This window comes from Macaca mulatta, chromosome 8 (genome assembly GCF_049350105.2).
Source record: "Macaca mulatta isolate MMU2019108-1 chromosome 8, T2T-MMU8v2.0, whole genome shotgun sequence".
In the NCBI taxonomy this organism is placed as follows: Eukaryota; Metazoa; Chordata; class Mammalia; order Primates; family Cercopithecidae; genus Macaca; species Macaca mulatta.
In genome coordinates, this window is record NC_133413.1 from 23,535,817 (window position 1) to 23,679,065 (window position 143,249).

Sequence of the window (143,249 nt, forward strand, 5' to 3'; positions counted from 1 at the left end):
CACACTGTTCTGTGCCTTGCTTTTCTTCATTTGATGGTATGTCTTATACACAAGTACAAAGCTTTCTGTCTCCTTCCTTTCTATAGCTGCATAATACTCCATTGTGTGGGAAAACAAAATATCTTAAAGAGACCCCTCTTACCGAGCGTTTACATTCTTCTCAATATTTTCCCATCACAAACATTCTGTAACAAGTAGCCATAAACAAATCCTTTGCACTTATGCAGATGTATTTATAGGACAATTTCCCAGAAATGGAACTGCTAGTCAGAAGATATGTGCATTTAAACCGTGGAGAGATGTTGCCAAACTGCCCTCCCTAGAGGTTATATACATTTATCTTCCCATGAGCGATAGTAGACTATCTGTTTCCTTACAACTCCACTATGACTGTGTTACCAACTTTCTGGACTTTTGCCAATCCGATAGGTGAAAAACTTGTTTATTGGTGTAATTTTAATTTACATTTATCTTATTTTGAATGAGGTTCAGCATGCTTATACACATTTAGGAGCTATTTGTATTTCTTTACCCTAAATGTACTTTGCTGGCCATTTATCTCCTTTATCTTCGCAATCCCCCGGTGAGAAATGTGAGGTAAGTATTAATAATATCTGCATTTTAAAATGATAGAGCTAAGACTTGAAGCATTTAAGATACTGGCTCAAAGCCTAGGCTGGTGTGGCAGGGCCAAAATACCATCTTGCATTTTTTTCTGATTGTTTTATGTTTAGGATATTCCCAATTGAGTGGTACATTTCTTACCTGCCTTCAAATCTTCCCCATGAACCTAGAATGGCACTAAGATGTGGCAGAAGAGTCAGCCAGGGCACCATGGGTCCCGAGCCCTGGTTTCTTGCTGTGGCTCCGTGAGTTACTGGCTGTGTGCCTCTGGTCAAGTCCCTTGACTCTCGGGTGGACTTTCCATATCTGTAAAGCCAAGATTTAAACTAAATCACCAAAGTCCCTTCCAGGAAATGATTATAGTGGGAAGCACTCCATGAATCTTTTATTATTATTTCTTTTTGAGCAGAGGAAATAAAACCATTTTCAGACCTCCCAAGATGAGAATGTTCAAATCATACCCGTTTATGTGAATGCAGTCTAATCAGAGGCGGTGAGTGAGGCAGCAGGGGAAGGGATTAGGGGGTCTTCAAGCAGTAATGCAAAGTGGGGAGGCTGTCACAGTGGTATGCTGGAGTCTGTCTGTACTGAGAGCCGATTGCAAGATCTTTTAGGAGTTTTGTAAGCCAATTGACATCCCATTGATAGCTTGAAACAGGCCATGGGGGGAATATTTACACCATGGAAATCAGCAAATGCTACATGTGATAGCATCGCCATCTCCCACACCCAGAGCCAGTTGTTCACCAGTGTTTAGCTGCCACCACATCGCTGCCTGAGGATCTACAAAAAGTCATAAGCGGCCAGGCTCAGTGGCTCACACCTGTAATCCCAGCACTTTAGGAGGCCGAGGCGGGAGGATCACCTGAGGTCAGGAGTTCGAGACCAGCCTGATCAACATGGAGAAAACCCATCTCTACTAAAAATACAAAATTAGCCGGGCATGGTGGCGCATGCCTGTAATCCCAGCTACTCGGGAGGCTGAGACAGAAGAATTGCTTGAACCTGGGAGGCAGAGGTTACAGTGAGCCGAGATCATCCCATTGTAATCCAGACTGGGTAACAAGAGTGAAACTCAATCTCAAAAACAAAAACAAAAAGTCATAAGCAACAGAGGCACTGGAGAATTGACAGGACTGTCAGGGAGCATGAAGGGTTCCGGGAGTGAGAAGAGCTCACACAGGCCAGAACCCCGCTCAGACAGGGGCCACTGGGCCACATCCTACCTTTGCCAGGAAATCAGTTGACCCCAGCAGTCCACATCACCTCCAAGGGTAAGAGCACTGACCCTAGAGCAATCCCTGCTGCCCACATACAAGCTCTGTGACCTTCAATAAGTTGCTGAAGTGCCATGTCTCAAGCTCCCCATCTGGAAAATGGGGACGTAATAGCCACTATCCCTACCTCAAGGGGTTTTTGTGAAAATTAACAGTTAACACATAGGATGCATTTAGAACAGTAAATGTCTGACACGATCAAATGCTCAGTAAGCGATTGCTACTGTTAACTCTTACTAGAACCACAGGGTAAGACTCTGGACTGAGCGTCCTGGGGACTAGGTTTCTGGTCCTCCCTCTGCAGCTGTGGGATCTGGAAAAATTCTCTTTCCTGCTCTAGGCCTGTTTTGCTATCAGTCAAGGAAGGGATTGGGGCAGATCATCACTGGGATCCTTCCAGCCCTTCCCTTCCCTTGTCTAGCACCCCAGTCCCTTGACCCTGTGGGTTCTCATGAGGGATACTCCTTTGTCGCCACCCCTGGGAAGCCTTCCTGGGTGCCCTGGCAGAGTGAGGCCTCCTTCCTCTGGGCCCCCACACCCCAGCACTGTGTCTCTGAGCCCCTCAGCACCGAACACACCACAGCTTGAACACCTGCCCACCTCCCCACTAGATTCCTCGAGGCAGGGATATGCCTTTATTTTCTTCTGTATCCCCTTCCCTGGACGCTTGCCCTTCCCCAAAGAAGACCCTCAATAGTGGAATCAGGAAGGGAAAGAGGCCAGGCACCTTCTGAAACATGCCCTTACCCACCTAGCCTGTACCCTTCTAATGCCCTCTGCAACCTCCACAACACCATCCCAAGCCTCGACTTTCTGCTACAGAGTGACCCAAGCCCCACCTCAAGGCTGTACTGCTCCGCTCCCTCCCCATCTTGATGTGAAACAAAAGAGCAATTGCCTAGAACAGGGCTGAGTAATAAACCATGCATGGGAGCCAGCACCTCATTCCCCCATAATCTGGGCTGGTCCAGAGCTTGCCATCTCCACGCACTCCCTCCTTCTGACAGCCCAGGGAACATCTCCAGCTGGTGGTCTGCCAGGGGGCTGGTTCCCCACAGTCCGCTCCACTGGGCTCCGAGAGTTCTCTGGCTGTTGGGGCGTTGGGTGCAGGAAGGGGATGGGCAAACTCAGAGGGCAGGCCCCAGGGCACTTGCAGCCTCTGAGGGCCAGCAAGGACCCCCTTCAGTTCTGTGTCCTGGACACCTCGCCTACTGCACCCTAGTCCTGGTGCTTGCAGAGAAGAAGAGGCTTGTCCTTCCCTGGTAGCCAAGCCCACAACCAGAAGGTCTGCTCCTTCCCCCAGCCATAACCCTATCCCTCCCCGCTGCTGTATTTTTCTCCATAGCATTTACTGCCATCTGACATATCATAAATTTTATTTGTTTTTTGTTTAGTGCCCTCCTCCCTCAAAAGAAGGTGAATTCCACAAGGGCAAAGGTTTTTGGTTTTTTTCACTCTCTATCCCCAGGACCAAGAACACTGTTTAGCGTTTCATTAGTGCTTGATCAATATCAGTTGAATGAATGAAAAACTACATCTGTTGCCCTCAACCCAAAAACACACACATACGCGTGCGCACATGCACACACACACACATGCGCGCGCGCGCGCACACACACACACACATTGATTCTTCTATCCAGATCAAATTTCTGGCTGTCACCTATTTTCTGCTCAAATGATAAAAATTGAGTTGTTGGCTGATAATGAACTTAAGGCATGACCACTTTATATAGGCATTTGCATTTTACAAGGGAAGCTTTTAGAAATGGTAAAATCTTTCACGAGCCAACAGAGTAAAGCTATAATGGGTGAATTATATGGGGAGGCATTTGGGGAGCCCTCTCCCATCCTGCTCAGAGTGCCTCAAAGGAGATCAGCACGTCGGAGTCAGGCCCCCACATCACACAGCCACCAGCGGCACCCCTCAGCCCAGTTCAGCTCTCCCTGATTCCTGGGGAAGACATATCAGCTGTCCCGACCACTGAAATCTCCATCACGCTCCCCTTCCCCAGCCTAGCCCCTCCGCATAAGGACTTATTTTATCTTCGTCCCAAGAGTCAAGTGGAGCTGCTGGGCCTGGACTTGGAGCACTGGGAAGCATGGCTTTCTAGAGCAGGGGTTCCCGACTAGTGCCAGGGGTGGCCCAGTCCTCAGCTCCCAGAGGCCTGCTGGCATTTCATGGAGGTGTTACTAGGCCTGGAACCTCAGGTACCCGCCTGGAAGAGCCAGCATACTGACATTCTGGGCATCAGACCCCATAGCAAAGGAGAGAATGATTAAGGATGGAGCAGGGGACTCTACAGAGTGAAGGCCGTCAGGGATTGATGGATGAAGTCATCCTTACCAAGCATCTAGTTCATGCAAAGCATGTGGTTGGGCCCCAGGCAAAGAATCCATCCACCTCGGCCTCCCAAAGTGCTAGGATTACAGGCATGAACCACCACGCCCGGCCACAGGGGAGAGGACATTCTGAACAGATGTGCAGGTCACAATCTCCTACCCGCATAGCCCTCATCAGCTCTGGTCTGGCCAGGGTGCAGGCTGCTTTGAGGGAGCCAATCAAGAGGCTAGCCTGGGAAACCCCTGAAAGTAGAAGGTGCTCTTCAGATTGCCCCTCTACGTAGGAAGGTCACATGTGCAAAGTGGTGGTGGGACTTTTCCATGGGGGGACCCCAGCCTGCTCAGTCAATCCTGCCCCACTGTCGCCCAGGCTGGAGTGCAGTGGTGCGACTTCGGCTCACTGCAACCTCCACCTCCAGCGTTCAAGTGATTCTCCTGCCTTAGCCTCCCTAGTAACTGAGACTACAGGCGAGCGCCACCACACCCAGCTGATTTTTTGTATTTTTCGTAGAGACAGGGTTTCACTATGTTAGCCAGGATAGTTTCGATCTCCTGACCTTGTGATCCGCCCACCTCGACCTCCCAAAGTGCTGGGATTACAGATGTGAGCCACCACATCCGGTCTTTTTTTTTTGGGGGGGGGGGATGGAGTCTCACTCTGTCACCCAGGCTGGACTGCAGTGGTGCGACTTTGGCTCACTGCAAACTCCGCCTCCTGGGTTCACGCCATTCTCCTGCCTCAGCCTCCCAAGTAGCTGGAACTACAGGCGCCCGCCATGACGCCCAGCTGATTTTTTGTATTTTTAGTGGAGACGGAGTTTCACCGTGTTAGCCAGGATGTTCTCGATCTCCTGACTTCATGATCCGCCTGCCTCGGCCTCCCAAAGTGCTGGGATTACAGGCGTGAGCAACCGTGCCCGGCCTAGTCTTTTTTTGTTTTGTTTTGTAGACAGAGTCTCACTGTGTCACCCAGACTGGAGTACAGTGGCACAATCTTGGCTCACTGCAACCTCCACCTCCTGGGTTCAAGTGATTCTTATGCCTCAGTCTCCTGAGTAGCTGGATTACAGACACGCACCACCACGCCCGGCTAATTTTTTGTATTTTTAGTAGAGATGAGGTTTCACCATGTTAGCCAGGTTGGTCTCGAACTCCTGGCCTCAAGTGATCCACCCACCTCGGCCTCCCAAAGTGCTGGGATTACAGCCGTGAGCCACTGTGTCCGGCCACAAGGGAGAGGACATTCTGAACAGATGCTGCTCCCGCATCCGGACCTCCTGGAACTGACACTGTGGCAGGTCTGCCCCTCTGAGCCTCACCTCCTGGGGGCAGGAGGAAACCCTGAAGGCCCAAACCAACAGTGACCTCGGGGTGCCCATGGACACCAGCAATGACAAGCCAGGGGACATTCAGATGTGACTGCATCCAGACATTGCAATGGGAGTACACTCTCCCAACCCCACCTGCTCAGTGTTCCTGGGGCACAGCTTCAACTACCAGCACATCCACTCCGATCACACAACCTCTCCCAGGGTCTTAGACAGAGCCTTGCCTGGGGTACAGTCGGCAAGGAGGCTTTCTGGCTGTCCTAGAGTCAGGGTGAGACTCCAGCTGCTTTCTTCTGTCGGGAGCAGGGCAGCATATAACAGGCTCCAGGGAGCCCCTGAGCTCCCCGCCTGACCCCTAAGTGCAGCCTCTCCATCCAGATGGTCTCCATTGATCTGCTGGAGATTTTGCCGACTGGTCAGTTCTTCATCCCATTCTTTTTCCGGCTCCAATCCCCTCCTCCTTGGACCATCCATCATCCATCCACCTGCCTGAATCACATCAGGGGCTGGCAGGGGCAGTCTCTTAAAGGAGCCAGGGCCCAACCCTCAGGTGCCATGTCAGCTGCCCACAGGTACCAAAGCCTCCCTCTGCCCTGGGACCTTTGCACTTGGTTCTGGCTGTTTGTGCAGCTTGTGGCAATCCCTACAGGGAGCTGACCAAGCTCACAGCAGGTGGATCTAAGGGTCTCTAGACCTGGTCCCCTCAGTGGGCCTGTCTTGTGCCCTATCCTCATCATTCTCATTCTGATGCCTCGTGGAAGCTCCAATGACCCCTGAGACACGAGCTGAGGAAAACGTAGACATTTGCTTGCCATGCAGGACTCTGAAGGATGATCAAGACTTACGATTCGATAGAGGTACACGACTTCCACTCTCATCCCAGGAGCTTATTCAAGCCACATGACAACCTCATGTGGTCTACCCTGTTTCTAAACCTATGTGACAGATGGGAGACCCCAGCTCAGAGCAGCGAGGTGACTTGCCTAAGGTAGCACAGCTGTCAGGGAAGAGTCCCTGGAGTTAGTTCTCTTGCCACTGCCCCTTGGAATTCTTCATGTCGCAAAGGAAGGAATCTCCCCTAGGGACCGTAATGAGCAGCATAGCCAGCAGGCAGCCTGGCATGCTGGGAAGGGCTTGGCCAAGTCCCAGCTCAGCCACTTAGGAGCCCGAGCAGCCTGGAGCCAATCATCCAGTTTCTGTGAGCTCAGTTTCCTCATCTGAAGAACACAAAGAACATCCACACCTTTCTGGAAAGGAACAAAGGAAAACGTGGAGTGTTCTGGATCCTAAAAAGTCCTGTGCCCCAGGAGGGGTCAAGACCACTGCACTCCCCAAGGAGGTCTCCATGCCCAGTATTTGGGACAATGTGATACGCTGTGACAAAGCAGCCTCTGCAGCTAACTGTGGTTTCCATAAACAGAAGCTGCTGTCTCACTTCCTCCTGTAAGGGAGACCTCTGTGTCCATGACTCCCTTTGTAAAAGGAACAAAGAGAGGATGGGCGTGGTGGCTCACGCCTGTAATCCAGCACTTTGGGAGGCAGAGGTGGGCGGATCACTTGAGGTCAGCAATTTGAGACCAGCCTGGTCAACGTGGTGAAACCCGTCTCTACTGAAAATACAAAAATTATCTGGGCGTGGTGGCACACACCTGTATTCAAAGCTACTCGGGAGGCTGAGGCAGAAGAATCACTTAAACCCAGGAGGCAGAGGTTGCAGTGAGCCAAGATCATGCCACTGCACTCCAATCTGGGCGACAGAGCAAGACTCTGTCTCAAAAAAAAATAACATAAGTAACAAAGAGGACCAGGCCAATGGCTGAGAGGAAAGACAAGAAAGCTACATGTAGAGGGCAGGGCTCAGGTCAGGCATGATTCGCACTTGGAGACAGATATTTCTGGTAGCTGAAGGAGGTAAGCCCAACTGGGACCCAGCCCAGGTGAGACACAGCCAAGCGGGGACGGGAAGGAGAAGAGGCAGCTGGACTGGGAGATGGCTGTAAGACCAGCTTCCCAGGAAGAATGACGCTGGGTTTTACAGCCACTTGGAGGCACCTGCTAATGAAGGAAACTAGTCCATGAAAAGTACCTCGCAGGTATTTGTGGCTGTACCCAGGAGCTGGCTCTGTGTCCTCTGGCACTGGTGCCATCTCCACTGAGATCACTGCTTCTACACTTCTGTGTTTGCTGGGCACCACCAACTCCCAAACTCCTGAGGCTGACAGTGCTTGGCACCCTGTAGCAAAATGACAAAATTGCCCCATTCCCTGCTCTGTTTAAACCTCAACTAGACAAATGCCCAAATGTGCAGTGCATGCCCAAAGGCCTTAAGAACTCTAAGTGAAAGAGGTGTGTTGAGAGATAAGTCCTAGAGATAGATGCCCAGAGGTGACTCCACTGTGGTCTAATGGTGCCACCTGCACTCCTGCAGTGCACAGCCTGTGCAGCTGTCCATGGTGTCCTGGTAGACACTATACCATCCTCAAAGCACCTCATCTACCTGACAGCTTGCTCTTTTGCCTTGGTCAAGTTTGTCACGCTTGTCTAAGCCTTCATTATAAATGGTGCCTCCTAAATTTGCTCCTTGCTCAAGCTGCATAAGCTTTGCACAGAGAACCTGCAGTGCTATCTCCTTGTTTTAGGGTAAGTTCTGTCCCAGGGAGCTCCTCTTTCCCTGATACTACTGGACCCACCCTACCATTGCTCTGGACATAGCTGAATCCCAGAAGAGAGCCCCACAGGGTTTCAGTTAAGACTTTGAACCTATATTTTCCTCATTGCCTCTTAGCAAAGTCATTCCTGCTGACTTGCTCTCCTGACAATTTCCCCAAAACAAAAGACTATATAGCATTAATGGGAATTTTGAAGATCTCCTGATCCAGGCCAGGATCATTCTGCAGATGGGAGAATAAGGCCCAGAGAGAGAAGAGACTTGCTGGACAGCCCACGGCCAGTTAGTGGCAGAGCTGGGATTAGAGCTCCTAATTTAGTTCCCTGTCTAGTATCCATTGTCACGGACCTACGGAGGTTATGGGTTGATGAACAAGCCACAATGTCCAAGCGCAGCGCCCTCTGCCCTACTGCGTCCTCAGCTGCCTTCCCCATCGAAGAAGTCGAAGACCAGCCTGGCCAACACGGTAAAACCCCATCTCTACTAAAAATACAAAAATTAGCCAGGTGTGGTGGCGGGCACCTGTAATCCCAGCTACTTGGGAGGCTGAGGCAGGAGAATCTGCGATAGAACCTGGGAGGTGGAGGTTGCAGTGAGGTGAGATCGAGCCACTGCACTCCAACCTTGGGTGACAGAACAAGACTCTATCTTAAAAAGTCAAAGGTGGCCGGGCGTGGTGGCTCATGCCTGTAATCGCAGCACTTTGGGAGGCCGAGACGGATGGATCACGAGGTCAGGAGATCAAGACTATCCTGGCTAACACGGTGAAACCCCATCTCTACTAAAAATACAAAAAATTAGCTGGGCGTGGTGGCAGGCGCCTGTAGTCCCAGTTACTCAGGAGGCTGAGGCAGGAGAATGGTGACAACCCGGGAGGCAAAGCTTGCAGTGAGCCGAGATCACACCACTGCACTCCAGCCTGGGCGACAGAGCAAGACTCCATCTCAAAAAAGAAAAGAAAAGAAAAGAAAAAAGTCAAAGGTGACTTTTTTTTTTAGGAGGCAGCTCTATTTTGCCTGATGGGGAACAGGGCCCCGTGCTGGGCCAGCCAAGCCAGAAGTCAGGACGAAGAGAACAGAGATTGGCTGGCTGGAGCGTCCGATAATACCTGAAGATCCGAATGCCCTGCAGATTGCTGGCCCATTCTCTGCTGTAGGTTCCTGCTACGTTTGCCGGGCATGGCTGGTCAATTCGGCCCAAGTGGCCCTAAGGGCCCCAGACCCTGAATGTCTGGCTCTGGGCACCAGTCCTTACTTCCAGCAAGGCTCATCTCCAGCTTGCCAGGCCTGCCCATGAAAGCCTACTGAGTGCTCTGTGTCCGGTCCACCCTGGCTGGCCGTGCTTCTGTGAGCCCTCAACCCCTCCTCCATGCCTACCTCCTACTCCAGAGCCAGCCAGGTTCCCATTCTCTTTCAGCTAACAGTCTGAGAAAACCAAATTTTTTCTCATTGCTTCTCTGCCATAATCCTCAGGTTCAGACAAACCAATTTTTTTTTTTTTTTTTTTTTTTTTGAGACGGAGTTTTGCTCTTGTCGCCCAGGCTGAAGTGTAACGGCAGGATCTCGGCTCACTGCAACCTCCATTTCCCGGGCTCAAGTGATTCTCCAGCCTCAGCCTCCAGAGTAGCTGGTATCACAGGCATGCGCATGCGCCACCATGCCCAGCTAATTTGTATTTTTAGTAGAGATGGGGTTTCACCATCTTGGCCAGGCTGGTCTCGAACTCCTGACCTCAGGTGATCTGGCCACCTTGGCCTCCCAAAGTACTGGGATTACAGGCGTGAGCCATCGCACCCAGCCAGACAAATCAATCTTGCAGGCAGTTTGGCAGGGCTGGAACCTGGTTTAGTAACTACTCCAGCAACCTCTTGAGGCTTCTCCTTGCCCTGTGACCCAGCAGGATCATCTTGTCCCAGCTGCCCTCCCTTGAGCCATTCCTAGATGACTCCTCATCACCATGGAATCTCTGGTTCCTTTCTTAGACCCCTTGTTCCTTCGTATGTCCACTCCTTCCCCTTCAACCAGACCCATCCCAGTTACTTCTTCACCCCATCAGCCCTAACCCTGTATGGCCTCGTGCATACTCATGGGCCAAATGGTTCTTATTTGTAGGTGGAAGCAGGAATTGGAGCCCAGAGTTGGCCGCTGTACCTCCTCTGAAGTTGCCTGCTGGGGAAAGCTACCCCTCAGGGATCCAGGTCAATGGTAATATAAGACGAGTAGTCATCAGAGGAGGATGGAAAGAGAGTAAGTCCGCAGAGCTTTCCTTCCAGCATGGGCAGCGAGGTACCAGCAGGAAAAGAGCAGCTCAGCCTCAGCTGCCTGTAATTAGCCTGGGCCCCTCACTCATTCCCCAGTGAATTTGCTCAGAGCCATGCAGTGATGGCCTTAGGGAGGGGAAGAAACCCTTGCTCAATGATAGTAGCCCTTGCAGGAAGGTAGAACGGAGTCAGAAATCTCCCTCCCTTTTGCTCTCCCTCATTCGCATAAAAGGTCAAAAACTATCTCCCATTGGCTGGGCATGGTGGCTCACGCCTGTAATCCCAGCACATCGGGAGGCCGAGGCGGGTGGATCACCTGAGGTCAGAGGTTCCAGACCAGCCTGGCCAACATGGCAAAACCCCGTCTCTACTAAAAACACAAAAATTATCTGGATGCAGTGGTGCATGCCTGTAATCCCAGCTAACCGGGGGTGCTAAGGCAGGAGAATTGCTTGAACCCGAGGCGGAGATTGCAATGAGCCAAGATCGTACCACTTCACTCCATTCTGGGCAACAGAGTGAGACTGTCTCAAAAAATAAACAAAGGAGGCCGGGCGCGGTGGCTCACGCCTGTAATCCCAGCACTTTGGGAAGCCGAGGCAGGTGGATCATGAGGTCAGGAGATCGAGACCAGCCTGGCTAACATGGTGAAACCCCGTCTCTACTGAAAATACAAAAAATTAGCCGGGCATGGTGGCGGGCGCCTGTAGTCCCAGCTACTCGGGAGGCTGAGGCAGGAGAATGGCGTGAACCCGGGAGGCGGAGCTTGCAGTGAGCCGAGATCGCACCACTGCACTCCAGCCTGGGCGACAGAGCGAGACTCCATCTCAAAAAAAAAAAAAAAAAAAAACAAAACAAAACAAACAAAAAACAAAGGAAAAAAAAATTTCCCTGTGGATGCAGGAAGCCTTGACTTTGGTGATTGAGTCCTTTCCCTGAAGCACAACCATAAACAAATTCTCATAAAATGTAAAACACCTGAGAGGGATTTAAAAATTAACTTGTCCTCAGTTTCCATAAGTATGAAAATAAGGCCTTAGGCTGGAGTGCTGTTAGGACCTTTCCGGATCAGACACTGTGCTCCTCGAAATCTCCGTGATGAAGAGTTTCTCAGCCCCTGGGACTTCCAGACAGCCCCATCCAGTGCAGGACGAGGGCCGAGGTGAGGACATAGGCACACGGAGAGAGGTGGGAAAAGTGTCCATGCCCTGTCTGTGCCTCCATCTGCAAGCCTGGCTGCCAGGTTCTGAGAGTGCATCAGAGATGCAACACCAAGCAGCCCCCAACTGCAGGTCCTGCTCGAGACCATTCTCACCCTCTGGGGGCCCTGGAGACCTCATTCACTCCAGTGATGCCTCACTCCACAGCATCTGTGTTTTAAAAGAAGCCTGCTAGGAGAGGGAAGGTGCTCTACCCAAAATGCAAATGGTGGGATTCTTGGCATCAGTAGGGGCTGTATTTACAGAGAGAGAGTCCTCTAGAGCATCACAACTCATTACATACTGGAGATCACCTGTGTTCCTCAAAGGCAAAGTGGGCTTCATTTATTTTTCCAATCAAGAAGCAGTTATTTGTACCTACCTCGTGCCAGGCATTGTGTTAAGGGTCAGGGATAGAACAATGGACCAGGTAAAGTACGAACCCTGGCCTTGGAACATTTGCAGTCTAGTGGCAGAGATGGTAAACTCCTTCCAAATGTTCTCTTGGCTCCTTTCTGCCCACCTCCTCCTCAGCTTCCTCCTCTCAGAAGGGTTACTGTTCCCAGAGCTCCTCTGGCTGGCTGCAGGGCAGTGGCCGCGGGGGTCTGTATTGATCGCATCAGTTGGTGAGCCCTGTCAAATGAACCAGGTGCTCCTGCCCAGCAAGGAGCCTGCCTCTGCACCCCGATGAGCCGCCCGCTGTGCGGTGAGTGGATGTGGCAGCTCAGATGAAAGGAGGAAAGCCCCCGCCGTGGCTGCCTGTTCTCCAGCCTTGCCTGAAGCCAAAGGTCTTCTAGTCTGTGAAGTATCTTCCCTTCCTGGCTCTCCCATTTCTGGGCATAATAGGCCACTTGAGCATTGCTCTGCCCTGGCGTGCAAATTCGTCCCCGCTAAAGCCCCCCTGTCCAGCAGCTGAAAGGCCATTCATGCTGCTCTCTTCACCTCTCCTGAAACACTCTTCCGCTTTTGTGCTTTCCTGTCAAAAGACTAGCTCCTTCCCAACCAAGTCCTTCTACCCGCAAAGCCTCAGTTCACCCTCCGAAGACAAGGAGATCTCTGCTCCTCTATGCCTCCATTGCCTTGTTGGTAAGATAGGGATGTCTTGCCTTGCCCACCTGGCAGAGCTGTTGAAGGTGAAATGAGATCATGGATAATCCCGGAGCTCTGTGTGTGGCAGGCACTGTTCTCCGAGCTGGGCATTTATTCACTCATTTCGTCCTCACCACAAGCCTCTGAGACACATATTATCATCATCTTCATTTTTCATATGTGGAAACAGATGCAGCTGCCCAGAGACACAGCTAGCAAGTTGCAGAAGCAGATTTTGGACCCAGATAGTCAGGCTATGGTCTGTGTGCTTAACAGTCCACACTCAACTGCCCCCAAAGCAGTTTGGAAACAGAAAGTGCTGTATGAACTCAAGAACATTCTTATCATCCTAAAATGCCGGTGCCCCCTCCTGCACACCTCTCACTCCACCCCACCCACCCCTCCCCAATCAAACACCTGGACGCACAAGGCCAACCCCGCCCTGGATGCAGGTCCCCGAATTACTTAGCCGAGCACTGGGACCCCATCTCCCTCACAAGTCTGTCAGAACCCAGTGCTCCCCAGTCTGTTCCCCTACTCCATCCCGGACCAGCCGTCTCTGGCCCAGAGATCCAGGAGCTAGAGTCAAGAAGAGGGTTCTGACCAGGTTGGTGCCTCACACCTGTAATCCCAGCACTTTGGGAGACTGAAGCTGGGGAATGGCTTGAGCTCAGGAGTTTGAGACCAGCCTGGGCAACACAGAAAAACTCCATCTCTACAAAACAAAACAAAACAAAACAAAATACAAAAAATTAGCTGGGTGTGGTGCATAGCTGAGTATGGTAGGCAGGTCTGTCCTGTAGCCCCAGCTACTTGGGAGACTGAGGTAGGAGAATCACCTGAGCCCAGGAGGTCAAGGTTGCAGTGAGCTGAGATCACGCCACTGCACTCCAGCCTGGATGACAAAGTGAGACGCTCTCTCAAAAAAATAAAAAGCAGACAGGGCGCGGCGGCACACGCCTATAATCCCACCACTTTGGGAGGCCAAGGTGGGTGGATTACCTGAGTTCAGGAGTTCGAGACCAGCCTGACCAACATGGTGAAATCGCGTCTCTACTAAAAATACAAAATTAGCCAAGTGTGGCGGTGTATGCCTGTAATCCCAGCTACTCGGGAGGCTGAGGCAGGAGAATCACTTGAACCCAGGAGGAGGAGGGTGCGGTGAGCCAAGATCATGCCATTACACTCCAGCCTGGCCAACAAGAGCAAAACTCCATCTCAAAAGAAAAAAAAAGAAAAAAGAAAAAAGAAAAAGCAGAGGGTTCCAAAGGTTGCAGGGAGGCACAGGAGGAGAGAAGCAGGTCTGGCCAGAGCCTGGAGATTGATGGGTTCTGCTTCATGCTGTCCAGCATTGGACCCGCCCGGGAGCTGAAGATGGGAGCAGAGCAATGATGAACAGCCTCCTGCCATGGGGAAGCCAGCTTGAGGCCTAATCAGATCAGATACCCCCTCCTGGCTCCTCTGGCTCCTCTCCCTCCTCCTTACAGCTCACCAACCTCCCGCACTTACTCCCCAGCCCTGCCCTGCCTGAGGTCTCCAGCCACCCCAACTGGTTTTATAAATGGCCCTTGCAGGCGGTGGGCACCTTGGCTAATTGAGTCAGCACCCATGAGGCAGAAGGCAGGAGGCTGGTTAGCATCACGGCTGAAAGGCAGTGACAGCAACAACTTGAGTGGAGTCGTCAGGGAGGAGCCTGCAGGAGCAGAGAGTGCCAAGGAGCTGGATCTTTGTAGATTCTGAAGCTCCAGGGGGAGAACTCACGGGGTGGGAAGTAGGGGGACGACCTGGCCACCCCCACTGTCACAGGCTTACACCATGGACCACAGGCCAACACACACACACACACACACACACACACACACACCACTTCTATGCTTTGGAAAAAGAAAATCCAAGGTGAGGCAAGAAAAGCAGAGAAGAAAAGGAACGGGAAGAATGATGTTGTGTGCTGTGTGTGCACATCTCTATGCTAGATGCCAGTCATGCAGCCAACCTTACCTGCCCCGATGTCACCTCTGCATAATAACTAGCAAATGAAACCAGTTTATAAGAATCCTGGTGACAGCAAACCTCATGGTGTCAACAGCTGTCTGACTTCGAACCTTGGAGCCTTCAAGAGGCCCTTCTGGGTGGATCAATCACTTGCTGTGACATTGCCCTGTCCCCTTTGAGGGCAGCTGTTTCCTTACATATGAATTTGCCCCTGGGCATCCTGGTGGCATAGAAACCCTCCAAGGAGGCCCGGCGCAGTGGCTCACACCTGTAATCCCAGCACTTTGGGAGGCCAAGGCAGGTGGATCACCTGAGGTCAGGGGTTTGAGCCCAGCCCGGCCAATGTGGTGAAACTCCATCTCCACTAAAAACATAAAAAATTAGCCAGGTGGGGTGGCAGGTGCCTGTAATCCCAGCTACCCGGGAGGCAGAGGCAGGAGAATTGCCTGAACCCGGGATGTGGAGGTTGCAGTGAGCCGAGATCTTGCTGTTGCACTCCAGCCTGGGCTACAAGAGCGAAATTCCATCTCAAAAAAAAAAAAGAAAGAAAGAAAGAAAAGAACCCTCCAAGCAGGCCCTCACTGCCGTGTGTCTGTTTGAGGAGGGTGATCCCTCAAGCAAGCTCCTTCATTCCTGTGTTCAGCCTGCCCACTCCACACTGTAGGCCCCGCGAGGGTGGGATAGGTTTGTGCTGTTCCCCAGCTCCTAGGCGGGGCTGGTCCATGAGAGACGCTCCACAGCATTTGCTTTTTTTGTTGTTTTTGTTTTTGAGACAGGGTCTCACTCTGTCCCCCAGGCTGCTGTGCAGTGGCTCAATCACAGCTCACTATAGCCTCAACCTCCAGGGCTCAAGCAATCCTCCCACCTCAGCCTCCCGAGTAGCTGGGGCTACAAACAAGCACCACCAAACTCAGCTAATTTTTAATTTTTCTTAGAGTTTCCCTATGCTGTCCAGACTGGTTTCAAACTCCTGGGCTTAAGCGATCCTCCCACCTTGGCCTCCCAAAGTGCTGAAATTATAGGCATGAGCCACTGTGCCTGGCCCATGGCATTTGTTGAATGGAGGAAGGTATACGTTGCAGGTGACCGTGGTGCCACTGAGGTTGGTTGTAGTGGCACTGACACCATTCTCGGGAGGGTGGCGCACCCCTTGGATCAAATCTTCTGAAAGCGACCCTGATGGCATGATCAGCATTTTCTCAACAACTGTCTTAAGGACTTTCATTACCCCTCCCAACTTCCCCAAACACTACTTCCCCTGCCCCTCCAACCCTCACCCCACCTTTCCCAAGAGCCCCAATCAACCACTTCCCCTTGCATGGCACAGAGAGCACCAGAATGGAAGAACCCAAGTCCCTAGATATGGAAAGTGACAAGAGGGGACAAAAGGACGATGTCCAGCTTAGGACCCCGAACTTCTTGAAGGCAGGGTCTACACATCTGGGAGTAGGATTCTGAGGCTCTGAAGGGACAAGCTCTGACATGCAGATTCCTCAAATTATCCCCAATCCCTTTGGGTAGTAAATGCCTTCCTTCAGAGCCAAGCCCCCAAGCCTGGTGGTGGTGAAGCCCCCAGTGGCCTTTTCCACAGGTTAACACCGCCCCCTGCCGGGCTAAGCCGGGACAGCCACTTCAAATGCCACCTTAGGAAATCGGAAACTTGGCTACCTGGCCAAAGAGAACACCCAACTCCCACAGCTGGCCTGAAGAGGGGAAGAGTAAAATCTTTGGAAGTGGGGACTTCTAGCCTTCAGTGATCCTGAGGCTGGGAAGGGAGGGTGACAGGGGGCACCTTCCGCACAGACAGGAAGGCCCCTCACTGGCTCTCTCCAGGCAGCTGATCCATTGCTCAAGTTCCTTCAACAAGGGAAAAGGCCACAGTGAGAGGAGAAACAGAGATCACAGCACACCTGGGAGGTCGACGTATATGCCTATGTCTACGCCCCTCTTCCTCCTAAGCGCTAGCTCTTCTGTCCAGTTTCAGGACTCATCTTGCCAGATCAATACCAGCCATCTCCATCTCAATGCATCAGAAACTAAGTTCATCTTGTTCTCAAATCCTGAGTCTCAGGTTGGGCACGGTGGCTCACATCTGTAATCCCAGCACTTTGGGAGGCGAGGTGGGCAGATCACTTGAGGTCAGGAATTTGAGACCAGCCTGGCCAACATGGTGAAATCATGTCTCTACTAAAAAAAAAATACAAAAATTAACCTGGCGTGGTGGCTCACACCTGTCATCCCAGAACCTTGGGAGGCTGAGGCAGGCAGATTACCTGAGGTCAGGAGTTTGAGATCAGCCTGGCCAATATGATGGAATCCCATCTCTACTAAAAATACAAAAAATTAGCCGGGTGTGGTGGTGCACACCTGCAGTCCCAGCTACTTGGGAGGCTGATGGGGGAGAATCGCTGAACCCAGGATGCTGAGATTTAAGTGAGCCCAGATCGCACCACTACAGTCCAGCCTGGGTGACAGAGCGAGATTCTATCTCAGGAGGAAAAAAACAAACAAACAAACCTGAGTATCTCTAGAAACCCTGTTTCTCTGTGTTCCACATCCACTAGGAGTCCAAGATCCACAGGTGCTAGCTCTATACCATCTTTTGAATCCAGTCCTTTCTGAATTTCTCCCTTTCCCACTTTTCTTGAGCCAGGATCTTGCTCTGTTGCAGAGGCAAAATGATTCTCCAGCCTCAGCCTCCCAAGTAGCTGGGACTACAAGTGTGCACCATGACACCTGGCTAAGTTTGTTTGTTGGTTTGTTTGTTTTTATAGAGACAAGTCTCATCACCATGTTGCCCAGGTTGGTTTTGAATTCCTGGGCTCAAGTGATCCTCCCACTTTGGCCTCCCAAGTCGCTGGGATCACAGGTGTGAGCCACGGTGCCCAGATGAATTTCCCTTTTTCTTTTTCTTTTCTTTTCTTTTTTTTTTTTTTTTTTTTTTAGACAGAGTCCTGCTCTGCTGCCCAGACTAGAGTGCAGTGGCGCGATCTCAGCTCACTGCAAGCAATTCTCCTGCCTCAGCCTCCTGAGTAGCTGGGATTACGTGTGCCCGCCACCATGCCCAGCTAATTTTTATATTTTTAGTAGAGATGGGGTTTCACCATCTTGGTCAGGCTGGTCTTGAACTCCTGACCTCGTGATCCACCCTCCTTGGCCTCCCAAAGTGCTGGGATTACAGGTGTAAGCCACCTTGCCTGACAGATTTCCCCTTTTCAATTCAGCCCCAACCTACCCCCTCCCACCCCAAGTCCATCCTCCATAGGGCTATTGGGTTATTGCCCTAAAGCTCAGCTTTTATGGGATTCCTTGTTCAAAAGCCTTTAGTCATTCCACCTTTCCCTCTAATTAGGTACAAATTCCCCTTAATACAGTCAGAATTTGCCTTCCCAACAAGATTGTCTCACCTTCCCTGCACTCTGAGCATAGAACTCCGTCCTGAATGCGACACATCCATACTTCCCCATGGTTTCACCCACACTCCCATTCCTAACCAAGACGCTCCTTCATACTCCCTTAATCTCCAAAGAACTCCTTCCCACCCATAAACGCCCATCTTACATAGTACCTTTGATATGAAGCCTTTTTGCGCTCCCAAATAGTTACCTCTCTGGCACTCATGGCCCTGTCTGGCCCCTCGTGGCACTCACACCCACTCTGTGACAGACACCTGTGCCTTGTCTCATCGCATCCCCTTCTGGGCAGTGTGCCTCTCACAGGCCAGGCAGTCTACAGCCTCCCACAAACAGTGTTCATGCTCTTGGTGGACTGGGTTGATAGCTGAAGTCCATGGACACACCCTGCCAGGAAAGCAGGTTTTGATAAGAGGAGCAAGCACAAGGACACAGGCTGAGCTGTGAGGAAATGGTGTGCGGGGACCTGGGAACCCAGGCCCAATGAGAATCACAGAGCTGGAAGGCTCCTCCTTGTCCACATGGTGCAACCTCCTCCTTTTACGAAGATGTGCACAAATCTCAGGGAAGGGAAAAGGCCCAGGACCACACAGCTGATGACTCCCACTCCTGGTGTGTAAGAGGCTCCATCAATCCAATTATTTCCTTCCTTGCAGTTCAGCTTTCCCCCGCTCCCCAGTGCTTCCCCCACCATTTTTCTGACATTGACCTTATCCCAGCAAAAGGGAGACATGCTTGAACACTATTCCCAGGGTGCCCTGACTTCTATGGGCCTCTGTGAGTAGATGCTTGAGGCCCAGCCTAGGCCCCAGGGGGACCTTGCAGCTGGGGGAGGATGTGATCAAGGGTTGTCAGCTGGAGCCTTCTCTCACACAGCATTCATGCCACATAAAACGTTCCAAAAATGCTTTAATGCCACCGAGAAATCTGAAAGGTACAGGACGCTGCCACCATCCACCTGGGTGCCTGGGCCCGGGCTGTCCCTGAAGTGGCCATGAGCAGGCAGGAGGCTTGCATAGCCAAGCAGCCCAGGCAATTGCTGACATCCTTTGCCCTCTGCCCTAAATGCCCCAGGTTCCCCCTCAGCTGGGGAAAGAAAGAGGAGGAAGTGGAAAAAGAGTAGGAGGAGGGTGGTTCTCTCCAGGGCACCCTTCCTGCTTTGGGATGGTGACTCACCCAGCAGGCCCTGGGAGAGGCAATTTATCAGCCCCAACGAAGGCAGGCCAGGCCTCGGGCTCCAGAAGGGGCAGAGGAGGTTCTTCTGATGCAGTGGTCAGGAGGAGTCACCAGCAGAAGCCAGGGGGCGGTGGCCCATCCCTCTGCTGCCTCTGTTACTTCGGGCCTTTCTTAAGTACAACATTGTCATACTCAGTTCCTGGCTGCCAGCCAGAGGCAGAGAAATCCTGCCCAGCTGGGTGGATATGCTGGAGGCCAGCAGGGTCCCTGTCAGCTGTTGCCTGCCTCCTCCATGCCTCACCCCGGGGCTCCTGCAGGCTGTCATACAGGGACAGGGCAGCCACTCCTTCGGGCTCATCGTATATGTGGTCGTGTCGAGGAGGAGGGGGCTCCTCAATGCTGTCGTACAGAGGGTCGGCCGGGAGCTGAAGAGGGACTGCCAAGATGCCCCTGAAGTTCTTCCCCAAGGAACGGGCCACCGCATCGAAGGGCACGGCATACTCCCCCTCCGGGCCCCGAGGCCGTGGAGCAGGCACCGGTGTGGTGGGTGAAGGCGGTGGCAGTGAGTCATGGGGCCGGGAGTAGGGGCTCTCAGGCCGGGGCAGTGAGGCGGGGATTGTGGCTGGCTGGGGTTGCAGTGCAGGGGGTGCAGCATTCTTCTGGGCAGAGATGGCCTCTTCCAGGGCCAAGAAGATCTCATTGCCTTGCCGGGTTTCGAACTCAAAGTTGCCCTCTCCAGAAATGCAGCGCCGGCCTGCCTCAAAGGAAAAGGTTACCTGGGCCAGGGAGAAAGGAGGTTATCGGCAAGGATGCCTTTTTTTTTTTTTTTTTTTTTTTTTTTTTTGAGACAGAGTCTCACTCTGTCTCCAGGCTGGAGTGCAGTGGCACGATCTCAGCTCACTGCAACCTCCGCCTCCCGGGTTCAAGTGATTCTCCTGCCTCAGCCTCCTGAATAGCTGGGACTATAGGCACGTGCCACCACGCCCAGCTAATTTTTTTATTTTTTGTAGAGACAGGGTTTCACCATGTTGGCCAGGATGGTCTCAATCTCTTGACCTCATGATCACCTCCTGCCTCCTCCTCCCGCCATCCTCTCTGCCTTGGATGTCCACCTCTGCCTCTCCCTGATCACCCCTCTTTGTTTGTAGCTTATCCTTTCTCTCAGCCTGCCCTGGTGCACCTTCCCACTCACCTTGTCCCGCCCAAAGCGTCGCAGAAACCTGTAGGGCCAGTTGTACAGCTGGGTCCCTGGCTCGGGCCCACCCCACAGCTCCAGGGCACTCTCCCCAGCCCGGAGGGTATAGGACCCCCGCAGGTGGCACCTCTCGCTGGCTTCTGTAGGTCTCATGGTCACAGCAAATTCCTTGTGGGGGGCAACTGGGGAGAAGAAGAGAGAGAAGGCGAAGGCAGTTAATGGGAAACAACTGGCCTGCCTCACCACTGCCCAGTTCTAAATGAGTGTACCAGAAGTTTTCTAGAAAGAGTATTATCCACGCACTCATGGCCCCCTACCTGGGCCTTGGAGGCTGAGCTGCTCTGTACCAGGTCATACTCTCCAAAAGGTCAGGTACATCCACCACCTACCCTAGTAGGCATCAGGCCCCTACCCACATCCACCCCAACCTCATGCCCACATCCTTCCTGCCCCTGTCGCCAGAGCCAGTCTTGTCTTCCCCACCCCATCTCTCACCCCAAACCAGCCACCACCCCAGTCCCTATGGTCACAGCTGCAGGTGAAGCCTTGGCCCTGCCCTCCCACTGCTGGGGCCCTGGGGGTGGAGCTTAGATGGAAGACAGATGAAAGCTTCTCCTTCCTCCACCAGCTCCCCAAAAGCAGCACCCAGGGCCGGGTGTGGTGGCTCACGCCTGTAATCCCAACACTTTGGGAGGCTGAGGCAGGTGGATCACCTGATGTCAGGAGTGCGAGACCAGCCTGGCCAACATGGTGAAACCCTGTCTCTACTAAAAATACAAAAAATCAGCCAGGCGTGGTGGCGGGCACCTGTAATCCCAGCTGCTCAGGAGGCTGAGGCAGGAGAATTGCTTGAACCTGAGAGGCGGAGGTTGCAGTGAGCCAAGATTGTGCCATTGCACTCCAACCTCGGCGACAAAAGCAAAACTCCGTCTCGAAAAAAGAAAAAAGCAGCACCCTCACCTGGGCCCCCTGCCTTCCCCTCTCCCACCAGCAGGCCCTAGGTAAGATGAGGTGAACCCAGGGAGAGACTCAGGGCAGGGCAGGCTCCCCTAGGTTGGGCTGCACCCGGAAGCGAAAAGGAGAGGCTGATAAGGGGGCTGGCCCAGGCTGGGAGTAACCACAAGGCAGGAAGACTCGGGGCCAGCAGCTAGCCAGCCCACACCTCCTCTCCACCTCACCCTGGGGAGAGCCCCTGGGGGAGAGCAGGGCAGCCCCCGCCCCCTCACCTGTGGCCGCGCTGCTGTACAATTCATTTTCCTCCATGCAGGGCCGGCTCTGTTTTCCCTCTGGCCCCGAGAGCTCCTTCCTCTGCCCCTAGGGAGGAGGCCCCAGGTCTCACCACCTTCCCCGACCAGGCCCCGCTCTGGCCCAGGCCTTCTTTCAGGCCACCTCAGCCTGCTGGCTTTGTCTGCACACTGGGTTCGGGTCCCCGCCATCGAGGAAGCACCCCATTACCCTGACCTCATCCTCTAACACTTGCCCACAGGAAGCATCTAACACCCTCGGTCTGCACGCCCCCTTGCCCTTTCGGCACCCCGGGCAACTCACGGGGAAGGCCAGGAGGCAGATGGCCTGCACCCAGTCGCCGCGCTCTGCAGCAGGGGCCGCCAGCAGGTACAGGCGCTCCTTGGTCTCCAGTAAGAAGGCACTGGTGTCCCGGGGGCTGCTGGCCTCTCCGCCGGCCTCGGCCACCCGCAGGCAGTCACTGAGGCGGATGACCTTCCGGGCAGCCTCACCCCGACGTGGCTTCTCCGGGCCCTCCTGCAGCTCCAGCCGGGCCAAGGCGCAGTCCGATTCTCCATACAGTGAGGCCCCGAAGCGGCGCCATTTCTGTGCCAGGGGCGTGGGAGGCGGGGGCGGGAGGGAGCCACCCAGAGATGGGAGATGGTGAGCCAAGGGGAGAAGAGGAACCGTGGAAGGGGGACTGGGGCAGCCACTTGGAGACGGGGAGAGAGAGGTGAAGATCACAGGAGACCCAGGGAGGCAGAGAAGAGGACAGTGACTGCAGGAATTAGAAAATCGGAGATCAGCCGCCGGCCCCGAGAAAGAGGGCCACGACCAGGAGCAGAGACTGCCCAGGCAGAAAGCAACACAGGGATGCGCCCAAAGCAGGCTGCAAGAAGGCCAAACAGGCCCACCGCAGCGGACTCCAGTCCCGGAGAGGAAAGCCGGGCAGTGGCCGAGGCCCAGAGGAGGGAGTGAGGAGGGCGGCATGTGACCCGGGCTGACAACTTATTTTCCTTCCGTACAAAATCCTGATGGCAGCCCTGTTCTCCAGGAACTTCTCTCCACCCTCCTGAACCTTGCTGCCTCACTGCTTGATAGGTTGGGCCATGAGAGAGAGACAGGTATTCCCGCCAGTATTGGTTGGGGGACGAGGACTTCCTGGTTCAAGGAGGCCAGGGAAGGAGAAAGAGGATGGACAGCCGGCTGGGGTCCAGGCCCCTAGAGGCCCCAGCCCAAGCTGAATACCAGCCACATGCATCCCACTGGGGTGGGGAAGGAACCTCTACTGTCATCCTAAACTATCCCTCCAGCTGCCCATTCCATTCCCTTCCAAGGTGTCCGGTGAAAATAAGTCAACACAGAGCAAGAGAGCAAAAGAGGCAAGAGATGAAGCCAGCACAGCGCCCTACCCCCACCCAGGGCAAACAGCCTTCAGTAAAGAGCACAGTTTGGGACCTGGTTGGGGCCTGGTTCAGGAGACAGAGTCTGGTAGGAAAAGAGCCCTCCCAAAGTTGAGCTCTGGGTCTAACTTGGTGGGTGCACAGTCAGACCTATAAGGGTTTTGAGTATGAAACTCCCTCTCCACCCCAGGAATTCTAACAGCCCCCCCAGGCCTCCTGTCCAACCCCAGCCCAGCCTCACTCCTACCTTTCCAAACGTCTGTTGCTGCTGAAGATACAGGAAGCCTTGTTTCACTGCCCCGTCTCCCATCCTCTGACCATCTCCGGGCCCCAGGCTTCAGCAATCTCCTTCTCTCCTGCCCTTGCCTCTCTCTTCTCAGCCGTGTGTTCCCCTTCTCTGAAGTTCATTTCCTCTCTGCCTAGGGTTTTCTACACTATTCTAGTCTGCTCGATGACGACAGGCCGATAGGCCCTGTGGTTTCTTCTGAGTGTGTGTTCTTTTTTTTTTTTCTGAGTGAGTTTTATACTCAAGCTTCCTGCATTTTCAGTGAGTTAGAGACAATTGCCAAAAAGCCAAATGCCAGCTCTTTAGTGAGCAACAGTTCAGGTACAGAAGTTGGCACAGGAAGGCACCAGCAAAGAGTGGCTGACCGGCTGGAAAAGAGACCCAGAAACCAAACTAGACAGTGAAATCAGTAGCAGAAGGGCCCCACCTTAAGCTGTACACAAGTTGGAAGGGACAAACCACTAAGTTACCTGAGGCTTGGAAAGTCTGAGGAATTTATTTGAGGCCACCAAACCAGAACCCAGCCCTCTCAACTCTTAACAGCTAGAACCATACACATGGCATTGCACGGAGAGAAATATAAGACAGCTCATGTGGGCCTAACCAGATACCACTTTCACATATGCACACACACACACACACACACACACACAGAGAGAGAGAGAGAAAGAGAGAGGCAACCGTTGAACTACATGGGACCACTCCCTGCCTGCCAACAACACACACTCACACCAACCCTGTAAAGATTCTAGAAACATGATCATCCCCTCTGGATGGAGATCAGGAGAAGGGACTGACTCCCCAGGTACATTTCAACTGTTGGATTTTTGCCTTCTTTCAGGCGTTCCTGAGCATTAGAAAGATACTTAGGTTTCATCTGCAAATTATCTTAAGTTTCAATAGCAATCACTTTCATATACATTTTGAAAATGCTTCATAGTTACCGAAAGTGCTTTGCAGCTCACAAAGCTTCTAGGTACCCACTTTTCATCAGCCACACTGTCCCTTGACAAAGGCAGGGCTGGTGTGAACACATTTATTTGCAACTTGCCTGAGGTCACAGAGGTAGTTGTGGACAGAGGAAGAAGTAGAGACCAGGGCTCCTGACCTGTAATTCGACATTTTGCAGGGCCCCTAAATGGAATCCAGATCCATGCAAAAAGATCCATTGCTGTGGAGAAATCCAAGCTACTCAGAGAAGTTTAACTTAAAGCCAGATGGTTTAGAGAAGCAATCTGTATGGAGGCACAGTGCAGAAGTGTTGGAAAAAACTTGAGACTCAGACCAACACTCTTAGGGTTAATCCCATAACAGGTGCTTATATAAACAGGCCCGCTTCCTCTACAACAGGGGTTCAGTTACCCTGGCAAGGAGCAAGCAGCACTGTACACAGCTCAGGCCTTCTGCTGTACATGCCATGGACTGGACCAAATCAGCTTGAAAAAATGAATGTCACGAGCTCTGTGAGGACAGGGCTGAGTCACTTCAAGCTGACTGTCCTCAGCCCTGATGCCTGGGTTTGAAGAGGTTGATCCAAAGCTCCAGGGAGAACCAAGGATACTGCTTTGGGAAAAGCACACCTTGGGAAGTGGTTAGGGGTATGGAAATGGGATGTGGCCTAATCTTCCTCTTTAGTCCTTAGGGAGAGTCAACTCTGCCTGGGAGCTGCATGGTCTTCGGCTCAGTGAGTGAGAAGAGGAGAGCTTTAGGGCCATCCTGGGGGCTGCCAGAGCAGTGCCTTCCAAACTGTAACATGTAGATCTTGTTCAGAGTAGATTCCAATAAAGCAGGTCTGGAATGAGCCCTGAGATCCTGCTGGTGGCAGCTGGGCCAAACCACACTGAGTAGCAAGGTGACAGAGGATGTCTCCTGCTACCCTGCTTGCCTTCCCTGAAGGTAAAACAGACACGTTCCACTCAGAACCACAGGGGGGCACCCAAGTTTACCAGATTACTTGAAAGCTGTTTAAAACCGGAGGCCTGAACCCCAGGCAACCCAGACACTCCCAAGTCATCCGTTGCTTATGGAAGTTGGAGGAGTTCTCCAGTAGCCGTTGTCTGCAGAAGATAGGGCGGCGGAGTAATACCCTTGCAATCCTTCTAGGCTCCTTCAACTGTCCCTAGCAGGATTTGTGGCGACCCTGATGTAGAAACACTCACCCTAGTACCTTCTTCCTAGCCATGGGGAAACCCTGTAAGGAGGAGCCCAGAGACATTGCTCCAAGACACAGCATAAGCACGGAGAATGAGAGGCCCTTAAGGTCCGTAGTCACCAATGATGTGTAGAAAAAGCACCGTAAAGGAGTTTAGCGTGCCTCTTGGCTTTCAGGAAGAGGCACTCCAAACCCCACCTGTGGCTCATTCTAAACCACTGGGATCCTGCCCTTTACAATGGTTTCTCTCAGCAGGAGTCAGGAACCACAGCTCCAAGAACTTTGTTACTATTCTGCTGCAGTGATTAGCAACCCAATCCTAACATAAGAGGGCTTGGGACCTTGTCTTTGGGGCAACAAAGGAAGAAGAGGAGACTTTGTCTGACTCCTTGGGCAGGCTCGGGGATTAGGTAACCCTCAAATGATGTGGAGGTAGGGAAGCTAGCTAAGGGGTAGCTCTGGCCACACAATAAGTTAAGTACATATAGGATGGGCAGAGAACTGACATGGGCCTGAGAGAGGTGAAGGACCAAGTGAAGAAATCAGTAAGCGTGTATTCTGAAGGATCCCATCCCTGGCCCCTCCACCCCCAGTGGTCCCTGACTGTGGGGGGTGGGAGGGGGACAATGCCAATCTCTTGAGCTTCATTTGTAGCCCCCACCCTTTCTCCATTAAGTTTATCACTTTTCTCAGTATTAAGAGAGAACCCAGTTCTAGAAACCTGCTGAGAGGAAGGGCCTATAACATAACATAACATAACATAACACATGTCACCTAACAGTGACATAATATTTAGAATGCTTTGTCTTCATATGAAACCCACATGCACCCTAGAATGAGACATAAAGAAGTTAATACTTCAACAATTTTTAAAATTTATTTTTATTTATTTTTTGAGATGGAGTCTCACTCTGTTGTCCAGGTTGGACTGCAGTGGCACGATCTCGGCTCACTGCAACCTCCACCTCCTGGGTTCCAGCCATTCTCCTGCCTCAGCCTCCTGAGTAGCTGGGATTACAGGCGCACACCACCATGCCTGGCTAATTTTTTTTTAATTTTTAGTGGAGACGGGGTTTCACCACGTTGGCCAGGCTGCTCTCAAACTCCTGACCTCAAGTGATCCACCTGCCTCAGCCTCCCAAAGTGCTGGGATTAAAGGCATGAGCCACCATGCCCAGCCTCAACAATTATTTATTGAGCATCTACTCTGTGCAGAGGTACTAGGGATACAACATAGACAGAATCCTTGTTTATACTATGTCTGCCTCTAGTTGGAGAGACTGACAATGAGTGAGTAATAATACGTAGTTTTGGACAGTGATCAATGCTATGATAGTGATAGGCACGGGGGCAACTTTCAAGAGGGTACTGAGAAAAGCCTCTCTGAGGAGGTGACAAGTGAGCTGAAAAGTCCATGAGGAGAGTGAGCCAGCCACTGCAAGATCTGAAGGGAAACCAATCCAGGCAGCAGGAGACCCTGGCTTTGCAGAACTGCAAGGCCAGAATGACCACAGAGCATTGAGCCAGAGGGGGCATGGTAGAGATAAGGTCAGCTCATATGACCTCTTGAGCCACAGCAAAGATTCGGATTCTAAATGCAACATGAGGCCACTTAAGGATTTTAAGTAGGAGTGTAAATTACCTGAATTATGATTTTAAAGGAATGTTCTGGGCAGGCACAGTGGCTCACGCCTGTAATCCCAGCACTTTGGGAGGCAGAGACGAGCAGATAACCTGAGGTCAGCAGTTCCAGACCAGCCTGGCCAACATGGTGAAACTCTGTCTCTACTAAAAATCCAAAAATTAGCCAGGTATGGTGGTGGGCACATGTAATCTCAGCTACTCGGGAGGCTGAGGCAGGAGTACCGCCTGAACCAGGGAGACGGAAGTCGCAGTAAGCCGAGATCGTGCCATTGCACTCCAGCCTGGGTGACAGAGCAAGACTCTGTCTTAAAAATAAATAAATAAATAAACAAATAAATAAATAAAATAAAGGAATGTTCTGCAGCCAGCTACATGGAAAATGGGTTATCAAGGGGCAAGACAGGAAGTAGGGAAACTAATTAGGAATCTATTACCAGAGCACAGGAGAAATGTAATGGTGGCTTGGACCAAGGTGTTAACAGTGGAGATGGGATGGAGAAGTGGTCACACTGGGTATATATTAGATACAGATTCAACAGGACTTGCAGGTGACTTGCATGTTGGGGACTGATAAGACTTGAAGAATCAACTCCTGAGTGTTTATTAGGAGCAACTGGATGAATCGTGGTACCATTTACTGAGAAAGGGAAGACACAGGGAGAAACACAAGGAGATTGGGGTACGGGGGTGGGAGATGGGAGGGCGGACAGAAATTTGGGCTTGGCTCACTGTGAAACTGTTGCCTCTATTAAGTCCAGTAGCTAATCCAAAAGAATTTCCATTGCAATTGTGACTCTGAGAGTATATCATTGCCCGATGCCAGGTTCAGAAAGCCACTGACCCCACCACCCTGCCTCTTTATACTCTTGGAGCTAATGATTGGACACTGGGAGGTTTTGGGGAAAAACAAAAACCCAACATCTCAAAAGCTCTATGCTTGCTAGAAGTAACAGTCAAAAGCTATGCCACTTAAATCTTCTGCCTCTTAAATCTCTGAGTCAGCCTAATTGGCAGAGCCTAACTTGCATACAGAACCCTAGCTGCAAGGAAGTTTGGGTAATGTAGTTTCCAGGTGCCCCACCTCTGCAAACCAGGAAGCCGAGATCTCAACTAGGAGGACGTAAGTTGAAATGAATGCTGAGCACAGGTCCACTATATCCACCAAGGGTGTGTAATTCACTACCACCATCGTTTGCATATGATGGTAGCCCTCTGTAAATACAAACTTCAAACAATCAGTGTTCTCAGAATCCAGCTATGATCTAATCTGGGGGCCTTGAATGGAAGCCACAGTGGAATCCAATGGAAAACAGGAACCGGCATTATCTAACAGATAATTCCTAGTGAGGAAGACTGGAATTGGCCTCAGCATGCAGGGGCTGACCTTATCTGACCCAGAGAGATGGCTTTCCCACTCATACCTCCACAAGACCGAGCCTAGTGGTCCTAACCACCAGCCCCGCTGCCTCTTCCAGCATCTAATCCCTCTCGGGAGGCAGTCTAGAGTACTGGTGACAATAACAATGTCTTTGGGAAGATAGAACTTTGCCTTCGTATGTTTTGATCATCACCACTATTCGGTGGTTATTTCCGTGAATGTTTATCAAGGACGAAAGGACAGAAATGAAAAACACGAGATCAACCACCGGGGTTGCTGGTGAAATCCAGACCAGAGAGCAATGGCCCTGGTCCAGAAAGCTAGACAGACACAAGCACAGAATCGGCCCCCGTTGGGAAGAGGGCACTGGAAAATAAGGAATCTCGCAGGTAGCCTAGGTGGGGTGTGGGCGCGGGCGCCCCGGAAGACTCCTCCCGGGTGTGGGGGTCACCTTAGCTGCACGGTGGGGTGGGGGTGGGAGACGTCCAGGGGCGAGACAAGGGGGAAGACGGTTGGGAAGAGAGGAAGCCACTGCGTGCAGGAGTCCCGGGGCGGCGACAGATCCCGGCCCCCATTCAGGAGCCCTCACCACGCAGACGAGCAGAAGGCAGCGCCAACTCCCACTCCAGCGCCCGCCAGCCGGAGCGAGCGCGGCCCCTTTAAAAACCATGTAAACAAAGCTTTGTTCCCCCAGCCGCCCCTCCTTCGCGCTCCCCGGGCCTGCTCCTTCCTCCCACCCGGCGTCTCCGTGCCGCTGACGTTGCCCGCGCCTTTACGCCGTCCCAGCGGTGCTGCGCATTCTCCAACCACGGCCCGAGCCGCCGGGGCCTGCGCAGCTGAGCGGCGCTACGCCACGAGCGTAGCGCGACGAGCCCCCAGCGCGCAGGCGCAGCGGCGACGGCGTCGGCGGCGGCGGCGGCAGCGGCCCCGGCCGAGGTGCGCGCTGGGGGGGAGGGGGGGCCGGAGAGGAGCATGAATGGAGCAAAATGGCGGATCATGTGCAGGTGAGAGGAGCCGCGGGGGGGAGGGGGCGGCCACGGAGAGCGGCGAGTGGAGTGGGGGGCGCACGCGGCCCACAGGGCGCCAGCCGGCTCGGGGTTCGCCAGGCCCACGCCGCCGCCACTCGGGGCTCTGGAGCCGCCGCCCGTCCCGGAGCCCCGGGGCCTTTCCCGCCTCCCGGGCCGGGGGCCTCCTTCGTCCCCTCCCACCCGGTCCCACGCCTCGCTCGCGGGGCTGCAGGAGCAGGAACGGGCGTCCCGGCGCGCGCAGCCCACAACGCTCGTCAGTCACTGTCTTCGTGCCCAGGGGAGGCCTCCGTCAAGTCCTCGGGGGGCCCCCCCCGCCCCACGGTGAAGCGAGGGGGGACCCCCTTGCTGACTCTCTCCTGAGGGGGACGCCCCCATTACGCCCGCCATCCCTCAACAGATAACAAAAAGGAAACCTCGCGCTGATAAACCTCGCTCGCCGGAGTCTTTCCCGCCGCCTTCCTCTCACGCCCTGGAATATGGGAGACCCCCCAGCAACCCCGGCCTCCTTCCCCCTCCCACGGATGCGCCCTTCGCTCCGACACTCCAAATCGCACAACCCGGAGGGCCGAGCTCCCCGGTCCTCCAAAATGGGTGCTCAGGCCTCGGCCCGCCTCTCCTCGCGTCCTCCTAGCCACAGTGAAGGAGTTGAGCGCCCACACCTACCATGAAACACTGGGTGGAGGGGGGTGTGTCTGAAAGGAGAGATGAAGGGTTGGGTGCAGACGTTGCTCGGAAGGGTCTTGATCCGGCTCAAGAGCTGCCCCGAGGGTGCTGTGGGACCAGGCCACTCTCCTCAAAGACAGGCACAGGCCCTAGAAAGGGACAGCCAACATCAAACCCAGTAGCAGCTGGAGGACTGCAGGGTTTAATTTCTTGCAAACTAGATAAAGTTTTTCCTGTCCGTGCCTGAGATCTGATATTTTTATGACAGTTATTGATGCACGTCCATTGTGGGGAACCTTCCAATTTTCTAGGTAACCAACTGCACAGGTTTTGTGTTGTGGGAAGGAAAGATTAGAGGGCAAGAAGTGTCGCCTTTATACTCTATGGCATCATTCCTCAAGTGAAAAGAATGATGTCATTCTTAATACGTCTGCAAGAATCTGGAGTGATGTGATTTCTGCCCCTTTCTTTGTAGAGAAGGGACTAAATAAAATACTTAATTTTCGGGCCAGAGATCAGTAAAGTAGATCTTCAGAGTGTGCGGGACAAGTAGTCAGGACAGAATTATAGCAAGAAACCTAACCACAGATGGAAAACCACGGGATTTGTGTTTCAAAGTCAGTACCTTGGCTTAATTCAGAAGTGGCAGTAAAAGTTGATACAAGATGATAATAATAATAATAGTGTAGCACCTTGAGTTTTATAGCAGCCATTTCTAAGAAGCGTGAAAGATTTTATGTGATTTTTTAAAATTCTTGCATCTTAGAAGACTCAGTAGGCAGGAATTACTTCTGTCATTTAAAGGAACGAAAACCAAAGCACAAGAATGATAATGAGATTTGCTTAAGATAAGGCTAAGTGTCCCAAAGTCTTTGGAGGTTGGATCTAGTGCGCTTCCTTACTGGGGGATGGGGGGTGTCTATGAGCATTCTAGAACAGACTTTGAGTAGATAGCATTTCTGAACCGTGCTTTGGAATGCAGAGGGGGTCAGTACTTTTATGAATACACATCGTGCTATTTGCTGTTTCCCGTAAAGAAATCTCTCTTAATGTGATCTCCCACGTTTTTGAACCGAAAAGGTTGTCATTCCTGTGAAAGTCAGGATGCATCAAAGCAATCTTCACGGCATTTGTCGCTCCAAGGAAGGTCTGTTTTATTTTTAGTAAGATGTTGTTCTCCCACTCACCACTCAGAAATCTACGGAAGTAAGAATTTATTAACTTTTCAAAACAAAGGGGAGCATCTTGGTCAATGTTTTATTTGTAGCCTTTATTTACTTTTAAGAGCTGCAATCTGTTGGTCTAAATTAGTGCTTAGTGGTCTTCATATCACCGGGGTAAGTTTGTGAGTGAATTTTTTTCTCTTTGGAGAGAATGGGACATACTGCTTTTCTTTGTTAGACCAGTAAGTGTTAATAGTATTGGGCACTCACAGACTTTAAGGTGGTACTTTATTGTGGCAGAAAACCTTCCTATGAAAAAGATACACCCTTCCCTAGGTAGAATGAGTAATTGAAGGATTCATTAAAGACCTGTCTGCAATGAATTGTGGGGAGGGTGGCAGGGATATTTTTCTCATAACACTGATCAAACGTGAAGTTTATATAGGTGTCTGTTACAGATTCATGACTGATTATTTGAGAGTTGCATTTGTAGAACTAAATAGTCGAGTCATTATATATCTAGTGCTTTTCTGAACCACCAGGGTGAGCAGTTTTTTCATAATTCAGGCTGAGTGTCATATGATTCTCGGGTTCTCTCAGGCTTATGTCTTGGATATCTCTCTTCTAAGGATATGTGTTTTATGGACGATTTTAAGTGCTATAAAACTTTAGTAATGGGGAAATTACAATATTTGGTTTGCTTTTTAGCTCTTGATGTTATAGGCAAGTGTCTGTAGAAGAGTGCCCTTAAGCAGCTCCTCGATGTGATGGGTTTCTTACTCTTGGTCTCAGATAACCTTATCTAACTTTCACCCTGAAGAGAGGGTGGTTACAAAGCTTTGCCTGGGAGAAAAAAAAAATCAAACTTGTGTTTTGTGTTTAATTATCTTTAGTTGCCATTCCTTTCATGCTTTTTTTTTTTAACATATCTAAAGCTGGCAAGTTATTGCAAAGAGATGAAGACAATGCTCAGTGAACAGCGGTGATGAAAAAGATTAAGAAGAATCAGATGTTTTAATAGTGCTAGCTGGTGTTCGGGAGCTCGAGAGGAAAAGGAAAGAATATGATTTATATGTCGAATATGCTATTTAATATGAATTAGCTATACTATAAATAATGGAAATGAAGACTGATTTTAGGATTTTGTTGGAATTACTACTTTGTTTTATTGGGTCTTATCCCAAATCCTGAAGTATTATTTAGTGGGCTCTGCATTATGACTATACTAGCAGAATGTACTATTTGCAAAGTAGTCATAGTTTGTTTTAAATTCCAGGCACAGTAATTAAATATTGACTGCCAGTGTAACTCTAGGGAGTTGTGAAGAATCATTACAACTTGTCAGGTTAAATTTTAGCAGGGTGCAAAAATTCGGCCTGATTATAGCAAAAGTGATGGTTGTTTTTTCAGATTTTAACAATACGCAAGGAAATGATAAGTGCTATGGGTAGTCCGTTTTGAGAAGGGAGTTCCGTATAACTTTTGAGAGTTTTAAATGTGAAAAACAATAACTTTTCTAACTTTTTTCCAGTTCAACTAATACCAGAATTCTTAGTGTGTGCAAGGCCCTTTCTGTGCTGGGCACTGCAGAGGATTCAGAATGAGAAAGACCCTGGAGCCAGGCTGCTGAAATGTTCAATTCTGTTGCTCTTTTGGCAGGCTTCAGGAGCACACACGTAGATACAAGAAAGAATACATTGATTTCAAATCCCAGCACTTTGGGAGGCCGAGGCAGGCGATCAAGAGGTCAGAGATCGAGACCATCCTGGCTAACACAGTGAAACCCCGTCTACTAAAAATACAAAAAAATTAGCCGGGCGTGGTTGCGGGCGCCTGTAATCCCAGCTACTTGGGAGGCTGAGGCAGGAGAATGGCGTGAACCCGGGAGGCGGAGCTTGCAGTGAGCGGAGGTCGCGCCACTGCACTCCAGCCTGGGTGAGAGAGCGAGACTCCATCTCAAAAAAAAAAAAAAAAAAAAAAAACAGAAAGAATACATTGATTTCAAAACATACTACATCTGTGTTGGGTGATAAGCAATAACTATGTCCCATTACCCACTCCCACCCTGATATACCTCTTTCATGGGTTTATACAAATAATACGTGTGTGTTTTATTTCATTATTTTACTTCCATTCACACTGGAAATGTCTGTATTTAAAACATGTATATATTTACTTGATTACTCTGATTTTAGTATATTTCCTCTGAAAGCCTTGGGAAAAATTAAGGGATGTATATGTACATGTGGGATCATTCAAACACTTAACATACATGTAAAAAAAATACAGTACAGTGATGGAAGAATCTCTAATTTAGATGAAGGTATAGAAAGAAGTATCAGGAAGATCCCTGTTATATATCTTACAGAGAAATTAGCTTCCATTTGACCCAGAAATTGATGTTCATAACCACCAGCTGTATTTTCTTTTTTCTTCGTTGAGTTTTGAAAGCAATATTGTACCACAGCCTTTCAAGGTGGGAAAGTTGCCAGTTTAAACCAATAAGCTAATGTCTCTCTGTAGGTACAACTACTGAGGCTACTTTCCCCGCTTCACTATGTTCAAGGAAGATAGTGTTTTGAAACTACATCTTTTTTTTTTAAACACCTAACATTATCTCACATTTTCTCAGAGTTAGGAATCTGGGAGTGGCTTAACTAGATGGTTTTGGTTAGGGGTCTCATTTGCAGTCAAACTCTTATCTGGGGCTCCAGGCTGCATTCAACCTCAGGGTTTGACTTGAGGATAGATAATTTTCTTCCAGGTTTACTCACAGTGGGCCTGGTCAGGCCTCAGTTCCTCACTGGCTGTTGTCTGGAGACTGCAGTTCGTTACCAATGGACCTCTCCTAGTGCATCATTTTTAAGGACTTCATTAAATTCTGCAATGATATATGCTGTGTATAAGTGACCCATCTTGTTATTTGTTTCAAAAACTTTTTATTGAAATATATACCTGCAGACAGGTACAGAAATCATAAGTGTTCAGCTTGATGAATTTTCACAAAGTGAAAACTCCTTTGTAACCAGCACCCAAATCAAGTCAATATTATCGGTGCCCCAGAAGTCCCCTGATACCCTCTCAACAGCTACCTGTAGCCCCCGACACCCTGCCACTAACTACTATCCTGTCATTTGAGTTTTAAATCTGCTTTTAGAACTTAAGCTGAGTAACTTGAGAGTTTTAGCTTCAAAGCCAGGGGGAGAAGCAGTACAGAGCAGTGATTATACAGCTTTGGGGGGATTTATTTCAGAATGTGATGGAAGCTATGTTAGTGCTCTCTGGTAGGGGTGGGGAGAGTGTGCCTACACAAAATTTTACCTACAATTTTAGGCCATTCATGAACCTTGTTAGAGTTTAAAGATAGATGCCTTTTTAGATGAAAATGCTTACAATATTTTATTAAGAAACTGATTTACAAGTATTTCTCTTTTGACTTATTTGAAACCTAGTTCAGGACCACGATAGATGTTCCTGGAGAGTTACATGCAAGCTGAATTTTTAAATACTGAATTAAATTCTTGAGGATGATTAATGGTGACCACTTAAGCATCTACTAATATCCCATTTTTGTTACCGTGCAGACACATAGAAGGAAATATAAGATGTGATATTCTACTTTCAGGGCCTTACATTGAATTGAGCATCATAACAAGCCTGGTCATTGAGTTGTGAATTTGTAATGAGACTGGTTTTGTCGACATGTCCCTGATTGAGGGGGCAGTTACTACCCCGTTATATTTTTCCCCCATTCCAATACATCTGAGGAATACATTCATTCCTAACATTTATAGTGACTCATTACTAGGAAATTCTCAATGGAATGGGATTGGTACCCGGGAGGCATATCAAAATCTTGGGAGAGGAAGGACAGTTGTAAAAACCTAGATCCTAAGTATTTCTGATATTTGTTTTGATGGCTGTTCACCCCTTCACACATGTGTGCATACACACAGGGACACACACACTCCTACTGCCATAAAATGGGAAGGATGTATTTAAGAGAAGGCAGAATTGGAAACTTCATGCCAGCATTAATTGATCTCATTTAATGCTCACCGCAGCACTGTAACATCGGTATAGAGCTAATAGTAATAGAATTTTCCTTGAAATAAGCTGATTGAAAGACCTCGTATCTCTGGAAGACCGGAGAACTCGCTGTTGGAAGATTTAGATGATGTTCGTGGTGGTGGTTATTGTAAGACTTACTGGAGTGTGACTTGGTTGGGCATAGGGAAAGGGGAGTACCAATATTAACTGAGTGTCTGTTATATGCCAGGCACCATTCTAAGCCTTTTATAGTGTTATGCCATTTAATTGGGAAACTCATTTGGTCTCTGAGCCTGGATTAAGTGATCTGTGAAGTCCCTTGTAGTTCAAGCATTCCAGATGGGATTTCCAGTTGTCATCCTTGTATTCTCTCCCCAGTATACCACTGTGTTCTCAATTCTTCTTTTTTTTTTTTTTTTTTTTTGAGACGGAGTCTCGCTCTGTCGCCCAGGCTGGATCTCGGCTCACTGCAAGCTCCGCCTCCCGGGTTCACACCATTCTCCTGCCTCAGCCTCCCGTGTAGCTGGGACTACAGGTGCCCACCACCTCACCCGGCTAGTTTTTTGTATTTTTTCGTAGAGACGGGGTTTCACCGTGTTAGCCAGGATGGTCTTGATCTCCTGACCTCGTGATCCACCAGTCTCGACCTCCCAAAGTGCTGGGATTACAGGCTTGAGCCACCGCACCCGGCCAGTTCTTATGTACATGTTTGTAAAATTTCTTAAAATATTTATGCTCAAACTAACATTTCCATTTCATCTAACTTAAATATCTCTTTCTCTTCTTTATGCCCAATTTCTTAAACTCCCAGAGTTTTTTTCTGTAAGATCTAGTCATCTGTAGCACTTCTCACAAATTGAGCTCTCTTATGCCCCAAACAGTAACAAAAGAGGTCGCTTAGTTGGACAATAAGCAGTGAAAGATATTTCTTATGGGACAAGAAATTAACATTATTACTCAAATGTTGATGCCCGTAGGCTGAGAAATGATTCTCACTTAAAACCCCTGGGTTTTAAACCTCTCTTAGAAAAACATTAGTTAGATGAAAAAAAAAATCAAAATAATTTTCTCTGGAAAATAAGGTTCCTCTGAAAACAAGCAGATTATTAAAATATCCCTTATACTACTTCAGGAAATTGTAATGTTATAGCTGTGGTGGCCTCTTAGCTTTTAAGTATATGAACTTGTGTTGGACACATGCTGATCTCGTTGGTATTTGCATAAGAATAATATTTAAAGTGTGCAGTCTCAGAAAGAATTGAGAGTTTTGCTAGACATTTGCCCTAAAGTTTTAGTCAATTTATGGTTTAAAGGGGTGTATTTAAGGCTAGAAAAGGGAAATGAAGCGTTTTCTTAGGATTTTTTCCAATTCTACTTAGAATTGTTTGCAAAGTTTTGAAAGCATATGTCATGAGTTTGGCAAAAATTATTTTAAAGCTTGTTTGTTTTTTTTTTTTAACCTCATTCACCTCCACTAACTCCTGAACTTCAGTGCTTTATTTCTGTCTTCCAAAAAGACATCTAAAATCAGTCATGAAATTTAACTTAACTCTAAGAACCTGTAACATAAAGTTTGCTCTGAAAAACATCTGGGAAACCCGATGTATATTTCTCATATCTATACATCTGTACTCAGTTGAAAAAAAATCTAAATTTTACCCAGTATATAGCCACAAATTATTTAGAATATAATGTTTTGTGTCAGTAGGTGATATTTTTATCTTCAGCTTGTCATTGACCCATCTAAGGATCCCTGCAAGGTCTTGTCAAAAACTAGTCTGGGGCATACCCAAGAATTTTAAAGATTAAATAAAACTTACTGGAAAATGTGACCTTGTTTTCCTTAGTCTTATTGAACTGGTAATGTTCCAGAACTGACCAACTTTCTTCAGGCTTTCATAAAACCAGTATTAAATTGTTTTTAGGCAAATTGAACCTGAGCAACAGGGAGTATGTAAGGATAAGCCAGGCAGGGGCACACATGCTTATAGTCCCAGCTACTGGGGAGGCTGAGCTGGGAGGATCACTTGGGTACAGAAGTTCAAGTCCAGCCTGGGTAACATAGCAAGACCCCAAGTCTTAAAAAATAAAATAAAATAAAATTCAAATAAAATAAGGACATTATCCCACAGGTGTTACAAATGAAAATTTGTTGTAATGTAAAAGATTATTTGCTAGTTCTTGGAACTCTGCAGTTAGACACACTCCAAATAGGGAGAGCAGAATGTTGTGAGCAAGACGTTTTAATTTCATATAATTCCTAAAACCTGTCCATTCAGAGCTGTTTGGTTTAGGTTACTATTAATGTACCTTAGAGGTTCCCAGAGGCACATTTCCTGTCAATATTGATAACATTGATAGAGTGAGACTTAAAAACCAGCTTCTTTTTTTTTTTCAGATGGAGTTTTGCTCTTGTTGCCCAGGCTGGAGTGCAGTGACGTGATCTTGGCTCACCGCAACCTCTGCCTCCTGGGTTCAAGCAGTTCTCCTGCCTCAACCTCCCGAGTATCTGGGATTACAGGCATGCACCACCACGCCCGGCTAATTTTGTATTTTTAGTAGAGATGGGGTTTCTACATGTTGGTCCAGCTGGTCTTGAGCTCCTGACCTCAGGTGATCCTCCCGCCTTGGCCTCCCAAAGTGCTGGGATGACAGGTGTGAGCCACCACGCCCAGCTGACCCAACTTTGTGTCTATTCCTCCCATACCTGTCACCTCTAATGTAAACAGCACTCACGAAAGTAGATATGTGGTTCATAAAAAGATGACTTTTGGGTAAATCTGATGCCAGTGGAATAAAATCTTTCCTTTTTACTCACATTTTATGTGTACAGTAAACGACATCCATTTAAAATGTACAAATTGACAGATACATATACCTGTGACTCTGGGATCAAAATATGGAACATTTCCATTTTGCAGTCTGTCCCTCCCTCAGCCCTCAGCCCCACACAACCCTGTTCTGCTTTCTGTCACTATAAATTAGTTTGCATTTGCTGGAATTTTATATAATGGACTTACTGTGTACTCTTGTTTTCTGACTTCTTTCACTCAGCAAGGTGACTCTGAGATTCATTCTCATTGTTGCATAATAGGAGTGCTTGGTTACTTTTCATTGTTGACAAGTATTCCATTGTATGAATATATCACACTGGATGTATCTATTCACTCTTTGGGAGACATTCAGGTTGTTCCCAGTTTTTAGTCATTGTGAATAAAGGTGCTGTGAATATTCATATACCAGTCTCTGTATGGATGTACATTTTTATTTTTCTTGAGTACCTGGGAGGAGAATGGCTGAGTCCTATAGTGTACGTTTACTTTTTTTTTTTTTTTTTTTTGAGATGGAGTCTCACTCAGTTGCCCAGGCTGGAGTGCAGTAGCGCAATCTCGGCTCACTGCAAGCTCCGCCTCCTGGGTTCACACCATTCTCCTGCCTCAGCCTCCCGAGTAGCTGGGACTATAGGCACCCACCACCACGCCCGGCTAATTTTTTGTATTTTTTTAGTAGAGATGGGGTTTCACCTTGTTAGCCAGGATGGTCTCGATCTCCTGACCTCGTGATCCGCCTGCCTCGGCCTCCCAAAGTGCTGGGATTACAGGCATGAGCCACTGCGCCCTGCCATGTATGTTTACATTTTTAAAGAAACAGGCAATTTTCCAAAATGACTGTACCTCAAGTTATTTCATAACTTCACCAATATTTAGTATGTCACTCTTTTGCCATTCTAGTAGGATCTCGTGTTTTTAGTTTGTACTTCTTTGATGACTGACATGTTGAGCATCTCTTCACGTGCTTACTGACATTTGTATATCTCAGACTTGCAAACCAGGCTGGTGTTTTGGCCTGACAGCCTATTTTTGTATGGCCTGCACCCTGAGAATAGCTTTTACGTTTTAAATGGTTGAAAAAAATCTAAAAGAATAATACTCCATGTTGCATGATAATTATATGAAATTCTGATTTCACTGTTCATAAATAAGTTTTATTGAAACATGCATTCGTCTCTGTATCCTCTCTGGCTGTTTTTGTACCACAGTGGCAGAGTTAAATAGTCTTGACAGACATTTTGGCCTAAAACATTTACTCTCTGGCCCTTTAGAGAAAACATTTGCAGACTCCTGGTAGATCTTCTTTGGTGATGGATCCCTTCAAATCTTTTGCCTGACTTTTGGGTGGAGGAGGTACCAGCCCGGTATGTTTCTAATCCAAGCCCAGTTTGACAGGAACTGCATCAAGTTCTTCAGTCGTGCCAACCACTTTTCAAGTGCTCAGTAGCCACATAAGGCTAGTGGTTACCATATTGCATAGTGCAGATATAAAATATTTCCACTATCATGGAAATTTCTATTGGACAGTGCTACTCTAGAATAAACTTGCCACTGAACCAAAGGGATTAGCAGCAAAGTGGAACATAGGTTATAGGATTGCTTTCCTAGATATCAGTAAAAATAAGCTAGATCCTCGTCCTCTCAGATGTGTGTGAATGCAAATGGATATATTTTGTTATCCATGTATGTCCTGTTCTCTTGGCCAAGTGATGAGAGAAAGCAGTTAACTCATAAAAGAAATTCAGAATTTTACTGATAGGAAATAATTTTAAGAAGAAAAAAACAAGTGTTAATATATTATCTCCCAAAGCATTTTGCAAAGAACAAACCTTCTAAAATTCCTATGTATTTGTAACTATTTTGCAGATGACATGGAGGATATGGAGGGAAATATTAAACCATGAAATCACTTTTTCCTGGGGCTAAGTCCTGATATACTAGCAATCCTAGTTCTCTTCAGCTTCTAATTTTAAAATATTATTTACCATAAAGTTTTTCATAATAGCATGAGCTTTGAAAATAATGCAGAAATATTCTAAGTTGAAATGGCTAAGATAGCCTATTTTAAGATTGAATTTAAAGGGTTTTTTTTTTTTTTTTTCCCCCTGAAAACTGTTTTGTGTGACTGTGCTGAGGGGCAGGCATAACTGACTCTAAAGAGTGAAGTGAAAGTCAGTAAATCTATGATTACATAGTCATTCTCTTTGGCAAAAATATTATGTAATTATGCATTATTTTGTTCTTAACATAGAGATGTTTGTAAGTTTTTGGTGATTCATCACTCATGTCAATAACTTCCTAATCCATCCTAGAAATAAATGTTTTGCTGAAGTGGGAATATAAATGCACCAGCTAACATTGAGAAAGTGGAGGAAATGTGTAATGAGTAAATGTTTTAGAGGCATCCAGAAAGATACGTTTTAAAACAACTTCTACCATTTCTGGTTTCAAACATGGTTTCTGTCACATTCTCTAATTGACCAGATATATTTTATGTGTACCCTAAATGTTCACCTATTTAATAGAATAGTATTGTTTAGAATACTATTATCCTCCTGGTTATTTGGTGAGATACACACATCAGTAAACATTCCCTCATTTGGCTAGTATTGTTTGGTCATGTATTGTGTGCCAGATTGTTAGGCAATGGGAATATAAATGTGAATAAAATACAGTGTCCTTGTTCAAGGACCTGAATACATAGAAATGTACACCAATAAGGGTTATAGAGTGAGATCAGTGATAGGACACTTTTATGCATAGAACATAAGACACAAGTGTCAGTCCTCCCTTGGAGATCCAGGAAAGCCTTCTTAAAGTGGTGAATCATTAAGCCAGATCTGAAAAGGCCTGGTGTTCTCCGGATTGATAAGAGCACAACAAGCAAAGTACCATAGATAAAGCTATATATATGTTCGCGTAACATTCCAGGAGAGCAAATATGGCTTCTATAGAGGAAATCAATGTAATGGTAGGAAGAGACCAGAACATGAAGTGCCTGTTGTAGCATAATAAGGAGTTTGTACTGTAGGTGTATAGTTGAAGGTTTTTAAGTAGAGTGACAGAATAATTACTGCAACAGTGGTATAGGAAATTGTTTATCTGTTATCAAGTTGAATTAGAAGTCACATTTTTTTGATAGTGAAATTCCATTTCAGTAGTCTTTAGATGTTGTAAATATCTCAGATGTCAGCTGCTTTGTTGCCCAAGCTGGAGTGCAGTGGTGTGATATCCACTCACTTCTGGGTTCAAGCATTTCTTCCACCTTAGCCTCCCAAGTAGCTGGGACCACAGGCACACACCGCCACACCCAGCTAATTTTTGTATTTTTTGGTAGAGACAGGGTTTCGTCATGTTGGCCAGGCTGGTCTCAAACTCCTGACCTCAAGTGATCTGCCTACCTCTGCTTCCCAAAGTGCTGGGATTACAGCCATGAGCCACTGTGCCCAACCCATGCCTATCTTATTTCTCTCTCTCTCTCTCGTTTTTTTAGACAGAGTCTCGCTCTGTTGCCCAGGCTGGAGGGCAATGGTGCAATCTCAGCGCACTGCAACCTCCGCCTCCCGGGTTCAAGCGATTCTCCTGCCTCTGCCTCCCAAGTAGCTGGGACTGCAAGCACCTACCACCACACCCAATTAATTTTTGTATTTTTAGTAGAGGTGGGGTTTTACCATGTTGGTCAGGCTGGTCTCGAACTCTTGACCTCGGCCTCCCAAAGTGCTGGGATTATGGGCATGAGCCACCGCACCTGGCCCATGCCTACCTTATTTCTTATTAACTTACAGCAACTGCAAGACTTGGGTGAAACACTGATACTTTATTCTATTTTGTTTGCTGGAACAGCCTCAGATTCTGTTACCACTGACAAGAGTAAAATGTTTTTTACAACCAGCAATGAAATAGGCATGCATTTAATGCGAAAAAGAAGAGGTCGTAGTCTCAGGAGTTTGAATAAATCATGAAATGCTGACTACTCTGGCCGCCAATACCCCTTAAAGGTTTATACCAATTCTATCTTACCTACCCTTGGTCTGTTTTGTTTCTCCATCCCATGTTTTAACTGTTAGAAAATCAGGTTCATTTTCTTTATCCTTTATCAACTGTTGTTTCAAGGTTATCTAGAAAAAGACTTCTTTTTTAAAATCTTCTATTCTGTTAGATTATTTTATTTATTTTGAGACAAAGTCTTGCTCTTGTTGCCCAGGCTAGAGTGCAGTGGCACGATCTTGGCTCATTGCAACCTCTGCCTCCTGGGTTCAAGCGATTCTTCTGCCTCAGCCTCCTGAGTAGCTGAGATTACAAGCACCTACCACCAAGCCCAGCTAATTCTTATATTTTTAACAGAGACGGAGTTTTACCATGCTGGCCAGGCTGGTCTTGAACTCCTGACCTCAGGTGATCCGCCCGCCTCCCAAAGTGCTGAGATTACAGGCGTGAGCCACCACGCCCAGCCAGAAGCTTCTTTTAAATATGCTGTTTGCCTGGTATTCCTTGTTTGCTGACTTGATTAATAAAAAGCATTTTCCATAGATCATACAGCAGTGTAAACTTGAAAAGCAAATTGATATTTTACAAAACTGTTAAGGGAAAAATGATTTAGAATTCCAGAGAACAAGAAAACTAGCAATGTGTGGGGCATGTATGTCAAAACTTCCTAAGAAACATTTACTTAATATTCTTTTTTGCTTTTTTTTTTGTCAGAGGGTAAATATGAAACCCCGAATTCTTTGCTCCTGTGAATCAAAGTTCAGGGTTCCAAGATTAAGTATTGTGATTGCTTTTATCTTTCTTCCCTTTAATGTTCTGTTTTGAATTTCTTATGCTTCTTTCTTGCCGAGTCTTCTAAAGGAGTACACACAGTATTTAGGGTTTTCTCGTGGGAAAAGAGATAAGGAGGGCTGAAAAGCTTTCTTTTGAATTTTTATGCCAGTTAAAACTCTGTCTTCTTCCTTTATGCCTTTATTTCTTATCTCTTCTTTTATTATTTCTAACTTTTAATTTTTTTTATTTTATTTTTTTTTTTTTTGAGACGGAGTCTCGCTCTGTCGCCCAGGCTGGAGTGCAGTGGCGTGATCTCGGCTCACTGCAAGCTCCGCCTCCCAGGTTCACGCCATTCTCCTGCCTCAGCCTCCCGAGTAGCTGGGACTACAGGCGCCCGCCACCTCGCCCGGCTAATTTTTTGTATTTTTTAGTAGAGACGGGGTTTCACCTTGTTAGCCAGGATGGTCTCGATCTCCTGACCTCGTGATCCACCCGTCTCCGCCTCCCAAAGTGCTGGGATTACAGGCTTGAGCCACCACGCCTGGCCTAAATGTTTATATAATAATTGGACCGCAGTTCAGTAGGCCAGAGGGGATGCTAAATGTTAATGTAGTCTAGCAGCTAGGCTATTTGTTGTTTATACCTGTGATACAAAGTTCATCCCTGTCTAAACTGTAGGCTATTCGTTGTTTTTACCTGTGATATAGAGGCGTATACATGAATAAATAACATACAAAATGGGAGCATTCAAGGAAAGTTGGCTGTAATGTATATTTAATATTCACATTGACCTCTGTTAGAGAATCAAAGGTGTGTTTCTACAGGCAAGAAAATATTCATTGGCATGTGGTATACTGTAGTATTTTACTGCCAGGATTATAGGCATACATCACATTCTAAGGTTTTAGAACGTGATGGAAATTTCCTTCTCCTTTTGCTGGAATTTTTTTTTTTTTTTTAAGATGGAGTCTCGCTCTGTTGCCCAGGCTGGAGTACAGTAGCACGATCTCAGCTCACTGCAACCTCTGCCTCCTGGGTTCAAGCGATTCTCCTGTCTCAGCCATCTGAGTAGCTGGGACTACAGGTGCACACCACCACACCCGGCTAATTTTTTCTATTTTTAGTAGAGACAGGGTTTCACCATGTTAGTCAGGATGGTCTTGATCTCCTGACCTCGTGACCCGCCCACACGGCCTCCCAAAGTGCTGGGATTACAGGCGTGAGCCACCACACCCGGCCCCTCCTTTTGCTGGATTTTACAGTGTTATTGTTGTTACCGTTATTTAATAGATAATATACAGTTTGAAAATTTCTCTAATTTTTGGCTTCAAGGCTATATCTATCATTACTTTCCTGAGCACATGTACACAAGTCTATTTAACATTGAAATATTACCCTGACTCTTGTTTTTAAACAGAGACAGCATTATTCTATTAACAGTGTAACATTTTTTATATTATATTTTATTTATGTGGTGGGTCTATTAAGAAAGCATTGTTAAGCCAGTTAACATTTCTCTACCGGGTCCACCCCTTTTGTTTGCCCATAGCTGAATATTTGTAGTGTTTCATTTGTGAATGCAGAAATTTTACTGTGTATCCATGGTGTTCAGAATAATAACTGTTATCAGGTTAATGAAGTGATGTTAGAATCACATAGTTTTTAAGCTAGAAAAAAATCTTAGAGTATGATTATGCAGTAAAAAGAATTCATACGCCATTTTTGTAGAGGGTAGCTAACTGTATATTGCTTGTTAGAGATAATGTATGAATTTTTAACTTTTCCAGCCATCAAAATCTTAATTTTGTTTCATTGTTAGCATAATGAAAGAAAATATACAAGTAAACATGCTTAAGGTTTAAACGAGAAAATTTTTTTTCAGTTGTATATTGTTACGGGGCAAATACTGTGCTACATACTAGAGATAAAATGGAAAACAAAATAGACATGTCCTTGCTTTCATAGTGTTTATAGATACTCAGTAAATTATACCAATAAATATATATTTATAAATTGCAATGAGTGCTGTGAAGAAAAAAGTTGTAATGAAATATTTTTATTTTGGGGTGACAGTATTCACTGAAAGAAGGGGACAGTGTGCCAGACAAAAAGAAATAACATGTTGAAAGTTCCTGAGGTGAGAAAGACCCGGAGGAACTGTAAGGAGACATCCCGACTAAACCTCGAGGAGCTAAGGAGGCAATGGGTCTCAAGAGATTAGCAAGAACTAGAATATGATAGATTGCTATGCAGGCATTCAAGTCAGATTTCCAGAGATTTGAGTGATTTATTAAAATGCGAATTCCATAAATTAGGACAAAGCAAAGAGTGAAACCTTGTGTAAGCATCTTGACTATGATTTTCAGTTGCAGGGAGTCGCACAAGGTGGATTATAATAGCAAAAAACTGAAAGTACGCCACAAAGCAGGTTGTGACATCTGTGTGATTAATGAAGGAAAAACTTCATATGTTTTCAGCTGGGCTGTTTGTTGGAATTAGATCATGAGAAATGATAAACTGAACTAAGGACATTTGCATTGTATGCAGGCATTACCAAGACCAAAATCCACACTTCCCGTTTGCATCAGGACAGTCACAAAGGAGCTTTCATGCTTACTGCTCTGGGTTTTAGTTGTCTTCGGTTTGGGCTCTAATTGATTTTGCCTACTCTTTAGTTAATACAGCCAGGCATCTAAAAGGATTTTTGTATTTAAATAGCAGCTGTAGATATTTGTGGCAGGAAGTTTCGATGCTAACTAGTTTGCCATATTGCTGGAACCAAAAGTCTCAACCTAGTTTACACAGTTTTCAAATGCATTATTTCTTTTGATTTTTATGTCAAGGTGCAGGCTTCTTTCAGGTGAACAAACTAATTGGAAATTAAAGTAATTTGGACATTTTGCCTAAAGTCCTACAAACAGTGAGAGTCAGGATTAAAACTCTAGTTTTAAGCTTCACGTTCAGGTATCTTTCCAGTACTCCCTCCTTTCCATTAAATACAGATAATCTTAACTCATATATTTGGCGTGTCCATTAGTTTTCACTGATTAGCTTGACCTTTTGCTTCTTTCTCATAGATAGAACTTTAAGAGGAATTTGTTTCATTAGACCGAATTTGGAGGGAGCATTGGATTTCGAAGCAAGATCTAAATTTTTTTTTTTTTTTTTTTAGATGGAGTCTTGCTTTGTCACCCAGGCTAGAGTGCAGTGGCACGATCTCAGCTCACTGCAGCCTCTGCCTCCCAGGTTCAAGCGATTCTCCTGCCTCAGCCTCCCGAGTAGCTGGGAATACAGGCACATGCTACCGCGCCTAGCTAATTTTTGTATTTTTAGTAGAGACGGGGTTTCACCATCTTGGCCAGGCTGGTCTGGAACTCCTGACCTTGTGATCCACCCGCCTCGGCTTCCCAAAGTGCTGGGATTACAGGCTTGAGCCACCATGCCCGGCCAATGCAAGATCTAAATTTTAATCCATTTAATAGTGGCATGACCTTGGACAAATAACTTGAACCTTCAGAGCTTTAGTTTTCTTATATATAAAATGGTGTTGGGCTTCCTACTAATTAAAACCATGGCCCTTCTCATGCCCATGCAGAGTCCTCATGAGGGGTGGTATGGGGCCAGATCTCTCTCTCTCTCTCTCTCTCTGTCTCTCTTGTCTGCAAATCCCACAGACTCAATCAGCTTTCCTCATTTTTTGATAGTTGCCACTATTCTGTCCCTTGGGGTTTTGTTTTCTCAAAACCTTTTTGTGGACTATTTCTCTCCAACAGTAACAACAGTATTTATTGAACTCTTGTCACCTATCAGACAATGTCTGCTAACCCTACCTCTGTTAAAATTGCCTGGGACCACATTTGAACCTACTGAATCAGGGTTTCGTTGTGGCGTGTTAATTTTTTTTAAGATCAACACCCTCAAGTCATTCCGATTAGCAGCCATTTGTGGATCACTGATAATTATTCCTTCTACCATGGCCTCTGTCTCTGTGTCCAGAATATGCAGTCAATCAACAGAACAATTTTTGCCCTTTTATTTCATAGATGTAATTTGAATATTGTAGTCTGCCGTCTTGCCCAGTATGCAGGTCACTAGATTTCTGCTCTGTAAAGAATGTTTGATGCTTGTTTTCACCAATGTTACTATGTGTATTAAATGATACATATTCTAAAGATAGTCTCAAAAGATTAATCTCCCAATTTTGATGACTGTTCAAATTTTGTGAAGCCACAAAAGCAGCATTTCCTAAGTATTTTGTGTCTCGTTGGTCTATCACCTATTGCCCACAACAAGGATTATTTAATCTTAAAGTTGGAAACTATGTATTTTATCTTTCTCTTAGAAATTTTTGGCGTATATTAGCATACTAAAGACTCTTACGAGTTCTTCTGTTTAAAAACGAGTTAACTTCTGTTTAAAATTGGTTAACTGGGCAGTTCCCAAATTGGAATTTTTTTTATCGTGTAATCCTATTAGTGGTCAGTGTGAAACACCGACTGCTCTATAGGTAGAATTTTCTGGGGGTTTTTCTCTTTTTTTTTCATTTGAAAAAGAGGAATAATATTTACTTCATATGGGGTAGTTTTGCAGGTGAAATGAGAGTTTAGGGGAGAGCATTGTTGAGTGGTTAACAAGGCGACGGACTACTGACCTAAGTGCCTTGCTGTTACATACTGGCCTTAGCAAAATAAAAACTCACCCTGCCATCAACCTTTAGATCGCTCTTAACAGACTCAGACTTTGACTAATCTGTTAGTTCCAAAATTATACCTTATTTTTAATGCATAGCACAATAAGAGGTTAAAAATTTCAAAACTGCCTATCTTGTGGAATTTTTGGCATGGCTAGGAAACATTTAGATTAACGTGTAATTTATATAATCATTGGTAGATTATGAACGACCACCATAGGGCATACACAAATTCATATTAGTCGAATAAATGAATGAATCTTATTTGGATGTGTTAAATGTATTTCCAAAACACACTTGACTTCGGTCATTAAACTGTTTGCTTTTTAAAACATCTTGATCTGTTACGTTTCAGGCTGAAGCACTTTTAATATCTTACGGTAATAGTTACCAAGAAGATTAAACCTCTTAGTACTCATATAATAGGGAAGACTTTTAATTGATGTTTTGCTGGCAGACTCCACAGGAGCTGAGTTTAGTGTACTTTTCAAACTGTGCTTGTCTAATTTCCTAGGATTCTGAAGTAGCTCATGGCTGTTTCCCTCTGTTCCCGTCACTGCTCCTGTCACTGCAGTGTCCCCATCTACAACAGCTACCATTTGTCAGCACAGGGAAGAGATTTCTCTTTGGAGTTAGTTCATTAATTATTAAAAGGTTCACTAAAATCATCAGAAGTTATTTATTGGTAACCCTGTTTAATTGTAGAGGATCAAGCAGAAATTGAAGTACCCTGGACCAAAAAGGAAGTCAGTATCCGATTCTTGGTATCTTTGTTCCTCTTTTATAAAAGCAGTATATATTTGTTAAGCAGATATGTTCAAATTAATCATTAGTTTTTGCAAGTAGAAATGTTACGTGAGTAAATGAGAATCTTAAAAGGTTTTGGAGTAATTTATAAAGTAGATACAAATTTTGCATTAAACTCCCACTTTCATTAAACTTTTATTACTAAAGTTTCAGAGAAATAAGATATAGATAATATTTATGAGCCTTTCATATCAGTTTTTTTTCAAACTTTCTTAATATATAGCCCCCCTTTAAATGGCTATTGGTGTCTCACAAGCCCTCTGGTATTGATTTAAATTATTTTGGTTTTAATGTAACAGATATTAACAAACATAAAAATAGATGTAAATTCCTCAGGGTTGTCTTCTTGTGCAACTATAAACTGATTTACAGATTTAAAACAAACCACAAAACCAATTACGTTCAAATTAGCAACATATATTTAATATATTAGATGATAATGTCTATAATGCTGACTGGTATACCATACTTTCTTTTCTTTTCTATTTTTGTTAACATTTACATAACATAAAACTTAAAATTTGAAAGTTAGAGAATTCATTGACTTCCAGTACATTCACAATATTGTACAACCATTAGCACTATCTGTCTAATTCACAACATTTTCATCACCCCACAGAGAAACCCTATACCCATTAAGCAGTCACTGTAAGTTCTTTTTTAGTTCAGTATATTAAGACTGCTGGTATGCCATGTGATGACTCAATTTTCTCACCATTTTTCTGCATTCAAGGCACTGAGAAACTCATTCATAATGTAATTTGGCTTTCACTTGGTAGGATGCATCGTTTACATATTAGGTTCACCTCTGCTCCTTTTATTTAGTCCTCGACGATTAAAATTATAGCTGCTTGACACTAGTCACCCCTAAACAGGAATGTGAAAACCAAACATGATATAGTACTAGATATGAAGGTGATCAGCCAGATGATTCCGAATACCCTTATATTAACTTTTTTAACAGTCATAAGAAAGAAAATACATCATTAAAAAAAAAAAACTCATAGAGAACTCATGGAGCACTGAGACTTATCTCAGGATCCCAGATTGAGAAACGTTATAAATGATTCTTGAGGTTTTATGCATGCTGCTTAATGAGAATGAGGAGCCTGGGCCTTTTAAATCTCGTATTATACTTTTAAATGTTTAGGATAATTGCCCTTCTGCCTGAAAATTATCTTTTTGGGAAAGTCTTATTCATGTCTCATTTGGTAACAGCAGGATTTTATGTACATAATTTTTTTTCACTGGGAACATGAAAAATACTCCCCTTTGGAAATTTCAAGGTGATAATAAAATGAAATAATGTAGTTTTTAGCTCTTGTATCCTTATTTTGTTCTTTACATATTCTTTCCATCTTAAAAATAGATAGGTGTAGGTTTTGCCTATGGAATATGCCCATTGTTTTCAGGCAGTAACTTGGTTTTGGATATTTTTTTTTTTTTTTAAGGTGGAGTTTTGCTCTTCTTGCTCAGGCTGGAGTGCAATGGCGCAATCGCAGCTCACTACAAGTTCGGTCTCCCGGATTCAAGCGATTCTCCTGCCTCAGCCTCCCAAGTAGCTGGGATTACAGGCATGCGCCACCATGCCCAGCTAATTTTGTATTTTTAGTAGAGACGAGAGTTTCTCCGTTTTGGTCAAGCTGGTCTCGAACTCCAGATCTCAGGTGATCCATCTGCCTTGGCCTCCCAAAGTGCTGGGATTATAGGCGTGAGCCACCGTGCCCGGTCTGTTTTGGATTTTTAAAGTTGCTTTAGGGCAATTACTTCCAACAACCAAGTAATGATTTTTTAGTGCCAAAATTAATTGAGTCCGATTCTTGTGGAATACTTGTAATATGAGCTGTCTCTAGATTTTTGTGGATTAATTTTTAAACATATCAGGAAAACAGTATCTCCAAAATGGACAACTTTTTTTAATACTACCTGAAACGATCAGAGGATAAATGACAAAGTGGCAAGAAATGAGACTGAAAAGACCAAATCATAACATGCTTTATGAGCTAAGCTAATGAGATTTAGTTTTATTCTGAAAACCAAGGGGAACTCATTGAAGAATACTTTCAAATGTAATTAGCAAACATTTACTAGTCTTTTAAATTTTACCTGAATTTATTTTCTTTGTATATGTGTTAAGAACATTATATTTTATAATCTCCCTGAATTCTGTCATATTTTTGAGAACTAATGAGTTATTATCCTTTTCAGAACTGAAATACCTTTGCTGATGGAAATGTACCTTTTCAAATGTGAAGTTGATCTTCACACTCCTAAATCTAAATAGCTAAATCTAGTCCTTAGTAGCCAGAATGTGCTATTTGAAAATTTGGCAGAGATTGATCAAATATGTTTAAATCCATGAGTTCTTAATGATATTTTAAAAGTGATAGTAAAAATAACACCACCTTCAGAGGATGGTAGAATACCAATACCAATTCATTATCTTGAAAATTGATATAGGAAAAGAATCAAGTATTTACCCTGCCCTTTTGTGAGCTAAACCAATAGATAACCAAATAGTAGATGAGTAATAAAATGTTTTGTTAAGTGTATTCTGACTAATAACTGAAAAAGAAATGATGGAATTAAAGTATCACCATTTTGTAGTCCCCACTGACTGGAGAGAAGTGGGAAGTATGGGTAGTAAGCAACAGTGGCTCACGGGATTACACGGATCACGGGATTACAAAAAGATACAAAGTCAAAGTCAGGCTTTTTTTTTTTTTTTTTTTTTTTTTTTTTTTTTGGAACTGGAGTCGTTACTCTGTCACCCAGGCTGGAGTGCAGTGGCATGATCTTGGCTCACTGCAACCTCCATCTCGTGTGTTCAAACAATTCTCCTGTCTTAGCCTCCCGAGTAGCTGGAATTATAGGCATGTGCCACCACACCCGCCTAATTTTTGAATTTTTAGTAGAGACAGGGTTTCTCTGTGTTGGCCAGGCTGGTCTCGAACTCCTGACCTCAGGTGATCCACCTGCCTTGGCCTCCCAAAGTGCTGGGACTACAGGCATGAGCCACCGTGCCTGGCCAGTGGTCAGGCATTTTGATCATCCTGTATAAGTCTTGTCCAAAACACTACCTGTATGTAATCTTGCCATTAGAAGAACCTCAGTCTGATCCAGTCTCCGGATCTATCTGTTAGTTTTCAGGAAATACCCCAAACAGAGGTACATGCTAGATTATACCAAGTATCTGTAATCAGCACAACCTAAAACTAGGGAACTCTATAGGTCAAACAGCCTGGGTTCTTCAATAGGTAAATTACAGTCATGCCTTGGTGTCTATGGAGGATTGGTTCCAGACCTTCCCCATATATGTAAATCTTGAGGATACTTAAGTCCCTGATAGAAAATGGATTAGTATTTGCATATAATAAGTATATCCTCCTATATGCTTTTTTTTTTTTTCTTTGAGTCAAGGTCTTGCTCTGTCTTGCAGGCTGGAGTGCAGTGGCACAATCCTGGCTCACTGCTACCTCGACCACGCCACCAGCCCACTCCTTGGACACAAGCAATCCTCCTACCTTGGTCTCCCTAGAAGGTGGAACTACGGGGGGTGCCACCTGACTAGTTAAGAAAATTTTTTTTGTGAGACGGGGTCTGGCCCCATTGCCCAGGCTGGTCTCAAACTCCTGGGCTCAAGCAACCCTCTTGCCTTGGCCTTCCAAAGTGCTGGGATTATAGGCAGGAGCCACTGCACTCAGACTCGTATACTTTAAATCATCTCTAGATTACTTGTACTAGCTAATACAATGTGAATGCTATATAAATAGTTGTTATACTGTATTTTTTGGGGAATAATGACAAGAAAAAGTCTATACATGTTCAGTACAGACAGACAAAATTTTGTTTTCCAAATATTTTCAATCCATGGTTGGTTGAGTCCATAGGTAACAGAATCCACAGATACAGAAGGCCAACTATATAAGGAAATGAAAGGGATGCTGGAGAAACCTGTGGATTAAAAGAGACCTAAAAGGTATTTTCATTTGTTTGTTTGTTTGTTTGTTTTTCACAGACTCTATCTTCTAGGCTTAAGCGATCCTCCCCGCCTCAGCCTTCCAAGTACTAGCTGGGACTACTGGCCTATGACACCAGTAGTGAATTTTCTAAATTTTTGTTGTTGTTGAGTTGCCGTCTCAGGATGTTGCCTAGGCTGTCAGTTTTTTATTCTGATGGACAAAATAAATAAACTATAATGTCTAAAGAAGCACACATAGATGCTAAAACCATAAAAAGAAAATGACAAGGAAGTGATTACTATAAAAGTCAGTAATGGGCCAGGCGCGGTGGCTCAAGCCTGTGATTCCAGCACTTTGGGAGGCCGAGACGGGTGGATCACGAGGTCAGGAGATGGAGACCATCCTGGCTAACACGGTGAAACCCCATCTCTACTAAAAAATACAAAAAACTAGCCGGGCGAGGTGGCGGGTGCCTGTAGTCCCAGCTACTCAGGAGGCTGAGGCAGGAGAATGGCGTAAACCCGGGAGGCGGAGCTTGCAGTGAGCTGAGATCTGGCCACTGCACTCCAGCCTGGGCAACAGAGCGAGACTCCATTTCAAAAAAAAAGAGTCAGTAATGGTTACTTACATCAGGGAGGGGAGGGTGTTATGTTTGGGATAAGGCACATGGAAAGGGCTTCTGGGGGTGGTTGGCAAAGTTCTGATCCTGGACTTGAATGATGTTCTTATAATATGTCCTTATAATAATATCATTGGTCGTACATTGCAATATTGGAGAAGATACAGAGGTAGCAAATAGTATTCCTAAGTATTTCTTGGTAAATAAGATAAAGTAGATCATTTGTAAGTCCTACTGTGTGTAAAGTGGCGCGGGACTCCCCAGGGGGAAGCTTTTCATCATCTGTAGCAGCAGTTCCCAAATTTTTTGGTCTTAGGGTCTTTTTACACTCTTTAATATTTTCAAGGACCTCAAAGAGCTTTTTTGTGGCTTACAGCTAAAATATTTGCTGTAGAAATTAAAACAATTTTTAGAATATGTGATTCATTTAAAATAACCTTCTTAAACCCATTATAGACATTATTGTGAAAAGCTTTTTCAAGCCAAAGCACACAATTTTAGTAAGGTAGCATTTTATAATTTTTTGTAAATTTCTTTAATATGTATCTTATTAGAGTACAGCTGGATTCTCATAGTTACTTCTGCATTCAGACTATTTATGATACATTATTTTGGTTGAAGTGTGTGATAAAAATCCAGCCTCACACAGATACGTAATTTGAAAGGGGAGGAGTATTTTAATAGCCTTTTAGATAATTGTGAGTATTCTTCAACACTTCTTCAACAAGTGATAGTTTTGTAAAGGTTAATTGCAATGTGGAATCCGAAACCATATCTGAACTTTCCTTACTCTTACATGAAAGCCCCTTGGTATGCAGCAGAAATATTTATTTATGCTTCCCATATTGTTGCATGGAATAGTACAAAGATGTGTCCTCAAGTTGAGATTTAGTAAAAATAATACTTTTTCTGCTTCTTTATGAAGGGCAATCTTACTTTAAACTGGCTCGGTTTTTGTTTTGTTTTGTTTTAAATGAGTGTGTGGCAGTGAAGAATATAATGGCTCCCACTCCACTTTGATGCCACTGCCTTAGTTTGTGATAAAGTACCAGCTGTTTTATCCACCATGGCCTTTGTACCTTTGGTGTACTGTTTGTGCAAATGTCAGTATAGCAAAGTATATAAATAATGTCTTGGTATTGCTATGAAAATAACTTAGCTCTTAGAGACCTCCTAAGTTTCAGTAACCCCCAGGAGCCCATGGACCACATTTTGGGAACCTATGAACTGGAGAACTTCATATATCCTCACTGGCTGTTATATCCAGCACTCTCAGGTTAATTTTTTAGAAAGATGAAAGTAACTACTTGGATTTTTAGGGAATTGGCACACAGTACAGCTTTCCCTGGCTTGTCAAGAATTAAGAACTTGATATTTTATGGCAGTTCCCTTCGAGTGTCATGAATTAAATAAAATATTTGGGACTTTAGTGTTAGAATGCTATGGTGATTGACAGCATGTTTTAAAGTATTCTAATTCAAATCATGTGAGAAATGTATAGCCCCTTTTATTCTTTGGATTACTGTAACTGAATACAATTTTCTCACAAGCGTTTCTTGCTGTAATTTATTTGAAGAAATTTAGATTTAAGGATATAAAACCAGATTTTGATACTATTAAAGGGTGAGTCATTTTGTTAAACGCGTAAAATGTTCCTTATTTCCCTCCCTTGAGAGTAAATACAGAATCCTATTTTTTTCCCTCCTATTTTCCCACTAGTGAGGGTAAGGCTAAGATGAGAATTCTCGTTTTCTCACCCAAATATTTCACACATTTGAAAGACATCCTGCTATTAAAAAGCATTTATTTATTGACTGCTTGCTGTATGTTCAACACTGTGGAATATCATGGGAAGATAAGTTATAATCTTACTAAATAGTCAAAGAAAAAGGCAGCATATGATTAAAGTATTTAAAAAGTATATTGCTGAATTCAAAGTTGTGCCGGAGAGAGTAATATGGTCTGAATATTCAGAAAAGCTTCATGAAGGATTTAAGACAAGCTAATAATGTTCGTAGAAAAGGGAAATGTTAGAGACAAAAATGTATCTGGAGTTTAACAAAGCATCTGATAAAATCTCTCTGAATACCCTCATAGACATTAGGTAATTGACTAAAATGTAAAATTTAATGCAGTCTCAAATATTCGTTGAATCATTGAGTAACTAGTTGAATGGCCATATCCAAGAGTGGTAATCAGTGAATCACTGACAGCTAGGAACAAAGTCTAAGGCCCAGGACTCTGACCATGAGCTTGTCCCGTATCAGTAACTTAGATGAGGACATTCATTCAGTATGCATTTATTGAATACCTCCTGTGAGTTATACATTCCACATGCCATCAAAAATAAAAAATAAGGGCCAAACGCGGTGGCCCTGTAATCCCTGCACTTTGGGAGGCCTAGGCGCCTGGATCACCTGAGGTCAGGAGTTCGAGACCAGCCTGGCCAACATGGTGAAACCCCACGTCTACTAAAAATACAAAATTAGCCGGGCGTGGTGGCGCACAACTGTAATCCCAGCTACTCAGGAGGCTGAGACTGGAGAATCGCTTGAACCCAGGAGGCAGAGGCTGCAGTGAGCTGAGATCACACCACTGTACTCTAGCCTGGGCAACAGAGTGAGATGCCATTTCAGAAATAATAAAATAAAATTTTAAAATAAGGAATGTTCTTTCCTTTAATCTCAAAGGAATTACCCTTTACTCACGAAGGAAACTCACATGAAAAACTGCTGGGATAAAAGTCTTAACATGCTGGTCATAGACGGGGGGTAGATTATTTGATAAGAGCTAGAAAGATGTCTAAATTATACTGGAACAGTTCTCCAAATCTGACAAGATAAAATTTCATACAAATGCAAGATCCTGCAGGTAGGTATGAAAAAACTGCATAGGTATAAAACAGGAAAGATATAGTTTAACAACATGTTTGAGAAAAAATAGGTCTAATGAAATTTTTAGCGTGTGGCATGGTACATTATCTGAAAATCCTCCTACTATACAACATCCAAAAATGCTTAGTAAATAAAATATTGAAACAAATCCTTTTAAATACATACTCAGCCTTACTCAAAGTAAGGAAAATCCGTTGGGAGCAAAAATGAGTAAGAATTCCATTTCCTATTGTATGGCAAACCAATTATTCTAAAGTGCCTTATCACTGTACTATAAGTAGATCCTGTTTAAATTTGAATAAGCCTCCTTTTTTAATACATTGGCAAGCTTGCAAGAAATAAGGGAAATCTCAATACCCTCACTCCCATTAATTAACTTAAATGAACCTGTTCGTCAAACTGGAGTGTTGGGAGTAGTGAAGTCAAAATTGCTGTAGGGTCAAATGCCAAAGTGAAACACTTAACCCGCTGCCAGATGAGGAAGCCGAAGCTGAGACTTCAGGACCCTAGAAAGCACCTTGGAGTTGTTAGCCCTCCATAGCCACTCACAGAAACAGGAAAATGGAGGTGCTCGGGATTTCCATAGATTTGTGTCAACATATTATGAGCTTATAAACAAAAACTACCACACATACATGCATCTGCATGGGAAAAGCCACCATAGAAGAGATTCAGCACAAGCTGCAAGTCGCAGGTTTAGATTACCCCATCCTCCCACGCTCACACATCAGATACTGACTTCAGATACTGGAAAATCATCAGATACAGAATTTAAGTTAAATGCTTAACAAAATAATATTTAAAAGGAGAAATAAGCAACCAAAAAGTCGTCAAAAACAACAAGGCATACTTGAAAAAGTATCAAATATAAGTTTAAAATATAACAGTTGAAATTTAGAACTCAGTGAATAGATTAGCATATTAGATAGTGTAGAAGAGAACTAGAAGATCTGAAGATACTGTTCAGATTACAGCACAGGGTGACAAAGAACATGAAAAGTACAAATGGTTAAGAGACATGGAGGGTAAGATACCATGAAATAACTAGAAAGAGACTAGAGGAGAGGCTTTTCTAGAATGGAAAAAAAAAAAAAAAAAGCATGAATCTAAGTTAAAGAAGTTCCACATATACAAAGCAGGATTTTTTTTTTTTTTTTTTTTTTTGAGACGGAGTCACGCTCTGTTATCCAGGCTGGAGTTGCAGTGGTGTGATCTTGGCTCACTACAGCCTCTGCATCCTGGGTTCAAGTGATTCTCAAAACAGGATAAATGTTTAAAACTCATACGTACACACTTTATAGTAAAGCCACAAATATTAAAGACAAAACATCTTCTCAGAAAGAAAACATCACCTGCAGAGAACAGACTGGCAGATAAAGACATCTCAACAGCAACCTGGAAGCCAAAAGAGAAAAGTGAATGTCAGCCTAGCATTGTGTGCCCAACAAAATTATCTTTCAAGAATGAGGGCACTGAAAGTCATTTTTAGATAAACACAAACTGAGTTTACCACCAGCACATCTTTACTTAAGGAACTTCTGTAAGGGATATACTTAAAGAAGGAAAGTCCCATAGAAGTGTTTGGTTATGAAAGAAGTAAAGGTGACCAAAGAAATTGGTAAGCATAGGTAAATCTAAACATTGTATGATATAATAGTATTGTTTAATTTTTAGGGCTGTGGAGACAAAGCCAAAATAAGGTACAGTAACAGCATAACACAGGAGACAACTGATTGGAGTTTATCTTCTAAGGTCACTGTTACTCAAGATGGAAGGAATAAGATACTGCCTAATTTTGGACTTTTTTTAAGAATATGTGATAACTAGTACTGGGGAGAAAAATGGAATTCAAAAACAAGCAAAAACTTTAAAAAAGGAAAAATAGGACAAATATAGCACAAAGGAATAAGGGACAGAGGAGTCTGAGGTATATCAGTAATCACAAATATTAAGTAACCTCAAAATGAAAAGCCAGGTTGCGTGAATTGAAAATAATACTGTAAAGGAAATTAAACCTTACTAATACCATCACCACTACCCCTGCAACGTAGACACATATCATACACAATACTCAACAGGCTTTTAGATCTTGGGTGAAAACAAAAGAAACACAGCTCTTGGAAGATAATAGAAGATGTTTATGACTTTAGGATAGGGAAAGATTTCTCCAACAGGGCAAGCAAAGGACTCATCATAAAGGAAGATAATGATAAATTAGGCTGTGTTAAAATTAAGAATGTATGGTCATCAAAAGATGACCACACAAGAGAAAAAGCAATCTACAAAGTGGGAGGAAAGATTAATAACACATTCTGACAGAGGCCTTTACAGATTACAAGAGTCACTAAATAACAAAAGATTGAGCTCCTCAAGTTGTATGTGCTTTGTGAAATAGCTTCAGAATATATACAGTAAAAACTGATAGAACTATAGGATAAAACTACAAAACAAACAAACAAAAAACTAGCAGGTCTGAAGCCCAGAGGAAGAAGGAGCACAGTGGATTTGAAAACCAGAGAGACCAGAGGATTCTCATTGAAGAGTAATGAGAGAGTAAGTTTAGAATAGATGAATTCAAAGTCAGATTACTTATCAAATTTGTAATACTCTTACTCTCATATATTGACCTAAAAGTGAAACCCAACCCTTAATTAGAAGCAGAGTGCAGATTTCAAAGTGCAGTCATGCCCTGAATAGCGACATTTTGGTCAACAATGGACCACATATATGACAGTGGTCACATAAGATTATAATGTAACTGAAAAATTCCTGTTGCCTAGTGACATAGCTATCATAGCACAACATAGTACTTTAAACATACCTGCTTATGTGTTTAGATACACAAAGACCATTGTGTTACAGTTGCCTAAGGTATTCAGTACAGTGACATGGTACAGGTTTGAAGCCGCGGAGCAGTAGGCTATACCGTATAGCTTAGGTGTATTGCAGGTATGCCATCTAGGTTTGTGTAAGTACACTCTGATGTTCACACAACAGTGAAATTGCCTAAGGCTGCATTTCTCAGAATGTATCCCTGTCGATGAGCAAGGCATGACTATACTTTAAAGGAGTTTTTAAATGTTTTTATATACTAGATTGACTCACATAAAATTGTCATTTTTACCAGTCAAAAATATTTGGATATTTGGCATTTTCATATGATTCAACCTAATATAAGATGAGGAACTGAGCTTTTCTAGTTTTTTTTTTTTTAATTCATCCTTCTCCAGAAAAATAAGTATTGAGAGGCCAGAATTCAACATCCTATCAAAAGCATCTATGCCAGAATCTTCCTGAATTCATTTAACATTTTACACACCAGAAGGCATCACAGGTTTTAGGAATGACACATTCTCAGACTAGATAGATGTGGGATTATTTCAGAGAAACCATTTGGTTCCTCCAAGGATCCTTTAAAAAGTCACCCTAAAGAGCATAGCTACTGATTGTGTAGACTCATCCATAGTTAAGTACTTGAGTCATTACCAGGAAATATGCCCCTCAGTCTGTGGGCTTTTGGCAGCAGTCGCAAGTTATGGGCCCTGAGATGAGAACAGATGAAAGTTTCCACAAGTCAACTTAGTTTTCTAAAGGTTTGCTGATCTCTCTGTTCAAATGATATCCCTGCTTCTAATTTCTGTTTTACTGTTGAATCACATTTTTCAGAAAAATCTCATGAACTGACACATTAGTTCCAAAATTAACGTTATACATAAAATTGTTTAGTCTCACCCTGTGAAGTTTAATTTCTGCATTTATAATTAAGTGACTTTAGTTTCTAGGGTAGCACAAGTCATGGGGATTCCGTTGTTGCTCTGCCAGCCATCAAAATACAAAATACTGACCCAGACATCCTTAGCCCATTGCTTGCCTAGAGGCAGTTGCCCATATAGCTGCCCTTGTCTGAAGCCTACATACTGATAGCATGGCACTGATAATTCTTAGATTCTTACTATGTGTGATACTTCTCTCATTGTTTCCACTCAGATGGAACATCTTTTTTATGCATTAATTGTGTCAGAGTAGTTACAGAAAGGGTTAGCATTTAAGAATTCAGTTAAAAGCAATGTGGTGGGGGAAGAAATTTTAGAAGAGCAATATAGTGAACAATATAGGAGTGTTACCTATAGTGTTAAAGGCCATGTGGTTCATGACTTTCTTTCCCCCATGTAACAACAAAGGCATGGCAGCCACTGCCCTCTGCCGGAAGTCAGGTGAAGCTCAGTCATGCCCAGGCTGGTGGTGGTGGTGGTGATGGGTGGTTGTTTTTGAAATGGAGTCTCACTTTGTCGCCTAGGCTAGAGTGCAGTAGCACGATCTCGGCTCACTGTACCCTCCATCTTCTGAGTTCAAGCGATTCTGCTGCCTCAGCCTCCCGAGTAGCTGGAATTACAGGGGCATGCCACCGAGCTAATTTTGTATTTTTAGTAGAGACGGAGTTTCGCCATGTTGGCCAGACTGGTCTTAAACTCCTGACCTCAGGTGATCTGCCTGCCTTGGCCTCCCAAAGTGCTGGGTTTACAGGCATGAGCCCCACTGTACTCGGCCCTAGGCTGTGTTTTTAAAAAGCACTTGACCTCGGTGTCTTCAGTCTCTTGCTCTCAGGTATTGTTCAGTTCTGAACTTGACTGAACACTATTGGTCATTTTGGGTAGAGATTTGCAGGTAGACATTTAATGTATTGCAGTTTGGGAAATCTTTTACGTTTCTAAAGAAAATGTGGGTAGTTGTAAAGACTTTGCTTTAAACCTAATCACCAAAGCAGAATCAGAAATTTAAGTTCCAAAATAAATTTTTAAGGTCATTTTTAATCTCACTTGTTTCATAGACGTTCAAGGACATTTTCAAAGAAACACTTACCTGAAGGTTTAATTAGCTTTAGTGCCATTCATTGATGGAATATTTCATATTCCTAAACTATAGGATCTAATTTTTGTTCTTCTGAAGAGAACAAAAGTGAGAATTACTCTCTCTATCAAGTGAGTAAGATTTGTTGGTGAGGTTATGTTGACATGTTTAGGTTGCATCATGTGTGTTTTGGGGAACATTAGCGGTGTTTTCACTTAGGTTGCTAGATTGTCAAATTAGTTTCAAGTTATCTTTGTTAGTCTACAAATAATATTACATGGACTTTCCTTAGGTGAATTCAAATTGATGTATCTTGCAACAGATGATTGTTAATTTAAAAGAGTTCTATGAATTAAAAACATATAGTATATACATATATATTCCTATTTGTTTTTCAGAAGCCTTTCCTTGAATTAATTTGTGTAAAATTTATATTTGCCTTTTACTTTTTAGAAAATGAGAATACCAATGGGATTTTGATATTCTACCATAAATTTATATAGAAAATGAGGTATATATAAAGTACCTAGGGCCTGGCGCGGTGGCTCATGCGTATAATCCCAGCACTTTAGGAGGCTGAGGAAGGCGGATCACTTGAGGCCAGGAGTTTGAGACCAGCCTGGCCAACATAACAAAACCTCGACTCTACAAAAAATACGAAAAAAAAAAATTAGCTGGGTGTGGTAGTGCATGCCTGTAATCCTAGCTACCCAGGAAGCAGAGGCTGGGGTGAGCCGAGATCATACCACCGTACTCCAGCCTGGGCAACAGAGCGAGTAAAATAAATAAATAAGTAAATAAAGTAAGTAAGTAAGTACCTAGCACAGGGATCAGCACATAGTTGGTACTCAGCAAACTGACAGTCTTTCCCTTTTGAGGACTTGGTGGGCATTATCCAGAGAGAATCCTTGTTAGGTGACATAGGTAGATGTGCTCACCTCTTTGGTTAAGTACCTCCTTTTCTTTTCTTTTTTTTTTTTTTTAAACCTGCGAGGCCTACCTTAATTACCCTTTTGAATACTGCAACCTGCATTTCTATATACCCACATATACTCTTAATCATCCTTACTCTTGTCTGTTTTTTTCATAGTATTTATCACCTAACATACCCTATAATTTATTATAATATGTTTAATCAACCATTTAGAATTGTGCTTGGCACAAAGGTACTCAGATATTTGTTGTTGTATGGATCCTGTTTCCCATGTAATGGAATAGAAACATTCAAGAATTAGGGGACTTCAGAGTCACATAGTCTAGGACAGAGCTGCGCATAAAACCACCAGTTAAAGGCCTTTTCTGATTTGCATGTTCAGTAGTCTGCTTTTCTGCCCATTTTGTTTGAATATTAGTGCAGCTTGTCAGCATCTGGTCACACTTAGAAGAACCAATAGCCATGTAAGTGTGTTGTCAACTGTTTTGTTATTGTCTCCAGCTATTGCTGAGGTTTCTCAGAACCTCATGTTCTCAACCCAGTATTTTGGAAAATTCTTTCTGAAGAGTATGTATGGTATTGGAATTTACATTAAGTCATATTAATTATGTGTCTTATGACTGTCGATCCTGATGCTGTCTCTACAGTGTGAATCCCTAGAAGTGATGGAGACACATCAGTTAATCAAAATAGGAGGGATTGATGATAACCAGCCCAGTCTCAGCAAATTTCAGTAAAAATCCAGTATCATCCCCACATTGTGGAAAAATGTCTCCTTGGCGTTAATAACATGTTCAGCAGGTGTTACTTCTCTCCTTTCATAGGATGGCCTGCCTTCTTCCTTTGTGAAACTTTGGCCCAAAAAATATGCCACTTTAGGATGTGAGGGATGGTAAAATACCTGTAGTCATTTCCTGCAACAAGTTCTTAAATGAAAACTATTAGGAATATTCAAAAATAAATGTATTGGTATGCTGCACACTGACTTTTTTGTTACACAGTAACATATCTACTGTGTAACAACAAATCTGCTACAATTTACTATCAACCCTGTTCTTCAGGTGAATGAGTAGTGGAATTTTTTTTTTCTTTTTTTTAATGGAAGCAAATGCTTGATTGAGCTGCAGGAACTTGCAGAGAAAATATTTTCAACTGTTGAAGTATGTCAGAATTGTATTCAGAGTTTTGAAAGGAGGGTAGAACACCAGAGACGCTATATAAAATAGAAGACCCATACAGCAAACTAAAGTATACTTTGCTGACCTACCTGTAGAGACATATGTTTGGATGGGTGGCAGGCAATAATTTAGAAAAGTAACAGTAGATTATTTAATATGAGCATTACTTAGAAATGACTTTATAAATCTAACTAATTGAAGGACTTTCTATATAGATCCTCTAGCAGAAAAATATTTTATACCAGATAGGTACAGTGTGGATTCTCGTTTAGATGGCAGAGAGCCACGCTCGGTTACATTGGCTTTGACAGTGAATGTCAGTGTTATAACACCTGTGTTTTCAGCTAGAGAATTGTACCATTCTGTTTCCATGTCAGGTGGTAGGGAGTGGGAGTTGGGTGTGAAAGCTAGGATATAAAATGTCATGTTTTAGTATTAAATATTGATTAGTAAACTAGCCAGTATTAAGATAAAACTCTGGAAGGAAGAATAGGACGTCTTAAACTGGCAAATTAGATGTTTTTACTAGACTTTATTTTTTAGAACAATTTTAGGTTTATAGAAAAATTGAGCAGACAGTACAGAGTTCTCACATACCCTGTTACCCCGAACATCTTGCATTGGTATGGTATATTAACAATTGATGAGCCAATATTGATACATTATTAACAACTGAAGGGCACTCTTAGTGTTGTGCTCTGTGGGTTTTGACAAAGAGACAATGACATGTATCTACAATCATAGTATCAAAAAGAACAGTTTCACTGCCTTAGACATCCCCTGTGCTCTGCCTCTTCATTCTTCCCTCCCTGCCTCTGTCACCATCATTTCTCCCCGCTGCAAACTCCTGGCAACCACTGTTCTTTCTGCTGTCTCTATTGTTTTGCCTTTTCCAGAATGTCATATAGTAGTCGGAATCATCCAATAATGTAGCCTTTCATATTGGCATCTTAAACTTAGCAATATGCATTTAAATTCCTCTGTGTCTTTTTGTAGCCAAGTTTTGGTAATTATGAATAAAACTGTTATAAACATTTGTTTACAGGTTTTGTGTAGACATAAGTTTTCAAGTCATTTGGGTAAATACCAAGGAGCGCAATTGCTGGATCATATGGTAAGAGTATGTTTAGTTTTGTGAGAAACTGCCAAACTGTCTTGTAAAGTGGCTGTACCATTTTGCATTCTCACCAACAGTTCCTGTTGTTCCACATCTTTGCCGGCATCTGGTGTTATAAATGTTTTGGGTTTTAGCCATTCTAATAGGTATGTAGTAGTATCTCACTGTTACTTTAATTTGCAGTTTCTTGATGATACATGATGTTAACCATCTTTTCATATGCTTATTTGCCATCTGTATATCTTTGGCGAGGTGTCTGGTCAGATCTTTTGACTATTTTTTAATTGGGTTTCTTATTGTTGAGTTTTAAGAGTTCTTTGTATATTTTGGATATCAGTCCTATATCAGATTTTTGCGAATGTTTTCTCCCATGTGGTAACTAGTCTTTTCATTTTCTTAAGGAAATTAGATTCTGTTTGTAAATGCAATTTCTGTCAATCCTGGAAATTTTAAGAACTAGTAACATACTATAGATAGAAAAGGGGCACTGGGAAAGATATTCTCTGGGTCATTTTATGTATTTGGCTAACCTAATAATAAACCTGAGTATAATTGCTTGAATCTAAAATCCTTTTTATCTAGTCATTGTAAAACATGATGATAGAGCTTAGTGATTGATGGCCTCAGAGAATTGGTGATTGTGTGTTTTTGATCGCTTCCTTTGCTCTATTATATATAATGCAGTGTTTAAATGGAGGTTTTAATAGGATTCTGTACAAAATACACCCAATAATCCGTTTTGAATGTTGTATCAAATTGATAGTAAAAACATAAACTTAAAATAATAAATGTGGGTTGCGTGCAGTGACTTACACCTGTAATCCCAGCATTTTGGGAGGCCGAAACAGGCGGATCACGAGGTCAGGAGTTTATGACCACCCTGACTAACATGGTGAAACCCCATCTCTACTAAAAATACAAAAATTAGCCAGGTGTGGTGGCACACATCTATAATCCCAGCTACTCGGGAGGCTAAGGCAGGAGAATCGCTTGAACCCGAGAGGTGGAGGTTGCAGTGAGCTGAGATCTTGCCACTGCACTCCAGCCTGGGCAACAGCGAGACTCCGTCTCAAAAAAATAAGATAGATAGATAGATAGATAGATAGATAGATAGATAGATAGATAGATAGATAGATAGATAATAAATGTGTCCCTCTGCGGTATAGCTTACATAAGAACTGAAAAACAAATAGCTCTTGGAAACCAGAACTTAATGAAGTGAGTTTATACAACTCTTTCTCACATTTTGACTCCTTTAATATCTAGCCAGTAGGTTATCATTTTCTGAACTTCAGAAGTCAGTTGTTTGACCTTGCTTGCTATATGGTAAACACTGTTTGTAAGGAAAAAGTTGATAAGACATTAAATTGATCACATCAATTTAAGTTATTTGAGATGTTGGTTAACATTCTTAGGAGTACTGAGCTATTACAGGATTGTTCTCCCAGTATAGACCTGCTTATAAAAATGCAGTTTTTAGGGAAATGGTAATATAGCAGAAAAGTTTTATTTACATACGTGGTTGTTTCACATTGCAAATTTGGGTTCTCAAATAGCTGGATATTGGCATCCTTTCTTCAAGTAATCTGCCTGGCCTGTATAATCTTTCATACTCAGCCATTTTCATAGTGGAGTACGTTGTTTTGGTCTTTTAATATTGTCCATGCAGAATCAAGTTCCATAAAAGGCATTAAAAACCTTCTTTTTATAAAGAAGGAGTGAAGGTGGCAAAAGCCAAGTATATTGGTTTTTTCTCCTCATCAGAATTCAAACTGTCTTTTGTCTTTGGAACATTAGTTAAAAATGGTGGCGCACCTTTGTAGAAAAACTTTCCAAATTTAAAGTACAGTGTTTACTTTGTCAATCGAGGGCTTTTCTGTGCACTAAACTTCAACATGGATTAAGGTGAAATCTTAAATGAGAATTCTCATCCAGGTATTCTGTCCTCAGGTTAAAGCAGGCAGTGGTGGCAGGGATCTTGGTGATGATTCTGTGAACATGACTTGTCCCTAAAGCCACACTGCTTGAATAAGACCTGGTTGCTCTTAATGGCCAACTCACAGTTGTTGTCCTGTGCCCTTCGCTGTCGTTCCAGGGGTTTCCTTGACATCCCTCTTCTCTGTTGGGTTTCATAGGATCAGCATGGCCGTATAACTCATGACCTGTAGTCTTACCTTTTTTTTTTTTTTTTTTTTTTGAGACGGAGTCTCGCTCTCTCCAGGCTGGAGTGCAGTGGCGTGATCTCGGCTCACTGCAACCTCCGCTTCCTGGGTTTATGTGATTTTCCTGCCTCAGCCCCCAGAGTAGCTGGGACTACAGGTGCCCACCACCACGCCTGACTAATTTTGTATTTTTAGTAGAGACGGTATTTCACCATGTTGGCCAGGATGGTCTTGATCTCTTGACCTCGTGATCCATCCGCCTCAGCCTCCCAAAGTGCTGGGATTACAGGCGTGAGCCACTGCGCCTGGCCCCCGTGCTTACCTTTTTATGGAACTACACTTTACTTTGGCGTGAAGTATATTCCTTAGTAGCTCTTCAAAAAGGGGAGCATGGAGGACAGATTTTTGTGGCCTTACACCCTCAAAGATAGCTTTGTTCTAATCACACATGATTCCTTCCTTGACTGAGTATAGCCTCGTATGCTGGAGCTCTTTCTCTAGAGGATTTCATAGGAATTGTTCTGTTGGCTTCTTGTGTCCAGTGTTCCTTTTGTGATGTCCAGAGCCATCTGATTCCTGATCTTGTTTTGTTTTCTAAGTTTCTGTCTCTGCTAAAAGCAGCTTATAGAATCTTCTCTCTGTCATCAGGTTTCTGAGGTTTCCTAGTGGTGTGCCTTGGGTGTGGGTTGACTTTCATGTATTATGCTGGCATTAGGTGGACACTTCATTCTGGCAACTGATGTTTTTCAGTTCTAGGAAGTTATCTCAAATTATTTTGTTCATAATTTCCTTTTCTTCACCGTTCTCTGTTCTCTCTTTCTGTAACTCCTGTTAATTGGATATTAGGCCTGTGGAACTGGGTCTCTGATTTTTTTAAACTTTGCTCTTTCCATCTTGGTCATTTTGCTCTGTTGTCTGTGAGATTTTAACTTTATTTTCCCACCTTTCAATAGAATATTTTGTCTCTGTCATTGTATGTTTATTTTCTAACATCTCTTTTTATGTTCTTTGAATGTCTTCTTTTTTTTTTTTTTTTTTTTAAGCACAGCCTGTTATTCCACACTTGCAATATTGGGCTTAATTATATGTTTTCATCTTTCATTTTTTGGTCAAGTTTCCTTCTCCCTTTATAGTTTTTACTTGTTTCAGATTGCTTTTTGTGTGCTTGTTTAGCTCTCCATCTTCTATGTTGAAGGCTTTCTTCAGATTTCTGATAATACTTGATTATTTGCTCAGGATGAAGATTAAGATAATACAGAGTTGACTGGAAGCCCTGAAAACGTGGCGAGGCGTGTCTGCTGAGGCATCACAGCAGAGTAATCGGGTGTGCCATTTGTGGGGTAACCTGCATATTAGTGTATCTGCAACTTTTTGCTTTGTAGCTAATGAGATTCTCAGGGGAAAATCTTCCAAACTCCTTCCTAAAGAGTATGTCTGCTCACTGAAATTTCTCGGTGGAACCCAGTGAGGGAAGACTCAGCGGCACTCCCACTTCATCAACCTATTTGTTACAGGGTGCCCATAGCTTCAGATGTGATTTTGACTGGCTTGGTGTCTCCCAGTCCGAAGAGAGGGACAGTTACTGAGAGGCATACAGTGAGGAGGACTATCTGGGAATCTTAACTTCTCAAAGATACTTTCACCCTGTTTCTCCTTCTTTGGGCCACCCCACTTCACCTAAACATCTGAGCATGTAGTGTGAATGAGGTTTGTTTTCAGCTTTCCTCACTGCTGGCTAGGGATTTGGCTTTCTTAGGTCATTAAGTCAGTTACCATTGATTTTTCTATATTCCAAAATTATGTTGCTATTGTCCCGTTCCTGTCTTCCCTATCTATCTTTGTGGGATCGTGAGGATTTAGGGGTTTTGTTTTGTTTTTAATACCGTTAGTGTTGTGTTAGTTGGGTTTTGGGAGGGAGTAAAATTAGATATGTGATCAATCTGCCATTTTAATATGAAGCTCCTTTGAAAGCTTTGAGAGTTAGACTTACCCAATGTTAAGACATTCTTAGGAAGCTCTTACTCTGTGCCAGACACCCTTGTACTTTCCATTTCCATACCAGTGCATGCACTGTGCTCACTAAAGTCATAATTCATGCGTAATTAATACAACTGGCGATTTAAGCAAACATTTGAGACAGTTGTACGGACATTAATATGGAAATTACATAGGCTAACAAATACTTCTGTTTGAACAAATACCTTTAAAAAGTGGCAATAAATATAATTAAGTTTCTATGGGGAAGTATGTGCTGAATCTCACCCAGTGATGCCAGAAATAGAACTGATCCTCATTGCTTGTTGTCATGTTCTATAAAGTCACCGAGAACACAGTTAGCAAATACTGACCCATTGCTCCTAGGGGAAGTATAGGATTAGATCCAGGCCAGCTCCTGGTCACCACATTTGCATCAAACAAGCAATATGTAACCATGTTTCATTTGTTATTTTGTTTAAAGATACTTTAACACATGTTGTTGATTTATTAACATTAAACTAATGGCCAAAAGCACAGTAACTCATGACTGAATGAAATTTATTTAACACACACAATTTCACCATAAGTTACATCACAGCCTTCTTGCACTTAGGAGCTAGATGTAGACAGCCCTTAGCACTCTGTGGGCCATTTTAAGCAGTGGAATTAGCAATAAAAAGCACAAAACTGCAAGAAACAAGCAGTGAAAAAAAAGACCCCATAAAGGACCTTACAGTTTTTACATTGTGAAAGCTGAAACAGAAGGCAAAGCAAGGCCGGGCATGGTCGCACATGCCTATAATCCCAGTGCTTTGGGAGGCTGAGGCGGGCAGATGACCTGAGGTCAGGAGTTGGAGACCAGCCTGGCCAACATGGGGAAAACCCCATCTCTACTGAAAATACAAAAACCAGCCGAACATGGTGGCGCACACCTGAAATCCCAGCTCCTTGGGAGACTGAGGCAGCAGAGTCACTTGAACCCTGGAGGTGGAGGTTGCAGTGAGCCGAGTTCACGCCACTGCATTCCAGCCTGGGTGACAGAGCAAGACTCTGTCTCAAAAAAAAAAAAAAAAAAAAAGAGAAGGCAAAGCATGGCAGTGTTCAGCCTGAGCTGGGAATGTGTAAGTCAGGTAACTCAAATTGTTGATCACTCTGTCCATGTGCATGAATGACTGCGGAAGCACCCTGAGCGAATATCGATTTGATGATTACAAATACATTTTAGTGAGTAGGTGAATTCACAAAACAGAATCTCCGAATAACAAGGATCAATTATATATTTTATCCCTGATGCCCCTGGCCCTACAGGGAAAGGGCGTTTATAATCCCCTTAGAAGAAACAGTGCAGATTTTGTGTACATTTATGCAAGCAATAAAAAAGCTACTCTTCTCCAGAGGTTTTGATAGCCAGTATAATCGATAATAGCCAGTAATAATTAGCAGTGCACACACATTACTTCATTGATTTTTACAACCTTGTAAAGTGGGTGTTATTTCTATGTAAAAGAAAGAGAAAACGTTTGAATGATTTGAGTAACTTAATCATGCTCCTACAGTAGATGGAGGGGTAGGGATTTGTCTGGCATGTAAAATCTTACCCATTACTCTGTATTGAATCAGCTCCAAAAGAAACCTTGTTCCTGTTGCTAGGTCACTGAAGTTGTTTGTGGGTAAAGATCCTATGCTACAATCACAAGGATGTGAGTGTTACCCAATTTATTTTTTAAAATATCATTCTCACTTTAAAAAAAAAAATGTCCTAATCATCATTTTCATGATCGTTTTAACTTTGGTATTTGTTTACTTGGAATTCTGATTCACTAATATAATTAAAATATGAAGGATAGTATATTACAGTCAAAGAATTTTAGAACTGGAAGTGTCTTTTAAAAATCATAAAATAAAATGCATTTACTTTACCTATAGAGAAACTGAAGTTCCTGAAAGTTAACTCACCCACAGTCACACATTAAGACCAGTATCTAACGATCCAGTATCAACCAAACTCTTCTTTGCCTAAGTTTTATGTAGTTCCTTGTGTTTTAACCAAATTTGGTGAAGCAGTAGTACCCAAAGGTAAGCCCAAATCTGTTGTTCTATCATGCATGCTGCTTTTTAAATTTGACATCCAGGAATGAACCACTGATAGGAGACAAAATTGCCGGAGATCAAGAGGAGAAAACAGCTGTCTACAGAGGAGCCATGGGGAACTAAAGAGAACCTGCCCAGGAAAGCACTCCCTCTGTGACCCTTTGCAGACCCAGTGCTTTCAGAGCTTCTCATTTTTCATAGGAAGCTGGAAAACCAGATAGTGTGAAATATTGCCAACTGTGTCACTTTAAAACCACAGTGCAAGACAAAAACCAAAAATGACTGTGGGCCTGTTTCAGGGCGCCAGATTGAAACCTCTTCTTTAGCGGATTCACCTTGCCCTGCAGCTTTCATTCCTCTGCACCATTAGTGACAATGAGAAGGAATCCAAGCTAGTTTCTAGTGACAACTTAAGTGAATGCTTTTGGGTTAAACTTATAAGTCAATAAACCTTTAAGTGACTAGGTGCATTCTGGCCATTTACTTCATGAAATAATTTGTTTACATGTGTTTTGGCCACATATTACCCATAACACAAAGATCATCTGTGTTTATTACAAGTTAGAATTGATTAGTATTTTGAAGTAAATGTAGAATTTTGCAGTCTCATGTGGTAGCAGACTTGCCATCCTTATCTCATGCACGCCAGGCTCTGGCATAGTATTATCACTTGCTGAAAATACGTATTTTATCTTGTTTTACCGTAGTAGACATACACAGCATCTGCAACCAAAAGTGTTACTCACTGTCTTAGTCTTACCTTAGTTCTTCCTGAGAAATGAATGGGAGTCATGGTTATAAAAACATTTAGTGTTGTAAAACTAAAGCATTCTGAATCTGAAGTGCAGCTGTAGGTTGTTGATGAAAACTTCTTTTCCATTAGTATTAAAAAGTAATCTATGACAATAAGTAACTAGAAAATTTGGGCAGAACTATGGCATTCATCCATAATATACAAAAATACATGAATTATAAATGTACAAATAATTAAAATATGCAAATTAGAAATACACAAACTCAGTGAATTTTCACAAACTGCACATGCCTGGGTAGCCAGCACACAAATTAAGAAATGAAACATCCATACTGCTATTGATGGGCATTTGGCTTTCTATTTGGGAACTGTTAACGTTTAGTGCTGCCATGAGTGAGCTTAGTATGCATCTCTATTGAGTGTATATCTAGGAGCAGAATAGCTGGGTTGTAGGGTGTTTTTTGTTGTTGTTGTTGTTTTTTGAGACAGAGTCTTACTGTGTCACCCAAGCTGGAGTACAGTGGCATGATCACAGCTCACTGCAGTCTTGACCTTCCAGACTTGTGCAATCCTCCTGCCTCAGCCTCTTGAATACTTGGGATGACAGGGACACACTACCATGCCCAGCTAATTTTTTTGTTATTATTATTTGTAGAGACAGAGTCTCCCTGTATTGCCCAGGCTGGTCCCGAACTCCTGGGATCAAGCAGTCCTCCCATCTCAGCCTCCTGAAGTGCTGGGATTATAGGTGTGAGCCACTGTGCACAGTCTCCATATGTGTACCTTTACACTCCCAGTTTTCCAATGTATTTGAATCAATTCAGACTAAATTAGCAACATACGAGTTCTAGTTGTTCCACATGCTAACTAACACTTGATGTTGGCTTTTTCATTTTAGTCATTTTTTTCATTTCGTTTTGTTTCTCTGAGACAGAGTCTCACTCTGTCGCCCAGGCTGGAGTGCAGTGGTAGGATCAGTGGCAGGATCTTGGCTCACTGCAGCCGCCACCCCGAGTAGCTGGGACTACAGGCACACGCCACCACATTCAGCTAAGTTTTGTACTTTTAGTAGAGACGGGGTTTCATCACGTCGGCCATGCTGGCCTCAAACTCCTGATGTCATGTGATCTGCCTGCCTCAGCCTCCCGAAGTGCTGGGATTACAGGCGTGAGCCACCACGCCCTGCCTCATTTTAGTCATTCTAATGGCTATCTCATCGTGGTTTGAATTTACATTCCCTGATGATTATTGAGGTTGCACACCTTTTCATTTGTTTATTGGCTGCTTGGCTTATTCTCTTGTAAAGTACGTAAACAAGTATTTGGCACTGACTTGGTAAACTTTTTCCATAAAGTGAGTTTAAAAAATAAATAGTGTACATTTATAAACATTCAAAGAGCAAGCTAGTTTGCCCTGTGAACTCCATTGTAGTAAGTAACTTTTGAGAGGTCTACTGATACATCTGTAAACCAAGACGACTTTGGCCACCACGATTGCCTTTCGTATAAATTTATAAACAAGAAGAACCCTTGAATATGCTTTTCAGGCCACTGAGGCTACCAGCATTGGTAAGAAAAAAGAAAATAAAATTAGTAGTAAATGCAAATGCAGTTTTTTGGTTTTTAGCTTTGGGAATAGCTTTTTGTCTGTTTGGTTTTATGAATTGTTATATGAATTCTGATTGGTAACAGAATCAGCTGTTAACTAGTAAAATGTTACTAATGTGAAGAGTTAATTTAGGAAAAGAATTTAGCTTAAATTGCCCTTTTAAAAAATGCTTATCTTTACAGTTGTTAGGATTTTTTTTCTGCTTACAGAGGAATACGTGGTTGTGGTCAAAATTTCCAAGGTTACAGAAATTGAATATTCTCACCTCCCAGAGACAATTAAGTTTGGTTTGTGTTCATCCAGGTTTTCTTCTATAAATTTACTAACATGTATCACAAATGGTAATAAACTCAACATACTGTTTTGCCATTTGTCTTCTAATCTAACAATAATTGTTGTTACTGAATTTTTAAAGTTTCTTTTATTATCTATGATAATTGGATACTCAATTACTGACTAAAAGAATGCCTTGTTAAATAGATAAAAATGTAATTTATATGTCAGTTAACCTTCTGGGTCCTTAAAATGATTCATTTTCTGGCACGGTCCGCTATAAATATTTTAATTTACTCAATACACTGTTTCCCAGTACACAGAAAAATTGCAACTAAGGGGGATGTAAATTAAAAGGGTTTGTGAAAAGGGTGAAAGTGGCTTGGGTTTTTGACCATTCTTTTTATATTTGTGGCATTAGAATTATGATAATTCAGCTACAGAATTGGTAAATCTACTCTAAGTTTGCTAGAACTTCTCTGGATTGAGCCTATATTTTGTAACATGATGGCAGCTTCTGCTCATCTCTGATGGCCGGGTGGCAGTCAGGTTAAGAATGTGCTCTTCAGAACACCTGCAGATCTGACTGGTCACCCAAGGATTATGCTTGTGTCTAGTTCAGTACTCAGTATTATTGGGAGTGTCATTAACTCCTTCCTAAAAGCAAGAATCCTGGTCTCTGATTGGAACTCTCCATGTGGATTTTTTTTAAGCAGTGAGGCTAATTTTAAAATATAGACCGGGCACGGTGGCTCACACCTATAATCCCAGCACTTTGGGAGGCCATGCCGGGCAGATCATGAGGGCAGGAGTTCAAGACCAGCCTGACCAATATGGTGAAACCCCATCTCTACTAAAAATATAAAAAATTAGCCAGGCGTGGTGGCACGCACCTGTAGTCCCAGCTACTCGGGAGGCTGAGGCAGGAGAATTGCTTGAACCTGGGAGGCAGAGGTTGCAGTGAGCCAAGATTGCACCACTGCACTCCAGTCTCTGGGCGACAGAGTGAGACTCCATCACAAAAAAAAAGTATAACCACTGGGCTATTTAAAGAGCACTTCGATACAAATAAAGTAAAATCTGAGGTATTCTGCTTTGTGGAGTAATATAACATCTAATGTACAAACAAAATCTTTATTTTCCCCTAATTTAGAGGCAACTTGCCAGACAAATTACTATATTCTAAGGTCTGTAATCTCAACAAATCTCGCCTTATGTTGAAATAAGAATAACTTAGCTGCATATCCTCTATCCAAGTTGAATAGACTAAAATACTGGTGTTGCCAGATATTAAAGAAGATGCATTATTTTAATACCTTCATCATAATTGTTGTTGGTGAAATCGGTCTGATTCTAGGTTTGGGAATTAATCCTCTTGAGTTTCTTATGCTAAAAAGCAGTATTTTGCTAGCTGAAGATCACCTTTCACTTTTATAAAGCATTTTACCAAATGTGCTTTTCTGTTTCAGCGAGACCAGGCAGAATTTTCTCCGTGGATTATAGGCAGTTTTTCAGGAACAGAAAATAGACATTCTTCTCTGGAGGATTTTCTCTGACCAAAGTGGCATCACAGAATAGATATCCTTAATAAGAATTGACGAATAGGAAAACATTTGACATAGATGTTATCATGCCAAGGAGAGTGCCGTGGTGTGTTTTTGGCCACCCTTAGTGTGAAGTACTGGTTTTAATAGCTAATCAAATAATTGTAGGATAAATTATTTTATGCTAGGCCAAAAAGAAGGTGATTCAAAAGAACCTAACCATTAGTTTTGTTTGGGAAACGCTGGTAACTAAAAAACCATAAATGTTAATGTCTCATTCCTCTCTCCTTCATTGGTAGTGTGGGCAACCCAAAGAAAATGACCCTGTTTTTCAGATGTTTCCACTAATTGTTTGGGAAAACATAATTGTTTCCCATTTGTTCTTCTGGGAACAAAAAAAAATGGAGCTGTCGTTCTTCAAACTGTGTAAATGGTCAAATTGCGTTTTTGTTTTTTAAACAGTCTTGTTTCCTGAGCTGAGAATGCATTACCAGACTTACCCTGCAGTATGTTTTGTCTGCTAAATTAAAGCAAATCAAAACAAAACAACAACAAAAAGCCCACCATAACCTGCATGTAGGTTTTTAGCAGTAAGGAATTACCTGTGACAGATGCTTAGCCATTGTCATGTGAACAACTTTGTTGTAATAAACATAAACAAGAGTTGCATGGGGGAACCATGGGAACTGATTGATCAGACTTTTAAGAAGAGCCATTATACCGTAAGCATCAGGACTGTTTAGGGAGTGTCTGTTCAGGATGTTGGAAAGCTCAGTGTGTGATGGCTGTGGAGGTTCTGAGGCTGCTGCTACTCCCGGATACCTGATGCCAGGTTTTATAGCAGCTTACGTTTTAGTTACAGTGTCTTTCTCTTGATGTCTTTCTTGTTACCTATTTTCCTAAATAATTTTTTTCAATAAGGTCTTGAGCAGTACTGGCAAGCATAAAAATGGCTTTTGCATGTATTTTATGGAATGTATGTAATTAGCCTTATCTTCTACTTGTGTTCATAAGCCATGTGAATAAACTCAGGTCCTACTTGTAGAACTTTATTGCTTGAGATCTGACTTTGCAATTGCAATTTTCTCCATGCTCTTGAATTGAAGAAGATATTAAGTGGGACCCCTGGAAATCAGAAACAGGTTAAACATAAGCCTAATCAAAGTCCCAAGATTATTCGAAAGATGGTTTATTTTGTTTTAAGGGCAAGGTTGTTGTGTTTGTTCTTTTGGGGGCTCTCTGAAGTGAGACTGATGATCTTAGGGTGTCAGTATTCATCGTTCTTAGGGTGTCAGTATTCATCGTTCTTGTTTCCTTTCAGTTAGTGTTGGAAATTTATTAACCAGGTTGAGTAAAATATGAATCCTGCCCTAAGGGCTTTCCTGCTTAGTGGAAAAGCTGTGATTTATAAAGACACAGTGTAATGAAATAAAGTGATAATGAAAAGCCTTGGGCAGACTGGCTGTGTAATGTATTTTAGGCAATTTACACAGGTTGGTTTAATTATTATTATTTTTGTTCTTGTCAGAATTGTCCTTTCTAATAGTAGGATCTCTCAGACTATCCTTGCTGCTGGTGAAAATAGGCTCCAGTTTTTTCTTAAAGTCCAAACCATTCCTTTAAAGGCTAACAGATGTTTACTCTCCACTTCAGTCAGTGAAAGGTGATATTTAAGTATAGTCTTAACTAGTTACTTTCCTCTTTGCCTTTAAATACCACATTAAGTGCAAGTATATATGCATCCCTGTGGGTTTTTGACCAAAGCACACACCCATACCCCTTCCTGCCTCCCTGGAACTGGTTCAAGATTTGGAGAGAAGAGTTTGCTTGTGGGTGTTTCCCTTGTCTTATCTCTAAGTGAGCATATGCTAGGGTTGAATTTATTTTGATCCTTTCATTTTAAATTTGGAACCGAAGTAAGAGTTTAAAGTGCAACAGAAGAGAGTCTGCTGAACTTTAGACATGAGGGATCCAGGGAGGAAGGTGCGTAAATACATCCTGAAGCTTTCTCTAGAGGTTTTCTCATACAGGTGACCATCTTTACACATATACAGTATTGTAAGCTAATAACTACTATTCAAAGGAATATTTAAAGCTATATGAAAATGTATGTGGCACTTATGTCATGTTTATGTGCTTAATTTTAGTAGCCGTGCCTCTAGTATTTCACACTTTTTACATTAATAGCAGAATAAGTAAATTCTGAATTTTTATTTGAAAGCCTTTTAGGAAGGCTTAGGAGGCTGGGTATTTGTAAGGGGAAAAATGTATCATGTATGATTGATCTTCAAGGGAATGATGAAAAAGTATATAGGTATTTTAAGCATTTTATCATTTTGTCTTCTATAGCATCAGATAAAGAGACCTATAAATGGTTATTAGGTGAATGTTACCCAGGTCCTCCTCAGAGTTCAGAAGCAATTCTTTCTTTACTGATTATGATTTATCTTTGTTCGTTAATTTTAAGCACAGTTGCTTGCATTTGTAGTAGGCTGAACTGATTTCTTTCCTGACTGATCTTTTCCAGAGCCTGGCCCAACTAGAGAATCTGTGCAAACAGCTGTATGAAACCACAGACACAACCACTCGACTCCAGGCAGAGAAAGCCTTGGTTGAATTTACCAACAGCCCCGATTGCCTGAGCAAGTGCCAGCTACTCCTCGAAAGAGGAAGTGTGCGTAAGATCTGAAAATCCTAAAGGATAACGGGCACTTAGGAAACTTTATTCTGGTTGTCTGTGTAGGGATGGCTTGGGATAGCTTCTGTTTCCTGATTTTTCTAGGTGTCCCTGACTTATTTTCACTTTTAAAAAGTACCATACCTACCAGGTTGGCAAAACGGCCATACAGCCTCATCAAGAAAATCTCTTTGAACATGCATTTCTGTTCTGTAATTTTTCATCCTAAATTTCCAGAACTTGTTTTCTGCTTTTACATTTAAGTGCCATATCCTATCCTTTCCAGAATAAGATAGGACTGTAGATAAATGACCTTTTTATTATGTATTTTTTTTTTTTTTTGAGACGGAGTTTCAAAAAAACTCTTGTTGCCCAGGCTGGAGTGCAATGGTGCAATCTCGGCTCACTGCAACCTCCACCTCCTGGGTTCAAGCGATTCTCCTGCCTCAGCCTCCCGAGTGGCTGGTATCACAGGCATGCACCACCAAGCCTAGCTAATTTTGTATTTTTTTTTTAGTAGGGACGGGCTTTCTCCATGTTGGTCAGGCTGGTCTCGAACTCCTAAGGTGATCCACCAGCCTCGGCCTCCCAAAGTGCTGGGATTACAGACGTGAGCCTCTGCACCCAGCCAATAAATGACATTTTTAATCCGAAGTCCTAATACAAGATCCTCAGTCTTCTCTGTGTTTTGTGTCCTCTCTGCCACAGCTGCTGTTTATTGCCTTGCAAGTCCAGGAACAGTGACCTTGACAATGAAATTACAGGAGATTGTAGGATTTTAAATGGAATTAGAACCTCCTCCAGCTTAAAAATGTCATTGCAGTGATCAAAATAATGTTCCTAATGAGATATAATTTGATAAAATCACTATCTTTGGCAAGATGGAAGTGTTGGGAAGGGCAGGATCCCCCCAGGGTCCCATGAAAGGGCATCATGAGAGGCAGATCCCAGCTAGACTTCGGCAGCAAGCACTGGCCTTCTGTAAATAAAGTGGCAACGTACAGTGCAGTCCTCATATTTTCCCTAATCCTCAAACAGCTTCCCAGTCATGCTTACCTATATTACGCTCTTTCACAGATGAAAGAGAAGACACCAAGAAAAGGCACATATATTAGCCATCATTCTTGTGTGTGTGAAAAAAGAAATGATAATGCCATGTGGTATTCTGAACAACAGTAATCCCTAAAGAATTAGTTAATCGAAATTTGCTTTCCAAAAGTTTCCATAAGACTGGAATGAAATGTGAAAAAATGAAAGTTAATTGGTTGAAAGGATAGAATTCTAGTTGACTTTATTTTTGACTTTTTATAAGTATCATAATATTGTTTATACAATAAATAGAACAAATTATAATTGGTTGAAATTATCCCTTAGTAGCTGAGGGATATAACTTTTTCCCCAAGTATCTGAATGATACAAAGTCATGGTCAGAGATTGTGTGGTGGTCTGTTCTGAGTTTTATGCACATAGTGTTTTATATATTTCTCTTAAATCACTTGGTGTTTGGATTGATGCGCTTGTATTTGTCCTGTGGGAGATGCCCAGCTAGCTCTGCCAGCTAACTCCTGCTGGAGCGACGGTACAGTCTCTCTCACCACTAATCTTATACCTGGTGGTATTATGTAATACTAACATAAATGGATAGTCTGAAGGACTACCATCTTAAGGACTTTCTGTGTCATAGAAAATTGTCCTTGACCCTTGATTAAAATACTTTAATGGTTCTGAGCCTGTTCCTGTTTTATGGCATTGTATATAATATAGCCACATGGAGGAATTCTTCCATGGCTCCTTTTTAGGCATTTTGATCAAATGGAATGCTTTGAGTCTCCATAAGGTTAATACTTGTTAAAGCCACATTTGAGAATGTGATGAAGCTATTCCATTGCTTAAGGCATAATTTTTATTTCTCACAAATAACCTTAAGTTTACTTTTAAACTATCATATACATTTCCCAGCACAATAGCTGATTGATAGCTGCACTGATGGAAAGATACAATTTGGAGATTAATTATACAGCATAGTATGGTGGTTTCCTCTAATAATTCTTTTCTTTTTTCTCTAATATCATGCCATAGAAATATTTTGAGGTGAAACTGTTTGAAATATCATTATAACAGATACTGAGGGGAGATTTCTTGGTTTAAATAAGGGGAGAGATTTTTTTTTTCTAATCTCTCTCTTTCTGAAAAGATGCCCTCTAGTGTCTGTCCCTCAGAGTGAAGCAGATATCTGTATTAGATTCAGTTTGATCATACTGCTACTTTGTCTTTCCCATTGTTCATTGTTGAAGTCAGCTAAATAAACTTATGCTATGTGGTTCATTTTTCCTCAGAGCAGTAGACCCTCTAAAATCCAGAGGATCAAATCTGCCAAAACTGATTGCCTTTTCTTGAGTCTGAGCACAGATCTCCAAGTTAAAAACCTTGTGGCTGGCTTGCTCAAAACAATTTTAAGTCCTTTTTCCCTCTCTTTTCACAGTCCTCTTACTCCCAGTTACTGGCAGCTACATGCCTTACCAAGCTTGTATCACGCACAAACAACCCCTTACCATTGGAACAGCGAATAGATATTCGTAAGTGGAAAATTTTCTGTTCTGTCTTGAAGAAAATAGTTTGTTTAGTGATGCGCTAGTAATAGTCAAATGTATGTGTTTGTTCAGTGATGTGCTGAGATTGCTAACCATACAAAAATGTCTAGAATCCAGCTTGTTTCCAGAATTTGGGGCTTATGAAAGTGAAGGGCCCAACGCAATTACTTCTGAATAAAGCCTAAGTCCTCCCTTTTGTCATCAGAAGATTTCTTTCATTCATCTTTTCTTTACTGTCGCTAATAACTAAGAAAAACATTGTTAACGATTTTGAATTCTGTGTAGACCACATTCTTTAGCTACCTAGGAGTAGAGTCATAGTGGCTATACTGCAAATTCTTCACGTGACAAAATAAAATTCTGAATTAGAACACCTACTAATCTTAAATTTGGAACAGTAGCATAAAGAATTAAGACAGTTTGGGTTAAATAGTCTAAATTTATAATTTCTTGGCCATTTAGCATGTCTAAAGATATACACCCTTCTCTGGCAGAGCTTTCTATTATGTGGATTGGTTTTGTTTGTTGTTTTTTTTTTAATAGGGAACTATGTGCTCAACTACCTTGCCACTCGGCCAAAGTTGGCTACTTTCGTGACACAAGCACTTATTCAGTTATATGCCAGAATCACAAAACTGGGCTGGTTTGACTGTCAGAAGGATGACTATGTCTTCAGAAATGCAATCACAGATGTCACAAGGTTTTTACAGGTACAGTGTATATATTTGATGTAATGGGAATGACAGAGCCAGCATATACATATATATAAACACACACACACGCTTACGCGCTTATCTACTTTTTAAACATGACACAAAATAGAATTATTTGATATATTCTCTTCTGCATGTTTTTTACCCTTAGTGTGTCTTGGTAGTGTTTGCATGTTGGCAAAAACAAACCTTGTCTCAGTCTTTCAAATCCCTATATATGGTCCCAAGCGAAAATATGATAATTTAATTAATTAGTTAATATTTTATAGATGGGCATTTCCTGGGTTTTTTTTTGTTTGTTTTTTGTTTTTTGAGTGTTAAATTAATACTTCAGTGAGTAGCCCGGTAGATTTATTTTGAATAAGTGTGTTTGTAGGGTCAATTCCTAGCCTAGGAAAGATATTTCCAAGTTATCTTCAAAAAAGTTATACAGCATGCACTTCATAATGATGTTTTGGTCAACAGTAGACCACATACACAACAGCAGTCCCATAAAATTATAATGGAGCCTAGTGATGTTGAACTGTCTTAATGTCGTGGCACAATTTATTTTTTAAGTAAATTTAGTGTAGCCTAAGTGTACATATTTATAAAGTCTGTAGTGGTGTACAGCAGTGTTCTCGGCCTTCACATCCACTCACCACTCACTCACTGACTCACCCAGAACAACTTTCAATCCTGTAAGCTTCATTCATGGTAAGCGCCTAAACAGGTGTAGCTTTTTTGAAAAAAATCTTTTATGCTGTATTTTTACTTTATCTTTGCTATGTTTAGGTACACAAACACTTACCATTGTTATAGTTGCCCACAGTGTAGTCATGTGGTATACAAGTTTGTGCCTAGGAACAATAGCCTGTACCATATAGCCTAGGTGTGTAGTAGACTGTACCACGTAGGTTTTTGTAAGTACACTCTATGATGTTAGCACAACAGTGAAATCCTCTAATAACACATTTCGTAGAATGTGTCGCCATCGTTAAGTGACTCATGACTGTATCTACTTCCACCAACAGTTGATAAGAGGACCTGCTTACCTCAGCCCTGGAAGCTAAACTTTTTACTTTTTCCCATTTAATAGGTTAAAAAAATTGGTATCTTATTGTTTGGGTTATGAGTGAGACAAATTTTCATATGCTTGTATTTATTGCTTATATTTGTTTTTCTGTGAACTTCTATTTATATCTTAAGCACATTTCCTCACATTCTTTACCTTTTGCTTATTGTTGTATACAGTCTCTTTGTAAAATGTGTTGCTTACTTGTCATTTACTTTAGTGATGTATTTTGCAATTTACCTTTTTAAAATGTATGTGCTATAATGTTTATGGGAATTTTTTTAATGTAAAAGTTTTAAACTTTGATGAAGTCAGATTTCTCAGTGTTCCTTTGTGGTGACAGTTAGGTTTTATGTCCAGCAAAAAAACAGTTTTATGATTCCTTGCTGCCTTGTCTAGGCAGTTTTACTAATGACACAGGAGGCCATCATTCAAAAGTATGAGTGCATGCCAAATGCCAAAACCGAGCACCCATGACAGCTCTTTCTACCTTATGCTTTTTTTTAACCAGGATAGTGTTGAATACTGCATCATTGGTGTCACAATTTTATCTCAGCTAACCAATGAAATTAATCAAGTAAGTGCTACAGCCTTCCTCATTGAAGTAAGTGCCATATTTTTTCTTAGTATTGGTGTTTTCTGCTGTGTGTGGGATGATCTTTTTTGGCAGTTGTGTGCTTTTGCGGTAAGTGATTAATGCCCTTTTGAAACAAAATAGTTCCATTGGGTTTTCCTCTGTAAGTGCAACTCACTTTTTGTCCTGTTCCCCTTCTGTCTCCAGGTTATTTTCCCCTTTTCCATTTTAGCTTTTTTTTTTTTTTAAATTGGTACTAATTTTCATTTTAGAGATAAAAGCGATCCCAGCACTTTGGGAGGCCAAGGCAGGCGGATCACCTGAGGTCAGGAGATCCAGACCAGCCTAGCTAACATGTTGAAACCCCGTTTCTACTAAAAATACAAAAAATTAGTCGGGCGTGGTGGCATGTACCTGTAGTCCCAGCCACTCGGGAGGCTGAGGCAGGAGAATCGCTTGAACCCGGGAGGCGAAGGTTGCAGTGAGCCAAGATCGTGCTATTGCACTCCAGCCTGGGCAACAAGAGTGAAACTCCATCTCAAAAAAAAAAAAAAAAGGGTGAAATACTACTGCTTTGCCCATGAAAGAGAATGACTTCAAAAAAGGGACCATAAAGTTCGACCTTTTGTGTGCCCCTTCTGCTCCTGTATACCTTGAAAGTTTTAAATGGTCATTGATGTCACAGAATACTACAGAGGAAACACCAGTGGCTTTCTTTTGCCCTGGCTATATTTTAGTCATTTACTTTTTTATCCAGCTAAAAATTTGTGATTATAGAACAGGCCCGTATCAATATTAGTTATAACATCTCACCCTTAAGTTGGAAGCATATTAATGATATTAGCATTACTTTTGCTATTGCTCATAATTCTGCAGACATTTTTATTAACCCTGAGAAATCTTAACTGTGAGTTGGTCCTATTTCAAATGTGTTAGCTGAGAGCCTGTGTAAATTGGGAGTCCATGTTGTGTTCTCTTGCCACATGCAGTCCCCATTGTGATCAGTAATTACCAAAATAATAACAGCTTACACTTTTGAGTGATCACTGTTACCACCATTCTAAGCACTTTATAGTAACTAATTTTATTCTCGAAACAGTCATATGAGGTAGGTACTGTGTTTATCCCATTTTCTGGATCAGGAAACTGAGGCACATAAAGATGAAATCATTTGCCTAAGGTTTCACAAGCAACGAATGTGATTCAAACCCAAATAGTCTTATCCTAGAGCCTGTGTTCTTAACAACTAATGTGCTGTTTAACCACTCTTACCTTTGCAGCAGAAGAGCAGATGCATTAACTAAGGATAGAGATTGTGGACTTAATGTTTTCCCCTTTGAAGCTTGGCCCCACAGAGTACATACATTTTGATATATGTATAATAAAAAACTTTTCAAGATTTTACTTTTCTAAGAAAATGATGAAATTGTGTGTACCATTTAGTGTGTAGTCATTCTCTGTATTATGATCAGTATAACAGATTATATGATATATAATTTAGCAAGACCTTTATTATGTAAGACACATGATAACACAATGACAGAAGCAAAAATTGGAGAATATTTTGAGCCTCTAAATCATTTGAATTTTCCATTGTTTTGTGATTGTCAGATTCAAAAAAGAAAGTATATTTCTGCCACTATTCTTACTTAGAACCTAGAAATAAAATTAGGAAGACTGGTTTGTCAGTAATCTTGGCTGTGTTACACTTTAATGTGGCAAAAACAAAATGAGTCTCCTCTTGGATGAATTGATCAGTAAACAGAAGAGATTTAAGCTTTCAGTACGTGGTTAGACTGAAAATACTCTTGACAACTTTGAAGTTATTTTATTCCACATGTTGAGTACCTACTGTGTGTTAGGACTAGGAGCATACTAAAGAAGTAAAAGATTTAGTTCTTAGCCACAAAAACATTTATAATTTAGCTGAAAACACAAGAACAGCGAAATAAGAGACCAGTACAACCACTTAAATTAAATTTTCACTTCTGCGGTATAGACAATATGTTGAAATAGGTTAGAAAAGGAGGCAAATATTATGGGCTGTTGTCATTTGGAAATTCTGCAGTAACTTCACATTGAGGTTTTGTTTTTATTTTTGTTTTTGTTTTGAGTTTTGCTTACCAAAATCAAAGCCTCGTTACTCTGTCTGTGGGTGTTTAAGAGACAGGATCTCACTCTGCTGCCCAGGCTGGAGTACAGTGCAGCCATGAATGCCTGGACTGAAGGCCCTCCTGAGTAGCTGGGACTTACAGGCATGAACCACCACACCGACTTTTTTTTTTTTTTAATTTTTAGAGGTGGTGGTGGGGGGGGTCTCACTGTGTCTGCTCCTGGGCTCAAATGATCCTCCTGCCTCAACCTCCCAAAGTTCTAGAATTACAGAGGTGAGTCACCATGCCTGGCCCATTAACCCACAGTACAACATGAAAGTAATTATCAATAATGTCTGCCAACAATTTAAGTTTTACCTCCCTGAATACAAAGGAAAATAAGAATTTGCAGCAGAGATTATCTATCCTTTTGTTTTCCTTCTGTAAGCTAGAGAGAAAGGATACCCTGGCTATTAGCAGTTTACTATCCTACATCCTTTCACTAGATATGGTTTCACAATAATTTAAATGCTAAAAATGTATTTTATGTTTATGTTGCTCTTACTGGAAATCCTTCTAGCTTATTTGAAGTCTACATGAAAAATTCTTTTTTTGCAATTAATTCTTTGCATTGGTTTCTTCTTTTTCTGCACAGGCAGACACCACCCATCCTTTAACCAAGCACAGAAAAATAGCCTCTTCTTTTCGCGATTCATCATTATTTGATATCTTCACACTTTCCTGCAATTTACTAAAACAGGTGAGCATGTAGTTTGGGTCATGTTTCCCAGTTTCTTTTGAAAGAATGAGAATAGATGGGAATTTGTTAAATGTCAGCTTGTAACTGACCCTATGAGAGTTTATGCATCTCTTTAATCATCATCTCTTACATAAGACTCATAGAGGTGTTGAAGGAACTGGTCAGAGTGACCACTGAGGTTGGAGAAATGATTATCACTTCCCTATTTCAGATCAATTCCTCTAGGTAAAGAGAAGTAAGTGAGCACTTATCCCATACTCCTATCTTAAAGGGATCTGGTTTACCTAACTCAAAGTTTGAAGTTCTGTTGTTGTTGTTTTTATAACCACATAAAATATTTCTATATGGTGTGAAAGCATGTTAGTTTTATGGTGTTTGGATTCTTAGTGCTCTGAAAGTAGGTTCAGACTACATTGTTAGCATACAGAAATCAGGCTGGTTCTCCTGTCCCCCGCTGAGTTAAAAGCAGCACATAAACAAGCAACATCTGTAAGGAAAAGTAGATTTTGAATTTTTAACATCCATTTGGATTTAATAACCTGGAGGGGTAGACAGTATCACATAAGGAAATTACCTGTGTTAAAATTGAAAGTTGGTGTTTCAGTTCATTTATTGATAGAGCTGAACTGAGAAAGAAGTGTTAAGCTGGGAGTTCCACACAGTTGCAGCACAGCTCAGATGCTTTGTCCCTATAGAAAGCTAAATAGGGTTGGCCTCTGGCTTTTTGTTCATTTTTGTAGTTTTGTTCTCATTTTCCAACATTTCCCAATTTTAGTTTTAGAAGCCAGTTTGTATTCTTTCTGTTATTCCAGTTAACGATATTCATCTTTTTCCTCAATTACTTAGTTTTACCTTAGAATTCCCAGATAATCCTCAGGTTAAGCAAAGCTGCCTAGCAAAAGCTGTTGCACCCCCTGGAGGGGAAAAGCTTTTAAGAAAACTAAGGATTGAATCCTCCTTACTGATACCATCAGAACAAATAATTAGCCAGCCAGTCACGAAGGCTCAGCTAGTGTAACCTTGGAAGGGACAGGCACGGTAGCTATGGCCAGTCCTCACCTGTAGTCTGCAGGTACATTGCAGATGAGTAAATAAAATTCAGTGATGATTTTAATTCTGGTTTGAGAGATTTTTGGTAATAGTGGTTGTAAAAACAAGGAAAGAAAGTAGGGCAGGGTGCTACTTTCTCAGAGCTCCCTCCAGAGTTTAATCCCTGCCCCGTCTAGAAATAACTAGGATCTCACATGCCAATAAAATAATCACAGGAGCCATATTACTTCAGAATTCTCTGTGACCATTATGTCTACATTGTGTGAGGAATAAGTGTAAGTGTTAAAACGGGGCTTTCTTTAAATACCAACTTCATGTTTTTATAGTAAATATGTTTTAATAGTATATAAGGAGCCAGGTATTTTCATAGTAACAGGTGATAGAAGTACGGTATCTTTGGAGAGAAGGGGACATTTTACTGTGCTCCCACATAGCCCTCCTTTTCTGACTTAACAGCCTTGTCGAGTCTGGTAGCAAGCTGGGAAGAGAGGAGTGATTTTGGGGGCTCATTATGTGGTAATTTTTACAGGCTTCAGGAAAGAATCTAAACTTGAATGATGAAAGTCAGCATGGCTTGCTCATGCAACTGCTCAAGCTCACTCATAACTGCCTCAACTTTGACTTCATCGGCACTTCCACTGATGAGTCTTCAGACGACCTGTGTACAGTGCAGATTCCCACCAGCTGGAGATCAGGTAACAGAACTTCCTCCACCTCAAAGGCTGTCACTCCCCTACAGAGTGTCTGTAGGATGATCTAAAGAACTCCTGGCAACCCCTGTGTATTCTTTTTTTTTTTTTTTTTTTTTGAGACGGAGTCTCGCTCTGTTGCCCAGGCTGGAGTGCAGCGGTGCGATCTTGGCTCACTGCGAGCTCCGCCTCCCCGGGTTTACGCCATTCTCCTGACTCAGCCTCCCGAGTAGCAGGTACTACAGGCACCTGCCACCTCACCCGGCTAGTTTTTCGTATTTTTTAGTAGAGACGGGGTGTCACCATGTTAGCCAGGATGGTCTCGATCTCCTGACCTCGTGATCCGCCTGTCTCGGCCTCCCAAAGTGCTGGGATTACAGGCTTGAGCCACTGCACCCGGCCAACCCCTGTGTATTCTGAGGGAGAATTGAGAAAAAATTTGAACGTCTTTTTTGTTCGTTTGTTTTTTAAAGACAGGGGCTCACTCTGTCACCCAGGCTGGAGTGCAGTGGCACGATCACAGCTCACTGCAGCCTCAACCTCCGGGACTCAAGCAGTCTTCCCGTCTCAGCCTCCCAAGTATCTGGAACTACAGGCACATGCCACCACACCCGGCTAATTTTGTTTGTTTATGTTTTGTAGAAGTGGGGTCTCACTATGTTGCCCAAGGTCGTCTTGAACTCCTGGGCTCAAGTGATTCTCCTACCTTGGCCTCCCAGAGTGCTGGGACTACAGGTGTGAGCCACTGTGCCCGGCCAGTAACATCTATTTTATAATGTAGGGGAGGTTGTTGGAGTGATCTTATAGATCTGCCAGTGTCAAAGAACTTTTAAAATTGCTGATTAATAATAGTTACGTATTTCACCTTGCGTTAATTGCCCAGAGACTTCTGTAATCTAGTTAGGATAATAACTGTCTTTAAAAACAAAATCAAACAGAACAGCTTGTTCTTAGTTTGTCTTTGTATTCCAGAAGGATAAAAGTTTTGAATTCTTTTTATGGACAGAGGTGTTCAGATTAAGTTCTCAGAGAATTGAAAGAATGAATCTGTTTCTTAGAGAAGCTAAAATAGTACTTTCAAAAAAAGAAAAGAGGCTGGGCGTGGTGGTTCACACCTGTAACCTCAGCACTTTGGGAGGCCTAGGCAGGCGGATCACGATCTCAGGAGTTCAAGACCAGCCTGGCCAACATGGTGAAACCCTGTCTCTACTAAAAATACAAAAATTAGCCGGGCATGGTGGCACGTGCCTGTAATCCCAGCTACTCAGGAGGCTGAGGCAGGAGAATCGTTTGAACCAGGACCCAGGAGGCAGAGGTTACAGTGGGCTACAGAGGGAGACTCCGTCTCAAGAAAAAGAGAAAAGAAAAAGGAAAACCGAAAAGCCCCTATTTGCTTATCACTTCCAAACGAAATAAATGCTCTGTAAGATAAGTAGGCATAAGGATGTGCTCCCTGATGTACAGTGCTGGAAGTATGCCAGCGGCAGTGTTCATCCCTAATAAAGTGATGTCTTTTGTCTTTTTCTTCCCCAGCATTCTTAGATTCTTCAACCCTGCAGCTGTTTTTTGACCTGTATCATTCCATCCCTCCTTCATTTTCACCTCTGGTGAGTCAGGACTACTGTTTCTTAAAGCAAACCTATTTCTAGAAGATAGCAATGGTGAATGAGCCTTACCTTCATTTTGTTTTATAAAATTATACAAGTAAAGCATAGAAATACTAGGCTAGTTATCTAGTCTTTTGAGATTAAGCTTGTAGCCTAAAGGTTCTAGCCATAAAGTCTTAATTATTTTTAAATTATTCCTGTCTAAAGGCCAATTCCTGCAGATGGTCAAGCTCTTTTGGGTCTCACCGTGTATCTGACTTTATGCTGTTCCTGAAATGGCCACAGGCTAGCACCTGGGGATTCACCTAATACTGTCTAGTTGAACTATTAAGATTGTCCTGACTTAGAAAACCCCTCAGGTGTACGTTAGATTGTCATAAATGGAAACTATAATGGGAAGGCTAATTTGCATACTTACCCTGAATAACATTTGAAAGCTATTGGGAATGATGTATTTCTCTTTTAAAGCCATAATTAACCTAAAACCTCAAAATTCATTCAGGTTCTAAAATACTGTTGGTCTGGTATTTCAGATTGTTGGTGTAAATTACTGGTTGGTGTTGTACACAAAATATATAAAGAAAACAGAGTGAAGTAATGAGTGGTATGCGTAGTGTTTGTGCAGTAGAGGACTTTTCTGGTCATTGTAGCACTTCTCCAAATTAATATAGACCTTTATGGTCGCTGAAACATGATTTCAGTGTTGTTGGATGTATCGTTAAGGTTACTGCAAGAAAAAGTAGAGGGATAATTAAGAAAGTACTTGTTGCAAAGGTGTGGTTAAAATGAAGGGACACCAACACGGGGTGGTGGTGCATGCCCCTGGGGCTGGCAGTAGTGGGGAGCCTCAAAGGGCAAGTGAAGGAAATCTGGAGAGAGTTGAAGCTGTGGCTTAGAGGAGGGCTGGACAACAAGAACCATGGCCATCACTAGAGAAACTCTGCCACCACATAGCCAGGTGGATGGTCAGAAAAGGGGTACCATCTTCCCTCTGCCCTCTGATCTCCTGCTGGTGCTTTCCATTGGTTGAAGTCAACTAGAAGCCAGAGGCAAGGGAGCTTGGCTGCTGTCCTCAACAGAGGTCAGCCTCCTAGGGAATAGGGCAGGGTAGAGAAGGGTCAAAAGCAGATCTAGAGGGGCAAACACAGAATATAAATATCTAACAGCAGGAACAGGGGGAAATGTCTTCAGGGATAAAGCTGGCTTGTGTTTTTTTGTTTGTTTCTTTGAGGCAGAGTTTTGTTCTTGTTGCCCATGCTGGAGTGGAATGGCACAATCCATGGGTTCAAGTGATTCTCCTGCCTCAGCCTCCTGAGTAGCTGGAATTACAGGCATGAGCCATCATACCCAGCTCATTTTGTATTTTCAGTAGAGACGGGGTTTCTCCATGTTGGTCAGGCTGGTCTCAAACTCCCGACCTCAGGTGATCTGCCTGCTTCAGCCTCCCAAAGTGCTGGGATTACGGGAATGAGCCACCACGCCTGGCCAAAGCTGATTTTTTTTTTTTTTTTTTTTTTAGGGCCCAGATATGTTTATTTCTTTCTTTTTCTTTTCTTTTTTTTTTTTTTTTTTTTTTTTGAGATGGAGTCTCTCACTGTTGCCCGGGCTGGAGTGCAGTGGCACAATCTCGGCTCACTGGAGCCTCCACCTCCTGGCTTCAAGCAATTCTCCTGCCTCAGCCTCCCAAGTACCTGGGGTTATAGGTGCCCGCCACCATTCCCAGCTAATTTTTTGTATTTTTAGTAGAGACAGGGTTTCACTATGTTAAGCTGGTCTCAAACTCCTGGCCTTGTGATCCACCTGCCTCAGCCTCCCAAAGTGCTGGGATTACAGGTGTGAGCCACCGCGCCCAGCCGATATGCTTATTTCTTTATAGCATGTATTGATATAAGCACATAATATCTACATGTCAAGCTCAGATTAGCCAAGAAAACTAAATCTAAAACTTTAAAGTATAAATTGCTTGATATTTTTAAGGGTGAAGTAATATATCTTAGCAAGAACAAAGATGCCATTGGAGTGGTCAAAGGAATTTGTACCTAAAGGAATTTCCAAACTGAATTTAAAGGGCTGCTATGGTCTGGTTGGATCTATGCTCTTTTCTCTTTTTAAAATAATGTTGTTTCAGATATCCTAAAGAAGGATATTGTAGGAGGTGGAACGTTTCTGGTGAAAATAACTGTACAGTCTTTTTAATCATTGTGTTTGGGTTCTGCCCTGCGTTTAGGTATTATCCTGCTTGGTACAGATTGCCTCAGTCAGAAGATCCCTGTTTAACAATGCAGAGAGGGCCAAGTTTCTCTCTCATCTTGTTGATGGTGTTAAACGAATACTGGAAAACCCACAAGTAAGTTTATCTGAGAATTTACATATGTATAGGATTAGTGTGCACCCAGCTGTTATGAGTCAGAAGGAAATCCATCCCAAGGTCCAGTAAATAATTCAGACTGTTGTTCTTCAGGGAAGACTGATGTGAATCTCTATTTGTAGGCCAGTTCTGAGAGCATTTGCCCAAAAGAGGAGCTTACATCCTCCAGCTTCAGAAATGTAGGAGTTACGGGAAAGAATCACTTTGCTATAAGGAAATAAGGAAGAAGCTAGTCATTTTTCCCCCAAGAAATTAAGAATCTAACATCGCCAGGCACAGTGGCTCACACCTGTAATCCCAACACTTTGGGAGGCCAAGGTGGGCATATCACTTGAGGTCAGGAGCTCAAGACCAGCCTTGCCAACATAGTGAAACCCTGTCTCTACTAAAACTACAAAAGAAATTAGCCGGCCATGGCGGCACGTGCCTATAATCCTAGCTACTTGGGAGGCCGAGGCAGGAGAATCGCTTGAACCCGGGAGGCGGAGGTTGCAGTGACCTGAGATCGTGCCATTGCACTCCAGCTTGGGTGACAGTGAGACTCTGTCTCAAAAACAAAAAAATCTAACATTTGCTTTTTGATTTTGTTTACCATTTTTAAAAAATGTTTATTGGTAACCTAAGTATATAGGACTGCTTTTAGGTGGGAAGGAATATACTTCTTTCAAATGTTCATTTCATAACTCGATTGCCCTTTTTGTCTTTTGAAGTCCCAGTGATTCAGTATTTTTTTGAAAGTATCACTTCTCTACACTAGAAGAAAATTAAAAAGCAGTTTATTTTAAAATATACTCAGTTTTGTCCCTCTTTTTAAAATTCATTCATTCATTCAACAAATTATATTGAGTACCTACTCTGTACCAGGGATACACCGGTGAACAAAACAAAGTCTTATTCCACATATGCCAACAGAGGAAGACATATCAGGAAACATACAATTAAATATACTGGTAGAATAGATTTTAAAATATCTGTAATATTTGTTATAACTATATCATATAAACAATATATGAATAAATTACAGTAAGTGATATAAATATATGAAACATTTGTATAACTTTGCTAACTATTGGTTAGTTTTGCTTAAAGATCAGTTTGACAGATGTGGAAATGAAAATTTCATTAGATTCCTTTTGTTGGTAGCAATCAATAAGCAGACAAGCTAGTCACGTCTTAAGTCGTGCCCACTTCTGCCATAATGAGCTTTACTGCCTCAGTGTGATCCTCCTGGGCTTCTGTTTCAAACTCTGTCCATTGAGGCTAATAATGTCATCTCATGGAATTATTATTGTGAACATATGAAATAATAAATGTGACTGTCCCTTTTCAAAGTGACTTTTTAAAAAATTGTTTCTGAACATTATATAGACGTATCATTCTGAATCATGACCTGCAGCCCAGAAGTTAAAAAGTAGATTTTACCCCTTCCCCCATGCCATCTCAAGTATACATCATTCTTGAAGTATGTTGTCACATTTTACATTTTTATTTTTCTCCTCTGCTATTGACAGAGTTTATCAGACCCAAACAATTACCATGAGTTTTGCAGACTACTGGCCCGATTGAAGAGTAACTATCAACTGGGAGAACTGGTAAAGGTGGAAAACTACCCTGAGGTCATCCGATTGATAGCCAACTTCACAGTGACCAGCCTACAGGTTTGTCCTTGATTACGTGTGTCTTCCTTCCTAAATACTGTAATCTCTTCTCTTGCTTGTTGGTTTTAACCATGTAAGAATATATTTTTTTTCTTGGCAAAGGTAACCATAAATACAGTATGGCCTTGCAGAGTAGTTACTATTGTGGCCTGTGATTTATATTTACACAAGTGCAAGTAGTGTGGGGAGAGGAAAATGTGGGAATTACTAGGATAATACTTAGATTCATCCCAGAGAGAATTCCCTCATAGTCACCCCAAAAAAGCCAAGGTTGGAACAGGGAGCTAGACAGAAGAGTAAAAAGAGAGTTGATGCCCTATCTTTCTTAGTCGTGTAATATAGAACAATGGGTCTCACATTTTATGGCTTGTATCACAGTCATCTAGGGGACTGATGAAAAAATATAGATTCTTGAATCTTATCCCCATAATTTCTGGTTCACTAGGTCCTAATGGTAGAGCCTTGGTGTGTCTAACAATTTCTTCAGGTGATTCTCATGCATATTAATGTTTGAGACCCACTTATACATGGCTTTCCTTGTGGTAAGGCTTACACAGCCAGCATAGAGCAGCCCTTCTCATTAGATGCTTGCTCTCTGAAATACTAATAAACACATTTAACTAGTTGTCATACACAGACCAAAGCCCACAAAAGTCTATCCTCTTTTTTAAAAAAAGAAAAAAGTCTTTATCTTCTGTGTTGATAGTATGGGACTAACATGTACAGAAATGAAAAATGTGCCTTCTGCTTTTCTACTTTTCTTTAGCACTGGGAATTTGCTCCAAATAGTGTGCACTATCTTCTGAGCCTGTGGCAGCGTCTGGCAGCCTCTGTGCCGTATGTCAAAGCCACAGAGCCCCACATGCTGGAAACTTACACTCCTGAGGTCACCAAAGCCTACATCACATCCCGGTTGGAATCTGTGCACATCATACTGAGGTAAGGAAACTTAGCCTTATTCATCCCCGCACCAGTGGTCTATTGTCACACTTCCTAGAGATCAGACACCCCATTGGCAAAAAGGTACTCGAAGGTTGTCTCATTGGAGCTGCTGCTGTTCATGATTCTTTTTCCTTGTCAGCAGAGTAGCCTGAGAGCATAAAGCCTGATAGAATGGTCTTGTTGCTTGAACCTTTATATTCTATTCATATTCCCCCTTTTCACTGTCCATAGCAATATCTTTGAATACCGAGTATATCCATATGTTTGTCCTTGTCGCTGTTTTTCTTTCAATGTGAGAAACATTTATAAGATATAGATGATAAGAATTATAATGTGTAACTTATAGGTGCTTAATGTGAACTCCTAAAGAAATAAGTGGATAAAGATTACACAATCTAGTTGTCAATTCTAATGCCAGAGCTAGAACACATAAGAATTCTAAGCCCCTGATCACTGATTGCATTACATTCACACATAGTTTCTGTCTACATTGACTTAACTGAACCAAAAACCCGTAGCTAAAGAAGTGTCAAGCCCTTTCAAAAATGACCTATATTAAATGAAATTATCCCTGTTTAGATAGCTTTCTTCTTTTCACTGGCTGTTTGTCAAGAGAATTTACTTGGAGTCTAAGGGTCTGGGGCCTTTTTAAGTTGGATTCTTAATTTGCTTAGCCCCAAGTGCATTGAATAGTCGTGAGTTATAGTCTTAACTGTTTATGACTTGAATCAGTTCAAAATCTGAGTATTCATGAAGTTCACCAGCAGGCCTTCTCCTGTCATTTCCATAGCTTCCACTCCTGAGGATTCAGCTGGCTTTAGTGAGGCATTGTTGGGGAGTGGTTATATGTTTGTAGGCTCTGGGGCCAGATAGCCAGTTAGTAGCTGTGTACTCTTGGACAAGCTGCTCCATTTCTGTATTTGTAAAATTCAAATAATAATAGGCCTACCTCATAAGATTCTTACAAGGATTAAATTAGTATGACCTGGCGCAGTGTGTAGCACGTGGTAAGCACACAGCTAGTTTTAGTGCTGCTGCTGCTGCTGCTGCTCCTGCTGCTGCTGCTGCTGGCATTATCATACTGCAGTGTAACAACAGAAAAGCTCCTCAGTGGACAAGATGTTAAAATCTAGGAGCTGGCAGATAAAGCAAGACCTAGTACAGGTCCACAATGCCTTGTCTGCAATTCCAAAGTCAAAGATGTGACAAAAGAAATTTCCTCATCAGTTTGGCATTAGAATTCACTTGTTACAAAACTGGACAGGAGTTGGTATGAGACCATTTATAGTTTTTTTTTTAAATCCTACTTCGTATGACCATTTATAATATTCATAAGTTTTGCTATAGGAACGTTGAGTTTGATGTGCCACAAAGCCCATCAACGGTTTTATATGATGTGGTAGAAGCATCATACTGCCTTCCTCCAATCTGAACAGTTCTGAATTCCAAGACACATCTGGCCACAATGGCCTCCCACACAAGACTGTGTACTTATCCTATAGTTTACTATAGTCAGGAACAAGCGAAAGACTAAGAGTCAAGAGGTCAGAGAGGTGAGAAGGGCAGGACTTTGAGGTTTAAGGCAGAAAAACATTAAGAGTTGAGAATTCAGATAGTAAGATTTGACACCAACAAGCAGAATATACCTAAGGGAGACTGATGCTAGGGCGAAGACATTGGCCTTCTGCCTCATTAAACATTCTTCCTTGGGAAAAAGTAATGTTGGGATGTAGGTCTCTACAGTCGGAAATGGTGGCTAAGTGAAGAAGTCAGAGAGCTGCTATAATGGGGAAATCAGTAGTCATATTTTAAGAGCGCTGCCTTCCTTCTTCCCTTGGGAATAGAGATGGCCTGGAAGATCCTCTGGAGGATACGGGGCTGGTCCAGCAGCAGTTGGACCAGCTGTCCACCATTGGGCGTTGTGAGTATGAGAAGACCTGTGCACTCCTCGTGCAGTTGTTTGACCAGTCGGCCCAGTCGTACCAGGAGCTGCTACAGAGCGCCAGCGCAAGCCCAATGGACATTGCAGTGCAGGAGGGTGAGTGTGCAGCATGCTGGGAACTCAAGACCTGTGAGGAGATATTGTCCAGTACCCTTTCACTCATTGCCACCTCTTTCCTACCTCCCTGCAAAAGGATTCTTTCATCATCAGTTACCTCCATATGCACAAAAATCTTTATGAATGAATAAATCCCTCAGGGGACTAGGGAAGAAGAACTGAAATCACATCTGCAGTGGGATTTTGTTTTACGAGATGAAGTCTTGCTATGTTGCCCACGCGGGCCTTGTACTTCTTGGCTCAAGTGATCCTCCTGCCTCAGCCTCCCAAAGTAGCTGGGACTACAGGCATGTGCCACCACACCTGGCTCCTGTCTACTTTTTAATGCCCCACAGCACAGCTGGGACCAGGCCGAGAGGTTTATGACTACTAAATAAAGGCCTAGGGGAAACAGGGAGATAAGTACAGACAGTAACCTGGGCTTCCTCTTTTCACCAGGCCTGGCTGGTGTTTGTAACATAGCACTGTGCCCAGCTTGGGTGTTTTAACTCTAAGGAAATACTACACTAAAAATAATGGCCTTGTCTGATACAGGAACGTTGGTTACCTAACGAATTTCCCCCTTAGCATTGCTCTTAACCAAAGCAGAGAAGTAGCCATTCTCTGTAAGAAAAGTAAGACTTTATGGTTTCACCATAGTGTTCTTAAGATTAAGGAAGTTCAGAGTGAGGAATGTCTTCAAGAAACTATCACTGGAGGTGACACTGGGTCTGTCTCCTGCTGTAGGAAGGCTGACATGGCTGGTTTACATTATTGGAGCAGTGATCGGTGGCCGGGTTTCTTTTGCCAGCACTGATGAGCAAGACGCCATGGATGGTGAGCTTGTCTGTCGGTAAGTGCTCCCTACAGAAGCTCTCCACTCCACCTCGCTGGCACTTCTCCACTCCCCGATAGGGTCCTCTCCACTTACAGAACATAATCTTAACATGCTAACTGCCCATGAGACACAGCTTTCAAGCCTTTTATAAGTGCCGTGATAACTCTGCCTATGATCTTTACTTTAAAAACAAAAACAAAAAAAAAACCCAGTAATTCAGCAAGGAAATAATGGATACAGAATTAGGAAAACTAAAGCAGAGATTCTCTGTTAGGTCTGTTTAAGAACAATATCTCAGAGTTAGTAAAATATGGATTGCTTTTGCCATCCCAAAATAAGTCTAAAAGGAAACTGTAGTTCTTTAAAGTTCACCAGCGATGGAGTTACAGAGTTCCTACAGCCTTTCAAACCTCTTGGCCATGCATTTCAAGTTATTTTGCATCTGTGCAGTTCTCATTTTATCAAAACTTTTTAAAAATTTTTTTGGAGATGGAATATCGCTCTGTCACCCACACCAGAGTGCAGTGGCACTATCTCAGCTCACTGAAGCCTCTGCCTCCGTGTCGTGGGTTCTCCCAGGTTTGAGCGATTCTCCCAGGTTCAAGCGATTCTCCTGCCTCAGCCTCTCAAGTAGCTATGATTACAGGCACATGCCATCGCATCTGGCTAATTTTTGTATTTTTAGTGAGACGGGGTTTCACCATGTTGGCCAGGCTGGTCTCGAACTCCTGACCTCAGGTGATCCACCTGCCTCGGCCTCCCAGACTGCTAGGATTACAGGCATGAGCCACTGCGCCTGGCCTTCTATATATATATATATATATCTTCTGAAAATCCTCATTTGTTTCTTTCCACCCCCATTTTGTTTATCAGATGCCCATTTGCCCAGAGGTCCCGTAATCCTGACAAAAGTCTCCGTAGCATTTTCCCACTGGCGTTTTTTGAAGAGTTGAGCAAAGCTTTAAGTAAGAATGAAATCTAATGCTTTCTGATTCTGCAGCCCAGTTCAGTACTGTGTGTGTCATAATTTTAGTTCAAACAATGTCTTGCAGACTGGTTCTGAGCTTGAGTGTAGCAACACAATGATGGAGTCTCATTCACTCATGGTGTGTCACAAATAGTTAACTATTCCCACACTCAAATGTCAAATGACTCACTTATTATGACATCTGTATTTGCATTCACTCACTTGCATTCCCGTATCCTTTCTTTTGGGGAGAGGGTACAGAGAAAAGGGATGAAGTCACAGGTAGCATTTCTGCTAGTAATCCGTGGAAGTGTTACCTACCTGTGAACATCATCCTTCATGTGTCACCATTCCTTTCATGGCTCTGTGAGAAAAAAAGATGGAAAACTCGTGGTCTAGTCCTGTCTCCCTCATTTATATAGATGAACTTGGTTGCAGGAGATTGCTCTACCCAAGTACAGGCATATATGACCACGTCAAGATAGCTTGGGTTTTCTAGAGTAACAAGGATGTCCTGCTGTTGAGAGAATCATTGCTCCTCTTCCTCCAGGGTGCTCCAGCTGATGAACCTAACAGATTCTCGTTTGGCCCAGGCGGGTAATGAGAAGCTAGAGTTGGCCATGCTGAGCTTTTTTGAACAGTTTCGTAAGATCTACATTGGGGACCAAGTGCAGAAATCCTCTAAGGTAACAGCCTGTTAATTGGCTCCCCTTAGTTCTCACTTCTTCTCACTTGTGCGATTGCTGATAGAGGGAAACAGTTGCTGATAGTTCACATAACCTCCAGATTTCAGGTAACAGGACAGTGCAAATGTTTTCTCTTAGCTTTTAAATTCTGGGAGATTCATCAAAGAATTGGGCCCATTTCTCTAGTGCTTAACAAATGGCCAGTCAAAACATCTGTTGTTCTCCCACAAATGGGCAATTCTTAGTCTCCATGCATGAATTAATATTCAGAACAGCAGAAGATTTGGACTGTCTTTTTGTAATTTCAGGATTGAAAGGGACCAGTAAGATTGCTCAGCATCTGTCCAGTAATACTTAGAAACTAGCTTATCCCTTCAGTAAAGTCCTCTCTGGGAGTCTTGTCCATTTTCTTCCACATCTTACCCACGAGTATGGGCAAAAATAGTACCGGGATGTGATTGTTCTAATTCAAGTGTTCTGGTTACTTTCTCTTCTTAACACCAGCTGTACCGCCGACTCTCAGAAGTTCTGGGCTTGAATGATGAGACCATGGTCCTAAGCGTCTTCATAGGAAAAATGTAAGTGTTTCAGCTTGCCACCAGCAAGAGTCCTTTGCAATCCTGTTGCAACTGTAAAATGTGATCTTGGCATTGTGCTGCCAGTGCCTGGTATTCCAGCATTGATCGTTTGCGTCAGAAAATTGTGCATTTGAGTGTGTGACAAGCTGTGCTTAGAGATATGGCCCGGCCCCAGAGCATTCCAGGCTTGTACAGGCAAGGATTTAATTTTGTTCTTGCAGAATCTCCTCTTTAGCCTCTGGAATCACAGGTGAAACCCTGTCATGTCATTAGCAAAACAGACCTCCACCCCAGTAATTGCTGCTCAGCCCCTCACCCAGTTGCCGTGCTCCAGGGATGCCCAGCGTAGGCATTCACTTTCTGTTGCTGATTTCCTCTAGTTATCCCCTCGAAGGGGAAAGCCCCACTTAAAAATGGGCTTATTCCTCCCAGAAAACATCACACCCTTTAAGAGTGTTGAGTCTCCAAAATCTAGTGCTGCTGTTTGAACTGTGTTCAGAGTTGGAGCTCCTAATTGGCCCTTTTTTATTTTTTTACGTTATACCCCTTCGGTTACATTTTGCCCTTTTTAGGAGCTCAATTTATCAAAGCACACACTAGGAGCCAAATATATTACCCAGGGCTGTGTGCAGAGTGACATTTTGCCTCCAACCAACTGTCCCAACCCTAAACACTCATATCCATGAGCTGGTTAATAATTTAAGATGGAAAAAGCGAAGGGGGTCTAAAGGACTCTGCCAGCCAAGAATCCAGAAGCAAGGGCTACTAGAATTCTGCAGCTGACAGTGGATGGTGCAGGTGCAGAATTGCATACGTCTGCATGTTATCACTGCCGCAGAAATCTCTTACCCTTGCTGCAGAAATCAGCCCTGGAGTGCCCCAGAATTCCAAGGGCCTGGGTATGGGCCAGTGTAGCTTTGGAACCAAGTAGTGAAGATTATCTGAAGGATAATTTTTCTAGTCAACCAAATGTAAGTACAGAGATTTCCTACCCATCTTTTTTTGTGGTCGTGATGTCTGTGAATTGGTGGTGCAGATGTGTGGTGACTTTTGATGAATGACTTTCTCTTCTCCCAGCCCTCAAGGAAACCAGCAAATCAAAGGGGTCTCCTGCTTTTTTTTTCTTTTTGTCCTCCAGCATCACCAACTTGAAGTACTGGGGCCGTTGTGAACCAATCACCTCCAAGACACTACAGCTTCTCAATGACCTCTCCATTGGATATCCTTTTCTAAGCTAGTTTCTGTGCACAACAGAAAGTGGCATGCTACAGTCTTAGAATCATGGCCTCCTGCTCTTTCCACTTCAGTTTAACTTTAGTGTGTACTCACATATCTTCCATTTTCCTAGGAGTCCGAAAACGCCAATGCCCATGCAGAATATAGGAATAATTTCAGACCCCAAAAATGAGCCGACACCCGACCTGATAGTTCAGTACAGATTTATCCCTGTCTATTCCTAAGTTCCAGAAGTGCATAGTAGCCCCATCTCATAGGTACACACTCTGTGTGACCAAGGTTTTAGTATCCTTAGTAGAGACAAACTCCTTCTTAAGTTGTCCCATCAGCTGGTTGGTAGAAACATCCTGATTCCAAACTTTATGATTGAAGTAATGACTATACTTCCTCTTGACTTGAACTAGATCTGCTATAAAGTTTGAATTGCTGTAGGGCAGCTTTTCACAATCAGGGGTCCGCAAGAAGGGTAAACCCTGTAAAATTATTGAAGTGATTTTCTTCTCGCTTCTCCAAATACTGTATATAGCTAGTACCATTCTAAATAGGAAAGAAGTTCATTAATTGTACACAATATATGCCTCTTAGGCAGGGGTTTAGGGCCTAATTCTCCCTTGGAACACCCACTGAGAAAAGCCATTTTAGGATATTCATGATTGTTTGGGGAAACTGCTAGGTTATCTATTTTCTTACACATAGGAGTTTGGTATAGGTGTTTTCTTATTGATTAAATAGTGTTTAGAAGAGAACACATTTTTTCATATTTGGCAGTGGTATACTCAAGTTTTTTTTTTTAAAGATATTTGGGTAAACTGTTCTTTATTCTGGAAAGTTTCCATCTGCCTTAGAGTCTCGGTCTGCTTCACACTTTCCTTGACCTTCTTCCTTTGTCTTTACGTACAGTAGTGTAAGGAAGCTAGTGAAGCTTAGCGCGGTACAGTTCATGCTGAACAATCACACGGTGAGTGATTTTAGCTTTTTTTCCTGCCCCTCCTACCACCCACACATACACTTTCTTGACACACAAAGGAGATATTTAAATTGAGGTCCTGGGTATTGCTACAGCAAAAACTGTGGTCCTGATTCCCACCACACTGCCAGATTACACTTACTGTCATCAGAATGGCTCTTTGAGATCCAGATGATCTGAGTTATGGTGAAGTCACCTACTGCTACTCATACTGCAGATAAATTAGTAATAGTAACAACGGTAGCCTGCCTTCAAAAAAAAAAAAGACCTTCAGATCCTCAAGGAATGACTACATAGCCGTTGGCTTGAAAGGGCTCCATACTTCTCTGATTACTGGCTTGCATTCTGCCTCTAACTCATGTTTTTACCTTTAACTTGTTTTCTTTTTTTCAATAGAGCGAGCACTTTTCATTTTTGGGTATTAACAATCAGTCCAACCTGACAGACATGCGGTGTCGAACTACCTTCTACACAGCACTGGGGCGTCTCCTCATGGTGGATTTAGGTACCGTAAGAAATCGTAGTGGCTCATGAAGTCATCTGGCACTATTCTAAATTTTTATTTGAGGACTGAAAACTAGATGGTGGGGAGGCCTTTTCTGTTATTTCAACGTAACAAAACTATCTGAAATAACAGTCTGATTTCACCAAGAACAGAGCATGCTGTCGAGGTCCTTGTAACTGAAAGAGAGTAACAGTCTGCTCCTGAAGTTTTCATCCGATATGCAGTGGCTTTAAAATTTTCTTCATATTCTTCGGGTGTTAAATAAAGGAATTGAGATTCCTAAATATATCTTGTTGGCCAGATAACTTCACCCCACAGGGAGGTATACACCCACTTGAAACAATCAACATGACTTTTTATTATCCAGTTTTCTAGCACAGATGAGCCAGAAGGGCTTAATCACTTTTGTAGCAGTAGTGGTGATATTAGCAGTTTCAGGTCAGTTAATAACTAAAGCCCAGTGGTATTACTCTAATTTTCAGCTGTTTAAATTTAATCCTACCAAAATGACATAAAACCTTCTAGGTTTATGAAAGATGACTTTTTTAAAAATTGAGTGTGGGCCGGGCGCGGTGGCTCAAGCCTGTAATCCCAGCACTTTGGGAGGCTGAGACGGGCGGATCACGAGGTCAGGAGATCGAGACCATCCTGGCTAACACGGTGAAACCCCGCCTCTACTAAAAAATACAAAAAACTAGCCGGGCGAGGTGGCGGGCGCCTGTAGTCCCAGCTACCCGGGAGGCTGAGGCAGGAGAATGGCGTAAACCCGGCAGGCGGAGCTTGCAGTGAGCTGAGATCCGGCCACTGCACTCCAGCCTGGGCGACAGAGCGAGACTCCGTCTCAAAAAAAAAAAAAAAAAAAAAAAAAAAAATTGAGTGTGAATGAAACCTCTGTACCCATTTGAAGTTTGAGTCTCATCTCGTTCTCACGCACCAGCTTCATTCTTTTCTCCAATGACTTGCTAATTCTCAGCAAGGCAAAATAAATAAATAACATAGTACCTTATATACATACCAATCTCTGGTACTGTGGCTCAGCATCAACAAACCTAGCCTAGACTAGGTGATTTCTGTCATCTTCTAGTTTAAAAATTCTGTTTCTATATATACATGTTATTCTTAAATTGCTACCAATACCTGTTGGGATAATAAAGGGACCCCCTTGAGTTCTCCTGGGTCTGCTCATCTTTCATCCCATCTTCCCATGTGCACAGCTTTGAATTCTTGGTATTGGGGTTATACCCTGCGATGTTTCCTTTACAGGAGAGGATGAAGATCAGTATGAGCAGTTCATGCTGCCACTCACAGCAGCGTTTGAGGCTGTGGCCCAGATGTTTAGCACCAATAGTTTTAACGAGCAGGAGGCAAAGGTGAGTGAGTCTTTTACCCAGTAATTAATCAGCTTCTGGTTTAGGGCAGTCCCTGAGTGAAAATTGTGCTTGACCGTAAACTATCCACTGCCTTAGCTTTTTTTAATATCTTGTACTTCTAGGGTTTTGGAATTGCAGAACCAGATTTGTAAACTTCTATTTTTATATTAAATGTATTTGCTTAAGTAGCTCTTAGGATTTTTTTTATCTGAGTTTTCAAATATATTAGCATAAAGTTGTTTACAGTTTTCTTACTGCCTTTTTAATCTCAGTTTTATCTTTAATTACATCCCCTTCTCATTTTTAATACTGCTCATTAGTGACCAGTTGGGTTTTCTTAAAATTGTGGTAAAAAACAAAGTTTACCATCTTTACCATTTTTACATGTACAGGTCAGTGATGTCAAGTATTTCTACATTGTTGTGAAATAGATCTTCAGAATCCATGATTTTAATATGGAACATTTTCATTATTCAGTTTTTTGTGATTTCTAATATCCACTGAGATTTCTTCTTTGATACTTGAGTCATTTAGAAGGTTTAAGAATTTCCACATATATGAGTTTTTATTTTTAATTTTTTTTTTAGAGACAGAGTCTGACTCTGTTGCCCAGGCTGGAGTACAGTGGCATGATCCTAGCTCACTGCAAGCCTTGAACTCTCGGCTCAAGCAGAGTCCTCCTGCCCCAGCTTCCCATGTGGCTGGGATTATAGGCATGAGACACGATGCCCAGTGAATTTCCACATACATGGAATTCTAAGTTCTTGTTTTCTAACTCTTAGCATTGTCATTTCTTGATTGTTGCTTTCCTCATCTTTTTACTTCATACATACTGTTCTCTTGACCTGTGTCAAAATCAGAAGACACCAGGATGTTAGTATTGGTAGGACTTTTTACAGTATTCCTCAGGGCACCAAGGCTGAATGGTAGAACTACCAGATAGCCAGGGTATTGCCAGAAAAAAATGCCAGGCTTTACCTAACATTCTAAAGCTCTCCTTTTTCATCTTTAGCCTTTTCTTTTTCCATCTACAAATCAGCAGGGTAGACAGAAAGCAATACTTAATCCAGACCTCTCTCCCCTTTATACTTGTGTTTTAGGGTCTGAGATAGGTACCATTCAAAGCCTGGGTTATTCTGGAACATATGAGCAACTGTAGGCTAGAGTATCAACCAGTATCAAGGATTTAGGGATATCAGTGAATATCAGCCCTGTTCCCATTATATGGTATTAGTTTCATGTAAAGCAAGTAAAATTAACCAAAAGAACAACCTTGGTAGTGGACTACAGCTATCACCCACTTCTTTGTCATGTCCCATGTAGTCTTTTAAGATACTGACCCAGTCTTAGACTGGAAAACTGAGCTTGTGGTATCAGCTTAGGAGAGAACTGTTTGCTTACAAGCAGACTGTTAACAGAAGGGATGTTTTTGCCAAATGTGTCAAGATCCCCAAATGTGCAACCTTCTTGAGCATATTGATGACGACCAGATATTGTTGCTGTTCTGTCTCCACGTTTGGAGACAAATCCCAAAGTACGATTTTTAAAGTAGTTTTATTGCTGTTCATGTCCCAAGTAAAAGTTTTATTGAGAGAGTGAGTATTGGATTTGGAGTCTTGGTGTTATGTATGAGTCCTGATCTGGGCCCTCCTACTACCTGGCAGCATGACTGGGGGAAGTTTTTTGGCCTCTTTAAGCATCAGTCTCTTTTTCTGCAAATGGAGAGTACAGATTAAACATAGTCTCATCTAGATGGCCCACCCAAAGGGAGAGGTGCTGTGTAGACTCCCCTTTGTCTTCTTCTTGGCAGGGCCTGCATCTGACTTCCTTTAGGGTATAAACCATTAGGGTATATATGACTCTTCTACCTCTTTTTCTTTGGGACTTCTGTTTTTCTTTTTTGCTTTTTTCTGGCTTTTTGAGTGGGTTTCTTTGCCATGTGTTTCTCTGTCTCTGTCTCTTTGTCTCTCTCTCCCTTCCTTCCTCCCTCCCTCCCCTCTTTCCCTCCCTCCCCTCATTTCCTCCCTCCCTCCCTCCCTGCCTTTCCTCCCTCCCTCCCCGCCTTTCCTCCCTCCCTCCCCGCCTTTCCTCCCTCCCTCCCCGCCTTTCCTCCCTCCCTCCCCGCCTTTCCTCCCTCCCTCCCCGCCTTTCCTCCCTCCCTCTCTCCCTCGCCGCCTTTCCTCCCTGCCTCCCTCCCCTCCTTTCCTCCCTCCCTCCCCTCCTTTCCTCCCTGGGTGGACTCAAAGCTTTTTCACTTTTTACATGTGATGTATTACTTCAATGTCTTAAAACCTTATCAGCCTCTATTTTTGCTATGAACCAGGAACCTATTTTCTTGGCAAAACAAACTTCCAAAGCTAACAAACTTCAAACTTCCAAAACATAATGAAAATATGCCATTCTAGCATAGAAGAGATTGAATCAGAATATTTGAGAAGGAGTGTTTGTTGAACAGTGAGAGGAAGAACTTGACACATGTGTGGAATCCTCATTAGACTGTTGCAGTTTTGTCTTCTATTTTAACATTTTTGCCTTCTACTACAGCGAACTCTAGTTGGCCTAGTAAGAGACCTGAGAGGGATCGCTTTCGCTTTCAATGCCAAGACCAGCTTCATGATGCTCTTTGAATGGATGTATCCTAACTCAAACTAGGAGCACACTACAGCATGCCTTAACTGGAGTGTGATTGGGTGATGGGGTCCAGAGAGGGTGTGGGGGGAAGGGAGGGTAGTGAGGCAAAGAAGATGAAGAGTTACCCAGAAGGCCTATATATGTCCTGGAAGCCACCTTATGACAGACATAAGGTTGTCTGAGGTTAGAACATGAATGAGGTAGTCTCCCAGTTTTTCTTTTGGATCTCAAATATAAATGCCTGCAGAACTATATACCACTGTAGACCTGTTGGTTTTGCTATATTTAGAGAGATGTTTCAGTCTACTAAAAAAAATTAAAAGGCCGGGCGCGGTGGCTCGCGCCTGTAATCCCAGCACTTAGGGAGGCTGAGGTGGGCGGATCACGACGTCAGGAGATCAAGACCATCCTGGCTAAGATGGTGAAATCCCGTCTCTACTAAAAAACACAAAAAATTAGCTGGGCGTGGTGGCGTGTGCCTGTAGTCCTAGCTACTTGGGAGGCTGAGGCAGGAGAATGGCGTGAACCTGGGAGGCAGAGCTTGCAGTGAGCCGAGATCACACCACTGCACTCCAGCCTGGGTGACAGAGCGAGACTCCGTCTCAGAAAACATAAAAATAAAAAAAAAAGGATAAAAAACAACTTTTACAAATTAGGAAGTCTGACTTTACTGACTTCATACCCTTATGCAGATTATTTCAAATCCAGTTCCCTCTTTAATAGTTATGTAAAGGAAATGAGCTGATCCCCTGTAATACCATAGAAGTGATGAAAGGATAAGTAACAATATGAAATACATCATACTCTTCAGAAGAAGGGCACTATGTAAACTAAAATGTATTATTATATGCCTTTTACAGGTTAAAGAACGCAAAATCACTTTAGTATCTTCTGGTTAGAAAGACCCTAAGATTAGCAAGCAAGAGACAGGAACTTAAAGAACTGTAATTTGACAAGTTTGTGCTTGGCTAGTACTGAAAAACACTTTTAAATTCTGTACCTTTCTGGAATCAGAAATCTTTCCTTAGCTTCTCATTTACAGATATCCATCCTATATGCCAATTCTCCAACGGGCAATTGAGCTCTGGTACCATGATCCAGCCTGTACTACACCTGTACTCAAGTTGATGGCTGAGTTAGTTCATAATAGGTAAGCAGGAGGCAGAGCTTGCAAGGGCACATCTGCCCTGTTATCTGAGAGGATTTGCTGTATCTAGTGCTTTGGGCAGATTGTGGGAGATAATAAGATTCGTTGCTGCATTTTAAAATTTGAAAAGTTTTTCTGTTTTTGTTTGTTTGGAAGAATAGTATTCCTAACTACACAAAACCATAGTCAACTGCAGGAAATAAGTCACTTTTTTTTTTCTTTTTTTTTTTTTTTGAGGTGGAGTCTTGCTCTGTCTCCCAGGCTGGAATGCAGTGGCACAATCTTGGCTCACTGCAAGCTCCGCCCCCTGGGTTCACTCCATTCTCCTGCGTCAGCCTCCCGAGTAGCTGGGACTATAGGTGCCCACCACCACACCCGGCCGATTTTTGTATTTTTAGTAGAGACGGAGTTTCACCATGTTAGTCAGGATGGTCTCAATATCCTGACCTCGTGATATGCCTGCCTCGGCCTCCCAAAGTGCTGGGATTACAGGCATGAGCCACCACGCCCGGCCAGTAAGTCACTTTTAAAAAGTCTCCAGTGGGGCACGGTGGCTCATGCCTGTAATCCTAGCTCTTTGGGAGGCCAAGGTGGGCAGATTGCTTGAATGCAGTAGTTCTAGATCAGCCTGGGCAACGTGGTGAAACTCACCTCTACAAAAAATTAGCTGGACATGGTAGCACACAACTGTAGTCCCAGCTACTCAGGAGGCTGAGATAGGAAGATCACTTTAGCCTGGGAGGCAGAAGTTGCAGTGAGCCAAGATTATGCCATTACACTCCAGCCTGGGTGACAGAACAAGACCCTGTCTCAAAATAAGTAAAATAAAAAGAATCTCCGGATGTCCATTCTTAGGAGAAGTAAATTTGGCAACCAAGATTCTGATTTCCTGCCCACAGGTACAATAACATCTGGTAATGGTGTCTTGTCCATCACATTTCATGGTTACAGACATTGAGAAGGATAGGTATTGGAATACCCTTCCTTAAGAAAGGTATTTATTAGAGAGGTTGTGGCAGGATCAATAAAAATTTGCTTTTAAAAAGTGAGAAAGAAGGCCGGGCGCGGTGGCTCATGCCTGTAATCCCAGCACTTTGGGAGGCCGAGGCGGGTGGATCACAAGGTCAGGAGATGGAGACCACGGTGAAACCCCGTCTCTACTAAAAATACAAAAAATTAGCCGGGCGCGGTGGCGGGCGCCTGTAGTCCCAGCTACTCGGGAGGCTGAGGCAGAAGAATGGCGGGAACCCAGGAGACGGAGCTTGCAGTGAGCCGAGATCGCGCCACTGCACTCCAGCCTGGGCAACAGAGCGAGACTCCATCTCAAAAAAAAAAAAAAAAAGTGAGAAAGATTTTCAAAACACCAAATTAAGGATAGTGAAAAAGAAAAGTCTAGCATCTTAGCTTTCCTAGAATTTCAGGAATGGGCATTGGTCTCTCATGGCAGTCCTGAGAGAATTAATAAGGTCTTTATTTTTATTTATTTATTTATTTATTTATTTTGAGACGGAGTTTCACTCTTGTTGCCCAGGCTGAAGTGCAATGGCACTATCTTGGCTCACTGCAACTTACGCCTCTCGGGTTCAAGCAATTCTCCTGCCTCAGCCTCCCAAGTAGCTGGGGTTATAGGCATGCGCCACCACGCCCAGCTAATTTTGTGTTTTTAGTAGAAACGGGGTTTCTCCATGTTGGTCAGGCTGGTCTCGATCTCCCGACCTGAGGTGATCGCCCGCCTTGGCCTCCCAAAGTGCTGGGATTACAGGCGTGAGCCACCATGCCCAGCAGAATTAATAAGTTTTAAAACTGCCTTATGGAGTGGGTAATACTTAAAGAGGCTATAACTTCCCAGGAGACTTATATTCAAGAGTTACTCATTTATAAAATAGATACTTGAGAGCACTTACTCTGCCAAAACCTTTTTTTTTTTTGAGACGGAGTGTGGCTCTGTCGCTCAGACTGGAGTGCAATGGTGCGATCTCGGCTCACTGCAAGCTCCACCTCTCGGGTTCACACCATTCTCCTGCCTCAGCCTCCTGAGTAACTGGGACTACAAGTGCCCACCACCACACCTGGCTAATTTTTTTGTATTTTTAGTAGAGACGGGGTTTCACCATGTTAGCCAGGATGGTCTCGATCTCCTGACCTCGTGATCCGCCCGCCTCAGTCTCCCAAAGTGCTGGGATTACAGGCGTGAGCCACCGTGGCCGGCCTCTTTGCCAAAACTTCTTAGCCACTATGCCAGACAAAATCTCTACCCTCTTTGATTTTACAAATGGTGGGGAAGACAGACAATAAAAACACGTATGAAAGATCTTTCCAGTGATTAAGGGCCATGAAACAAAATAAAACAAGGCAGTAAAATAGAGGGGAATTGAAGGACAGGAGGGTTGGGGAAGACCTCTCAGAGAAGGTAATATTAAGTAGGATCTAAATGACAAGAAAGATTCCAGTAGCCCTGCAAAGATAAGGAGTCTTCTAAACAGAAAACAGCTGCAGGAGTCCTGAGATAGGACAAGCTTGTTGGGACTTGTGGCAGGAGCCTGGTTGGTGGGGGAGTCTGTGGGAGTGGGTCAGACCAGCAAGCGGAGCCAGATGGTCTAGCACCTTTGCACAGCAGTGATGAAGAGTGGCATTGATTCTCGTCGCAGTGGGAAGCCGCTCGAGTGTTTTCAACAAGGGATTAAAATTATCTCATTTAAGTTTTTGAAAGGCTACCATGTGAAGAATGGGACTGAAGGCAGATTAGAAGCAGAGAGAATATAAGGGAAAGGTGGATTTGGGGTTATTTTAGAGTTAGATGTTGATGGATTTAGTGTGGGGGTGTAGGAAAGAGGAAGTAGGAAGGACTCCTGGGCTTTTCAGGTCTTACCAACTTGAATCTAATAAAGCTCATCAAAACATAGAGCAGACAAAAGAGTCAGGAACTTAAAACCAAGATGGTTACAAATTTTGGCCTTCTCTGTCTGACTTCTTTTGGACCATTCCAAGTCCCTATGCATCTTTTCTTCATATAAAATGGTAACAATGCTTTGGCCCCTCCCTCAGTTGCCACTGAAGCCGTAAAGGTGAAGGGCTCTGCATTAGTATCAAGAGGCGATGGGTAGAAAGTTACTTAATCAAGGCCAGGCACAGTGGCTCACGCCTGTAATCCCAGCACTTCGGGAAGCTGAGGTGGGCGGATCACAAGGTCAGGAGATGGAGACCATCCTGGTTAACACGGTGAAACCCCGTCTCTACTAAAAATACAAAAAATTAGCCGGGCATGGTGGCTGGTGCCTATAGTCCCAGCTACTTTGGAGGCTGAGGCAGGAGAATGTTGTGAACCCAAGAGGCGAAGCTTGCAGTGAGCTGAGATCGCACCACTGCACTCTAGCCTGGGTGACAGAGCAAGACTCCGTCTCAAAAAAAAAGAAAATATACTTTAATCAAATAAGAATTTTCAAATAGTAATTTTATCTGCTGCTACATTTTTTTTCTTATAAATGTTTTTAATTTGAGCAGGAGAATCTGAATCTAGCATGTTGGTCTTCAGGGTAGAAGCTACTTCATGGTTAAATGTCTATAACTTGGTTATTCTCATATTAGGATAGGCAATTGCTTATCTTAATGTAAATACAGGATCACCCAAAGTACTCAGATGAGAGCCTCAGTACCCCAGTCTTCCAAGAAAACACCTCTGACTTTTTCTCCTTCTGTGCCCTCTGCTCAGATCCCAGCGACTCCAGTTTGATGTCTCTTCCCCCAATGGCATCTTACTCTTCCGAGAAACCAGCAAGATGATAACAATGTATGGTAAGTGCTTCAGATAATCATGCCTCTAGAAGTTAATTCCAGCTCAGTCACCACACTGTAACCAGCATGTGGGTCTCCAGCCAGCCCTGGCAGGAGCCAGGACAGCATTCCTATTTATGCTAATACGTGTGCATTAGAGTGCCACCTGTCACCAGGGACCTGCTGGAACTTGTATGCCTTTGGAGTAGGAAGGCTGAACTAAACGAGCACTTCTAATGTGGTTGAATAACATATATGACATGTCTACTCAGGCAATCGCATCCTGACACTAGGAGAGGTCCCAAAGGATCAGGTCTATGCTCTGAAGCTCAAGGGCATCTCCATCTGCTTCTCCATGCTGAAGGCTGCTCTCAGTGGGAGTTACGTCAATTTTGGAGTCTTTCGTCTCTATGGAGATGATGCCCTGGACAATGCTCTGCAGACCTTCATCAAGCTGCTCCTCTCTATTCCCCACAGTGATCTCTTGGTAAGCCTTACGCTGCATTGCCAGAATCTTGTTCCTCATCACATTCAGCCTTTTTCACCTGAGACCATGACTAAACACTGCTCTTGAGAAACTATATAAGCTAGCTCCTTTTGCTGTAACTAAGTCTTCTGTTTTCCCAGCTGAAAGGAGCTAAGCTATTTAAGATCGTCCCCCTGCATGCTGGAGTGCATAGTGCCTAAGCTGATTTTCTTCTTCCTCCTCTCCCACAGGATTACCCCAAGCTCAGCCAGTCTTATTATTCACTACTGGAAGTCCTGACCCAGGACCATATGAACTTTATTGCAAGCCTGGAACCTCGTGTCATCATGTATATTCTCTCTTCCATTTCTGAAGGACTTACTGCACTTGGTAAGCACCTGGGTGGAGTGAGTTGGTAGCTTTGTTTTTTACCACTTAACTAAACAGAAAGAATCTTGCCCCAGTGTCCAAAAAGATCACTGCCTTGGGGGTTTGGCCATAACAATAAAGTATATAATGCACAGCACATGCTCATCCAGCAGACACTCAACTGATCGCCTCCTAAGTACAAGGCACTGTGGAAGCACTGAGGATACAGTAATTAACAACATATAGTCCCGTCCTTAAGGGGCTTATCTGGTGGGTAGAACAGACACATGAGCAAACAACTGCCTGTTTACCATACTTAACCACTTAAACATTACAGTAGGGGTGAGTACAGAGTGCTACACAAGCCCTCAAGAATACCTAGACTCCTGGTTATGAGGAGGTCAGGATCAAGGAAGACTGGCTGGAAGACTTGGCCTCAAAGCATAAACCTAAAAGCTGGACAAGTGTTACCCTGGTTAGCCAGGGAAGGTTCCTAGCAGCAGAGACAGCAAGCACTTGCACCTGTAGACGAAGGAACCAGGAAATCCAGACGGCTGGCACACTAGTCCAGAGGAGTCAGGAATGAATTGAAGCTTTAGAGATAAGCAGGAGCAAATCTGGAGATCTTGAGGGGGATCCGCCCATAAGCTGTATTAGGCCGTTTGAATTGTGTCCTGAGGGCCGTGGAGGCTGGGGAAAGGTTTCATGCAGCTAGCTCCATAAGTTTTTTCATCCTAGTCCATATGGCTCCTGTCAACCATTTTGTTTCTAGGCTACCTTCCAACAATCTTTTTTTTTTTTTTTTGAGACAGTCGCTCTGTCGCCCAGGCAGAAATCTCGGCTCACTGCAACCTATGCCTCCCGGGTTCACGCCATTCTCCTGCCTCAGCCTCCTGAGTAGTTGGGACTATAGGCACCCACCACCACACCTGGCTAATTTTTTTGTATTTTTAGTAGAGACGGGGTTTCACCATGTTAGCCAGGATGGTCTCGATCTCCTGACCTCGTGATCCGCCTGGCTCGGCCTCCCATAGTACTGAGATTACAGGCATGAGGTACTGTGCCTGGCCCAACAATCTTATGTGTTCAGGGAATAAAACACATTTTTATATTACGCTGAACAAAACATAAGTAGGAAGATTAAGTCAACTGCCAAATAGTGATGATATATTGCAAATACACATAGACTGACTTTTGGATTATCAACTGTGGTGAATTACCCATGCCTCTGTGCCACTTTGATACACATTGACTTCCATCATTCTATCAGGGTGCGTAGCCATACCTAGTACAGTCCAATCAAGGTATCAGCCCTTGTTTTGGAAGACTTTTTTATATCTTATTGAAAATACAGGGACCTGGCCGGGCATGGTGGCTCACGCCTGTAATCCCAGCACTTTGGGAGGCTGAGGCAGGCAGATCACAAGGTCAGGAGTTCAAGAGCAACCTGGCCAATATGGTGAAACCCTGTCTCTACTAAAAATACAGAAATTAGCTGGGCGTGGTGGCACGTGCCTGTAGTCCCAGCTACTCTGGAGGCTGAGGCAGAAGAATCGCTTGAACCCGGGAGGTAGAGGTTGCAGTGAGCCAAGATCGTGCCACTGCACTCCAGCCTGGGCGACAGAACAAGACTCAGTCTCAAAAAGAAAAAAAAGAAAAAGAAAGTAGAGGGACCTTTGCATAAACCGTCAGTCCCGTAGGAATCAGAGACTTGTTTACTCTTTTAAGGGTTCAGCCCCTTAGTCCTTTGGCCTCACCTCATCAGAGTTCTGTCCACAGGTTGTGCTGTACTGTTGCCTTTGTAAAGATGTATAGATGAGTCTGCAGCTCCCCCCAGAGATGCTTTGGAGATAAACAGATGATGCAGCACACCCTATTCTAACAAACAATAAACATTCAGAGGCTACATCAATCTGGGTTTAATTACATCCCACTGGTAACTCAGAGCATAGGCTCATAAGCCAGGCTTCTTGGATTCTAATCACAGCTCCTGCAGTTACTAGCAGTTGATCATTAGGCCGATGCATAACCTCTCCTAATTCTAGTTTCCTCATGTGTAAAACAAAAAACCTACTTCCTGAATTCTTGAGAGGATAAATTAGAGATAACACCTATAAGGTACTTAGAACATAATCTGGCACAAAAGAAGCACTTGCTGAATCGAACTGTTTGTTATTTTGTGTGAGGCAGAAGACGTATGTACATCCACAACACATGGAGCCAATAATTTCGGTATTTTTTATTACCACATACTCACTTTCAAACATAGAAATTGAGCCCTGCTATACAATGAGGGTGAGAGGTTAACACAAGTCATCTTGAGCAACCGCCTTGGCTGAATTGGCCACAGTACCCTAATGGATCTCACCCAAAGATAGTCCATATTTGCTCAGGCCACCATCAGTAGCTCTGCCCTACCCCTACCTTTCTTTCTTACAGACACCATGGTGTGCACAGGCTGCTGCTCCTGCCTGGACCATATTGTAACATACCTCTTCAAGCAGCTATCACGTAGCACCAAGAAGAGGACCACACCCCTGAACCAGGAGAGCGACCGCTTTCTGCACATCATGCAGCAGCATCCAGAGATGATCCAGCAGGTAAGAAAGTGGAGGCATAGGAGGCAGTGATGGGGTGTCCCACAGAGGAAGGACCTCTGCAAGACAGGGGAGCCCACACATGATTAACGTAACATCTCATCAGGTTCCTGCTGCTGAGATGAAGTCCGTGTCTTAAAGTTGCAGTGGATTTTGAGTTTGCCAGGTAATCACTGGATGTAGAAAAAACTCAGGTTCTGGATTATTATTATTGAGTGTCACAACGACCCCTGTGCCCTGGACCTATCTCATGAGCACTATCCTCTATCCGTGAAAATTACTTCGCTCACCCGCTGCTATAAATAGAGCAAGAGTTAGCAGCATCCAGCTTTCTAAAGGCCTGCGTTCCTGTTTACAAAACAGGAACAAGAATGTAAGACAGAAGGAAATAACTGGCCACAGAGAGATCAAACCATATGCTTGCTTTTATTTTATTTGTATGTGTCTTGAAGTAACTTACAGAAATACATGCTAGATGAAAATAGATAAGGAAATGGGATCAGTAACTATTGAGATTTTAGCCACTATTACCTTTGTCCACACTGTTCTCTAAAGAAGCAGAGAAATAATTCAGAACTCCATCACGTTCACAAAATGTCATAAAGCTGTCAACTCTGAGTACCTGGAAGGGATCATGCAAGGTGGTTTTGCTTACTGTAATTTTGTTACGTGACCCCATCCCATTCCCCACAAGTCGGGGTGACCTGGAAAGATCCATTTTTGTAAGTGAAGTAATCAAACCAATTTTAAGAATAAGAAAGGAAATGAGTATCTTAGAAGAAAAGGTAACCTTGAAATATAAGACTCAGATGAAGCTTCACAAACTATTTGTCTGATTTACCCTATATAGAAAAGGCCTTCAGCCTAATATACTCCTGTATTTGGAATCTGTCGTTTTATCTTGGGTAGCAGTACATTAGGTCACTGCATCAAATTCTCTATTTTCAGATGCTGTCCACGGTGCTGAACATCATCATCTTTGAAGACTGTAGGAACCAGTGGTCTATGTCCCGACCACTACTTGGCTTGATATTGCTTAATGAAAAGGTGAGAGAGCCAGCTCCCTGGTGCCAACCCCAGAAGCAGTGAAAACCACGCACTTGCTATCACCAAGCACTGGGAGAAATGTGTATAGAAACACCCCACGGTGGTGAAACAGGGAAAATAGGTCATTTACTGAGCATGTCCCTTTCAATTCACATTTGTGCTTTCAATATCACATAATCACTTAACTGTTAGAAGTCAGCATGTGTGGTAGCTCACAGACACAGGATAAAGGAGGGTTTCCCCTAGGCAGTAAAAAAAACCTTTCAAGGAAATAATGTACCTGGGTATCAGAGGACCTAAAACCTAAGTTCCAGTTCTAGCTCTGCTATAAACAAGTCTTGAGATTCCGATAAAAGAAAGGTCTGGATCAGATGACCCTTTTAAAGTACTTTACAATTTAAAAATTCTTTATTTTCTTAGTAGGATGAAGACATATTATCCCGCAAGTGCTTGCCTGAAATTTTTTTTTAAGTGTCCAATTTTAGTAGATACTCCATTCCTCCTTAGAGAAAAACATTCTTCAACCCTGCAGATGACAGAGGGCTAATCTGCCTTCCCCTGCTTCTCTTACCTTCTGTTCCACTCCTTGCCCCACAGTATTTTTCTGACCTAAGGAACAGTATCGTGAACAGCCAGCCACCAGAGAAGCAGCAGGCCATGCACCTGTGTTTTGAGAACCTGATGGAAGGCATTGAGCGAAATCTTCTTACGAAAAACAGAGACAGGTGAGTATAGAGCGTCCTGCCTAGAAACCTCAATTGCTATTTTTCAAATCAACGAAACAGGCAGTTCCTTTAAAGTGTTTGTACATCTGTGTTTGGAGGCCATCTAAAGCAGTGCTATCCAATAGAAAAGTGAGCCATGTTAAACAGGCAAAATTCATTTTAATAATATATTTTATTTAACCCATTGTATCTAAAATACTGTATCAATGTTTAATCAGTATTTTTAAATTGTGGGTTTTCACATTCTTTTTGTACTACATTTTCACAATCCTGTGTACTTTACATTTAACAGCATATGTCAGTTCATATATTTTCATCAGAAATACTTGATCCGTATTTAGATTTCATAAATTTACAGTTGACAAAGTAGGTTCCCATAATACCCAGATTGTTTCAGACGTACCTAGGGATTTTCCAATAACTGCATTGTGTATCTGGGCTTTGCAATTAATTTTTAAATTTTATTTAATTTTAATTAATTTAAAATAAGGCATTTTAATTTAAAATTAAGATGCAGTTGGGGAGCTGAATGTTAAATTGTATTTAATTTGGATTCATTTTCTCAGTCACACTGGCCATAATTTAGGGGCTCGGTAGCCGTATGCGGTTATCAGCTGCCCTATTGGACAGCACGGCACTACACCACCTGGTCTTGCTGCATTAAGAAATGAGATGGCTTCATTGGCTTACTGCCCTCACGTGTGAGGGCAACTTCCTACCTCTGTCAGTGAGATTTCTTTTGTGCTGCCATGAGCCCATGGTAGCCCTCAGGGCCCCAGATTTGACCAGATCTCTAGGCCAACTTTCTCTTAGAGTCTTAAGACTGAAATTAACTGATCTTTGAAACAGAACCCATCAATTCATACATTCTACTTCCCATGGTTTAAAAAAAAAAAAAAAAAAAAAAAAAACCTGTTAGGCAAATACCTCCCCCCACCCCCGCCACTCTCCTCCCCCAACCCACATGCATCCTCTCTGCAGGTTCACCCAGAACCTGTCAGCATTCCGTCGAGAAGTCAACGACTCGATGAAGAATTCCACTTATGGCGTGAATAGCAATGACATGATGAGCTGACACCTCCTTGGACTCTACCTGTACAGAGCAGCGTCCCTTTGGTTTGGCCCAGAGGGGCGAACAATTGCAAGGGAGAGGGCCTGGCTGATCCTGGCTCTTTTCTCCAGGGGTGTGGGGAAAATGGCAAAGGTCAACTAGCTACATCCCCAGGGAATAGGGGTGTGAGTGCACTCACTAGGGGGCAGGGCGCTGCTGGTTCCTGGGGGACTGGGTGGGAAGGGTGGTGGGAGGAGATAAGAGACACAAACTGAGACTCCAGCCTCTCTTCCTGGGGCCACCCAAGGGGGGAGAACCCCTAGTGTCCTGCCACAACCTGCCTTGTATAAACATGTACATTTTTTCATAACATTTTGAACAAGGTTTATATTGACTCAAGTTTAAAAACAAAAAGTGTGACTGAAAAATTTTTACAGAGTCTAGTGCACCAATGCTGATGTGAGGGGTTGTGTATGCGAGTGAAGAAAATGTGTATTCTGGTGGCCTGAAGCTTTACTGGACAAGGATGTGTGAGAGTGCAGAGATATATTTAGTGACACAGTAGAGAGGCAAAAAAAAAAAAAAAAAAAAAGCTAAAATTCCAAATGTATATTTTTTCGTATTGCCCTGTCCTCACCCAGAAATATCACTTCCTGTTACTGTATTAACCCTTGTTATTAGGAACTCTAAGCCATGCCAGAACACCGTCCCTCCCCTTGGACCATATAGATTCTGCCCTGGGTCCCTAGCCCCTTGCAGTGATAAATAACTCCAGCTAAAAGTGTTTGGTGTTCTTATCTCCATCCTCTTTCCTACTTTGCTTACCCTCATCCTCAGACAGATGCCTCTTGCTTCTAAAAGTTGGATTTAACGACGTGTTGTAGGGTTCTTGGTCTCTGTGAAGGTAGAGACCAGAGAGAAGGAAGTGAGCCCACTGCTCTCCTGTGGAGCAATGTGGGTGAGTCCACCAGAGGCCCTGCTGTGTGTGGCCAATAAATTTTAGTCTTCCCCAGCCCTCGAGGCAGTGTGTGTGGATGTATGCGTGTGGATATTTATATATGTACCCTGCACTCATGAATGTATGAACTGGAGGAAGTTACTACAGTGGAGGGGTTCTTAATAACAAGGTCTACCTAGCATGAAGTATTTAACATTCTCCCACCCCTTAAAAAATATACATTTTTATAAAATGAAAACCATAATAAATGTTTTGAATATTAAAAAAAGAAATAACCTACAGAGGAAAATTAATGGAGAAAGCTATTTGCCTTGTACTTTTTCCACAACTGTTGCTGCTAGTTGTACACATCTCTAGTTCAGCTCTTGCCCACGGGACACTCATCAATTAGGTTTTATTTTTATTTCTCTCCTCTACCCCCAGAAACAAGCCTGTTAATTTTTTTCCCTTCTCCTCTGGCGACTGTGTGATGAATCCTTTCTTGCGTGATCAGGTTGCGGATAGACTTGTAAGGGTGTTTGCTGCATACAGTGTAAGCATTGTGACCGCCAATAAACTTCAATGGTTTCTACTGACCTGGCTTCAGCAATCATGTCCAGTGTGCGTCCAAGGACATGTCTCACTCAAAACACGTGAATATGTGTGAAACCTTCTTTAAAAGCCCGTGAATGACAGGGGCCCCTCCACCTGATCAAATTCACTTGTTTCTCATTGTACAAAGTCTGACTCAGTTTCTTTCAAAAGTATATGATTGATATATCTCTGTCAACAAAACCAGTCACATGCTATTGTCCACAGCTATGAAGCAGAAGCCATTCTACTTTTCTATTAGCTTTCAAATAATAACATGGCTACTAGCAGACAAGTAGTAATTGAAAAAAGCCCACTGTGTTAATATTCTGATATCAGCTTCTCTGATGTGGACTGGGTTTCATTCATTAGCCTATGACAAGTTCAGGGGCAAATATTATCCCCCGGAATACTTGGCAGACCTCACAGGCCAGATTTATCAAACGAGGAACGCTTGTTAACAGAGACTACTTCTAATCCCTGCACTATGTATTCAGAGTACCTGAGTATGAGGAAATTTGATTGCCAGAAACACAGAAAAGTATTAAGACACAGACGTGTGTGTACCTTAATGCAGGTTTCCATCCCATGACTCTCAGGCGCTAGGGTGCCATTCTTGTTTGCCTTGTGTAGATGTACTACTGCCTTTGCAGTTTCAGCTTTCTGGGAACTGCTATAGCTGCCTCGGTCCTAAGTTATTTCAAAGGCAAAAAAAATATTCTGATGGCTACAAGGCAAATGGAGTTGATTCATCTTAGCTAAATTCCATCTCTAAGCCTAACACATATTAAATGGTGAGTTTTCATTAATATGCATATACTTCTGACACATGACCTAGGGACCTGGAATTCTGATTCTATAGTTAGGTGACACAAAATAACTTTCTCATGGATACTTGAAGAGGAGTCCCCTTTCCCCAACTGTTTTGAGATGCTGATTAATCAGCAAAACCCCAGACCTCTCCCTTCCCTGGGCAAGAAACTCACCAAGGATGGTGGTCTCCTCAGTTCAGCCCTGAGTGTAGTCCAGTCATAAGGAGCCATGATTAAAATCTTCCACAGCTTCATCAGATTTATTAAACAGTGAAGCTTTTCCCTCCTCTGCCATGGTTAAAATTTCCCACAACTTCATCAGACTTTTTAAACAGTAAAGCTGTTCCTTCCTTTGCTGACAATTCAAAGAGGGGGCACCAAATCACCTTTTGGTCAAAAATGGTCAGCGATTTCATATGATTCAACCTAGTAAATGTAAAAGTTGATTTTCTTTAGATTTTGGTTTCGCCAGAAATCATGAGATTTTATTCAGTCAAAACAAAAGTGTATTTGAGAATTTCTAGGTTTATTCCCTAGGCACTATGTTCATCAAGTAAAGTGTCTTTAGATAGTGTTTCCTGACACAAACTATGCCTTACATTGAAAACTTTCTTTACTACAGATTATTAAATTGTATTCGTGTTTGTTGGCCCAGCCCAAGGGTTATCTATTCCCACTAACGTGTAAATCAGATAAAGGAAGAAGGGATTTGGCACAGGATTGCAATTTTAAGTTTTTAAATGTGAAGAAGTAATGACTTTGGGCATAAGTGCCCATTTTCTAATGACAAGTGACAACCTAAGAAATAAGTTTTTCATTCTCTAAAACATTGGCTTTATTAAGGGACTTTTTCCCCTCCCCACAACCCCCCACTGGAAATAATGTTTTAGTACCTTTTGAAATTTCAGCTAAGTACATCAGACCACTTTCCAAAATATCCATGCTTGTGGGGTAACATGAATTAAATCTAGAAAGCCAGAGAAACTCCCTATATCATATTTGCCACCAGCCAAACCTGTCCAGGCCAACCCTAGCCCACGATTTTTGGCTAGATCTACAAGCCTAAATTGACATATAATGCTGCCAAAACTATCAAATGCCAAAGCCAAAAAGGAGAGGAAAGATAGTTATAGGGACCCTGTAAAAGCTACAAGCTTGTTGATTAGGCCTTGAAAACTGTAAGTGATTCTAACTACTTAAAAGTCCTGGTGGTTCTTTAAGTATTTGAAAGGATGAAAACGTGTTCATCAGCCATAATTAGATACTAGGTCATGTCTAAAAAGATTCTTGCCTCTGTAGCTTGTCCTCTGGGTCCATTACATTTATCTTGGGTGTCTTTATCCTGAACTCACTGTCGGCTGCCACTTGGGTGCTTTTAAGGAAGAGCAGATCAACTAAGGGAATCAGGTGCCAGACAACGGGACGTGAGACTGTCAAGGTAGAGGATGAAATTAAGTTTGGAAAATCATTCCCCTTCCTCAGAAGAGCCTTCTGGTTCTCAGGACAGCCTGACTGCTACCCTTTGTCATCTGTTCATCAAATACTTATTCAGCATCTATTATGGGCCAAGTATCTTTTTGATGGTCAGCAATGGAAAAGGAAACTCAAAAGCAGAAAAAGTCATTTGCAAGGCAAATTTATCTCCATTCTTCTGTTTTGTGATCACTTAGTAATACAAACTGACTGTAAAATATAGTAAACAGTACTTAGAAAAGCACCATGCACAATTAAGCATACAGCAGCACCCATATGGCCTAAAAGAATGGCAAGTGGGGAATCTCCTGACCCTTGCTATTGAATCACGAAGTTAGCAAGTCAGAGCGTCTGGATTCAAGGTCTGGAGGACAGACTCAGGATAGAAACTAACTAATGGGCAGTGGATCAAGCCTTATGTAAAGCTCAGAAGGGACAATAAAGAGTCTAACGGGCACTCCCTACAGCTAGTGAAAGGGTGGGAGAATATAAGAGCCGTGGTCTCAAAGTCAGAAAATGCAAACTTCTCCCTAGTTGACTATACTGTGTAAAGACGGTAAAGCATCCTCTCAAGGCCAAATTCAACTGGAAAATGGTTGAGAGTGCCAACTAAGATGATGGAAACAAAACCACTTTTAAGTTTAGAAGAATGCAGGCCATTATTTCACTAGGAAACTAGGTATCTACCCTTTAACACTTTGCAGTCCAGGGCATGTGTCACAAGTTAAAAACTTATCAGCCAAGCTACGAATGCTGCACCAGAATTCATAAATTCAACTATGCGGATACAACCACGATCTCTGCCTCCATATCCTACGCCTGGCCTTTGCAGGTCTGCAGAACTCTCTCTTCTCAGTCTAAATTTACATACCCTTTGCTCGCCTACCGTTTTCTAAACCCCAAATTGGACCCAGTCCCTCTCTCAAGTCTCCCCTTACTGTGCCCGTTCCTAAGAGCCTTAGAGCCCACCTGCTCTTCTGTTTGGAGTGTTCCTAACCTCAACCCCTGCCTGTCCCAGTAGCCAAAGTGTGCTCCTTACGAGATGCGCCCAGACCATGATGTCATGGCCAGTGACAAGGATGTACAGTTTCTGGGGCATGTACAGTAAGGGGAGCGGTGGAACTAATTTGGGTGAAGCCCCAGCAGAGAGATGCCAGACTGTCTGGTTTATGCGGGTTAACCTCACATCGCTGCCATAGCTCACTACGACAATGAAAAGAGCAAAAGCTGTTGACACCATCCCGCCTGCACCCTGCGAAAGAAAGGGCGAGTTCCTACCCCACCCGGCCTGACCCTCCCCGGCCAGCGCCGCAGCCCCGGAAGTAATTTCGGAAGAAGGTTTTTCCACCGGGAGGTGGCGCCTGCGCACTCAGGTGTCCGCGCCCTCTGGTCTGGCTCTCGCCCCGCTTACGCTGCCGCGCGCAGGCGCAGTCCAGACTCGGTCCTGGCCGGGGTTTCTAGTGTTGCCGCTGGAAGAGCGAGGTCTTAATTGCTTTGCGGTGCTTTGCGGGAGCGTTCTTGGGGAAGTCCAAAGCTGGGCTCCTGCGGCCCTTGGGTCCCCACGGCGCCGTGTGCCTGGCAGAGGTTCGAGTTCACAGCAGGCAGCCGCAGTGCTAATCAGCGGCGCTGTTCCCGAGCTGGGTGCAGCTGCTAAGGACAAGGTCCCTGCTCCGAAGAATGTGGTGGCGCGGGGATACCCTGAAAGGGACGGCCATGGCGCACACGAGATGCCCTAGGGTTCGTGGGAGGGCATGCAGGAGCAGCCCCTGCAGGGCTTGGCCCGCCGGAGAAGGCAAGGGAGAGCACTCGAAGCTGCACAAATGGCGTGGCTGGAGGGAAGGTGCAGCCTAGTGTGTGTCTGGATGAGGGCTGGCACAGGAGCTTGGTATTTGATCCTGAACGCTCTGCATTTCCAAAGGCCACTTGGCAAAGCAGCCTGGTGACCAGTCTTTGTTTAGCCCACCAGCTAGTGGGGAATACAGACTTGGACCAAGACAAGGACTGCAGGGAGAGTTGGGCGATGTTAGGAGAGGAGGGCTTTGTGATCAGTTGCATTTGGAGTAAAGAGGATTCTAGTATGATTTCCAGGTTCCAGGACAGAGCGGCAACTGAGTAAGGAAGAGGGAGTGTGGAGCACTTTGGGGATGAGGGTGCAGGAGCGAAGGTACCGCGCTGGGTGAGCCTGAATGGGACTCCCATCCAGAGAATTCCCTGCTCTTGCAGGCAGAGCACTGGGGAGATTGCTACAGAAGAAAATGCCAGTCCCACAAAAGCTCAGAAAATAGTATAAAGGGGGCCACGAATGGTGGCTCATGCCTGTAATCCCAGCACTTTGGGAGGCCGAGGCAGGAGGATCTCTGGAGCCCAGGAGTTCAAGACCAGCCTGGGCAACATGGGGAGACCTTGTCTCGATTTTTCAAAAATAAAAATAGTGGTAGAGGGAACACCTCCCAGCTTACTTTGAAATAAGCAGTTTCCAAATACCAAAACCACAGACATTAAAGAGAAAAACAAAACCTTTTTAGACCACTATCCTTCATAAACACAAATGCAAAACTCCTTAACAAAAGAGAAGCAAGTCAAATCCAACAGTACATTTAAAAAGTGGCTGGGCACAGTGGCTCACACCTGTAACCCCAGCACTTTGGGAGGCTGAGGTGGAAGGATGAGTTGAGTTCAGGAGGTGGAGACCAGCCTAGACAACATAGTAAGACCCCATCCCTACAAAAAATGAACAAGACTCATGAGCATATTGGCACTTGCCTGTGGTCCAGCTACTCTGGAGGCTGAGGTGGGAGGGTCACTTAAGCCCAGGAGGCAAAGGCTGCAGTGAGCTATGATCCCAACACTGCACTCCAGCCTGGGTGACAGAGCAAGACCCTATCTCAAAACCAAAAAACACTAGGGGGAAGGGGAGGCATATAAAATGACCAATGGGATTGATCCTAGGAATGCAAGGTTGGTTTGAATTTTTTTAATAAATGTAATTAACCACATAAAATAAAGGATAAGTAATGGCTCATCTCAATAGATAAAGATGTGACAAAACTTAATATCCATCCATGATTAGAAAATAAAAACTCAGCAAACTAGGAATAGAAAGAAAACAATCCAATAAAAGACATCTATGAAAAACCAACCATTAACAACATACTTAAAAGTGAAAAACTGACTGATTCCCCTAAGATCATGAATAAGGCAAGGTTGCCTATTTTCAACACTTCTATTCAGCATTGTGCCAGAGGTTCTAACCAGAGCAAAAAGGCACAAAAAAGAAATGACAGGCACACAGATGAGAAAGGAAAAAGTAAAACTGTTTATTCACAGGTGTCATGATTTGAGGTGTAAAAAAAGCTATTGTAACAAGGGAATTTAGCAACACAGAATAGAATGTCAACATACAAAAAATTTTATCTACCAACGAGAAACAATTACAAGGTGAAATTTTAAAATACGTACCTGAATCTTAGCTGAGAATATTTTTTTTAATTAATTAGCAAAATATATACCATTTTCTGTAGCATCCAAAAACATGAAATACATAATAAATTTAGCAATATATGTGCCGTATCTGTACACTAAATTCTATAAACCATTGCTGAGGAAAATTAAAGATTTTAATTGGTGTAACATGTTTGTGAATTGGATGAATAAAATTTGTGATGTCAAGTCCCAATAAAAATCCCAAGAGGTTTTTTTTGTAGCAACAAGTTGAATCTTACATTTGTATAAAAATGCAAAGAATCTGGAATAACCAAAACAATTCTGAAATAGAAAAAGAATCCTAACTCATGCTACCTAATTTCAAGGTTTACTATAAAGATACAGTAATCAAGACAGTGTGGCATTGACACTAGGATAGGATAGACATGCAGATCAGTGAAGCAGAATAAAGTCCAAAAACAGAACAACATATGTGGTGAATTGATTTTCAACAAAGATGCCGAAGTAATTCACTAGGAAAACATTATCTCTTCCAAAAATAGTACTGGAGGAACTGGATATGCAGTTGAGGGGAAAAATAAACTCTGATCCTTATCTAACACCATACACAAAAACTCAAAATGTACGACAGATGTAAAAGATAAAATATTTCTAGAAGAGAACTTAAAACAAAAACAAACAACTTTCATTACCTTGGGTTAAGCCAAGATGTCTTAAGACACCAAAAGCATGAGCCATAAAAGAAAAAAAAAAAAAAAAGAACTTCAAATTTCAAATTTTCTGCCCTTCAAAAGACACGTTTTTTTTTTTGAGACAGAGTCTCACTTTGTCACCCAGGCTGGAGTGCCGTGGCGTGATCTCGGCTCACTGCAAGCTCCGCCTTCCCGGGTTCACACCATTCTCCTGCTTCAGCCTCCCAAGTAGCTGGGACTACAGGCGCCGGCCACCGCACCCGCTAAGTTTTTGTATTTTTAGTAGAGGGTTTCACCGTGGTCTTGATCTCCTGACCTCGTGATCCGCCCACCTCGGCCTCCCAAAGTGCTAGGATTACAGGCGTGAGCAACCACACCTGGCCCAAAAGACCCTATTTTTAAAATGAAACAGCAAGCCACAGATTAGAGTGAAAAAAATCTTTGAACATATATATTTGACACAAAACAGGTATCCAGTAAATTAAAAAAAAAGAAGGGCCAGGTGCAGTGGCTCACACCTGTAATCTAGCACTTTGGGAGGCCAAGGTAGGAGGATTCCTTGAGCTCAGGAGTTCAAGACCAGCCTGGGCAATATAGTGAGACCTCATTTCTACAACAACAACAAAAAATTTAATTAACCAAGCATGGTGGTGCATTCCTGTAATTCCAACTGTTTGGGAGGCTGAAGTGGGAGGATCACTTGAGCCAGGGAGGCAGAGCCTGCAGTGAGCCATGATGTTACCACAGCACTGCAGCCTGGGCAACAGAGCAAGACCTTGTCTAAAAAAAAAAATAAAAGAAGAAAAAAGAAACATACACACACAAAACTCACTAAGAATAACACAACTTTAAAATGGACAAAATAGTTGAACATGCATTTTGTAAAATAAGATCTACAAATGATCAATAATCACCTTGAAAAGAAGCTCAAAATCACTTGTCATCAAGAAAATGCAAATAAAAACCACAATGAAATGCCACTATACATCCACTAGAATGGCTACAATTAACACCGAATGCCAACTGTTGGCAAAGATGTAGAATAATTAGAATTCTTATACACTGGCCGGGCACAGTGGCTCACGCCTATAATCTCAGCACTTTGGGAGGCCGAGGTGGCTGGATCACAAGGTCAAGAGATCGAGAGCATCCTGGCCAACATGGTGAAACCGCATGTCTACTAAAAATACAAAAATTAGGCCAGGCACAGTGGCTTACACCTGAAATCCCAGCATTTTGGGAGGCCAAGGCAGGTGGATCACAAGGTCAGTAGTTCAAGACCAGCCTGGACAAGATGGTGAAACCCAGTCTCTACTAAAAATATAAAAATTAGCCGGACATGGTGTGGGTGCCTGTAATGCCAGCTACTCAGGAGGCTAAGGCGGAGAATTGCTTGAACCTGGAAGGCAGAAGTTGCAGTGAGGTGAGATTGTGCCACTGCACTCCATCCTGGGCGATAGAGCAAGACTCTATCTTGGAAAAAAAAAAAAGTACAAAAATTAGCTGGGGGTGATGGCACACACCTGTAGTCCCAGCTACTCGGGAGGCTGAGGCAGGAGAATCGCAAGAATTCTTATATGTAGAAATGTAAAATGGTACAGCACAGCCAGACATGGTGACACATGCCTGTCATCCCAGCTACATGGGAGGCTGAGGTGAAAGGATCACCTGAGCCCAGGGGGGTCAAGGCTACAGTGAACCATGATCATGCCACTGCATTCCAGCCTGGGCAACAGAGTAAGAACCTGTCTCAAATATAAAAATAATAAATAAAAGGGTATAGCATGTCAAAGTAGTTTTGTAGTTTCATATAAAGCTTAACATATGCTTACCATATATTCAGCAATTCCGCTCTTATTTACCCAAGAAAAGTTAAAACATATATCCAAAGGCTTGCTCTCAAATATTCATAGCCATTTTATTCACAATTGTTTAAAACTGGAAAGTTCCCAAATGTTCACCAACAGTTCTATCTGACAGGGACTTACTTCAAGGAATTGGCCCATGTGATTATGAGGACTGACCAGGAGAGTCTGAAATCTGTAGGGCAGGCCATCGGGAAGAGCAGCTTGGAAGCTGAGAGGAGCAAGGAGCTGAAGCTGCAGCCCCCAGGAAGGACTTCAGGAAAACCTTGCTTCTGTTCCTGAGGTTTTTCAACTGATTGGGTCAGGCATACTCTCATCATCAAGGGTAATTCCCTTAACTCAAAGTCAATGGATTGTAGATATTAATTACATCTACAGATTACCTTGATAGCAACACATAGATTAATATTTGCTTGAATAACTGGGTTGATAGCCTAGTCATGTTGACACATAACTCTAACAGGCAGATGACTGGATAGACCAATTGTGGGATACTCCTCAACCAAAACCAGAAACAAACTACTGATACAAGCACTAGTATAGATAAATAAATCTCAAATACATTTTGCTTAGCAAAAAAAGGTCGACAAAAAGACCCTGTAGGATTCTACTTATATCAAGTTCTAGAACAGGCAATACTAATCTGTAATGTCAGAAAGCAGATCAGCATTTGCCTAATGCCAATTAGGCATGGCAGGGGGTGGGGTGGGGGCATTGACTGCAAAGGGAAACAAATTAGGAAGGGACAATGGAAATTATATCTTGACTGTGGTGATGCTACATGGGTGTATACATTTGTCACAACTCAAACTATGCAGTTAAAATGAATGCAGTTTTGTGGGTTTTTTTAGACAGAGTCTCACTCTGTCGCTGGAGCACAGTGGTGTGACCACAGCTCATTGCAGCCTCAAACTCCCAAGCTCAAGTGATCCTCCCACCTCAGCTCCCAAGTAGCTAGGACTATAGGAGCGTGTCATACCACCTGGCTAGTGTTTTTTTTTTTTTTTTTTTGAAACGGAGTCTCAGTCTGTCGCCCAGGCTGGTCTTGAACTCCTGACCTCAAGCCATCGTCCTGTCTTAGCCTCCCAAATTTCTGGGAATACAGGCATGAGCCATTGTGCCCGTTCAAGTGCAGGTTTTTGTATATAAATTATTTTTCAATAAAGTTAATTTAAAAAGAAAAAGCTAATTCCTGCACGGCAGAAGCCTGGCTCATGCCAAAGAGATAGATCCAGTTCCTCTGGCACCATTTTAGAAAAGACCACCCAGGCCTGTGTGGTGGCACATGCCTGCAGTCCCAGCACTTTGGGAGGCTGAGACGGGCAGATCACTAGGTCAGGAGATCGAGACCATCCTGGCTAACATGGTGAAACCCCGTCTCTACTAAAAAATACAAAAAAATTAGCCAGTCGTGGTGGCGGGCGCCTGTAGTCCCCCCTACTCAGGAGGCTGAGGCAGGAGAATGGTGTGAACCCGGGAGGCAAAGCTTGCAGTGAGCCGAGATCGCGCCACTGCACTCCAGCCTGGGCGACAGCATGACTCCGTCTCCAAAAAAAAAAAAAAAAAAAAAAAGGTGGCTCACGCCTGTAATCCCAGCATGTTGAGAGGCCGAGGCAAGAGGATCACTTGAGCTCAGGAGTTCAAGACCAACCTGGGCAACATAGTGAGACCCCAACTCTACAAAAAAAGAAAGAAAAAAAAATCAAGAAATGTGTTGGCCTAGTGGTGCACACTTATAGTCTCAGCTACTCAGAAAGTTGAGGCAGGAGAATCGCTTGAGCCCAGGAGGTCAAGGTGGCAGAGAGTCATGATCATGCCACTACACTCCAGCCTGGACTCCAGAGGGAGACCCTGTCTCAAAAAAACAAAAGAAAACAATTGTTGAGGATGTAGAGAAACAGGAACATTTGTACATGCTTGGTGGGAATGTAAAAGCTGCTAAGGAAAAGAGTATGGAGGTTCCTCAAAAAGTTAGAAATAGAGGCCAGGCATGGTGGCTCATGCCTGTAATCCTAGTGCTTTGGGAGGCCAAGATGGGAGGATTGCTTGAGGCTAGGAATTCAAGAGCAGTCTGAACAACATAGCAAGACCCTGTCTCTCCAAAAAAAAAAAAAATTAACCAGACATGGTGGTGCACACCTGTAGTCCCAGCTACATGGGAGGCTGAGGTGGGAGGATCGCTTCAGCCTAGCAGTTCAAGGCAGCAGTGAGCTATGATCACATTGCACTCCAGCCTGAGTGACAGAGTGAAACCTGTCAGCAAGAAAATTAAAAATCGAACTACCGCCGGGCGTGGTGGCTCAAGCCTGTAATCCCAGCACTTTGGGAGGCCAAGACAGGCGGACCACGAGGTCAGGAGATCGAGACCATCCTGGCTAACACGGTGAAACCCCGTCTCTACTAAAAAAAATACAAAAAACTAGCCGGGCGAGGTGGCAGGCGCCTGTAGTCCCAGCTACTCGAGAGGCTGAGGCAGGAGAATGGCATAAACCCAGGAGGCGGAGCTTGCAGTGAGCTGAGATCTGGCCACTGCACTCCAGCCTGGGCAACAGAGCAAGACTCTGTCTCAAAAAAAAAAAAAAAAATCGAACTACCTATGTTCTAGGAATCCCACTCCTGACCATATATTCAAAGGAACTGAAATCAGAATCTCAAAGGGATATCTGCACTTTTGTGTTCATGACAGCATCATTCACAATAGCCAAAATATGAAAACAGCTTAAATGCCCACTGATGGATGCAGGATATAGAAAATAGTACATACATACAATGGTATATTATTTAGCCTTGAAAAAGAAGGCAATTCTGTCATCTAGGACAACATGGCTGGACCTGGAGGGCATTATGTTTAATGAAATAAACCAGACACAGAAAGACAAATATGCATGATCTCACTCATGTGGGATCTAAAATAGTCAAAATAACAAAAGCAAGGAGTATAGGAATGGTTGCCATGCCCTGGGAGGAGAGGGAAACAGGGAGGTGATGGTCAAAGGGTACAAAGTTTCAGTTACTCAAGATAAATCTGGAGTCCACTATGCAACACAGTGTCTAGAACTAACAATACTAAGTACAGTAAGTACAGTAGTATACTTACTATCTGCTAAAATAATAGATCTTACATTAAGTGTTCTTAATGAAAAAACACAGGCCGGCCGTGGTGGTTCACACCTGTAATCCCAGCACTTTCGGAGGCTGAGGCAGGTGGATTACCTGAGGTCAGGAATTCAAGACCAGCCTGACCAACATGGTGAAACCCTGTCTCTACTAAAAGTATAAAAATTAGCTGGGTGTGGTGGCGGGTGCCTGTAGTCCCAGCTACTCGGGAGGCTGAGACAGAAGAATGGCTTGAATCTGGGAAGCAGAGGTTGCAGTGAGCTGAGATCACGCCACTGCACTCCAGCCTGGGTAACAGAGTGAGACTCCATCTCAAAACAAAACAAAACAAACAAAAATAATAATAATAATAAAGAAGGCAAGAGAAAACTTCGGGAGGTGATGGATATGTTCATGGCCATGATGGTGTTGAAGGTTTCATAGGTGTATATTTATCCCCAAACTCAACAAGATGTATACCTTAAATATGTACAGCCTTTTGCATGTCAATCATACCTCATTAAGGTGGTTTCTTAAAAAAAAAAAATCAATGAACTTTATATATGGATGAGAAGTTTCCTAGGTGGAATTGCAGGGTAAGAATACCAGGAGAGACAAAAACCATATAATCGTCTCAATATATGCAGAAAAAGCATCTGATAAAAGTCTACATCCCTTCATGATAAAAACTCTCAACAAGTTATGCATACAAGTAATATACCTTAACATAATAAAGGCCATATATGACAACCCACAGCTAACATCATACTGAATGGGAGAAAGCTGAAAGCCTTTACTCTAAGAACTGGAACAAGACAAGGATGCCGGCCTTCACCAGTCGTATTCGACACAGTTCTATAAGTACTAACCAGAACAACCAGGTAAGAGAGAAATAAAAGGCTTCTAAATTGGAAAAGAAGGGGCCGGACGCAATAGCTCATGCTTGTAATCCCAGCACTTTGGGAGCCCAAGGTGGCCAATCACTTAAAGTCAGGAGTTAAAGACCGGCCTGGCCAACATGGTGAAACCCCATCTCTATTAAAAATACAAATATTAGCCAGGCATGGTGGCGGGCACCTGTATTCCCAGCTATTTAGGAGGCTGACGAAGGAGATTCACTTGAGCTCAGAAGGCAAAGATTGCAGCGAGCCAAGATCACACCCCTGCACTCCAGCCTGGCCATCAGAGCAAGACTCTGTCTCAAAATAAAATAAAACAATAGGCGGGGCACAGTGGCTCACACCCGTAATCCCAGCACTTTGGGAGGCCAAGGCAGGTGGATCACGAGGTCAGGAGATCAAGACGATCCTGGCTAACACGGTGAAACCCCGTCTCTGCTAAAAGTACAAAAAAATTGGCTGGGAGCAGTGGGGGGCACCTGTAGTCCCAGCTACTCGAGAGGCTGAGGCAGGAGAATGGCGTGAACCCCAGAGGTGGAGCTTGCAGTGAGCATTGATCGCGTCACTGCACTCCAGCCTGGGCAACAGAGTGAGACTCCGTCTCAAAAAATAAAATTAATTAATTAAATAAAACAATAAAAAGAAATTGGAAAAGAAGTCAAATTGTCTCTCTTTGCAGACATGATCTTATGTATAGAAAAGCCTAAACAATCCACTAAAAAACTCCTAGAACTGATAGACAAATTCAGTGAAGTTGCAAGACACCAAAATCAACATATGAAAATCAGCAGTGTTTCTATACACCAATAATAAAATAGAAAAGAAATCAAGAAAGTGATCCCATTTACAAGAGCTACAAAAAATAAAGTCCCAAGGAATAAAAGTTAACTAAGGAAGTGAAGGACCTCTATAACAAAAACTACAAAACACTGATGAAGGAAATTGGAAAGGACACAACAAAATGGAAAGACATCCCATGCTCATGAACTGGAAAAATTAATATGGTTAAAATGGCCATACTAGGGCTAGGCACAATGATTCATGCCTATAATCCCAGTGCTTTGGGAGGCCTAGGAGGGAGGATCACTTGAGCCTAGGAGTTCAAGACAAGCCTGAGCAACATAGTGAGACACAACAAAAAAATTTTACAAATTAGACAGGCGTGGTGGTACACACCTTATAGTCCAAGCTACTCAGGAGGCTGAGGCAGGAGGATTGCTTGAGCCCAGGAGTTCAAGGTTACAGTGAGCTATGACCATACCCCTGCACTCCGGCCTGGGCAACAGAGCGAGACTCTGCCTCAAAAATAGAAAATAAATAAAATTTAAAAATAAGAAATAAAATTAAATTTAAAAGGCTATACTACCCAAAGCAATCTACAGATTCAGTGCAATCCCTGTGAAAATACCATGACATTCTTCACAAAAACAGAAAAGACAATCCTAAAATTTGTATAGAACCACAAAAGACTCCAAATAGCCAAAGCAATACTGAGCAAAAAGAATAGAGGTAGAGGCATGACCCTACCTGACTTCGAAACATACTACAGGGTGGGCAAGCTCATGCCTGTAATCCCAACACTTTTGGAGGCCAACGTGTGTGGATCACTTAAGCAGAGGAGTTTGAGACCAGCCTGGACAACATGGAGAAACCCCATCTCTACCAAAAAAAAAAAATAGTAGCCAGGTATTGTGGCACACACCTATAGTCCCAGCTACTCCAGAGGCTGAGGTGGGAGGATCACTTGAGTCTAGGAGGTGGAGGCTGCAGTGAGCTGAAATTGCTCCTGCACTCCTGGGAGATAGAGCAAGACCCTGTCTCAAATATAAATATAAATATTATACACTACAAAGCTATAGTAACCAAGCAGCATGGTATTGGTATAAAAACAGACACAGACCAACGGAAAAAAATGGAGAACCCAGAAATCAATCTCTGTACTTATCACAAACTGATTTTTTGACAAAGGCACCAAGAACTTACATTGGGGAAAGGACATCTTCTTTAATAAATGGTGCTGGGAAAACTGGATATTGATAATAAGAAGAAAAGTAGACTCCATCTGTCATCACATACAAAAATCAATTCAAAATGGATTAAAGACTTAAACATAAGGCCTGAAACTATACTACTACTAGGAGAAAACCTAGGGGAAATGCTTCAGGACATGGGTCTAGGCAAAGATTTTATGGCTTAAGACTGCAAAAGCACAGGCAACAAAAACAAAAATAGACAAATAAGACTATATGAAACCAAAAACGTCTGCACTGCAAAGAAACAGTCAACAGAGTGAAGAGACAACCTGCAGAATAGGAGAAAATATTTGCAAATTATTCATCTAACAAGGGACTAATATCCAGAATATACAAGGAATACAAATGACTCAACTGCAAAAAACAAATAGTAATATTAAGTGGGCAAAGGACATGAATAGACATTTCTCAAAAGAAAACAAACAAATGGCCAATAGGCATATGAAAAAATGCTCAGCTGGGCGCAGTGGCTCACACCTGTAGTCCCAACACTTTGGGAGGCCAAGGAAGGAGGATCACAAGGTCAAGAGAATGAGGCCATCCTGGCCAACATGGTGAAACCCTGTCTCTACTAAAAATACAAAAATTAGCTGGGCATGGTGGCACGCACCTGTAGTCCCAGCTACTCGGGAGGCTGAGGCAGGAGAATTGCTTGAACCCAGGAGGCAGAGGTTGCAGAGAGCCAAGATCATACCACTGCACTCCAGCCAGGTGACAGAGCAGGACTCTGTCTCAAAAAAAAAAAAAAAAGAAAAGAAAAGAAAAGAAAAGCTCGACATCACTAATCATTAGGGAAATGCAAATTAAAACCACAATGAGGTATCATCTCACCTCAGTTAGAATGGCTGTTATCAAAAAGACAAATGCTGGCGAGGATGTGCAGAAAAGGGAACTCTTATACACTGTTGGTGGGAATGTAAGTTAGTACAGCCATTATGGAAAGCAGTACGGAGATTTCTCAAAAAACTAAAAATAGAACTACCACATGATTCAACAGTTCCATTACTGGGATAAATAACCCTAGAAATACCTTTGGATAAATAACCCAGTAGTGGGATTGCTGGATCATATGGTAGTCCTATTTTTAGTTTTTTGTGAAGTCCCCATACTGCTTTCCATAATGCAAATCAGTATCCAAAGGAAAGGAGGGATATCTGCACGCCCTTGTTTATTGCAGCACTATTCCAAGAGCCAAGATACGGGATCAACCTAAGTGTCCATCAACAGATGAATGGAAAAAGAAAATGTGGTACCTCTACACAATGGAATATATCCAGCCATAAAAAAATATGGAAGCCCTCTTATTTGCAGCAATATAGGTGGAACTGGAGGTCATTATGTTACGTGAAGCAAGCCAGACACAAAAAGACAAATTTCACATGCTCTCATTCATGTGGGAGCTAAAAAAAAAAAAAAAAATTGAAATTAGAGAGTAGAATGATGGAATACTAGAGGCTGGGAAGGGGTGGAGGGATGGAGAGAGATCAATGGGTACAAACATACTATTTGATAGAAATAAGTTGAAATAAGAAATAATAATAAATAAGTTGATAGTACAGTACGGTGACTATAGTTAACAATAATTTACTGTATATTTCAAAATAGCTAGAAGAGAAGACTTGAAATGTTTCCAACACAAAGAAATGATAAACATTTAGCCAGGCCCAGTGGCTCACGCCTGTAATCCCAGCACTTTGGGAGTCCGAGGCAGGAGGATCACTGAGGTCAGGAGTTCAAGACCAACCTGGCCAACATGGTGAAACCCCATCTCTATTAAAAATATGAAAATTAGCTGGGCATGGTTGTGGGCACCTGTAAACCCAGCTACTCGGGAGGCTGAGGCAGGAGAATCGCCTGAACCCGGGAGGCAGAGGTTGCAGTGAGCTGAGATCACACCACTGCACTCCAGCCTTGGTGATGAGAGTGAAACTCTGTCTCCAAAAAAAAAAAGAAATAATGTTGAAGGTGATGGATATCCCAGTTACACTGATTTGCTCATTACGCATTGTGTGCAAGTATCAAAATACCATATGTACCCCGTAAATATGTACAATTACTATGTATCAGTTAAAAAAAAGTTAATGAGGATGGTACCAGTATTATAGCCTCATTTAGCAGATGAAGAAACTGAGGCACTGAGACATGAATTAACACACCTGAAATCACAGAGTCCAGACTTGAACCCAGACTGTCCAGTTCCAGTCTCCCAGCTCTAGGTCATGACCTCAGGGTCATCCCCCTCCCCTGCCTCCATTTAGCCTTCACTGTGAACCCCAGCTGCAGCCTCACATCAGTGTGATTATTCACGGGGAGGGTGGCCTGGGGCCACTGAAGACCGGTTTGCTTTGAGCCCTACTCTCCAATGAGGCTGGAAGCCCTTTGAGGGGCTGTTTCGTATTCACTGCGGGATGCACAGACCCCGCCCGGCTGGCGGAATCACCGTTTGTTGAGTGAATACTTGAACGTCTGTGCATGGCATGCATGTGCCTGCAATTTGCTCATCTTTACCACACACTTGGCTGCAATGGCTGTCACCTCCAGTAGGCCCCCTGCCAAGGACAGAGATCTCAGGGACAGTCAAGGAGACTGGAACTGCTCAGCTGAGGACAGGGAGCCTAGGGGGCCCTGGCAGGCCCCCAAGCCTCTCCTGGGTTGTCCTGGCCAATTCACAGGGAGGTTGACCCCAGCTCCCAGGAATAAAAGATTCTGACCTCTCCGTAGCAATGAGCCCCTGCCCCAGAGGTGTGCGGGAGATCCCTGGTTATCTGAGGTGTCTCCAGGGTATATCCGCTGAAACCCCCCCTTCTCTTCACTGCCTACTGAGCCTGGGACCCGCTGCTGGTCACGTGCTTGGCCCTGTAGCGTCGCTAGCCGTGCTCCCCAGTGTGCCCCCCGCCCCCTGCCGCGGAGCCTCCCTGCTCCCCTCCCCACCCCACCTGCGGGCTGTGGCTCTCCGCGGGAGATCTCACCGTTCTGGAGACAGGGCTCGCTCTCTCTCATTGGAGACTGGAAGGACGGGCTGTCTGGGCCTTAGGAAAGGCCCATGCTGTATAAGGCATAGGGAAAGGAAAGGAAGAAAGGCAACGAACAAGGAGCGCTTCTAACTGCCGCTTCCTGCCAGCTGCAGGCCTCCCTTCCTAAGTTGGGCTAAGGTTTCCTTTCCATGGGCTGGGGAGGGGTCGCCAGTAGGCCTCGGCGGGTCCTCTTTGGCTCGGACAGCCGTTCTCACGAAGGGTCCTGGGCCGGCATCATCAGTTTCACCTGGGAACCGGTTAGAAAAGCAAATTCCCTCGGCCCCACCCAGACCCACGCCAAGGGCAGCTGTGGAGTGGGGCGCAGCGATGCGCACATTAACAGCCCTCCAGGTGATTCTACCGCGCAGAGGAGGAAACAATGGGAGAAGGGAAGGGGAGAGGCAGGCGGCTTCTTTGCGGCTGATTGGACACCTGCCCTTCCCCTTCCAAGGCTTCTTAGCCCGGCCTTGGGCAGCAGCCCTCCGGCCAGCGGGGATGAGGTTGCGCTGCGCTCCGGGAGCGCCAATGGCGTGACTGGCCCCGCGCGAAGCAGCGACAGTAAGGCTGAGTGGGGGGAGCTGGGACCTAAGCCGCGCGCACACCCCTTTCTCTGCGCCTGGTGGAGGTGCACAGAGGCTTTTGAGTTAGGCCCAAGCGCAGCCAGGTGACCTCCCCGCGGGCTTTCAAGCCTGGGCTCGGTGGACAGCTCCCTCTCGCGTGAGTCCGGCGGTCCTCTCCGCGCCCGGCCGAGCCCCGGGCTGCGCGCCCCGCTGGGAGGTGGGTACTCGTCCTCCAGGAGTTGGCGGTGAGCCCTTGACCTTGGCGGGCGCTCTCCAGCCGCGAGCGACGCCTCAGTATCTGCCGATGCCTGCCGGCCTCTGGCATCCTCCAGTCGAGGGTCAGGGTCAGGGAGCAAGGCCTCACGCGGGCGCCCTCCTTGCAGCTGCCCGGCCACCCTGCTTCTCCGCCCGGAGCCATGAATCTCAGTAGCGCCAGCAGCACGGAGGAAAAGGCAGTGACGACCGTGCTCTGGGGTGAGTGGGAACTCAGGCTACTTCCCAGAGCCACGCCCCACCTCCGGTGCGCGGCAGCTTGGGGCCCAGGTGAGCCCCTCCCTCGGGAACGAATAGAGGGCCCCACTTCCCTCCCTTTCTCCTCCGCAGGCTGCGAACTCAGTCAGGAGAGGCGGACTTGGACCTTCAGACCCCAGCTGGAGGGGAAGCAGAACTGCAGGCTGTTGCTTCATACGGTCGGTGTTCCCAAAAGAGGGGAGGAGGATGGAGTCCGGAGACTTTCTGGTCCCAACAGAGGACTATGGGTTTCTCCCGTCTGCCCTCAGGGTGATGAGGGGCCTCTGTCTATTTTCAAACCCGCGCAGATTTGCTTGGGAGAGAAAGCCAAAGAAGAGATGCATCGCGTGGAGATCCTGCCCCCAGCAAACCAGGAGGACAAGAAGATGCAGCCGGTCACCATTGCCTCGCTCCAGGCCTCAGTCCTCCCCATGGTGGGCCTTTCCCTGCTGGCAGGAAAACTGCTGCCAGCCCCAGCCTCACCCTCACCCTCACTCTTGGGTGGGGATGGACACACACGAGGGTGCATTCACCCTACAGAAGTGAGCCATGCCAGGGAGGTAGCACAGCCCATGCAGAAAGCTGGGGTCCAGCCCAGCTCACCCCTTCCTAGAGCTGTGTGACCTTAGGCAAGTTAAGCTGTCTGCAAAAATTACACTTTAAATCAGGGGTCCCCAACCACCGGGCCAAGGACCAGAATCCGTCTGTGGCCTGTTAGGAACCCGCGGCACAGCAGGAGGTGAGCAGCCAGCTAGCCAGCATTACCCCTGAGTCCCGCCTCCCATCAGATCAGAGTGGCATTAGATTCTCAGAGGAGCATGAACCCTATTGTAAGCTGTGCGTGCAAGGGGTCTAGGTTGCATGCTTCTTATAAGAATCGATTGCCTGATCTGAGGTGGAGCAGTTTCATCCCAAAACCACCCCCTACTCCCACCCCATCCATGCAAAAATTGTCTTCGAGGAAACCGTTCCCTGGTGCTAAAAAGGTTGGAGGCTGCTGCTTTAAACCATTCACTGCTAGTCACAGGAACATGGTCGATCTACATATTGGTTGTGTATCCAGAAATGCTGTAGTTTCTAATAATTCGTCTCAAGTTTTCTATGCATATAATAATTGAATAATGGCAGTTTTTCCTTTCCTTTTTTTTTTTTTTTTTTTTTGAGATGGAGTCTCACTCTGTCACCCAGGCTGGAGCACAATGGTGCGATCTCAGCTCACTGCAACCCCCGCCTCCCAGGTTCAAGCAATTCTCCCGTCTTAGCCTCCCAAGTGGCTGGGATTACAGGCATGTTCCACTACGTCCGGCTAATTTTTTTCTTTTTAGTAGAGATGGGGTTTTGCCATGTTGGTCAGGCTGGTCTCAAACTCCTGACCTCAGGTGATGTACCTACCTTGGCCTCCCAAAGTGCTGGGATTACAGGCATGAGCCACCACACCCAGCCAACCCGTCTTTTTTCCCATGCCCATATCTGATCTACCAGCAGTCCTGTCATCTCTGCCTCCATCTTATACCCCGATGGACCACATCTCATCATCTTCCCTGCTACTCCGGTATAGGTGACAGTTGTCTGTGGCTCCATTCTAATTGCTGGGCCTTCCTACCATCACATGGTCCCCTGTAGTCTATTCCAGGGTAGGCAAACTAGAGAGCTTGAATCTAGCCCGCTGCCTGTTTTTGTAAGTAGTTTTACTGGGAACACAGCCACACTCATTCATTTGTACCCTGTCCATGGCTGCTTTTCCTCCATAACAGCAGATTTGAGTAGTCTCCATGGAGACCATATGGTTTGCAAGCCTAAAATATTACCTTCTGGCTCTTTACAGAAAGTTTCCTGGTCTGTGCTCCACATAGTTGCCAAAAAGATCTTTTTTTTTTTTTTTTTGAGACAGAGTCTCGCTCTGACACCCAGGCTGGAGTGCAGTGGCGCAATCTCGGCTCACTGCAACCTCCACCTCCCTAGTAGCTGGGACAACAGGAGCTCCCCACCACACCCAGCTGAGGTGGTGGTGGTGGTGGTGGTGGTGGTGGTGGTTGTTTTGTATTTTTAGTAAAGATGGGGTTTCACCATGTTGGCCAGGCTGGTCTTGAACTTCTGACCTCAAGTCATCCACTTGCCTTGGCCTCCCAAAGTGCTGGGATTACAGGCGTGAGCCACTGTGCCTGGCCAAAAAGATCCTTTTAAACACAGGTCAGATCATGTGGCTTCTCCACTAGAACACTTAAGTCATGGCTCTCTCTCACTTAGAATAAGAGCCCAGAGTGTATTACGGCCTGCTTCGGAGCCTTTGTGTTCTGGCCTCAGCTACCTCTCTGTTTCAGATGTGTTTTATGTCTTATGTTCCAGGTATGTATCTTTTACACAGTATGTAGCTAGATTTTGTTCTAGCTGGCCAGTATAGTCTGTATTCATTGCAATTGCTGATGGAATTGGATTTGTGGCATGTACTTTGTACCCCTACTTTCTTTGCTTTTTTATTTTCTTCTCCTTTTCCTATAATTTATTAGATTAATTAAAGTTTCTTTTCCCCTTTTCACTGGTTTGGAAGTTATAGAATCTCATTCTAATTTTTTACTGGTTATCTTTAATTTTTTTAACAATCATGCATGACTCAAAGTTTAAAGTTAATGTTTTATTTCCTCCCAGACAATCCAAGGAGGTTTTCTGATTCTCCTCTTTTTATTTTTTTATTTTCGAAATGGAGTCTCACTCTGTTGCCCAGACTAGATTGCAGTGGTACAATCTTGGCTCACTGCAACCTCCACCTCCGAGGTTCAGGTGATTCTCCTGCCTCAGCCTCCCGAGTAGCTGGGATTACAGGTATGCACCACGATGCCCAGCTAATTTTTGTGTTTTTAGTACAGACAGGGTTTCACCATGTTGGCCAGGCTGGTCTTGAACTCCTGACCTCAGGTGATCTGCCTGCCTTGGCCTCCCAAAGTTCTGGGATTATAGGTGTGAACCACCGCACCTGGCCTGATTCTCGTCTTTTTATTAATTAATTAATTTATTTATTTATTTTTTGAGATGGAGTCTTGCTCTGTCGCCCAGGCTGGAGTGCAGTGGCTGGATCTCAGCTCACTGCAAGCTCCGCCTCCCGGGTTTACGCCATTCTCCTGCCTCAGCCTCCCGAGTAGCTGGGACTACAGGCACCCGCCACCTCGCCCGGCTAGTTTTTTGTATTTTTTTAGTAGAGACGGGGTTTCACCGTGTTAGCCAGGATGGTCTCCATCTCCTGACCTCGTGATCCACCCATCTCGGCCTCCCAAAGTGCTGGGATTACAGGCTTGAGCCACCGCGCCCAGCCGGTGATTCTCATCTTTTTAACTTCAATATTATTATCTAGTGTTCTAGCTCCAACTTGTCAACTTGCTCAACACTACTCATTACTAGTACTATTGTATTTTCCAGTTAATTCTTAGGTAGGTTTACTTTGTTTACCAGTGAGTTTGGTTACCACTGCTTCTTGCACCCACTTCTTCCTTCTTGATTTAATTTATCTTTTTTAGAAACACACTTTAGTGAGCCTGAGAATAGTAAACTTACTCAGGCTTTGTCTGGAAATATCATGATTATGCCCTCATTCCTTCACGATGGTTTGACTGTGTATATAATTCTAGGTCGAGAGTTTCCTTCAGCTTTGAAGCTGTTCTATTCTGGTTCCCAATGTTGCTGTTGAAATCCTCAATCTGTCTGATTATTTCCTTTTTGGAGATGTCTTTCCTTTCTGGTTTATTTTAAGGCAATGTCTTTTGTTTTTATTTTCTTTTTATTATTATTTTTTTTTTTTGAGATGGAGTCTTGCTCTGTCGCCCAGGCTGGAGTGCAGTGGCCGGATCTCAGCTCACTGCAAGCTCCGCCTCCCGGGTTCACGCCATTCTCCTGCCTCAGCCTCCCGAATAGCTGGGACTACAGGCGCCCGCCACCTCGCCCGGCTAGTTTTTTGTATTTTTTAGTAGAGACGGGGTTTCACCGTGTTAGCCAGGATGGTCTTGATCTCCTGACCTCGTGATCCGCCCGTCTCAGCCTCCCAAAGTGCTGGGATTCCAGGCTTGAGCCACTGCACCCGGTCGTTTTTATTTTCTATAGTTTTACCGTGATATGTTAAGGTGTAGATTTATTTTTATTTATCTGTTCAGGACTTAGGTTTTCAGGTATGAGGATCTATGTCTTTGATCAATTCTGGAAAATTCTTGGTTGTTTTCCCTTTGAATATTGACTGTCTTCCAGTCTCTCGAGTTCCTTTTCCAATTAGATATATGTTGGGCCTTCTCACTCTGTCCCCCGTGTTAGCTTTTCTTTCATGTTTCTTTAAATCTCTCCCTCTGTGCCTTATATTTGGTAATTCCTTCACAGTATTGTTGATCATACTAATTCTGCTTCTGCTGCTTTATTCTTCTTTTTAATCATTTGTTGAGGTTTTCTTTTGTTTTTGTTTTAAAAAAGACAAGGTCTTGCTCTGTTGCCCAGGTTGGAGTGCAATGGCCTGATCATGGCTCACTGCAGCCTCAAACTCCTGGGCTCAAGTGATCCTCCCCTTCAGCCTCCTGAGTAGCTGGGACTACAGGCACAAGCCATCATGCCCGGCTATGATTATTTTTTTTGTAGAGCTGGAGTCTCACTATGTTATCCAGACTGGTTTCTAAATTCTGACCTCAAGCGATCCTCCCACCTTGGCCTCTCAAAGCGCTGGGATTATAGGCATGAGTCACCACGCCCATCCTCAGCTTCCGGTTTTTTATATCTAGAAAGCTGCATTTGGTTCTTTTTCTTGTTCATAATGTCTTGTTCTTATGATAATGATTCCTACTTTTACATTTACTTGGTTTTAAACTTATATATATATATATATATATATATATATATATATATATATATATACACACACACACACACATATTTGTGTATATACATGTTTTAGAGACAAGATCTTGCTCTGTCTCCCGGTCTGGAGTGCAGTGGTGCAATCATAGCTCACTGCAGTCTTGAACTTCTGAGTTCAAGCCATCTTCCTGCCTCAGCCTCCCGAGTAGCCTGGGCTACAGGCATGCACCACCACACCCAGCTTTATCTGATATTTTTTTAGATTGGGGTTCTAAGGTCTTGGTTAGGCTAGTCTGCAGTCACTTGATTTCTTTCTGTTGACTCTAGCTGGATTGTTTCTTGTATGTTTTGTAATTTTATACGGTGAGCTCATCTTTAGTTTATTTTGTTGTTTTCCAAAAGAATTCGATGTGGCCTGAGTTTGGAGAGTGTCCCAACAGAGTGGTTTCGTGTTTGCTTCTGCCATTTACCTCAGGAATATCATAAGCTTGGGATTTTCTATACATTTCTTGGCTTGGCAGTACTCACTGAGTAAATTCAGACCCCGTAAGTGAGAGGCGCAGCTGTGGGTCGTGGGCTCTCACTGGAGGCTTCTTTTATTTCCATTCATGCTTCCTTGTTAGCTTCCTTTTATGGTGGCTAGGGTTTTGATTTTTCTTTTTCATTTTCGAGGGGAAGAGGGCTGGTTTGGGCTTTTTAGTCTGCAATCCTCAACACTTACCTTGGGCCTTTTACTAAGGGTACAGCCCTTGCGGGTCCTAGCCTCCCCATGGTGGTCTCAGCTGCAACTCTCCTTCTCGCCTGAGCCCGAGGCCTTGTCTCCTGTCTGTGAGGTTTTTTGTGTTGCTTTGTTGTATTTTTTAAAGACAGAGTCTCGTTCTGTCGCCCAGGCTGGCATGCAGTGGCACAATCTCGGCTCACTGCAACCTCTGCTTCCTGGGTTCAAGTAGTTCTCCTGCCTCAGCCCCCTGAGTAGCTGGGATTACAGGTGTGCACCACCATACCTGGCTAATTTTTGTATTTTTAGTAGAAACAGGGTTTCACCATATTGGCCAGGCTGGTCTCAAACTTCTAATCTCAAGTTATCCGCCTGCCTCAGCCTCCCAAAGTGCTGGGATTACGGGCATGAGCCACCGTGCCCGGCCTGTGTGTGAGCTCTGAAGTGAAAAGTCCTGGCTATTTTCAGGCCCATTTCCCTTCAGTTGCTGCACACCAGCTCCTGCACCCGCCTCTCTTCATTTCTTTTTTCTTTTCTTTTTTTTTTTTTTTTTGGAGACAGAGTCTCGCTCTGTCGCCCAGGCTGGAGTGCAGTGGCGCGATCTCAGCTCACCGCAAGCTCCACCTCCCGGGTTCATGCCATTCTCCTGCCTCAGCCTTCCAAGTAGGTGGGACTACAGGTGCCCACCACCACGTCTGGCTAATTTTTTGTATTTTTAGTAGAGACAGGGTTTCACCGTGTTAGCCAGGATGGTCTCAGTCTCCTGACCTCGTGATCCACCCACCTCGGCCTCCCAAAGTGCTGGGATTACAGGTGTGAGCCACTTCGCCCAGCCAAAACCTTTATTATGTATATCCATACATTATGCATAAGACAAAAGTACCATAGAGGCTCTTGTCATTTAAAAGTGTGATGATTGGGGTTTCACACTTGTGCATAAGATGTGCCTACCACAAACCTGGTTACGAGTTGGCACATTACCTGTCTGATGTGAAAAAAGAAAGTAGTACTGTACATAAAATCGTGAATCTGCTTTCTCATTTGATGAGTGTCTCAGTCTGCCCAAGTTGCTATAACAAAATACCACAGACTGGAGGGCTTCAGCAACAGACGTTTTCTCACAGTTCTGGAGGCTTGAGGTCTGAGATCAGGGGGCCAGCATGGTTGGGTTCTGGTAAGGGTCCTCTCCCTGGGTTGCAGATGGCAGCCTTCTTGCTATGTGTTCACATGTGGGGCAGGAGAGTGGAGAGAAAGAGAGTGAGTGAGTTCTCCAGTGTCTCTTACTGTAAAGGTACTAGTTCTATCATGAGGGTCCCGCCCTCATGACCCCAAACCTAATGACCTCCCAAGGCCCCCATTTCTAAATACTATCACAGTGGAGAATAGGGCTTCAACGTAGGAATTTGGAGGA

General features: G+C 43.6%; 3 protein-coding genes, 3 long non-coding RNA genes and 1 other non-coding gene across 34 annotated transcripts in view; 6 read left to right on the forward strand and 1 right to left on the reverse strand.

Annotated features, from left to right (window-relative positions):
- Positions 1-19,084: 19,084 nt before the first annotated feature.
- On the reverse strand, positions 19,085-30,740 carry DOK2 (docking protein 2). 3 transcript variants are annotated; one of them, XM_015144908.3, is made up of 6 exons: positions 30,343-30,740; positions 23,439-23,845; positions 22,113-22,394; positions 21,791-21,878; positions 20,562-20,746; positions 19,085-20,145 (listed from the first exon to the last, which is right to left on the reverse strand). In XM_015144908.3, the coding sequence occupies exons 2-6, from the start codon at positions 23,499-23,501 to the stop codon at positions 19,525-19,527; spliced, it is 1,239 nt and encodes a 412-aa protein (XP_015000394.3). In that variant the 5' UTR covers positions 23,502-23,845; positions 30,343-30,740; the 3' UTR covers positions 19,085-19,524. The 3 variants fall into 3 exon arrangements, with proteins under 3 accessions (XP_015000394.3, XP_077799323.1, XP_077799322.1); XM_077943197.1 differs by lacking the exons at positions 21,791-21,878; positions 22,113-22,394; positions 30,343-30,740 and having other exon boundaries at positions 23,439-23,590; XM_077943196.1 differs by lacking the exons at positions 21,791-21,878; positions 23,439-23,845; positions 30,343-30,740 and having other exon boundaries at positions 22,113-22,199.
- Positions 28,348-117,903, forward strand: XPO7 (exportin 7). 17 transcript variants are annotated; one of them, XM_077943135.1, is made up of 28 exons: positions 28,348-29,040; positions 77,133-77,279; positions 79,765-79,858; positions 80,417-80,583; positions 82,152-82,217; positions 84,963-85,067; positions 86,647-86,812; positions 88,340-88,413; positions 90,641-90,760; positions 92,293-92,439; positions 93,206-93,378; positions 95,226-95,419; positions 96,167-96,272; positions 97,775-97,910; positions 98,415-98,488; positions 99,627-99,707; positions 100,619-100,682; positions 101,088-101,196; positions 102,460-102,566; positions 105,111-105,199; positions 106,240-106,347; positions 110,054-110,136; positions 110,388-110,602; positions 110,833-110,971; positions 113,390-113,550; positions 114,496-114,594; positions 115,192-115,319; positions 116,301-117,903. In XM_077943135.1, exons 7-28 carry the CDS (start codon positions 86,698-86,700, stop codon positions 116,392-116,394), a joined length of 2,616 nt encoding a protein of 871 aa, XP_077799261.1. In that variant the 5' UTR covers positions 28,348-29,040; positions 77,133-77,279; positions 79,765-79,858; positions 80,417-80,583; positions 82,152-82,217; positions 84,963-85,067; positions 86,647-86,697; the 3' UTR covers positions 116,395-117,903. The 17 variants fall into 17 exon arrangements, 15 of the variants coding, with proteins under 15 accessions (XP_077799261.1, XP_077799265.1, XP_077799254.1 ...); XM_077943139.1 differs by having other exon boundaries at positions 28,361-29,040; positions 82,152-82,244; XR_013397111.1 differs by lacking the exon at positions 28,348-29,040 and adding an exon at positions 29,529-29,655 and having other exon boundaries at positions 110,833-110,996; positions 113,344-113,550.
- Positions 35,952-37,657, forward strand: LOC144330740 (uncharacterized). The gene is made up of 2 exons (XR_013397161.1): positions 35,952-36,090; positions 36,226-37,657. It is a non-coding gene; the product is annotated as an uncharacterized LOC144330740 (long non-coding RNA).
- LOC144330734 (uncharacterized) lies at positions 51,356-56,912 on the forward strand. The gene is made up of 2 exons (XR_013397155.1): positions 51,356-51,574; positions 55,667-56,912. It is a non-coding gene; the product is annotated as an uncharacterized LOC144330734 (long non-coding RNA).
- Positions 67,373-72,769, forward strand: LOC144330733 (uncharacterized). Its single transcript, XR_013397154.1, has 2 exons — positions 67,373-69,142; positions 72,322-72,769. It is a non-coding gene; the product is annotated as an uncharacterized LOC144330733 (long non-coding RNA).
- Positions 117,904-135,094: 17,191 nt separating the features above from the next.
- Positions 135,095-143,249, forward strand: part of NPM2 (nucleophosmin/nucleoplasmin 2) — a 12,184-nt gene continuing 4,029 nt past the window's right edge. For 3 of the 10 annotated variants that reach the window (XR_013397141.1, XM_077943211.1, XM_077943215.1), the window contains exons 1-5: positions 135,095-135,577; positions 135,678-136,003; positions 136,170-136,260; positions 136,390-136,475; positions 136,605-136,730. Coding sequence is in view for 9 of the 10 variants with exons in the window: in XM_077943211.1 (XP_077799337.1) it covers positions 136,203-136,260; positions 136,390-136,475; positions 136,605-136,730 (270 nt within the window). In the remaining variant the exon portion in view is untranslated. The other 7 variants (XM_077943212.1, XM_077943216.1, XM_077943209.1 and 4 more) reach the window with 5 other exon arrangements.
- Positions 142,727-142,829, forward strand: LOC114680525 (small nucleolar RNA U13). The gene has a single exon (XR_003732741.2). It is a non-coding gene; the product is annotated as a small nucleolar RNA U13 (small nucleolar RNA).

Bases quoted from the DNA above. Each gene is read 5' to 3' on its own strand.
- XPO7 (XM_077943128.1), top strand. The intron at 86,813-88,339 runs GTAACAGAACTT...TTTCTTCCCCAG, and splicing joins TCCCACCAGCTGGAGATCAG to CATTCTTAGATTCTTCAACC. The intron at 110,972-113,389 runs GTAAGCACCTGG...TCTTTCTTACAG, and splicing joins TGAAGGACTTACTGCACTTG to ACACCATGGTGTGCACAGGC.
- DOK2 (XM_015144908.3), bottom strand. From the start codon at position 23,501: ATGGGAGACGGGGCAGTGAAACAAGGCTTCCTGTATCTTCAGCAGCAA. The intron at 20,747-21,790 runs GTGAGGGGGCGG...TCTTCTCCCCAG, and splicing joins GTACAGCAGCGCGGCCACAG to TTGCCCCCCACAAGGAATTT. The intron at 20,146-20,561 runs GTGAGTGGGAAG...TCCCTGGCCCAG, and splicing joins GACGCTTTGGGCGGGACAAG to GTAACCTTTTCCTTTGAGGC.